Source organism: Lissotriton vulgaris, unplaced genomic scaffold (genome assembly GCF_964263255.1).
Source record: "Lissotriton vulgaris unplaced genomic scaffold, aLisVul1.2 SCAFFOLD_945, whole genome shotgun sequence".
NCBI classification, from domain to species: Eukaryota; Metazoa; Chordata; class Amphibia; order Caudata; family Salamandridae; genus Lissotriton; species Lissotriton vulgaris.
This window is the reverse complement of record NW_028255629.1, coordinates 682,376-826,554: the sequence shown is the minus strand read 5'-3', so window position 1 is coordinate 826,554 and position 144,179 is coordinate 682,376. Positions and strand designations below refer to the sequence as shown.

General features: G+C 43.5%; 1 protein-coding gene across 3 annotated transcripts; it reads right to left on the bottom strand.

Moving 5' to 3' along the window:
• Positions 1-36,331: 36,331 nt before the first annotated feature.
• Positions 36,332-105,671, bottom strand: LOC147659049 (ras and Rab interactor 3-like). 3 transcript variants are annotated; one of them, XM_086952013.1, is made up of 7 exons: positions 105,624-105,671; positions 95,738-96,130; positions 85,641-86,336; positions 44,459-44,773; positions 43,273-43,401; positions 42,921-43,075; positions 36,332-38,130 (listed from the first exon to the last, which is right to left on the bottom strand). In XM_086952013.1, exons 2-7 carry the CDS (start codon positions 96,084-96,086, stop codon positions 37,858-37,860), a joined length of 1,917 nt encoding a protein of 638 aa, XP_086808139.1. In that variant the 5' UTR covers positions 96,087-96,130; positions 105,624-105,671; the 3' UTR covers positions 36,332-37,857. The 3 variants fall into 3 exon arrangements, with proteins under 3 accessions (XP_086808139.1, XP_086808138.1, XP_086808140.1); XM_086952012.1 differs by having other exon boundaries at positions 42,912-43,075; positions 105,624-105,642; XM_086952014.1 differs by lacking the exon at positions 105,624-105,671 and adding an exon at positions 97,715-97,865 and having other exon boundaries at positions 42,912-43,075.
• Between the last annotated feature and the right edge of the window lie 38,508 nt (positions 105,672-144,179).

Sequence of the window (144,179 nt, the reverse complement as noted above, 5' to 3'; positions counted from 1 at the left end):
TGACTGATCGTGGTTTATCCTGTTATGAGCTCCATTGTTGGCTGTTGTTGTGGCTCATTTCCATACTAAAACTTACTTGAATGATTGCACTTTAAACCCCTTATGTGCTGTGTTACTGACCTCAAGTAGTATACACTGAACCAAGTCACACAATCCAATAATGAATATCAGCAAGTCAATGTACTTAAAATAAATGTATTTCATATAGTACAAAAAGAAGATCTATCAATTTCGTTATTTAACATTTCTTAAAAACCATCATGACAATGTCAGGGAACATGGGAACCCCGCACTTCCAGGCAGAAGTGGAACACTGCTCGCGAGAGAACTACAACTCCCAGCAGCCTCGGCCGACATCTGACCGCACCTGACATCCAAGACCGGGGATAAGGCAAAGAATCGACAAAAGATGCTGCTGATTATTCCTGGTATCCCGTTCTTAGAGCTGACCTTTCATAGCTATTTGTGAATTCACTGGTCAGGTAAGGGTGCTGTTTGGCACCGCTTATTTCTTCTGTTATCCTTGGAGTACTAAGAGGACGTTTACTTGTGCACACTTGTAGTTCGGTTCATATTCGTACTCATTACCATATGTTCCCTACATTGGCGAGTCCTGGTTACTTTATTATTGGAAGGTGACTCATGCGAGGAAACAGTTTATTATTTTGAGTACATTAACGATAGCACTTTGTTTCTCATTAGCATTTACCCCATTGCGGGGGTCTTGTTATTTCTTCCCTGTTGGCGAGTCCAGTGCAGTGGTTCACGAAGGGAATAACTTTGTAACCTACATTTTGGATTGGGCTTGACATACTGAGAGAGTGGTTTCGAACTCTCAGCTCTGTTTTTTTGTTTATTTCATTCATGTGAGCGGGATACCATTATTTGGATCATATGCAAATGCAGGTCAAAGTCTTCCAGACATGCTTATGATATTATACTGCTTCTCATGCTCATGACTACTTTTATTTCAAATTGTTCTTCACCTTCTGCTTTCACCTTCACAGGGGTGGTAGGAGACAGGTGATCATTATAGCTTGAGCTTCCGGCCTGTTTACACTCATATTAAAGAGGAGGTGTTGAGATACTAAAAGAAGTTTCAGCATACTAGCAAAGTTGGAGGTTAGACTGGAGTGCTACAGTTACAGTCTCATATGTTTTGTTTCTTGCAGTTTACAGTGTAGGAATCGTGATTACCTGCTCCACACCCCTTTCAGCACAGCAGCATTTTCTTTTTTTACAGGTTGGTGGAAGGTTGGGTCCATCTTGGTATAGTGGGAGTGGTGATAGCTCTTTTAGTTGAAGGGTCCAAACTGATGATCTTTTCTCTTGTGTTTACAGGTCTCCCACCCCGCTGTCCCCATCCTTTCCTTCCCCCGCTTGTCCATCCAAAGTCTGCGTGTAATATAAATATAGCCTTGGGGCTGTCGAGAGGTAGATCCCTAAAAGCATTGGTTCGATCCTGAGGATACGTTTAAGCCTGGGACAGACAATTCATCTAATTATCAACAATGCTTATTAATCAGAAACTTTTCTTAAAAATGTATAGTTGTCTAATTATATCAATTTTATAAACATAGAATTTTTTTATCATAGGACAATGTGTCATATAGAAAAAAATTGTATCAAAGATCAATGTGTCGACACAGCGTTTCGGTGGTTCTTTTTGTTTTATTGCCACCTTCTTCAGGACTCATCACAAATTTCACAACTTTTTCAAGAAATTCATATAAATCAGACAATATATCTAAAAATAAAGAATAAAATGCAATTTTTTTTATAAACATAGACTTTGTTGGTTCAGTGCACACCCTACGTCAGGATATAGTAATTATAACTAATGAATTTGATGTTCATTGAGATCAGGTTGGTAGTCAATTGGAAAACCTTAGTCACAATATTTACTTTTAATTAAAATTAAAATTATTATTATTATTTTTTTATTATTAGAACCAGCATTTAGCAGAGGATAATACACATTCAGTGAAATACAATACATTCACTATTTACATTTAAATTCAGAAAAATTCAGAAAGATTCAGACAAAAGAACCATTAACAGAAAGTACAAATAGGGCTTCCAGTTTAATTTAACCAATTCCACTAGGACAAAAACCTTCTTTCCAGATTGATATAGGGTGCCATAGTTCTTTGCCACGGAGTTTTGTTTTGATTCCCCTAGTCGCAGATATTGCTGATTCAAAATTAAAAACTGCAAGAAAGCGGGCTAGCCACATTTGGAAGCTAGGGGGAAGACTATCCTTCCACCGCGCAGACAAAATTAATCTCAGTACGGCTGTACCAATAAATAATAATCTTTGTTCCGATTTACTTAATTTTAACGAACTGTCAAATCCCAACACATACAAGGTATCGAACTCTGGAAGTTTGTGATGGAAGACTTTCTCCCAAAATGAGGCAATCATATTTTTTAATAGACGTAACTCGGGGCAACTGCTGAACAGGTGGATTAGCGTCGCTTGACCTTGTGAGCAACGTGGGCATTGGTCGTTTTCCCTTTTACCCCATGCAAAAAGTTTGGCAGGGGTAAAATATAGGTCATAAATGGTTTTATACAGTTGTGCCCTTAAATTACTAGCCATAAATAATTTATTGCTCATTTCGAGTGTTTTATCTATGTCAATATCGGGGTTATTTAATTTTATCGTCCATTTAGTTTCTGTTTTCTCGATATCATCATTTACATTTGTTAATAGGATATTGTATAGTGTTATTATCCTGGTTCTTGCGAGGTAGCATGTTTCTATTAGGTCGTTCTTCTGAAGATTAATTAGATCTTTTTTAGCTTTTAGTTTTGCATGCAGTTGAGCAAATTTGAGAAAGTCCCCTTCGGGGAGACCAAATTTTGTTTTAACATCTTAAAATGTAGTCTGTGGACCATTTATCCAAACCTCATTAATTGTTCTTATGCCCAGGCTATACCACTTCTTGGCTGTATGTTCAAAATCAAGATCAGAGGTAATAGCCGAATGAAATAAGGGCGTATATCGGTTGAGTTTGCCAATCTGAATATGTTTAAGTATCTGATTCCAGATCAGCCAGGCACTTTTAATGATCTCACCCTTGATTTGCTTATAATGTGCATTTTCAGTTTTTCTTAATAACATACCATTAGCTTCATGCCCAAGCGTTAGCTCATAAATTAAAAAGTAAACACCTGGAATCTCACCCAAATTCGTATTTACAGGGAAATTCCGTACGTGCAGGCATGTTTAAATCTCGTTGCACCTTTTCAAGGATATGTTTTCTTCAGATATTATCCTTTATGACATCCTAAACATAAGGAACCCATTGTTAATATCATCTTACTAATGGTCCATCCTCATAATTGAATAACCTTTATCGTAACTTACTTGAGAAAATTGGTTTTTTTTTCAAATTAAGTGGAACCCCTTGGGATGCAATCTCGAGCGTGTAAAGGTGTTTTCGCCTATTAAACAATATTTTAATATTTTTATCCAACCAGGTAGAATTAAATGTCAACTTAATTATACACAATTGTAGTTATATACTTCAAACTTACCCTCAGTTTCATCTGTGTACTCTCCTGTTCCAATTTCAGACGTAGTTTAAATATTCTCATCTGATCCTTTCATATTTCGTTTGTATAATTCAGGGCCAATCTTTTTCAATTGATCAGACCCAAAGATACTGTATTGGAAGCGAAATATAATATTCCCTTTTAGGGCTCTAGGGATTATATGCCATCCTTTTTACGATATGTCTACTCTTCCTTTTATCTTTTATGCATCTTTTTTTCGGTTCACTTTATTGAAAGGACCAGTCAATTGCCTCTTAAAAATATTTTCTATCCTACTCTGTGTTGATAAACAAGATCTGTGCACGTGAGTGGCGAAATGTAGCTAAGCTCCTAACCTTCGCTGACTGATGAAGTTAAATAATACAGCATCCTTAAAGAAAGTATAATGCGGTACCTGCTTACTAACCGTAAAGGTCTTTGCTTCTTTTATGCACTTGCCACACCTCGTGTATTCTGCTCAAGAAGACCACTTACTCATAATAATCCCTTTATGGCCGCAACAGAGAACAATCCTCAATATTTCTAATGCATTTATCCCTCCCTTTGCCCAAGCCCAGCAGAATGGGAATTACAAAGAAGATACTCAAACCCAAAAGGAGCCTCCACACGGCCTAGAGTTCTTTGTCTCAGTCAGAAACAGAAAAAAACAAGCATTGGCATAGGGGATTTTTAAAAAAAGGACATAAAGGACAGAGCTGAGTTACTGCATGGTATTTTGTTTCATGGTTCAAATGTATTCAAAGAATGAGTGGTCCTGGCATAGTGAAGGGTGTTTTTTTCTCCAACTAAACGAGGTTCCAAAGCCAGAACCGTCACGAATAAAAAGCAGCCAACACGTGTTTTGCCCCCTCTTGGCGCACAGGCCTGGGGCTTTCTCAAGGCTGACAGTGTAAACAAGGTGTAAGAAAAATAGATAAGAGTATACTGAGGAAACATACGACATTTAACAACCACAAGCATGAAATCATATTACGGACAAACCAAAGCAGGAAGAGAGTGAAGAAAGAGGAGAGAGGAAAGAAAAGTAGGTAGGGAACAACCCAAATTCAAGTATACACACATTTTGTGTTTAGAGGGACCCAACCATAATGGCATAGAAATAGGAGTTACTGAAAAGTAAACAAAAAAGAAAACAGTAGGATTTTATCATGCAAAACATATATTCTGTACGATTGCATCGATATGTAGGAAGGTACCCAGAGTTGGTATAATTGCAAAGACATGAAATTTGGAACAGAGTACAGGCAGTGCAGTAATTTCTTTCCAAGAAAATGTACATATAATCAAATATGGTCATAGAAGGGTATATCGTTGATATTATATCAGTGTTTGTAGTCTGTGTGTGATAAACTAAGTAATACATACAAGTCCCAGAAAGCAGCAGAAATCCATTGTCGAATTCAAATGGCGCTCAGAGCCATTGTCAGGAGGAAATATATGAGAGATCGTCAGGAAGATGGATGAATAAAAGCAAAATAGATGCTCCCTCAGAGAAGTTGCGTAACTACATCCCCCTCAGCCCCTAGGGTGTCGGGGGGCCTCCGAGCTCCAAGGGGCCCCACAGGCACTGTGCAAGGGTGGCAGCTGAGTGCTCCTGACTGGGTCTGGAGCGTGGGGGGGCATCCATGCACTTTGCACGGGAACCCCCTCGAGTTTCATTATGCCGCTGCCTCAGGGGCAAGATAGAAATAACAAATAGCACCCTGGTGAGGTACAGGTACGTGATAGGCAGGTGTGTGTGCACAAGGACAGATTTTCCAAAACGCCAGTAGCAGGTATGGAGCCGGTAATCAATAAAATGCCAAATGTCAGTGCTGCAGGATGGTGAAGATCACAAGGGAAGGAGTAGAGTCCTACGTCCCAGGGTCAGGAGCCGGGGGGGGGATGGGGTTGATGGGGGGATGGCAAGAAGGGCATGTAGCATGCAAATTGAAACTTTTTTTTTTGTTAACTTCCCCTGGCTGCACTCATTTACGATACTTATGCTAAAGCTGTTCACATTGTTAAAGCCACATTCACTGTCTAGATAAGATCTCTTCCCACAGAAAAGGCAGACAGCTTCTAACAGTATGCTGGAATGCTTGCTTGTTATTATTTAATTGTGTAAAGCAGATGCTTTAGCCTTAGAACTTTTTGTGGTATTTCCTATTCATGCCTCAGTTCCTTTCTTTGCACTTTGTAGGCAATGTCATATTGATTTTTTCAACTTAATCTGTTTGGTCATTATGATCAAATTCTAAATGTTGCAATAAACATTGCACTTTAAAAATAAAGTTAATATACAAGAGCTATGCTATATTTTACAACTAGTATTAGAAGACAATGGTCCAAAGACTAATATTTTGCAATGTCGCAATTAGTCAACATTTCATAATTCAAAAAGTGAAGTAGTCTCACAACGCAACAGCCAAAAGACAATGTACAGTGGTGATTTATTCATTTTCTACCACTGTTATGCGATATAAATAACTTTTACAATACATGTAGGTCATATTGGTTGCCCCAAGGGGAGTGTGCAAAATAGGAAGATGTAGTAGTGATTGATGATAAGGAAAAGAAAAGAATTACAAAGATCGTGACATGAAAACACAGTTTTTTGTTTGTACAAAAGGATCAATAATCATCCCTATACTGAGACCTGGCCATAAATCAATTCATCCATAATTTTAAATCATTACGAAACCTATATATCTAATGATTGTGATGCACAAGAGGGTAATATTATATGGGTCCAGGTCGAATATCAAAAGAGCGTTGACGTTTCGACTCGACTTCAGGCATCGGTCTTCACTACATTACCTTGCAAACAGCAGTGACATGATTTGAATGGTGTAGTAGCACCGGGACCCTAAAGTTGTCAGAACTCCTCTGAACACATAATATTGCTTCATTTGACTACTAAAAAGGCAGTATAATTGCACTTACCTGGTAGTCAAAAGGGACTTGATTTGAATGGTTTAGCAGGTGCAGTGGCACCGTGCACAAAAGCTCTAGGAACCTCACTAAACCCAGATCCTTGCTAAAATCTAAAACTAAACAGGCATTCACAAATGCAGTTACCTTGCAGACAACAGGGTCTTGATTTCAATGGTACAGCAGGTGCAGTGACACGGGGACCAAAAGCTCTAGGCACCCTAATAAACACCTGTAAGTGCAATATTATACTACTAACTAGGCAGTCACAAGTGCAGTTACCCTGCAGACAACACTGTTATGATTTGAATGGTGCAGCAGGTGCAGTGGCATCGGGCCCAAAAGTTGTCAGAAATCCTGTAAACACCTAATATTAGAATATTTTACTACTAATACAGTCAGTCACAATTGTGGTTACCTTGCAGTTAAAAGGGGCTCGATTTAAATGGTGCAGCAGGTGCAGTGGTGCTGGGCCCAGAATTTATCAGAACTCATCTGAACACCTAGTCTTGCAACTAAACATGCAGTCACAAGTGCAGTTATCTAGCGAGCTCTACGGTCATGATTTCAATATTGCAGCAGGGCAGTGGCACCGGGCCAAAAGCTCCAAGCACCACACTAAACACTGATTTTACAACTAAACAGGTAGTTACAAGTGCAGCTATCTTGTAGGCACTAGGGTCATGATTTGAATGGTGCAGCAGGTGCAGTGATTCCGGAGCCCAAAGCTCTAGGAACCACTCTTAACACCAAATATTGCAATATTTTACTACTAAACAGGCAGTCTCAAATGCAGTTATCTTGCAGGCCCTAGTGGCATGATTTGAATGGTGCAGCAGGTGCAGTGGCACCGGGCCAAAAAGTTATCAGAACTCCTCTAAACACAAAATATTGCTACTACATCAATTATTTCTATAATTTCCCTCTTTTGTTTCATTTTTCAAAATGTTGCTATTACTTACCCGCACTATACCACTAGTAACAGCACAATATATTGCCTTTTTGTACATAAACAAGTTGTAACACTTTAACAGAGTTTCTGTAACTTATATTGTACAACTATTCAGGAAGCTACAACTTACAACAAAAAACTGCTTATTATTAATCACATAGTCGAAACCTAATGAAATTACCAATGCTTGTTATTCATTGCGGGTCTGGCTTTTGAACCTCATATAGTTGAAATAAAAAACCATTCTGCACTTACCCAGGACCACTGATTCTTTGAATATATTGGAATCCCGAAATAAAGTACCATACAGTAGCTAAGCTCTGTCCTTTATCGCATTATGGACTATGCTTCAATGGGTCAGAGGGTTCCTATTTTTTAGGACATCTGAACATTCTGACTCTACCCATTGTTCAAGGACGGGCATCTTCAGGCACATTTACTCCATTCCTTCCTAAGCATTGGCAAAGCCAGTAGATCTGGCCTTGACAAGTGATGAATACTATTTTACTGAAACCTTATGCCACAAAAATAAAAACAAGACACCACAAAACGTAACTGTCGTCGACTTGAATAAAAAAATATAATGTTAAAAAGCATTCACTGGTGTGAGTGTTTTGCTAGTTATGTCTTTCAACTAAAAGGCCTTTCAGTTATGCTATGCATTTTATTATCATTATTATAAATTTTTGTAAAGGAGACAAGACTAAATCACAACCTATTGTTTTTAATATTTTTGCGAAGGAGACAATATTAAATCATGGCCTAACCAAGCACTCATAATAGTGCCACATACGATATTACAATATAATTATAAGCACTTATAACAGCAACTAAATATCAAAAGATGGAAAATAAATTACCATCTAACTGGGCACTCGCATTGCACACACAATAAGTAAAAATAACAAGCATGCATTATGTATGTAGATATGTATCTCTTATTTTTATAGTGTATACCTAGTCAAAAGGAAGCGGAGTTCAGTAAAAGGTCAGAAACAAGCATAAAGTTAATGAGTTATAGAAGAGGTAGCTAGATAGTTACAGCCACATGCATCAAAAGAAAAACCGGTCGCAAATGGGCAGATTCTCAAAATCTGCCCCTTTGCGACGGTATTTTTGCATTTGGGATGCATCATCCCAAATGCAAAAATCGCAAATTAAGTAATCTCTAAATTGCGATTACTTAAATTGAGATTGCATTTAAGGATTCGCAAATTGAGATTCCTTAAATGCAATGCATTAAAGTAAAAAAAATCAACGATTTTGGTAATAGGTGGCAGCAAATTACCATGAAGTTGAACTTCATGGTAATTTGCAAAAACTTTGAAAAATGCACTTTTGTGCTTTTTTCAAAGTTTCATGTTGCGCACACACATGCCCTTAGGGCATGTGTGTGCGCAACATATGTGCACCGCTCAATTTCAGGGGTGCAACAGGGTGTCCTTTTGACTCCCTGGCATCCTTGAAATTACATTCTCAATTTGCGAGTAATGGGGAGATATTCCTTAATTGAGACTCGCAATTTGTGAGTAGCAATTAAGGAATGTTTAGAAATCGCTATTTTTTTAAACGATTTCTACATGCATAGGCTTTTGTTATTCCTCAAAAATCGCTATTAAGGAATCACAAAAGCCAACATTGATGCATGTGCCTGATAGTGTTTTATTATTATTTAATTTCAATATTTCCAAATACATTTGAAAAAACACACTTCGATCTAGCTTGACACTGAAGAGAAAGGAACTATTTTTAGGCAAATGTGAACAATATGCAGAGGCTTTGTACAGTCACTCAAAGTAAAGGAACCACTGGGTCAAGTTGTCTGGGCCATTTCCCCATGCTGTATGCCAAGGTGGGTGGAAGCAAAAAGTGTATGACAACTGAACAGACCAATGGGTGAAGCCCGCTGACCAAAAGCTTTTCTATGTATGTTTAGGATTTTTGGGGAAAAACAATAAATAATCTGACGAGAAAGCTAAAGCTGCCTCAATGGCCAGACCTAACGAAACAGGAGGATGCAGAGAATGACAAGCCCTACGGCACCCAGAGAGGAATGGGGGGGGACTTGTTTTATAGCATTTTCCAGGTTGTTTTTCGTGATGTAGGTACCTCACAAGTAGTGACCGCGACGAGGAAGTAGGAATAATTCAGAAAAATCCTACACGCAGAAAATGTAGATTGATGCGAAAGAAAATTAATTCAAATATCACCGCCGATAAAGTCGCAGAAGCAAAGAATGCCCTGTTAATAATACCTGTCATGGAGTGTCAGACTAGGAAACTGGTAGTAGACGGTCACTTACGGAGAGGCGCCAATGTTAAACGCACTTTCACAGAAGAATCCCTGGCAGGCGCACAAGCAGTTAGTTACCTTGGAAATCACACTTTCCAAAACTAACTGCACTTCAAGATGTTTTAGAATACTCGTAAAAGAGCCAACCGGGCTTGGCTGGAGGCGCTGTGGCACGAGGGAGGGCAAGCCTGCCAATGAACAGTTTATACATTTAACAGAGGATGGCACCGAATTATTTTTTGAACGTCTCCTTTAGGCTTGGCCGGAAAACTGTGGCACCAAGTACTAATTATTCTCATACCCAAACACATAAATATTGAGACAGGATGGACCCTTGCCTGTCAAAAGCCATGCTCTGTTCGACAGGCCCATGAATATCTTGTCAGTTTGCGATAGTTGCTAAAATTCAGTTGGCTGACGCTGCCCATAATGCCCGCTTCTATTGGTACCAAGCGCCGCAGGTTTCTTAGCACTTCTACTCTACAAACATTGGGAGTTCGTCTTGTGTTATATAATGTGTATGTCGGCACTTACAGCATCAGACGGGCAGATTTTAAAACGGCAAAATACTATCTGACCAATAACGCAGTCGCGTACCACAGCAGCACCCGACAAGATTAGGTAAGAGATAACTTATTTCGTCTATTGTGCAGGTGCGCCCTCTAGGGTAAAGAAATGGTAGCAGAAAATGGTCTAAAATCAAACAGCTTTTTAGGTCCAAGTCTCTTTCCTAAAACATATTTAGGGCAAGCTGAAAGCTTACCTGGGAATTAATTCCGTGCACAATTTGTCATTGGCTTGGTGGTTTGTCACTTACCTTGGCCAGTCTTTAATTGTTTTAGGCTATCCTGCATGGCGGTGGCCCGCCCATTGAGCCTGTTTACCACCTCTCTGACTGGCTCCCTGTATTCTTCCACGAGTGCTCACTCTCCAGGAACTCTTTTTTTCTTTTTAATGAGTATTCCATGAGCGTTTGTCTGCTGTCAGCCAGGGGCGGATTGGCAAGGCGGGCATTCGGGAATGGGCCGAAGGGCTGGTGCCTCAGTGCCCTCTGTGGGCCGTTTTTTTCTCCCCTGTCCCAGTCCACAGAGAGTGGACTAGGAAAGGGGAGAAAAAAAACGGCCCACGGAGGGCACGAGACAGACAGAGAAAATGAAAGCAGCCTCGCTGTGCGGCCCAACAGCGATTGTCAGCTGTGGCCTCTCCTTCACCCCTGCCCTGCCAAGCAATCAAGCTGAGGCTGGGCTGGGGAGGGGTGATTGTTTGCAATAATCGGCCTCCCTGGGGGCCAGGTGTTTCTCAGGCCTTTGAGCCATTTGCACCTCGGCCCCCTGGCGCCCATGCAGCCCAGAAACGGTGTTAGTCTTAACACCTCGCCCACAGCCCTTCACATTCAGGGCATAGTGGGCGAGGAAGAATGGGTCTTGCTTTGGGGGCCAGGTGATGTTTGGAATTTTTTAATTTAATTTATTTATTTATGCAATTTTATATAGCCCGGACTTTACCCGAAGGTGTCAGAGCGCTTCACACAAGGAACAGCAATAATACATGAGGAGAAAATTATAAGTGGACAAATTACAAAAGCAAAAGTTAAGTTACATGAATCAAAAGTGACAATAGTGAGCAACCAAAATACAAGAGGAGCAAACGATACATTACAGGAGGAAAAAGAGATGTGTGTGCAGGTTACAAAAGCGTACAAAATACAAGTAGAGGTATAATACTGCAATTAATGGCAGACACTCCAAACCAGTGGTGTGCCCAATTCCCACACGGCGCTGGAATAAACTGAAGCTGGACGAGTTTTTCCATCTCCTGTCGTCCGACCCACTGGATATAACTGGGTCGGCAGATCAGGGCTACGACGGCTTTTGTAACTGGGTGACCAGGGCATTAGATTCCCTCATCCCTATAGTTTGGTGTAAATCGGGGGCCAGGAATGCCAGCCCATGGTACGATGATTCGCTACGGGCGCTTAAGACCACTTGTAGGCGTGCTGAGCGGGCGTGGCGCAAAACCTATAACAACGAGAAAAAGGTTTTGTATCTGGCCACTGTGAAACTCTATCATCGGGCAGTGTGCAGAACCCGCGCTGCCTTCTATGCCTTACAATTTCGGACTAGCTCTAACCCCTCCAAGGCCATTTTCAAGGTGTTGAAAGATCTTACCGCCAAAAAGGCGACTGCAACCTACCAGAGCTCTGTTGAGCACTGTGAAATATTGGCGGATTTCTTCTTGGAAAAGGTCAATGCGATCTATCGGGCTTTTCCGTCGGCTGTCCCATCTGCAGACGTCCCTATTAAATCTTTGACATCTGAGGAGCTGCACTCATTTCCGAACTTAACATCTGAAAGCCTTGGTAAACTGGCTCACCAAGTGAAGTCGGGGTCCCCAGCGGACCCGCTTTGTCCGGCTGTGTTTAAAGACTTGGCTGTGCATGACATCTCACCGCTATGCTCTTTGATCAATACGTCGCTTACATCCGGCGTAGTTCCACACAAGTGGAAACAGGCCATGGTTCGGCCTATTCTCAAGAAACCTAACTTGGATGGCAGCAAGCCCGAAAGCTATCGGCCAATTTCACTCCTGCCGTGGCCTGCCAAGGTGACTGAGGCGCATGTCAACGCGGTCCTCTCGGAACATCTACACCAAGCTGATATCCTTGATATGACGCAGAATGGGTTTCGGGCCGGTCATAGCACGGAGACGGCTCTACTGTATATGGTGGAGCATTTGCGCTCCGTGCTCGATGCGGGTCAAACGGCGGCGCTGGTGTTATTAGATCTGAGCGCCGCCTTTGACACCGTATCGCACCCCATCCTTCTGCGTCGTTTAGAGGAGGCTGGTGTCACCGGCATCGCTCTCCAATGGTTCCGGTCTTTTTTAGCCAATCGGGCCTTTAGCGTGACCGTCCCCACCGTTTCAGTCCAAATACCATCCGTTGGGTCTGGGGGTCCCCCAAGGCTCCTCGCTGAGTCCTACGTTGTTTAACCTATACGTAAGGCCACTGGCTGAGGTTGTCCGGCAATGGGGTATGACAATGATGTCATACGCCGATGATACCCAGCTAGCGGTCACGATCAGCGGGGATGCCGATGTGGATGCACCCAGATTCCAACAAGGACTGCGGGCGGTCGCCGGCTGGATGACGTCCAACTGTCTCCAGCTGAACGCTAGTAAGACCGAGGTCATGATTTTTGGCAGACAACCGGAACTTTGGGGAGAGAGATGGTGGCCAGGGGATCTGGGTCTTACACCCACCCCAGTCCCTGAGCTTAAAAACCTCGGGGTCTGGTTGGACCCTTCCCTTACGTTTGTATGTCATACCAAACGTACGGCGGCCTGTTGCTTCGGCATCTTGCGGGGGCTCCGTCCCGTGCTTAAGTTTTTTGATGCTGCCACTAGGCAGCTCGTGATCCAAGCCACTGTCACCTCTAGGCTGGATTACGCGAGCTCCCTATTAGCAGGCCTGAACCAGGCAGAAATTGGACGCCTGCAGCGGATCCAGAATGCCGCAGCCAGATCGGTGGTAGGATTACCTAGATCGTGCCCCACTTCCAGTACCCTGCGCTCGTTGCACTGGCTCCCGGTGGCCCAGCGGATTCAGTTTAAGGTCCTTTGTGTTGCCTATAAAATACTCAAGGGGTCTCCAGCCATGATTCTTTCCAAACTCCTGGTGCATTACATCCCAGCGCGAGCTTTAAGATCTGCTGACCTAGAACTGGCTGTTGTTCCCCGTTTTAAGCGGAGCAGAGCTGGCGGACGCTCTTTCCAAGTCCGTGCGGCGGTGCTTTGGAACTCCCTTCCCCCGGCGATTCGCGCCCTTAGGGATCTGCTTTCCTTTCGCCGTGCGGTGAAAACCTTTTTATTCCCTTAGTTTTAAATTTCTCTGTTTGTTGTTTTCGTTGTGTTGTGCTGCTACCTTGTCGGGCGCCAGGACGCTCCTTTGCTGGAGCATCTGTGCGCCTAATAAAATCGCATAACATAACATAACATAACAAGAACAAACGTTACGTAGGCAATGGTGGCACTTGTGCAAGTATCTAAAGCCAACAAAAGTGAGAGGTAGCATGCAGTGTGATACCAGAGAAAAGTGACGTGTGCAAGTTACAAAAGAGTACCATACACAGGTACAAGGGTAATACTACAGTAAATGGTAAACACTCAAACTGCCAGAACACACTGGGAAGGCACTTCCCATGCACCAGCTTCACCTCAGCCTCCCCCTGGCTACCTGGCTACCTAGGATGACCCAGAAAGCTGTGTTTTGTGCTCCCCTGCCAGGACATTTTCCCGAGGCCTGGAGGGCTGATTAATTTACTAATTGCAGGGGCCTTACCTCTGTTCATGTGCTCCTAAGCTGAAGGTCTGGGGAGGGCTAAGTAGGTTAGTAATAGCAGGGGCTTTTGCTGCTTTTCAGGTGCTCCTGTGCTGGAGGGCTGGAATAATTTTGTGACAGAAAGGGGCCTTGCTGTTTTTAGGTCTCGCCTGTCGATGCGCATGCGCATCGAGCAAGCGAGACTATAGGGGCTCATCGACTCTTTATCTAACTTGCAAGGAATCGTGGCGATTCCTTGCAGTGCCCGTGACTTTTAAGGTCAATGCGCATGCGCATTAAGCTTATGCGCATGCGCATTGACCTTAAAAGTCACGGGCGCGTGCACGTCCGCGTTTGTTTACCCGCTCCGCCCCCTCCCGCCGTGTCGCATTTCTCCTCCCCCTCCCCTCCGTCTTGTACTCACCCTCTCTCTCTCCCATCCTGGTATCTCTCTCTCACCCTTTCTCCTCCCACCCTGCCGTCTCCCTCACCCCCTACCATCTTCCCGTCTCTCTCACCCTCTCTCTCATCCTGCCGTCTCTCTCACCCTCTCTCCCGCTAAGCTATTTTAGAGGCGCCAAAGAGGAGTCTAGTTAAGATGTCACAGTTACACCCTGGAACAAGTGCCTGTTCTGGGTCTGGTCAGAGCACGGAAAGTATAATCAGAGTACAGGGCTTCCCATATGTAAGTGTCTATTTATAGTTCTTTATGACGTGCAATGCATTCGGTCTCCGAACATCACAGATCATATGCGAGGGAATAATACACAAATAAGCGCTTCTTTCTAATTCAGGCTTGCGGATCAGGCCCCAGTCAGTGCTTCCAGCCCTCCACCATTTAATAAATATTTAATATCTACAAAACACATGGAGAGCTTGGCCTGAAACGTGACGCGAGGCAGGCAGCTCCGTTTCACAGTCCCCTCGGCTCTGTCCCGGGCTAATGATGCCCGCTGGGAGGGGGCTCATGTGCGCCCCGCATCTCAGCAGGGTCCTGGGGCCTCCCCGGCTGCTGCAGCCTCGGTGGCTAGAGGGGAGGCAGCACACGGGTCCAGCAGCAAAGACATCTGTATCTCCCGGTCGGAGTACGCCTAGGAGCCACCAACCACCCGCGGGTGCCCCCGAGAGCCGCCGCCCAGATGCAACAGGCTCATGTCACTCAAACACCCCACCTCTCACCTTCATTCAAACCCGTTCCGCTTAGTTTCGGTTTCACTTTCACTGCGTGCAGCGCGTGCTGCTTGCAAGGGAGGCACCGATTGGACGGATTAATAGAGTAAGCCATCGCTTTTGGGATGGCGCGTGACCTTCCGGCCACTTGATGAAATGAGGCCGGGCGGCTCTACATTTCATTCTTCACAGGACTATAAAATAAGCGCAACTCAGTTTGAACACAGTAACACCCGTTAATTGCAATTCTACGAAATGTAAATATAGTGTTAATAATCTCTCTGCATAATAACCAGTTTATTCGACTATTTTAAAATGACGTTTTCCCTGTTCAGATTTTACATTTTTAAATGTAACCCATGTCAGCTACTGGCGCTTGTAGGTTCTGTTGTTGCAGCTGAGATTCGCGGTTTAAACCCGCCGTGACCTCCTCCGCCCCGGATTTGCTTATGAAACAATTTATGTTTCACTCTTGCAAATGAGATTCGACCGGAGAGATATTACCTAAAATAAACAGGCTGCGAGAGAGCTGACATCCGCGCGGCACACGGGAGCCGCGGACATTCAAATGTCAGCCCGGGCCCTGTTTGAAGAGGCAAACGATTCGCGGTCTGTTGCTTCAGGTAGCGCCACAACAGGTCGGAGGGCATCAGAGCGCTGCAAACACAACCTCAAAGTTGTAAATTGGGCAATTAAGTGTAACTTGCGGTGCGGCTGTCTGCCAGGGCACAGGTACTAACTAGTGCCACAGAACCGAGGTTGAACCTCATGTTGACAAATTGTACACGTTTTCTGCTGAATTAAGTTTGCTAACTTTCGGGTTTTCGATTAAAAAAAAATACCTCGACTCCTCACCCTCAACACCTCAACCTCACTCACTCTCAACACCTCACCCTCACTCACTCACCCTCAACACCTCACCCTCACTCACACTCAATCACCCTCAACACCTCACCCTCAACACCTCACCCTCAACACCTCACCCTCAACACCTCACCCTCAACACCTCACCCTCACCCTCACCCACCCTCAACCCCTCACCCTAACTCACAATAACCCTCCCTCACCCTCATCCTCACTCACTCACTCACTCTCACTCACCCTCAACACCTCACTCACCCTCAACACCTCACTCACCCTCAACTCCTCACTCACCCTCACTCACCCTCAACACCTCACCCTCACACAGTGCAATAGGTCTCAGAGGATTTTTAGTTAAAGCTTTTACAATTGTTTATTGCTTTTTTTGATTTGTAATTCTTTAGCATTGGCTACAAAAAATAAAAATGCAAAAGATTTACAACAAAAAACCCATAAACAATTCTAAACGCACTAACTCTAATGCTGCGAGACCTATTGCATTTCTAATGCTTGTTTTAGTTGCTCAGCGTGTAGGCCATTGTCACCTTTGCCCTGTGTCCTGGGCAAGAACAGTATCCTCCCACTTTCATTCCTTGTCTGTGCAAATAGTGTTTCATGAAAGGGCACGCCCCTTGAATGTGGGTCACGCCCCTTAAATATCGGCCACGCCTCTTGAATGTGGGCCGCTTTTTTCGTCAGTGCCCGGGCCGAGTTGTGATCCCAATCCGACCCTGCTGTCAGCTGTCTTCCTTGTATGCTTCTTTACTTCACCTGTCCTGTGCACCCCCTCACTCACCATCATGAGTCATGTCAAGTTGCCACTAGCTTGGACCTTAAAGCCAAACTCGCAAACAGGCAAGTGGTGGCAGAAACGCTCAGGATTCTATTTTTTTTTTTTTTTTAAATACACTTCTTTTTCAACCGTTTTAGAAATGAATGTGGATTCAAGCTTTATCTATTCAAATTAGTAAAGAATCAGCGATACGCCGTATAATTGTCGAAACTCTAAAATGCAGCAACCTTTCCTTGCACTTCTAAGCAGGGTCTACAATGAAGCGAAAACAGGCGCCTTCCACCCCAGCAGCTGCATGTCTTAAGACATTGGCTTGCATTACTTTAACATGTCAAGACAGTCGTCTTGCTGCCCAAGAAACCTAAAACTCGGAAAAATTCTGCACTACCTTTTAAAAGCAGCAACCACACTTCAGTTGGAGACACTATTGGCAAAGCATGCTGCAACATATTTGGTTTCCCAGAAAAACGAGTTTATTCCAAACTCATCCACTTTCTCAAATACACTGCAACCGATTGACAATTCCTTCAGGATTTCTTTCAGGTATTTGGAGGGAAAGCATTTAAAAAACACAAGAAGAACCAAAAACAAGCCTTTTTTCGGGAAGTTGGCATCGGGTATTTGAATGTCCATTCAGCACACTGCTGGGCGCGGTTTTCTGTCTTTGTACATATTGTGCATCAAGCTGCTTTCCCCAGACCACATTCAGTTAATCCCTGGAGTGAGATTTTAGGAGCATTGTTTCCTGAGTTTGTTTCCAATTATTACATAGAATTAAGTGTTAAGGTAAGTATCTAAAAGGAACACACACATACTTTAAGTGCATTTCTCCTCATTGCCCTGAAAGCACCGAGGATCACATACCAAGCAGGCAGTCAGGAATCGAAAATTACACTTCCTCAATGTCTGGATAATGGCGCATAACTCCAGTGGCCCTGCTTCTAGTGCAAACCGTGTCAAAGAAGCGACAAAGTGGGGGGTGACTAATAGATTTTGTATAGCACGTACTACTTTAAATGAGCCTTTTACTAAAGTTTACGGATAAGAAAATAAAGGCATAAGGAGATTGTGAGGCAAATGGCTCTATTTCATTCCAGTGCAATACTAAATTTGTTTCCTTTGCACACTTGACTCGCTAAAGGTAGTAAAAGCAAACAGAGAAGGCATACTCCAGTATGTGGTAGAGGGCTAGCGACTCCGATACTGTATAACGCGATCCTGTCACATCTGTGTCTCTTCTAGAGAATAGTGGTATAATTTAGCTGGCATAATGGAATAAAATCGTCAAAATAATTGCACAACTCACAGTCCATACTTGGTACGTATATGCGGCACTTCACCTACACCCATCTTACATCCACCTCTCCCTAACCCCTACCCTTCTGACATCAATGCAGCCCTTGGGCACACCCCAGACCATTCTTTCTGGTCCCTGGTAATTACCTATAGTGTATAGCATCACCAAAAAACATTAGTAAAACAAATAAGTCTAAAAGGCGAGACTATTGGCTTTGCCAATGCTTGTTAGTTCATGTAGGCATCAGTGGAAGCCTGGGCACAAAAACCTGTACTGAATGTGTTCTCAGAAGCCCCAGGATAACCTCAGATACAACACTTTGGGTTCATCACCAGATTTATTTTCATATATTTTATTCTTCCAGTTTTATGTAGCGTGAACACGCCTCAAGGCCATTCGTGGGATTCTCAACAGAGCCCACGTTAATAAAAAATATATATATTAAGCGCCTAAAGGGAGAAGATGTATGAGCACAACAAAATAGACATAGGGGCAGATTTACAAGCCCCTTGCGCTGACTTTACACCGCCATTGTGTTAGTTCTGTGACGCAGCGGCATCGTAAACAATGCACCACGATGCAACATGTTTACAACGTGACGAATCTAGGGAGATGGGTCATGTTGTAAAGCCCAGCGCTACATTATACCTGTGTCAGGTATAATATATGCAGGGTGGGCGTTCCGTCGCAAGGAAGCCTCTTAAAAGATTTCCCCTAGTCACTTTTACGACGCCACTGCGTCAAAACCTTGCGCCTGCTCGAAGCAGGCACAAGGAATGACGCAGCATGTTAGGAATAGGCAATCCTAAACATTACTGGAGTTGCGTCACACTTGCGACACGACTCCAGTAATACGCTGCCCTTACGCCGACACGATGCGTCACACATCCGTCTTATCCTTGCGCCACATTGTAAATGAGGCGCATCCACGGTGGCGCAAGGCTATTTTTCTGTCATGCAAATGGACTGGCGCATCCCAGCTAATATGCAGGGAAGCGCCAGTTCTTGTAAATCTGCCCCATAGAGTCCAAACCAAGGTGTTGAATAAAAACAAAAGGCTAGACCACTCGATGGTGCAAACCAACCTCAATAAATTAACGGAGGCCTGAAAGGTTGGCAAAGAACAGAAATAAAACAAAGCACCTGAAATGTCTAAGTAGCAGTCAAAATATCTATAGGTCAGAAGTGTTTTAAGCTCGGTTTTGAAAGTTGCAAGACAAGGGTTGGTACAGAGATCTAGTAGAAGTGAAGTCCAGATTCTGGTGGAACTGCTAAAGGACTGCTTATTGATTTAATCTTGTTTAAACGTGGGAGACCAGGAGAAGGGATTGCACTTTTCATAACCCCCGCTGGCCACTCGAAAGTTTAATTTTCTCTGTCAAGCAGGGAAAAAAAGTAAGCACTTGATCAGTGGCGTAACAATAGCCACCCCTCAGTGCTTAATTTGTAAAAAAAAAAAAAAAACATAAGTGCCAAGGCCCTCGTCAGGAGGTTACCCAGCTTGCACCACCCATTTCTACTGCTGTCGCTTCCAATGAAGTACTTAAAAAACTACTAGCTGTCACACTGCTACAAGTGTGACAATTCAGAGTGTTTGAGGCTCCACCCCCCACCCCCAAAACAAAAAAAACCTGTAAGAACGGCTTGGGAAGCAGGTATTAGTTCAGCATTAATAAACATCGTTGTTGTGATCCTCTCTATATTACACAAACAGCGCCACCATGTGGTAGCTGTCATAATTCCCGGCGTTGTCAACTAAGTGCTGGTGGTGAGCACCGGAAAACACCGCCTCACATTAAGCATGTGGGGCAGCAGCATATAGCACCACTTTCAAGGGGCTAGATGAATATTTGGTAGGCCACTGAGAAAATAATCGCTGTAAATCTCGGTAGTTCAACCTCTGTAAGAGTGACTGAAATAAAGCCTTTAAATCCTGATGAATATTTCCTTTAAGAAGTACCCGAACTGCCGAATGAACACCCTATTGATACAATTAAACCAGCTGTGGATACATTACATGACCGGTACATCATGAGACAACCTGGGTGTACCCCTCCTCCTGACCACCTTAGTGAATTCGAGGTTTAAAAAGCTGATAAACTGAAGGGAGAGCAGAGGAAGGTGAGCAGGCATGAGAAAATAAGGGACAGGCTAGGGTTAAAGTGCCAGGGTGAGAGGAAAGTGGACTGGCCAAGAGAAAAATGGACCGACCAGGGAAAAGAGGGCACCTAGGATAAGTGGAAACTGGGCAGGCTGGCAGGAGACTGCAGAATGGTCAGACGGGGCTTGAAGCGGGCATCTTGATGGCAAGCTGAGGGTAAAGTGGGCAGACTGGTGAGAGTGGGCAAACGGGGGGAGGGGAACTTGCAGACTGCAGAAAAGCAGGCAGTCTGAAAGGAAAATGGACATATTCTTGGACAACACACAGACTGGGGGAACTGGGCAGGCTGAATTGAAAGTGAGCAGGCTCACGATGCAAAGTGTGAAGACTCGAGGGCAGGCTGAGGGGAAAGAGGACAGACTCTTGGGTGAGGAAAATGGGAGAAAAGTTGGCAGACTAGAGTGAAACCAGACAGGCTAATGGAAAGAGGTCAGAAACGGGTGGAGAATACGCAGAGTGGATGAAAATTGGCAGACTCGAGAGGAGAACGGAAAGACAACTGGCAAGAATGGAGCTAAGCTAAGAACAAACTGGGCAGACTTAAGGGAGGAACAAGAACCACCACAATGAATTAAAGCAGGCATGCTGAGGGTAAAGGAGGCAGGCTGAGAGGAAAGTGGACACACTTTGTAGGGTGTGCAAATGGAAGAAAAAGGGCAAGCTAAGAGGAAACTAGGCATACTCTGGAGAGAAAGGGCAAACTGGGGTACAGGAGCAGGCTGAGAGGAAAGTGGGCAGGGTGGGTGAAAACAGGAGACTCTGGGGAAGCAAAGCAGGCTAAGGGGAAAGTGAGAAGACTGGGTAAAAACAGGAGACTATGGGAAAGCAGGCAGACTCGGGACGCAAGCAGGCTAAGGGGAAAGTGAGAAGACTGTGTGAAAACAGGAGACTGGGGAAATAGGCAGACTCGGAACGCAAGCAAGCTGAGGGGAAAGTGGTCAGACTGGGTGAAAACAGGAGACTCTTGGAAAGCAGCCAGACTCACGGAAAGCAAAGCAGGCTAGGGGGAAAGCAGGCAGACTCAGGGGAAGCAAAGCAGACTAAGGGGGAAAGCAGGCAGACTCGGGAAGCAAGCAGGCTAAGGGCAAAGTGGACAGACTGGTTGAATACAGGAGACTATGGGAAAGCAGGCAGATTCAGGGGAAGCAAAGCAGGCTAAGGGGAAAGCAGGCAGACTCAGGGGAAGCCAGCAGGCTAGGGAGAAAGTGGTCAGACTGTGAAAACAGGAGACTCTGGGAAAGCAAGCAGAGTCAGGGGAAGCAAAGCAGGCTAAGGGGAAAGTGGTTAGACTGGGAAAAAACAGGAGACTCTTGGCTTGGAAAGCAGGCAGACTCATGGGAAGCAAAGCAGGATAAGTGGAAAGTGAGAAGCCTCGGTGAAAACAGGAGACTCTGGGAAAGCAGGCAGACTCAGGGGAAGCAAAGCAGGCTAAGGGGAAAGTGAGAAGACTGGGTAAAAACAGGAGACTATGGGAAAGCAGGCAGACTCGGGACGCAAGCAGGCTAAGGGGAAAGTGAGAAGACTGTGTGAAAACAGGAGACTGGGGAAATAGGCAGACTCGGAACGCAAGCAAGCTGAGGGGAAAGTGGTCAGACTGGGTGAAAACAGGAGACTCGGGGGAAGCAAAGCAGGCTAAGGGGAAAGTGAGAAGACTGGGTGAAAACAGGAGACTCTGGGAAAGCAGGCAGACTCAGGGGAAGCAAAGCAGGCTAAGGGGAAAGTGAAAAAACTGTGTAAAAACAGGAGTGTATGGGAAAGCAGGCAGACTCAGGGGAAGCAAGCAGGCTAAGGGGGAAAGCACGAAATAATCAACTGTGGGAATGGACACTGGTATCTACAATAACCATTGGTTATTTTTGACAACCCTCATAGACGCTTGATGATTCTGATGTTAACTATGCGGTATATCTTTTCGTCCGCCCCTTGTCAAGCGTCAGGGGAGGACGAAAAGATATACCGCATAGCTAACATCAGAATCATCAAGCGTCTATGAGGGTTGTCAAAAATAACCAATGGTTATTGTAGATACCAGTGTCCATTCCCACAGTTGATTATTTCGTGATCTACCCAGGGGAACTGAATGGACCTCAATTCCTCTTCCCTCCCTTTTGATGAAAGCCTAAGGGGGAAAGCAGGCAGACTCGGGAAGCAAGCAGGCTAAGGGGAAAGTGAGAAGACTGGGTGAAAACAGGAGACTCTGGGAAAGCAGGCAGACTCGAGGGAAGAAAAGCAGGCTAAGGGGAAAGCAGGCAGACTCAGGGAAGCAAGCAGGCTAGGGAGAAAGTGGTCAGACTGGGTGAAAACAGGAGGCTCTGGGAAAGCAGGCAGACTCAGGGAAAGCACGCAGGCTAAGGGACAAGCAGGCAGCATGGGTTAAAACAGGAGACTCTAGGAAAGAAGACAGACTCAGGGGAAGCAAAGCAGGCTAAGGGGAAAGCAGGCAGACTCAGGGGAAGCAAACAGGCTAAGGGGAAAGCAGGCACACTCAGGGAAACACGCATGCTATGGGGACAGCAGGCAGACTCAGGGGAAGCATGCAGGCAAAGGGGAAGCAAATCAGAAAAGGGGGTGGTGATGAACAGAGTGTCTGAATTAAGCAGACCACTCTTACCCAGTCCAAAGATCAGGGCTTGATGCATCACCGTTATTTATCTCACTGCACCATCCCAGTTCAGAACCTGGCTATATGCAAATCAGTCTGTCCCTGGCCCAGTGCATCATGGGAACAGGGCAGACTAAACTACCAAGCCAATTCTTCACCAGAAAGGAGACAAGCTACCGGGGACCGGTTTCTGGCATTTCAGCCGTCGTCGGCCCGGCTTGCTTGAATCCTGATGGTGCAGTGAGAAAGGGACTCATGTCTGAGTATACCCTGCCACACCTATAGTGGCCAAAAACGAATCAGAAAAGGGGGTGGTGATGAACAGAGTGTCTGAATTAAGCAGACCACTCTTACCCAGTCCAAAGATCAGGGCTTGATCCATCACCGTTATTTATCTCACTGCAGCATCCCAGTTTAGAACCTGGCTATATGCAAATCAGTCTGTCCCTGGCCCAGTGCATCATGGGAACAGGGCAGACTAAACTACCAAGCCAATTCTTCACCAGAAAGGAGACAAGCTACCGGGGACCGGTTTCTGGCATTTCAGCCATCGTCGGCCCGGCTTGCTTGAATCCTGATGGTGCAGTGAGAAAGGGACTCATGTCTGAGTATACCCTGCCACACCTATAGTGGCCAAAAACGAATCAGAAAAGGGGGTGGTGATGAACAGAGTGTCTGAATTAAGCAGACCACTCTTACCCAGTCCAAAGATCAGGGCTTGATCCATCACCGTTATTTATCTCACTGCACCATCCCAGTTCAGAACCTGGCTATATGCAAATCAGTCTGTCCCTGGCCCAGTGCATCATGGGAACAGGGCAGACTAAACTACCAAGCCAATTCTTCACCAGAAAGGAGACAAGCTACCGGGGACCGGTTTCTAGCATTTCAGCCGTCGTCGGCCCGGCTTGCTTGAATCCTGATGGTGCAGTGAGAAAGGGACTCATGTCTGAGTATACCCTGCCACACCTATAGTGGCCAAAAACGAATCAGAAAAGGGGGTGGTGATGAACAGAGTGTCTGAATTAAGCAGACCACTCTTACCCAGTCCAAAGATCAGGGCTTGATCCATCACTGTTATTTATCTCACTGCACCATCCCAGTTCAGAACCTGGCTATATGCAAATCAGTCTGTCCCTGGCCCAGTGCATCATGGGAACAGGGCAGACTAAACTACCAAGCCAATTCTTCACCAGAAAGGAGACAAGCTACCGGGGACCGGTTTCTGGCATTTCAGCCGTCGTCAGCCCGGCTTGCTTGAATCCTGATGGTGCAGTGAGAAAGGGACTCATGTCTGAGTATACCCTGCCACACCTATAGTGGCCAAAAACGAATCAGAAAAGGGGGTGGTGATGAACAGAGTGTCTGAATTAAGCAGACCACTCTTACCCAGTCCAAAGATCAGGGCTTGATCCATCACCGTTATTTATCTCACTGCACCATCCCAGCTCAGAACCTGGCTATATGCAAATCAGTCTGTCCCTGGCCCAGTGCATCATGGGAACAGGGCAGACTAAACTACCAAGCCAATTCTTCACCAGAAAGGAGACAAGCTACAGGGGAAGCAGGCAGACTCAGGGGAAGCACGCAGGTTAAGGGGAAAGCAGGCACACTCAGAGGAAACACGCATGCTATAGGGAAAGCAGGCAGACTCAGGGGAAGCACGCAGGCTAAGGGAAAAGCAGGTAGACTCAGGGGAAGCACGCAGGCTAAGGGGAAAGCAGGCACACTCAGGTGAAACACGCATGCTATGGGGAAAGCAGGCAGACTCAGGGGAAGCACGCAGGCTAAGGGGGAAGCAGGCAGACTCAGTGGAAGCACGCAGGCTAAGGGGAAAGCAGTCAGACTCAGGGGACGGAAGCAGGCTTAGGGGAAACCAGGCAGACTGGGTGAAAACAGGAGTCTCTGGGAAAGAAGACAGACTCAGGGGAAGCAAGAAGGCTTAGGGGAAAGTGGGAAGATTCGGGGAGAACATGGAGGGCTTGAAAGGAGTCAGCCTGTGAGGAAGTGGGCAGATTTGGGGAGAGCATTAAGACAGAAAGGAAAGTGGAGAATAGACAGACTGGGGGAAGCAGGCACCCCGAGGGGAAAAGGGCACAATCGGGGAGAATGACCAGACTTGAGGTTCTGTAATTCTCAAGTCTGACTCCATTTTGTTCTGTGCCACCATTTTGTGTTGCCCTCACGTAGGCCTGTGAAGGTAGCCTGACGAATAAAGTGGCCTGGTCTTCTTAGTTCATGTATACATTAACTAAGGTTTCTTTTTGACTCTGAAATCAACTGTAAGAAACTGACCTCTTCATCTGAAACTGACCTCGCAAAGCGAATTTCCCTGATCAATCTTTGTCTGAGATTGCCAATCAATGTTCAGGACATCATTAACTTTTAGTTTCCTTGCACATGCCTTATCTTGTTCATCATCTGTTACTGTTTCTTTTTATGTTTCTTCATTACATGGGTTATGCTTTCAATTATAGGTTTGTCCGGCTTTTGGAGGTTGAATTTGAGACATTCTTAATGATTAACTTTTGGGTTGGGATACTGTACATGTAATCATGCCATGCCCTGCAGTGTCATCTAAATCAGATTAGCCTTTGTGAACTATGTAATTATAATGTTTTGCTCATATCCTGCTAAAACCCCAAAGGCTACTCACCTGCTGACCCTCCAGATTGTCCATTTGTTTAGGAATGTAATTGGTAAAACTCCCTTACATGCCTGGGGCAGGATAAAGAGTATATAAGTTGTGAAGTAAGACCATACTAGCAGACTGCCTCATTCAGTTGCTAAGGCTTCTGTGTGACGTAGTCTCACTCATTTGAGTTTAATAAAGATGTTATTTTATATTCCAGCTTCTTTGTCAACTTCTTTGTATTAGTGGAACCCCTGAGAAGTGGATATTTGATTTCTACAGACTGGGGGAAAATGTGCAGACTGCGTTAAAGCAGGCAGTAAAAAAGGCAGACTCAAGAGGAAAACAGCTAAACTGGCAGAAAGTGAGCAGGCTCAACTGAAAGTGGGCAGTGTTCCGGAGCAGAATGGACAGGCTGCTAAAAGTTGGCAGGCTGGGGCCAACAAGTGCATTGAAGGAAAGCAGGAAGCTTTGGAGACGAACAGAGGAGGACAGTGGGTAGACTGGAAGTTAGGCAGCCAAACTCAATTGAAGCTGGTAGACTGGGGGAAAGCAGGCAGGCTCAGGGAAAAGTGGGAAGACTTGGAGGAGTGCTGGTGAACTGGGTGAAAGGGAGGTCACCGTCTTGGGGGACTTGGGTGGTAACGGGCAGAGAAAAAGCCTAAGGGCAAAACAGGACAGAATGTCGACTGGAGTTGAGAATGGAGAGACTTTGGGTAAGTGGGCAGAATCGGGGTAAGGACGGGCTGACTTGGGGAAAGTACGCAAATGGAGATAACTAACAAACTGGACAGAAAGTGGCCAGACTTGGGCTTAGCGGGAGAGCTGGGGAAAATGTCCAGACTCAAGAAGCCAGGAGGCAAAGGGCAAAGATGGGCAGACTACCGGAGTTTAGGGAGACTCCACGGGAGAATGGACAAACTGGGGGGAAGCAGACAGTTTGAGTGGAAATTAGGCAGACAGGAGGGGAAAATGGGTGGAAGCCATCAGGTACAGAGCAAAGCGGGCAGAATTGGTGGGATTGGGCAGACTGGGGGAGGGGGTTGAGTATGCAAACTGAGGGGTAAGCAAGAAGACTGAGGGAAGCATGCAGACCTGGGGACGGAACAGACAGATGGGGAAGTGCTTGCAGGAAGAGGGGAAAGCAGTCATAGCACAAGGAAACCAGACAGATTGCAGGCAGAGCAGGTAGACTCGTGGGATAATGGATGAAGTAGGGGAAGTGGACAAGCAAAGGGGAAAGCAGACAAAATTGGGGAGCAGAGTGTGCAGATAGAGGAAAGCGGGCAGACGCAAGGGGAGAATTAATCGACTACAGAATGTATGTAGGCTGAGGGCTAAGGGGCTTGGGGAGGATGGGCAGATGAGGGAAAGGATGGCAGATTGAAAAGAAAGTGGGCAGATCAAGAGACAGCAACCAGACTGAGGGAAGTGGGCAGTCACAGGGGACATAACTAGCAAACTATGGGGAAATGGGCTACCTAAGGGGCTTTGGGCATTACTAGAGTGGGTACACAGTTGGGTTGCAAATCTCAGACAGCTGGCAGAGAGTCTTTGATGGCAGATGTATTCTCGTTGTTCACAGACCGTCCTCCATGAGTGGCAAAAGTAGAGGAGCCCTTGCCATGCAGCTGTATCTGCTCTGCAGAGTGCAACAGTCCTCAGTTCTTCAGCTCCGAATGAGCAAATGGCGGGGCCAGTTTTAGACAAGAGATACAGTGCAAAGTAGATAAGCGCCTGTCTAAGCAGTGAGTTCGGGCAGGGAGAGGGAGACTGAGGGTACTACAGCAGACCTAGAATCTGAGGGATGTGATGTGTTGCAGGACTTCTAAGGAGTGGCTGGACTCTTGAGGGCCAAGCTTGGGAGAAGTCATATTCAGATAGTCGGTAGATGGCTTGGAGGAGTGCCCTCAGTTAAGGCTTGAAGTCGACTACAGTTGACCCCTTTTTACACTCAAAATGAAAGTGACAGATTCGCACGCAGGGCCGGTTAATAACAATGTAGCAAAGGGTACTTTGTGTCCACCCCTAAGCTGGTTTAGGGACACTCTTGTGCTTTTTCAGGACCTTTTTACTGCAGTTCACGTTTCTTTTTAGCATTTCTAAAAGGGAAAATGTCTCTATATAACAGATGTTAGTGGGACATCTGGGTTGCAGTAACTGCCCCCAAGTCAACTGGTGAACAAACTTAGGTTCCTCCAAAGGCATCTCTGAACAGTTTGGTTCAGTGTACAGGGTTGTGAGAGTGGCATCAAGAAGTCCCTATGTGGTTTGGCTGACTTGAGTTGAAAGGAGGGATAGGTGTGTGACAAAGAGAATGACGTGCTAAAGGGTAGAACCATATGGAGGAGGAAGAAAGGAGAGCAGCAGGTAGACCTATTAAAAAAGAAGACTGGGAGGAGGAGCCTAGCCCGCAACCATGATGGCCGCCTGACTCCTCGGCTCCGCCGACCCGCCCGCTTTCCTTCCGAAACGCCGCTCATCCTGCTTTCAATCCTGAAAAAACGTCGGCGTTTCGGACCCGGGTGGCGATCCTGATTCCGATGGTGTGCTTCCCGCTGAATATCTTGCGGTGGAACTATCGATTCGTCCCTACCCTCGTTCCAGCGCTGCCCGCTGGAGACCGGGTCTTTGTTCCCGGAGACTGCTGTTCTAGAACTCGACGACTGCGGATGCTTGCAGCGGAGGAACGGGCGACTGGCGTGCAACTGTAGCAATTCTTTTCTGGCTACATTGTATCACCCGGCCCTGCGCGCCACTACGCTTGCTACATTGCAATTGTGGCCGAAGCCTTCTTGTACCTCTAAATTGCCCTGTGGCTGACACTGGGAGCCATATTGTCCTTCAGCGCTACGGTGGGTGCCTTCTTCACCGGGCGCCCGATAATTGTAACGGCCGACCCCGGAGGACTGATCGGATACCTCATCGAGGCGCATGCAACATTGTAGCCGGGTCTTGGTGTTCAGAGACAGATTCGCTGTTGTTTGATCTCGTGGCTGCGTTGCTTCGTGGATCTACCTCTGGCGCTTTGTAATGGCGATGGGCACCGGTGGACATTTTCGAAGACGACAATATGGCGGCGCCCTCCGGGTGCATGAAACTGATGTAGGAGACCCGCCTGGGATTGCTGCTGTCCTGGGCGCTCTGAACAACCTGCGATCGTCTATGCGCTTCCAAGCCCAGGACCTAGAGGGCCGACTAGATACAATACTGCTCGGCGGTGCTGCTCATCAAGCTCTGTGCGCCTTGCCCTATCCTGAGCCCGACGGAGGCGGCCAATCTACCCAGATGTATGTCACGACACTGGATGCCCAGGAACTAGTGGCCGCTGCGCTATCCGTTCAAGATGTGGAGAATTTGCGGACTCTCGACCCTATTTATCGGCAGGATGCATCTTTTTGGTCGCCACGTATAGGGTTTACTCTATGGCCCCTCAGTGGATCCCTTTGTCTCATCATGGGGTTGCTGCTATGGCCCTGGTCGGTCAGCTTTGGGATATGGCTGCCGTGTTTCTACCGTTACTGGGTAGCTCTGCTCAGTTTGGCTTCGCGTTGGACAGACCACTGTGGATGGTGTTATGCCCGGTCATGGTTTTTACAGTTGCGACTCTCATCCAAGATGGCTGTTGCTCGACTAGACGTTATTGACTTGCTGGAACGCCAGGGACAAGGCTGAAGCTGTTTTCTCTTTCTCTTCCGGTTCTGCTGTGGACAAGGCTGGTGTTTGCATTGGACAGCTGGGGAGGTGAACGTTGGTGCGGGGTCCTGGTGGGGCCAGGGGAGGGGCGGCCGAGGTGCGAATTCATTGATAACTTATTTGTTTTTCTCTGGCCCTCCTCCGGTCTTCTCTCTTCTCCGGGGGTTGTCTTCCCCCCATCTTTCCCTTATGTGGGTACTCTTGGGGCGACAGGCACGTTAGTAGGGGGGGGTGGGCCATAGCCTCTTCGACGTGCAGGGTGGGGGGGTGGGGCTTTATTCTTTTCTCTTTTCGTTTCTATGGCCTTCTTTTTATCTTTATTCTTATTTCTCTTTTTCTTCCTATGTATCTTGGGTCAGACGGGAGGTTGGGTTTGGTTCTTTAGGAAACGTCTATTCTCTCTGTGTTTTGCGTCCACGTCCTTAACATTTGGTTCATTGATTCTATGATATAGATACTGATTTTCATACATAGTCGTTGAATGATTACAGAACTTGCTCTTCCTTCCCTTTTTTCCACTATCGATTGAGGGCGCATATCCTGTCACGAATCTTGACATGTAATGACTGCCTTTTTTATACGTCATTGGATCCTTTATTTCTGCTATATGATGGTCCCTTTTATATCCTTTCTTACCGTAGGCAAGCTAGATGTAATTCCTGATTTATACATTGAATGGGCGGGCGCTATTTGGGGCGACATCTACCTCTGTGATTGTATATCCTTACTGTGAATGATTTCCGCCAGTATTTTCATAGAGATGAATCACTGTTGAAGATCCTTCATGTGGTTCGCCCACTCAGCTACCCTGTCTGACTTTAGGATGATCCGTCAAAATTATAAAATGAAACCCTCGTTATCCTTTTCCTTGGGCTCCTTGCAAATCCTTCGTTGTGTTCTTGTTTATATCTGCTGCAATGCAAGGTACCTCGGGATGATTGTATATTGTCATAGCGGCCGGCCCGCAGTGGTTGTAGGCTGACGCTGTGTACTATGTTTACGGAAAATAAAGGTTTTCAAAAAAAAAAACAAAAAGAAGACTGAATGAAAACCGGAGAACAGGGAGGCTCAGAATGGATGCAAATACCACGATGAGCAACATGCTGGTCAGGACATGGACATCCATGAGGGTCATCATCACCAAGAACTGTATGTGGACCAGGAAGACCTGAATTAAGACCACAAGGAGGAATAGGAATAAAAGGACCACACAGAAGAACCAGGCAACCGGGTGTAAGAGAATCAGCAAGAATGGGAAGCTATTCACCGTCAGTTAGATATGAATTATCCCTTCTAGATAACTCCTCATCTCCTAACATTTGCCTCCCTGACCAGGCCGACTCACTTTCCCAGCCCCCCTCATTTGAGGAGACTCAACAAATCAGGGCCTGGCTCCTGCTCAACTTGGTTTACTTTCAACTTTTATTGGGAACCATTACGTCTGGCTCCCGACTTGATCATCTCCGTCCATCTAAGCTCAATGTTCTGGATGAGTTGATTCTTAACATGATTCTTAATCTTTTTAACACCTCTTTAAGCTCTGGGCAGGTTCCACACGGCTGGAAGCACGCTTTGGTGCTCCCTCCATTAAAAAAGACTGGGCTTGAACCCCTCTGCTGGCCTAACTATGATCCCATATCCCTTTTCTCTGTCTTCTCAAAAGTCTTGGAAGAGAATATCAACTCCCAACTTTCCTTTCACGTGACTACTCACAATCTACTTCATCCTTCACAATCCAGCTTTCGATCTGGCTACAGCACCGAATCTGCTCTGCTAGGGGCTACTGAAATTCTCAGGCAGCAGCTGGATTGCGGTGGTACGGCAGCCCTTATTTTACTGGACTTGACACGGTCTCACATTCTATCCTGGTTGATCACCTTGAAGCCTCAGCTGTTGCAGGTGTGGCCTTGGAGTGGCTGATCTCTTTTTTAAGGCATCTTTCTTTCCCAATTTTTTTACACACCGTAAAATCTAATCCAGTAGCCTTAACTTCTGAAGTGCCGCAGGGTTAAATTTCGATCCCTTTGCTCTTCCATCTTTAGGTCCGTCCTCTGGCAGATACTGCGGAGAAGTCAGGACTGACTATTTTTTCTTACGCAGATGACACTCAGATCATCTTCTCTCTTTCACCACCACAGCATCAGGACACCTCCCTGCTCCAGCTTGGACTGAGTAAGGTTGCTCTGTGGATGTCCAGCAACACATTGAAGCTGAACGGCTCGAAAACTGAGGTTCTCATTTTGGGAAACAATCAAGAACTCTGGCGAATTACCCATTAGCCTGACTTTCTGGGAGCTCTACCTGTTCCAGTTCCTAAAGTCAAAAATCTGGGTTTTACCATCACTAACAATCTTTCACTTAAAGCACAAGTGTCTGCGGTCACCGCGACCTGTTTTGCTGTCCTTAAGTGGCTTAAAAAATCCTCTGGTAAATTCCTACAGCTGCTCAAAAAACTGAATGCAAGCCCTCGTAATATCCAGACTAAACTATGGCAACGTTTTGTACTTGGGTGCTGATAAATCTGTCGATCGTCTACAGCTTATTAAAAACTCAGTGCCCATCTTCTTTTTCAGCTGCCTCACCAGGCCTCATCCTCACCTTTGCTCCTTCAAGTCCATTGGCTTAGGGTGAACAAAAGATTTGAGTTTAAGGCCTTGTGTTATATGTTTAGGGCCAAAAATGGCTTGTTGCCCCCTTATATACAAAGTCTGGTCAAAACGTATGTACCCACTCGCCAGCTGAGATCAGCAAGCCTCTCTCTGTTCTCGGAGTCCATATTGCCCGTATGAGAGGGCGCTCTTTCGCCTATCTTGGCCCCAGATTGTGGAATTCTCTTCCTCTGGAAATTAGGTTGTGTCACTCGCTCCTAGCCTTCCGCAAACAATTAAAGTCCTTCCTTTGCAATCAAGTTTAACTTCCCTCTGCTCCATCCCCAACTTGTGGCTTATGTCTGGTCCTGCTTATCACTGGGAAACCCTGTTGGGTAGCTGTGCACTTTATAAATCTTTATAAATAAATAAATAAAATAGGAAGACCAGGACACTGATCAGGAAGATCAGAATAAGGAGGACCGGGAAGAACACCAGGACAGGAACCACCATGAGAAACAGGAGGAGGGACACTATATCAAGGAGGTGTAGACTTCCACAAAAATCAGCGCATAAAGGAAGAGTGGAGAATCAGGCCCAGCAAGACCAAGAACAGCTGAACAATTAGTATGAAGAACTAGGAAAAGCAAGAGGGGAACCAGGTGGAAGACACGGTACAGAAAGAGGGGACCAGCAGTAACAACCAGATGATCAGGATTAGGAGGGATGCTAGGTGCAGGGGGAGGGTCAGAAAGACAGTGAGGAGGAGAGGATCCAGGAGTAACACCAAGGCTGGGATTGCCTGGAGGAGGAGGAAAATTAGCACAACCCAGGCCAGGAGGAGCACAACTACCAGCAACTCCAATCTAGACTATAGGAGGATGACAAAAACCAGACCCTGGATGCCCAAGAAGGTCTTGACCACTGGACTAGGAGTAGGAAGGGTAATATCAGAGGGTGGAGGGACAGAAAGAGGTCAGGAACACAAGAAGATAGGAGCAAGGAGGACCGGGGCAGGGAAAAATCTGAAGGAGGAGAGTCATAAGAAGGACCAGGAACAAGGGTGACTAAAAGGATCAAGAGAAGGACTATGAAGTGAGTGATCAGTATGATGAGGAAGACTAGGAGGAGCAGAGGACCAGAAACAAGAGCACAATGACAAGTAGGAACCAGAAGGGGAGGCCAGAAGGAGGAAGCGAAAGATGAGGGCCAATAAAAGGACTACGATGAGGATAACCGAGGTACCTTGAGGAGGAGGCCCACATGGAGGTCATGATATGATATGAACAGGGCACCGTGGGGGACAATCAGGAAGAGCAGGTGCACTAGATAGAGCAGGACGACCAGGACCAAGATAATGAGGGGGTGTCTTGCCAAAGAGGAAAGAGTCCAATAAAGAGGGGGGCATTAGGAGGACCAAGACATGTATTAGGTCATGCCTTTAGTTACAGAGACCAAGCCTCTTGCAAGCAGTTCTTAATTGATGTGCAATTGGCTATTCTTCCTTTAAAAATGCCTTACCATGTTCAGGCCATTAAAGCACTGATATAAGTGAAGACATATAGCATTTGAGGTTCAGTTAAGAAGGTTAAGGGTTTCTTTGTGCTACACGAAAGTCTCAGAGTATCAGCAGTTTCTGACATAGTTGACATGGAGCCACTCAGTAGCAATCCAAAGGGCCAGCAAGGAGGTCCTGAGGGCTAGCATAGATAAGGGCTACTTGCACAGCACAGGAGGTCTGTGGAGCAGCAGTGGTTGTCTGATGTTGGCCAGGTGGTCTAAGTCGAGCCAATGCTTGGAGGGACAATCAAACTTGCCACTGGTGCGCTAGTGGAGTATGGAGCATTGGTAAAAAGGGATGCAGTTGTCTGAAGTATGGCAGAAAGAGCACAGAGTTGCTCTGAGGCCTGACATTGACAAAGATGGTCAAAGTTCATCTAGAGGACTAAAGGAACCAGGTATAAGGGGTCAGAACCAAAAGAGAGGACATGATGTATGAATGGGGAGCTTTGCATCGTACTTATAGGCTTGTTTGCACGAAATGGTTCCCACCAATGGTTTTTCCGGACAGTGTCTTCTCCCAGAAATAGGCCCAAAGTAGAACACCTACCAAATTTCAAGACTTGCTTTGAAATATTGATCATTTTTCATTGTGATCATGCAGCCTTTATTCAGCTCAATTTGTTCAAGTGTTCTTGTGTTTGTATGTGTGACTTGACAGTGATTATGACAATAAAAAGTTAATATTTTGAAAAGAGTTGGTTACTATTGGTCCAGGTCATCAGTTCAAGATCTGGTAATGTTGTTGGATATAAGCATGTCACCTCAGCTATTTTGTGCAAATAAACTTCACTGTTTATTCAGCTGTTTGCAAAATAGCAGCGGCGATGTACTATTTCTCAGCAGTAAGGTCAATGGAAAGCTTCACTTCTGCCTGACAAATAGCATCAATACCCCAGGTTTAACCATCCGCCGCAATACTGACTGCATGTGTATTACATGCCACAAGTTAAATATGGACATTTCTCTGCTATATATTTGGATGTTGACTTATTAGTACTGAAATTCTGTTGTGCACTTGCTGTTGGCTGGGTAGCACAGAATATCTGCTTTATACCCAGCTGTTGGATGAATAGCTCCAAATGCCTGTGGCCTAGCACAGGCCAACATACAAGTCAAGTAAAGAGCAGAGATTCTGTACAGTGATTAGAGGCTCAAGTCCGCCTTGGCAAAATGTTCAAACCAACCCTGCTTGCAGGATATTGAGTGGGGTCAGAGCATCATTGTTGAGCCACTACAGTCCCTTTTGCTCTGAAAGCTTCCTTAACCTGCTGGGTAGAATTGCCTGCTGTGATTCTGTATATTAGGCCTACAGTCGGGCAGTGGCGGCTGCAACTTAACAGTGGTGGTGATGCGCAGATGGGAGGGGTGAAGGTAATGAAAGAAAATGCATTTAAAAAAACATACCTGCAGGACGGGCCGTCTCCCAGTCCTCTTCGGCTTTTCAGTTGACTTCAGGAGCAGAAACAAGGAAGCATACAGGCTCCCAAATTCGGGTAGCCAATCAAAACCCAGCGTTACAGCAGCATTGTGATTGGTCTGAGTGCAGTGGATCAGCGATCAGCTAGGAGGCTGTGCATGTTCCCCACCCAGGATGTGCGATACAGCGGGAGGAGCACATGCAAAGAGCAACTCTTTGTCTGGCGCAAGATGGCCAGCCAAACAGTCATTCGCACTTAAGAGAGTGCTCACCACTCCTACCCCTGTTCCTGTGACAGCCAGCCCCGTCCCACACCAGCTGAGCCACGATGAAAAATCAAATCATAATAACGTTGTGTTATTATCATTTTATTTTTCCTTTTTCAACTGCTCAAAGAGCAGTGGGGCGACGCTCCTCCGCCTTAGCTGAGGATCCGCCCCTGTAGGTACCTAAGAGAGATGCTGCACTATTAGCCGGCTGCCAGGTATAAAGCAGAAATCATGTATTACCCCGTCAATACCTGGGCTCATAGCCGAGAAACATTAATATTTATCTAGCACAAAGTAAATAAGATAGAAACTGTTTTGTTGACCTATTAAGAGATAAAATTGAGAGAGTGTATTTGCCTTTTGCAAGGGCACTGCTAAACTAGTGCATGATCACTGTTATTTCGCTAGTGACTGGGTTAATAGACACATTTATTGCTATCTGCATGACCACCAGCTAAAGTGTACATAATCTCTGATAATTAGCCAGCAGCAACTAAACACTAAAGAGTATTTGCTGTTTGGCCGACCACTGGCCAGAAATTGCCTAATCTCTGCTGTTTTGTCAGCAGTCTGGTCAAATGTGAAGTTCTTTGCTATTTGCACCCCCGCCAGTCAAACTCTGCATTACCTCTGTTACCTAATCAGTGGATGAGTAAACCACAACATTTCTCTGCTATTTGCATGGTCCCCAACAAAATAATGCATAATATCTCCTTTTTAACCAGTGGCCATCTAAAAGTGAAGTTTGTTTTGCTATTTAACCCCTTTGGCGCTGATGACGAGTTCAGCTCGTCATGAGGTTTACCTGTCGTGCGCTCATGACGAGCTGAGCTCGTCATGAACCGCGGGATTTCGCATTTTTCAGCGCACAGCGGGAAAATGCGCCGCAGCGATGCGGTTAATTACAGATAGGCAAATAGTATTTAGCCGGCGGCTAGGTATATAGCAAAGAAAGTTCACTAGTTACCCACTGGTGGGCTAAATAGCAACGACCATTTTTTAATCCCAAAAATACATTTTAGGAAAAATTAAACTACTAGGTACTTACATCTTTGCATACCTTACAATTTTTGGGAAACAATGGATGGTTGCTCTCACATAATTTTATCCCAGGGAAGAACTGCATGAGAGGACTTTCAACGAATAATGAGGTGCAAGGGCGACATTTGAGCACCAAATGAGAAAACTCGTGGCTTTTAAAACAAACAGAATGAGAACCATGAATGGGAAAATAAACATCAGAAACTGCTTTTTAAAAACAGTATTTAATAGACATGAGATTACGAAGACGAGGTGTAGTCAAGAAATAAAAAACACAAAGGAATATTTCACAATATCATTTTTTGCTGCCAAACAGCTGTGAAAATAAAATAGGAGTTATCCACAGAGGGAGGGGGGAACCTTGAAGTTTGGCAGAGTCATCCACCTCCAGGCTTTTAGGCTTAGGTTCTCGTTTCATCAATTTGTATTTCTGGCCTGAAAGCAATCAGGGATGGAGAGACGCGACCAATTCCACATCTACCTTTCCTTATATCCCAACAAGTCTTATGCGCGAATGGTTGGCTAATAAGTTTATAATTTCTTGCCTTCTGGGCTGTTAAACAAAAATGCATAATCATTAAACCAGGAGAAAATATTTCCCCAGTTAGACACTTACAGGGCCTGATGAAAGAGATGGCTGAAGAAGGGTCTGTCTCATTTAGTAGCAAATTGATTGCTCTACTTTGTTGAAATGATCAGGAGAACAAGGTGGCAATCTTGTTCATGTGTACAGCAATGTATTGCAGCATTTATATCGGTTTTCATATCTCTGGTGAGGTCACAAGGCGCTCCTAATAAACTCGGAATTGTGGCAGCCATTCTGAGCACATGGTTGGTAGGGTTTGCCTATATAAAGGTACTGGTTCTTGGTTGCTGCTTGCCCTATATAAAGGTCCTGGCTTTGATGAGTGAGGCTCAAAAATGTGCTTCAAACTAGTAGCTGGACAATGCAAATTATTTTTTAGATGTTTGGTCCTGAGCCACCCACCACCACTCCACTGTCCTCACAGTAGTATATTTTTGTTTACCGCTTTCTTAAATAAGATATTTACAAGAGATAAGAGCTTTTAGTTTTTTTTTCCTAATGCCGAATACCCTTGTGACAGATAAAGCAGTCATGTTCTTATTGTTCGGTTGTGTGCTGGTAGCTTTAATGTCAACCAGCCAATGGCAATCAGCCAACAGCATCGGGCATGCTGGGAGTTTTAGGCACATACTTATAACGCAAACGGTGAAACTACAAGCCTCAGCATGCCTGGTGCGGGTGGTTGAAAGACTCCTCGTGGCATGTGGTCACATAACGTCCAAGTGATATCTGAAAACAACACTACCTGCTGATGGGTAAGGCCAACTGTTAATAATATTCTTGCTGCTTGCCAGTTAAGTTGTTTGCTGATGCTACGGCAGGGGATTGGTTGTACAAGCGTCTGCTGACGGCTCAGCCGCTTACTGACGGTACTGGTGGTTACTCATGTTGCGCCATCTGATGCTGCTTCAGCTTATCAACAGTGGTGAAGTCTTCTTCTGACGGCTGGGCTAACAGTTCATACAACTGTCTGTAAAGCTACAGGTGCCCAGATGTTGATGTTCTGTACTGCTGTGAATACAGATGGGGGAGCTGTGGCTGAGCCCGGTGATTCCTAGTTGGTGGTGCGGTCAATTTCTGATTGCTTCTTTTGGGCACCATGAGGTGGACCTCGTGATCGCTCTTGTTCGGTCTTTCTGAAGGAATCATGGCAATGTTCCAGTCTTCGGTTTAAACACAAACACCACAGAGCTGGCTCCAGCCTTCAGGAGCTCGGCCTTCTCCTGCTGTGGAAAGCTGTCGCTCTCAAGCTGCTGTACCTCGTTGTTCGCTATGAGGAAGAGTCCATAGTCCTCTTTGTCGTGGATTTGGAACTTCTGTCGGCATACTGCGGAAACGGATGCCGTGGTCATATCAGCAGACACCGTCAGGACCTTCTGATTGTTGAAGGGCTCTCGCAAAGAAACGTACAGGTAGTGCTGATAGGGAAAAAAGAGGGGAAATGGGTGCAAAAAAAACCAGAGGAGAAAAGGTGAGATGGAGCGCTGGTAATAAGGAAATTACACATGTAGTAAACTGCAATAACATTATTGTGAATCTAGTAGACACATAACAGTAAATGTCAAGCGGTAGTCAGAGGGAGGACAAAGGTATTTGGAAAGATCTAGTGGGTGATATCAGTGACTACAGGAGCATACCAGGGGCTGGGTGCTATCAGTGACTGTGTGGCTTCACTGAGTACATTGTAGTATTTTTTTTAAAACTCTTGTGAGGGAGTACATAAAGGGGCCGATTCACAGAACTATATTAAGACAAAGTCCTAAATGTAGTACTTTTGGTATTCACAGAAGTTAGGATTTTGTCTTAAATTTGTCTTAAGACAGACTTAAGACAGACTTAAGACGAAATCCTAACTTAAGTCTGTCTTAAGTCTGTCTTAAGTTTGTCTTAAGACAAACTTAAGACAAAATCCTAACTTCTGTGAATACCAAAAGTAGTAAATTTAGGATTTTGTCTTAAGTTAGTTCTGTGAATCGGGCCCAAAATGTTTATCACAAGATACTGCTAGCCTGACGAACACTTTTTTGCAACAGGTTATTTACTATATTTCTTTAAAGAAGAACCAATTATACTAATAAAGAAAGCCTCATTAAAATCCAGGGATGAAAGTGAACTGTAGATTTGATTCCACATTACCTGTTTTATTTGAAAAAAGAAAGTTTTCCCTTTTCCTTGGTTATAGAGGATAGATCAGACTGTGGAAACAATCCTACTATCGTGCAACCTAATTTGAGGCCTGGTTTGATATGAGGCACCCCATATGGTAACAAATTTACAATTTATACTGGAAGATGTCACAATATTTCTATGGATTATCAACAAAATGTTCTAACACACAAGATAAAAAGTAAAGTAGTAAGAGGTCAAAAGATAATGTACTAGAATGATTCTTAGTTAAAAAAAATTACATTTATTATGATTGTATTTAAAACATTTTTTTACATTCATTGACATTACATAAGAATAAATCATTACATTCAATTAATAAAAACATGATAGATTTTTTATAAAAAAGAAAAGCACAATAACTGTCGAAGCGGCGTTTCGGTGAACTGGCTTGAACACCTTCTTCAGGACAATGCTTTTTGTACGGTTAAAAACAATCTATGTGAAAATACGGATAAAAAATATTTTTATTAGTTTAGCATTCTAGTACAAATGACCTCTTAAGCTTTAGTAAACTCTCTTCGCACTATGGTTTGGTTGGTTATGTGACTTATTGTCTTATAACCTCTATCTGCGTACTTCCTTTATCTTAAGGTTCATCGCAAAACCGGCTTTATATACATATATGTGTATGTACTTTGTGGGCTCTGGAGATCAAGCCTAGGACTTGTCTGCTTCAGCTTAGGCATTTTCTTTTCTGTTCAACTGCCTCTATTTAACTGTCTTATTAGAAAATGACCAGCAGAGGTCAGTAAAATACCAGAATTGCTTTCTGCTTAGGGTCTTTATTTTTTTTATTTTTTTCTGGCAACTGCCTCTATTTAACTTTCTTGATAGAAAACGAGCAGCAGAGGTCAGTAAAATACCAGAATCACTTTAGCATTCTCTAGATTCCAGTCCATAGAAATTGTCTTCCATGAGCAGCCATAGACAATAATATCTTTTTCAAATCTTGTCTTTTCAGTGATATGACCACCGAAGGCCCTTATTTTATATTAAAAACAGAGCTTTGGATTATACCATTTCCAGCTGAAAGCAATATTTCTCTCCATGTATTCCCATACCTAGCGAGTCACGCAGTGTGGTGCTTACTTTCCCTCCATGTTAACGAACAGTAGATGTTTCAGCACCCAGGCTAATGTGCTGCATAGCTTAATACATATAAGGTCCCAAAGGCAAGACCGATTGCATTGCAAATGCTTGTTCATTTTGAGGATTGGGACATTTGAACCTGTAACATTTCCTTGTGGCAAGCACGTTATTTAATACGGTTCACATTTTTAACATTTTATTGTTTTTTTTCTTTCGCGAAACCATGGCTTTTCTGCTGGACATATTTTTTTCTTCCTTTTTTCTTGTTAATTTCAATTTGTTACATATTTATTACACACTCTCATTAAAATAGTTTGAAGTACTGTAGCGTAGGTAATTTAGAAGTTTCAAAAAATACGTAAAGAATGCATGGACTATTTTGACATTTTTTGCTTCAGTCTGGTATGTTGGTTTTGATCCACTTAGGAAAGTTTCCAGGCCATCATGTCCACTCTTCCAGGGAGCAAATAGATAACGACCACAGCCGTTAAATGGTCTTTGTTAATGCCATTGAGGATATTTTCATGAATACCCATCAGTACAGATCTTGTTTGTTGCATGGATTGGAAGCCCAAGTGGCCACTGGGCAGAATGTTGTGAAGTTTTAGGTATTTTTGCACTCCCATTCAATGGTCTTGCTGGTGCAGAGCTACTCGAGCATCACAAAGGAACTGTCCAGGCGTTTTCTGTCACAGTAGGGTTTATTAAATGATAGGGTAACATCTATGTTTCAATGTAAATGTAAACGTCAAGGTATTTGTAGAGCGCACTGTCACTAAGCGGTTTCCTGGCGCTATTACTCATACCGCTGTGGAACCCTTCCTGGCTTTCTCTATGAAGTGAATATTTGGAAGAAGGGGACCCCTATATAATATAGTAGCACTTGCTATACATAGGGAAGAAACAGAGTTAGGAAAGGTCTATAGCAAAGTGACAGACATTGATTAGATAATACAATTTACTGTTTTTTGTAAATAAAAACCTAGAATGAAACAGTATATTAAGTCCACTTGTGTACAGAAACCAATGAGCACAATAATTTCTGATAGAGCTTTATTGTTTATTGTTGTTGACTATTTTTCTTTTGTTTTCTACTGTTTTTTGTATATATAGTTTTTATAAGTGATTATGTGTTTAAATTTTATATAGTCTTGAATTAAAAAATACAAAAGAGAAAATACAAAATCAATAGACGTGAAACATATATACAGTGATGAAGGCAAAGCGGTAGACACCACTACGCGCGTTTCGGCTCTTGAGCCTTCTTCAGGTGACCGTCTATTGTTCTATAAGCAATAAAAAGATATATGGATGAAATTTACAAACACAGACATATTATGTACAATATATAAAAGAAGACATATATACAAATTATTTACATTTCTTACAGTTTTATAATGGCGACAACCTTATTGTATACAGTGGACTTAGGACAGGCATACATGTTATTTACAGTTATAGCAAATCATTGAGGGCAGTATAGGTGTGTCATCATAGTGGTAGAGATTCTTTTCATTTACACTTGTATTACTTCAAGGTATAGTGATTTTACAGGGATGTAAACAAGTACACAAGTGGACTTAATATACTGTTTCATTCTAGGTTTTTATTTACAAAAAACCGTAAATTGTATTATCTAATCAATGTCTGTCACTTTGCTATAGACCTTTCCTAACTCTCTTTCTCTATGAAGTGTCCACTCCTGGGCACCCCCAGGGTGAAGCCAGGCTTCCTAGCGCTGTTGGAGCCGGTGTGGAGGTTAAGCAAGCTATTGCCCAGAGTTGCAGCGTGGGGCCCATGATTAGAATAGGCACTGAGGTGAGAATTGTCAGGTCCGAGGAAACTGAGCCCAAGACCCGCCGAGGCGGGAATTGAACCCTGGTCCCGGGCAAGAACTCTGCATCAGGGTCTGCCGCTCTAACCATTGAGCCACACTCCTCCGCCTCCAATGGGTCTGTGACCCTGCCTTGAGAGAAGTAGGTGCTAATCACTGCACAGGAGGTCAAGGGCCATGAATTCCTAAACCCCAATTTTAAGGCCAAGGTGGTAGAATTAAGTATGGTTGGCACCGTCTGGTGGAAAAAAGGGGGTTTGAGGGTAGCAGACCATGTTTTTATCAAACATTTTCAATTTTATTTGTAAAGAATTTCAAGAAAACTTAGCAGTGTGGATCTGATCCAGATGGCTTGCTTTTTAACTTTCATGAATTTTACTGAATTGTTATGTTTTTTTTAACCCACATGACTTTATCAAATTGTAATGAATTTTATCAAATTGTAATCAATTTTTAAATATATGTTGTTTGTTGCTTTTATGATTTTAAATGTAATCGAATAAAGCTTGTTTTGACAAGTAGAAAGTTATGTGCAGGTTGTGGATCTCTCTCCCAAACAGAGGAATGCGCCATAAATGTTACCTGTGCATCAAGTTGTGATCTGACCAGGACCGCGTGTTTTCTAGGTCATGGGCACCGTCTGTCAGTCATTGTAGAAACAGAATGTGGAAACATTGGCTAGGGGCACACACTAGGCAGGGTGGTGCACAGTAGGGATACGCTGGGTGTGATCCCTCAGCAGGCCAATCCATGGGAGGGAAGAATGGTCAATGTTGAAGAAAAGTCTGGACAGGGTGTATCGACTACTGTTTGGCAACACTGTGGGTAGAGGGACATCAACCCTGTGGGTTAAACACCCTGGGACAGGGTTGTACTGTTCACTGACAGGGAGGCAGGCTGGTATGGCTGAGGGCACCCTCTTATTAGGGTGGTTCTGCTTTTTGGGCACACTTTTGTAAATGTCACTGTAGGGCACACCAAGAGCAGGCAAAATGAATAAACTAGCATGGGATCAACAAGGGTCAATGTAGGGAAAAAGCCTTTTCTTCACTTTATGAAAAATTGCAAAGCTTAGGGCAAGGACCTGTCAAGCTATATGTTCCATACCTGGCTTACATGATCGATTGATTTACCATGGTTGGTCGTCCTTCGACGCTGCCATTGGTAAAGGGACCGCTGAGCCTCTAGGCTGATCTGCCTTGTCACTGTAGAGTGTTGAATGTTACCGATGTGGAATAGAGCCCCAAAGACCGTGGTGAGGTAGTACCCACCTGTAAGAGAGAAATGAAATACCCAAGATTACACCTCATTTGCCATCTACAAATGTCCCTAATCCCCCCACAAAATGCATTGAGTGAAACCTACAAGTAGTTCGTTGTAAGCACAATACAAAGCTCCACCCTAGATCACATCATATTCCTGTGCAACATTTCACACCTCAGTGTCCTCTGTGGATTTGCTTTCTTACCTTCTCCCTGCAGCTGGGAAGGATCCAGAAGCTCCATCATGTACTCTACATCCAGCCGCAAGAAATTGATGTCACATCCAAGCAGCACATAGGTCAGCACAGGCAGGAAATCATCAGCACCGTAGACCTCTGTGTGAAAAAGAAGTGCTCTCCAGGTTAGAGAAAAAAGGCTAAGGGCGCCTCATTCTTACAGCAAAGAGAACTGAGGATTAGATAAGAGATGCCAATAGGAACCTCGCTTCCTCCAACCACTGATACCCCTAATGGCGCCAGCCATTACTAGAGAGAGAATCCTGATAGAAGGGTTCCCAGATATGTCTTTGTTTGTGTTGGACTTCAGTACTGCTGACAAAGAGTTGCCTTCTTCAAGCCTATAGAGTATGGAACCAATCCAGGGTGACCTAGATATTTAGAGATTATGAAGAAAGAGCTTAGGCTATCTAATGAACATCTGGTACAACCAATCTTCTAGAAAGAGTGTTGCTGAGGCGCTCAAAACTCCCCAACCAATACAGTTGAAGTAAACAGTCCTACAAAAAGATGCTGAATAAAAACCTTGCATGGCTACATCAGACATATTACACTAAACCAACAAATGAGTGACCTAGGGAAACCCAATTATAGATCCTTCATAGTTATAGTGGAGAGATCAGTTTCTCTGGTGAGGGAACAGGTAAGAAGACCCAATGTTTATATTCTGAGAGTGAAAGGCAGGAATACTCATTCAAGGGTCCTGAACATGTCTTTGGATATCTGTGCACGTTTGTGTTAGGGTGACAGGTGTTGTATCGCTTCTTGTGGAAATGAGGCATATTTTGCTGAGGAAGTGGGCTATTCTGTGTGTGTTTTTGTGTGTGTGAGACTGGGTGCATGAGAGTTCAGGAACTGGAATGGAGTTATCATACCTCTTTTGATAGCTAACTGATCAGTGAATCGAAATGGATTCATTATGTGTCTCTTTCCTATGTCCTATAACAGTGACCAGTGCACTGCGTTCCCCCATGAGACCTGCAACATTGACCACCATTGGATATGCTGCACCGCTTTCCCTTACAGGTGTGATAAGAGATGTTCGTCGTACATTTCAGTCTCTATTATAGCGTTTACAAATGATCAGAGTTGATGGTCATATACGTAGGTCGCCAACGTGTCTCATAAAATGTAACCAGCTTGTAGGGTCTCGTACCTTTTTTCCCCGGCACTCGATTCATGGCCTCATAGATGAGTTTGCAAACTTTGAGCAGCTGGATGACCTTCTCCTTCGGCGAGTAGAGTGAGTGCATCAACTGTAGCATCTGGAGAATTTTTTCCATCACTACCTCGTCGGGCACCCCTGCTGTGACTCCCAGCTGTGGCAGGCTCTGCGCCTTCATCTTCTTCTGGTTCTCCCGAAGCTTCTTCAGGCTTCCATCCTTAGTGTGGAACTCCAGGAGCTGAGAGTAGATAGCACCCTTCAGGGGTTTCAGGAGGCACTTGGCCACAGCTTTCTCAAAGATGCTGTCTGTAGAAGAGAGGTGACGGTTAGTGAGACACAGGTAACACATCAGTACAGGAATCTATTTTTTTATTCTCTCAGTTAAGGCCGGGTAGGGAAGGGCGATAGGAAATTTAGGAAACAGTTCTGAAATATTTGAATAAAAATCAGTACAGCTGTTTTATACATTATATATAGAAGGTGTACATTTTGGCATTTTGGGGTACATTTCATAGCTTAATCATATTTCCTGCAGCTTAATCATACATTTGCAACTAAGTTAGCAAAATGCAAAAGCCATATTGCCAAAATGTCTAATACTCCTTGAGGGCTTATTCAGCAGACCTGGGCTTCTTTGAGACTGTACATTTGCTCCCTAGCAGCCCAGGCTGTTAGGACCAGCGAGTGCTTCGTCATCTCAAAGCAATCAAATAACACTGTGTTCTCCACATCAAAAGACTTTCACATTATTCATCATCTTACAAGGAGTTGGGCTCCAATCACCAGTCTCAGGCATTCTATTGACTGCTTGTTTTCCTGATGTACAGTAGAGTTAAATTCAAATTGCCACAGTGAAAAAACTTACCTGATAATTAACACACTACAGCTGGGTTCTCCTCTTAAGAAGCACTTCTTCAAAATAGCTAAAACTAAAAACAAAATCTAAAAGGGGAGGCCAAAATAATGTAATTCAGGTTTTTGAAAAAAGAGTTCTAGTTTGCTTGTGAGGTTATAGAAAATGCACTGCTAATATAACCACTGGTTATGTAAATAAGAAGCATGTAGGTTAATTGTATGTACATGTGCCATATCTGGATAGGATGAAAGCTGCCTAAGATTTATCTATCCTAGGCCTACACACAAAACCCATTCAGAACTGTCCATTTTTTTAAATATATTCTGAGCTCATGGTTACTCTTGGGAGATCAAAAGCCAACTTTGACCCCCTGCAAGAACCCTTTAACGAGCTCCCCATTCTAAGTTTAAACTCCATCTTTATCTGGCCAGGGCAGACTTCACTCAAATTCTTCTCAGTCAAGAGTATTGTACCCCTTATGAGCTCTCTCCCAGCTGCCCCAGGCACGGGTCTTTTTGACTACTTCATGTAATTGAAATTTGGAACCTTTTGAAAAGCCAACAATAGTGAAATAAGCCGGAAAAGTGCCCCAGACATGAAGGATGAACCTATGCAAGTCCTCCATGACAGTCGTACAACACGCCAATGCACAGCCACAAAATCTGTCTCTGGGGAGAACAAAATGCATGATGATGCTCTCTGGCCCACACTCTCTCCATGTGGAAGCAGAGTTGGGCTTTGTAAACCCAAATGCCCCTTGCTCCTGTTCTGACATGTTAGGTGGCAACCTACACTCACTGTTACATGTGGTGCTTTGGTATTCTCCAATTACTCTCGGCCGCATTGCACTTTATGTTTTTTACTCATTGCGTGACTATAGACAACGGCCAGCAAGGGCTTTCAGTGGCTGGTCTCAGACCCGGTAGTAACTAAAAGCTAACATTGAAACAGATCCTTAGTGGGCCCTATAAACATGTTCCTATCTTTACAATTGAACACACTGCCTCATTTTGGGACAATAAATATAAAACATGCTAAGGCTATCCAAGTTGATGATTTAGTTCCTGTTTATATTTCACACGTTTTACTTCATCTTTTGTGCCCTAAGACTGTTTGGTATTTTGTGGTTGTTATATTTCTGTAGTTTTTTAAAAATATTACTCTAGCATAATGCATACTTTGAACTGGGTCACATCCATGTGTTTATAATGGGCCACAAGTGGGACTTGGAGGCGGAGGCAATGCGAGTCTCACACAGTGGCTGTCACTCAGACTCGCAAGCTCAACTATCATCTGTCTGAGCTTCCAAAAAAAAAAAAATGGGATTGCGATCGCAAAATGGCTTTCAAAATGTACTAAACCCATTTTGCCATTCGGTAAAGTCTTTCAGAATCGCAAAATGTGTTTACCTACTCATTCCAAACTGCAAATAGGATGGCAGGCCTGCCAACTGACATTGTGCCACCGTGTGTAAAACAATTTCGTCTCCCTTCACACGCTCTCTTGGCGAGGAGCTGAAATCACAATGTGGCAGGAAAGGCGAGCTGGAACCCACCACATATATTGGATTTCCAGCTCCTCTTTTGCTGCTGTAAGCAGCCAATGTCGATTAAGAGGTGTGAAAACACCACAGGACATCAGTGACGGCATCAGCAACCCTATGTATTTTTCGGTCGATTCTGGGCAACGCATGAGCTGCTCTGCGAGGCATGCTGTATTTAAGTATGGACTTGAAGTGCTGCCACTCTCCGCCCATATTTTTCATTGGCTTGTATCATTGTCCTTTGTAAACTGTGGCTTTTCATTGGTCAAACTCTTGGTAGTCCTTCCTTAATACCGCCTTGTTTCATCTTGTAACTGGACCTTTTACGTGTATTGTTACTCAGTAGGCTTTAATTACAGCCTCCAAACACTATTTCATTAAATGGTTTTCACCTGCCTGCAGTTGCAGGCAAGACACGTTCTCTCCTAACACAGTTATTTTTAGGACGAGCCTAGTGCAGCGTGCATTCGCTGCTCTATGGGAGGCTTTTTGAGAGCCCTCTAAACGTATTTATGCGGGTCTGACTACTCCCACACACTGGATTGGCCTTTGCGTGTGTCTTTCAATAATGAAAGCACGCAAATGGCCAAAGGCGGGTGCATGTCCCACCTCTTATCCAAAGGTTCACTCCCACAGCATTTTGCTCTCTGGAGCAAGCAGCGGCGCGCAGGGTGGCAGCTGCATTTCTCGTTGTGTTTCAGGTTACTAATTAAACACAGCGCGGTCACTTTCACTTTTGCGGCCGCGCTTGTTGTTTTTTGTGGGCGTGTTAGTAGTGTGAGGTTCGATGTTTGCATACTGATTAGCCTGCTGGAGACATTGTTCTGGTTTTAATTAAGGTGTCTAAAGCAATTGCAGGAAATGATTGAATCATATTTGGTTTTTCTGTTACTTCTAAAAGTATGCGTTTGCTTTTATTTTTGGGCAAAGTCGAAAATAGCTGTTTAAATTGGGCAGCCTGGTTTTTGGCAGTAAGAAGCAGTAAACAATGTGCAATGAAAAACAATCAGCATGTCCAATCAACTACACTCGGCCATGCACAGTGTTATTTCCAACTCAGATTTGTCATTGCATTTCAGTGACTTATGCAGATTCTTTAAAGAGCAAATAACTCACGGTGGCACTCCTGCTAATAATTAGTTTGAATGACCGATTGATCCGTTATTGGTTAAAGTTATATTTTCAATAATATTGCTATGTTGTCAGTTTCACTTCGGAGACTTGAGGGATCTCATTACAGTTTTGGGTCTATGGCTAAAGCAGGCGTCATGGCGACGGTTACAGTATTTCAGTCATTTGCTCTTTTCAAGATGGCGGCTAGACATTTTGTGGGCATGGAAGGTTTGTGTAACATTGATTTCTTCATTGAAGAGGACCCTGGTCTGCAAGAAGAACCGTTGTTGAATTTTTTAACATTTGGAGTTATCCTTTTTAATAAAAAAAATGGTCGAAATGTACCCAGTTTTTGCCCTTTTGCCAGTACAACACAGTGTTACCAGCCTAGATGTAAAGGCCGACGTTCAGAAGCTTGCGAGTGCACTGCCTTCAGCCTGTATTATTACCACGTGGAAGCAAGCAGGCTTTAAATGGAGCATGCTATTGGGGGCAAAGACTCAGTATATTTTTTTCTCTTACTCTCAGCTTAAGTCCCTTTGCCTTTTTCGCCCTTAAAAGAAAACTTAAGTGTTTCTTTTGTTTTTAATGAGTTATTGCTTGCTACCCTGTGACATCTCACTTTGACATCGAATATTTTTACAGCACCATAACGTTGAAAACGCTCTCTAGAAAGGGGTTCGTTCTGGCTGTGCGCTAATCCAGGCTATTTATTATGTGACTGTTTGGTCTCTGATCACAGCAGGATTGTTCGAAAATGTTGAGTGTGTGGGCATGCTAATAGGGGATAATCTGCTGCATGGCTAAACTTATAAGGTCCCAAAGGCGAGACGTATTGGCTATGCCAATGCTTATTTGTATAGCAATGCACGCCACAGTGAAAGCCCCGCCTTTGATTTATTTGGGGCACCGAACACAGACGCATGTTTTTTTTTTATTTGTTGCACTTTGTCGAAAGAAAGGGGCGCGGCCCACATTAACGTGATATCGGGCATGGGATGCTTTTAAAATAAAAGTATTTACAATGCAATAGGTCTCGCATTTGCGAGAATTTGAGCTATTGTCATTTACAATGCCAATAGCTAAAACTCTCGTAAATACGAGACCTATTGCATTGTAAATGCTTGTTGGGGTGTGTGAAGGGGTACTGGGCTTGGCGGGGTGGCAAGGTGCCACTTATCTTATAGCTCTTGGCAAGAAGTTCCACACCCTCTAAGTGAAGTTCCCTCCTCACACTGTGAAATCTATTTACAGGTTGGGAAGTCTAGGAGGGGGCGTGAAAGGGGTGGCCTCTCCTATTTGAGATTTCCAGTTGTATGTATGTATGGTTTGTGAAAGAAACCAGATGGCTTACCTTTGGGAATTGTGTTCTTTGGCCTCGTGAGGAACAAGCAGTGATCTACGGGACCACTGCCTGCTCCTCTTCAATTCCTTACCAAAAGGAACACATATTTTTTAAGCAGCACCAGTGCCTTTAAGGAACACGGGTTTCTTTAAAAACGTAGGGGCATATTAGCAAGAACCTCGTTAAAATTATCACTGTTTTAGCGGCAGGAAACTGCCGCTACAACGGCAATAATGGGCTTGCTAATATGCGTTATAGAATTCCAATAGAAGCTCAGGTTAGATGTCCTGCACATCTAACCTGGGTTTCTATTGGAATTCTATAACGCATATTAGCAAACCTATTATTGCCGTTTTAGCGGCGATAATTTTAACAAGGTTCTTGCTAATATGCCCGGCAGTATCCCTTTCGTAATGCAAATGCAGGAATGTATGTTCCTGCTGTTCCTTGCAAGTCACTGTCTCTGAGTTTGAAGCCAATCACAGAGGGTCACAAAGAGCAACCTGCTTCATTAACATTAACTAGGTGGGTCCTTCGGCGACCCCCTGCAGCTGAAGATGACATCACCCACTAGTACATAAGTCACTTCACAACATCAGAGAAAGGGCACATTTAGTCAGTGCAAAATTTGCAAAGTCTGTTTGTGTCTCTTTATACACTGCAAAAACAACAATTGATGGACAGAATGTAGAACAATGTCATACATTCACCCCAGTACAGAGACCTTTGCCTAAATCCATGGTTTTTTTCATTCCACACCACCCCAGTTCAGACATGGCCATATGCAAATCAACCTTGACCCTGTGCCTCATGGGAACAGTCCAGCCCGAACTACCAAGCCATGTCTTTCCTGGACCGGAATCAAGCATGCTAGGACCGGTTTCTGGCTATCAGCCGTCTTCAGCCAGGATAGCTTTACTCCAGTGGTGTGGAGAGCATGGGACTCACGTCTGAACATACCCATCCCACTCGGGGTGACAAATGCAAAAACAACAATTGATGGACAGAATGCAGAACAATGTCATACAGTCACCCCAGTACGGTTGATAGCCAGAAACCGGTGCTAGGATGTTTGATTCCGGTCCAGGAAAGACATGGATTGGCAGTTCGGGCTGGTCAAGCTATCCTGGCTGAAGACGGCTGATAGCCAGAAACCGGTCCTAGGATGCTTGATTCCGGTCCAGGAAAGACATGGCTTGGCAGTTCGGGCTGCAGTGTTCCCATGAGGCACAGGGTCAAGGCTGATTTGCATATGGCCATGTCTCAACTGGGGTGGTATGGAGTGCAAAAAAACGATGGATTTAGGCCCAGATCTCTGTACTGGGGAACATGTATGACATTGTTCTGCATTCTGTCCATCAACTGCTGTTTTTCCATTATTCATACACTGGGCCACAAATTCGATGTTTTCAAACAATCTGCAAAATGTTAAATGCTGCTAAAAACACACATTTCTCAATTTTTACATACACTGGCATAATATATAATTTAATTAACAACCTAACCATGTCAGTTTTACTTATCTGATGACACGCTTTACTATAACACATTGCAATGAAGAGGGCACAATGGATACAACAAACCAGCTATTTTGTGAGTGCAGTAGCTAATATCACACAGCAGCCACTGTGTAGCTGTGGTTGAGACTCACTCCCTTTCACTTGTAAGGGGATAATTTGATTTGCCTATAACTTGTGACTCGTTGGATAGATTTTTTTGAAACTTGGCAAATCACTTAGACAGTCAGCCAAGGCCCAGTAAGCCAAATTCCCTGCAGATCTGTGCAGGGCATAAAAGTTTAATTTGAAGTGGGGAAAAGTAGAACTTTACTTACAAAGCCCATTTTCATTAGTTTACTGTAAATTGATTCAGTCGTTTTTGAGCTATTGAAGTTTAAAACATTTTAAATTTAAAGAAAATGAGCAATGACTACCATCGGTCACATTTTTATTTTTTTTGTTAAATGTAACTGGTTTGAGACAGGCAAAAAAAAAACGTTTCAGTCATATTGAAACTAGTAACTCATCCCTTTTAGGTCATGAAAAATCACAAGGTTTGTACCAAGTTAAAAAAAAGCGAAATATGGCAGCATTTTTCACCATAAAAAAGACAACATCCTTCGGCCATTTTGTAGTCACATTTGCAGTGTGGTACACTACCAGGGGTACATTTACTGTTACTTTCTACACCCTCCACCTTGCTGTGCACCCCATCAGCTCTCCTATGTAAACCTGCTGGCAGTGCTGGGTTATCCTTTTGATCAAACGGTTAGCCTTTGGCTCTGCGATGTAACCTTTTTGATTCCTTGTCACCCCCATACTAACTAAACAATGGTGTATCAAATGTTACTGTGAAGGCCACGTTTGTGCCCTGGTCTATTTGTGTTCTTATTCAGAGCCCGGAGTTAAAAAGCAAAATGCTGGTAGTAAATTAGTGCGCTAAACAAGCATTGGCACATTCAGTAGTTTTGGCCTATACAAGAACTATTGACTTTGTCAATGTTTTTCAAAGATGTTGCACAGCAGCGCAAGCAAATAAAAACAAAGTGCCATGGCGTGGCCGGTGTTGACCGCATCTTTTTTTTTTGGGGGGGTTTACTTTAAGTAATCGTATACAGCAGCCCGCGCTGGTGTGCTTTCGCTTTGTAAATGTTTTTAAAGGAGATGTGACGTAACAGCCAGAACTGCCACCTGTGGACCTGGGGAACCAGGTTTGAGTCTCCCAGTCGGCACTACATCCTGAGATTGTGAGCAAATCACTTAAACTCCCTGTGTCTAAAAATGAAAGTAAATTGTGCGCATGCAAAGTGCTCAAAAACCTTTGGGTCGAGTTTGCGCTCTATAAACCTTCTAGAAATAACGTGTTTTTTTTTAAGTAACAAGAGGGAGGAGGGGTGGGAACAATGGCGGAGAGGTGAATGAGTTCTAAAGAACGGGGGGGGGACAAAAAGTACATTTAAAAAAGGAGTACCTTAAGTAGCCTGTGGCCAATGGAAAGACACTGGCCACACAAAACAGTACTCTGTCCAAGTTCCACGCAGGGTTGAATACTGAAGCCGGAGGTGAGGTGGAGGCGCCAACCGATACGAAGCAAGGAAACAAAAGTTACGTGGAACCCAATCAGTGGTAAGTAACGGCAAGTAATGAGCGGGCCCTAAGCGCCTTTTAAGCTTTTTTTGTTTTAAGAACAGTGTCTATCGCTGATAGCGCCTGCTCGCTGTAGGCAACGCATAGAAATGAAAACAAATGGGCTTACTACAATCATCACTGCCCAACATTTTCACCTCTCTTGGCAAAAAATGTTTGGACCATGGCGCATTAACCCTGTTCTAACTTTACTGAAAAGGTTTTATAGGCGCTGGCGTATTTCACAAACGTCAATAGTGAAATACTGTTACACCTACGACTGCTTTTGAAATCCCTAAAACATTATGTAAGTCCTATTTTTCTAATAGAAAGTCAAATCAGACTTTTGCCAATCGATTTAGGGAGACCCACCACATTATGGCAATAAATTACTACTTAGAAAAGCATTTGTTAAAATACTAAACAGTCTGTTGATATGCTCCATCGAACATGAACATCATGTTGCCCGTGTCATATACATAGGTTTGCCCATAAGTGCTCAAGAAATCAAAAATAATGCCCCACACAAGTATAATAAAACTGCTGTGTATCACCCTTAAACATCAACAACAATATGTTCTATTTCTTGCACGATTTAATAGTCTCACAAAACGTTAGTGAGAGCTTAAAGTCCCATTATACTCAGAGCCGCCATTTGTTGGACTGGGAATATACAAGGATCATTGCATCAGCAGTGGCGGGTGGTGACCCTCAACACTGGAGTGGTGTTGAGGGACCCGAGAGCCAAACCCAGTGGGGGCTAAAAAGTACTTACCTATGTTTCACTCTACTCTGTAATTTTCTTCTTTATTCTTGGATGCTGACAGTGGGACGGCACCTTTTGGAAACTCAGGCAACCTCCCTCTGCAAATCCCAACGCTGCTCTCATGCTGCAGATAAGCAGCATGAGAAAAGTGACAGTATTGGCTGGAACGGGCTTCCTCGACGCTCCGGTAGGCGCAAGAGGCCTCTGCCTGCTCTCCACCCAGCTGTATGAGGCAGCTAGGTGGAGAGGTGTACACTGCGCAGGCCAGTCTGGCTTTCGCAACACAGTTGGCCAAAGTGACTTGTGCAGTGTGAAGTGGTGGAGTGAGCACCACTCCCCTGCTGCCAGTCAGCAGCAATATCCCGCCCCCAAACCCTGCTCGGGCTGGGAGCAGTGAAAAATACAACGGGAATTAACTTTATTACCTTTTTTTCACATTGCCTGCACTGGCAGCAGGGAGGCGACGCTCCTCTGTTCTAATGGAGGTGTCGCCGCTGTGCATCAGATCAATTGAAGGACACTCTGCTGTGACCTGAGGAGATGCCCAGGGGCTTTCTGGATTGCAAAAGCCTTTTCAATTGGACAGAGTCCTGCATTAGACAGGAGACTTTTCTTCAAAGTATAAGGCTAAAAACGTATATTGTTTTAAACATACAATTAGGTATATGTTATTGACAAATACTCGCTTGTGCAAGTCTTTGTACTGAAAATTTTAACCATACAAATGTATTCCTCAGGAAAAAAACAAGAACTATTTGTGACAAAAACTGCAATCTTCCTTTGTGGCAATCCATGTTTTCTTTCCATCCCTCCTTCCCATGGACATAATATTAATTTTCACTTGCAACTGCAAAGTCACTGTATTTATGATAGGGATTTTAATACTGTATTACACCTGTGGGATATACAGGCTTTTGACAAAAATGGGCTTGTCTTTATAATAATTACCAATTCCATAGATTTAGGCAGCAATAGCAGCAGGTGTCAGGGCAGAGTGTGGGGTTGGCAGATGACAATCAAATACATAAAAACCCCAAACAAACAAAAAATATCTTACCTCCCGCCCGCCGCATCGCTGCTCTTTTGCTCCTCTCTGGCTCCACTGCAGCACAGGCTCGCAGACTCCCTTGTGGCTAATCCAGACGCTCTTCTCCTGATGCTGGAGACATGAGAGCAGCGTCAGGATTGGCCTGAGTGCCCTGGATTTGCACTCCCAGAGAGACTGGGGGTCTGTGCCTGTTGTCTCCAACTGACAAAGCAAATTGGGTTAGAGACATCTCAGTGCGCATGTCAGTTTGGCCGTCCTATGACAGACAGCCCAACCTACATGCACACTGACAGCAGGGCCCACCACTCCCCCTCCGTGACTGACCCCGCCACCAAGACTCGGCCCTTGGAACTTGAACAATAAAGATAATAAACTTTTGTATCATCCTTTGATTTTTCTTGTTTTGAGGCTGCTGGCGGGGGGAGAGGGGGCGACCATCAAAGAGGAGGGGCAGCATTGTAAATGGGCAGGAATCTGCTGCATTCCTGGCAACCCAACAGGTAAAGGGTTGATCTCAGCACCTCCTCCTGTGTTTGGGGAAGTTGAAGATAGAACCTGTTAAAATGTCAAATCCAGTGCCCTGAGCAGGAAGAGAATTGCCAATAACCAACTGACAGTTGAGCAGTGTTATGAAATGTAGTTATTGTTGATACAGGAGTGTCCTCTGTATGGTTTTGCAAGCATGCACACTGGCATGACCAGTTGGTCTGCTAACAGAAATGAATGAATACATTTACGAATGCAATATTTGTTAAGTGCAACAGATGCCCTAAAAATAGGGCATTCTAGGCTAACCCTCACAGAGGATGAGGCATTATACTAGCTATTTGGATGCAAAACCCCAGGTTTTCAGTTGCTTGCAAAAGGAAAGTTCAGTTTATGCACTTCACATGTCAGATGGGAGGGGAGGGGAGAAAATTCCAGAGTTTGGCTTTTAAGAAAGAGAAGAACCTGTTTCCAGTTCGTATTCGATCGATAGGTGAACCTCTCCGCACGAATGCGATTTTGATCTAAGTGTCCTGGTGGAGTGTATTAGTGATCCAGCTTCTGGGGACACATGGGGCCATACTTGGTTAGGGCCCGACAGACGATCAAGAGATATTGATTCTGCTGTAGACAGGGCACCCATGGAGAGATTTAGGATGTGAAAAGAGTGATAGATGTCTAGGAAGTTTAAGGACCGGTCTAGAGGCAACATTTTGAACTATCTGTAGTCGGGCTGCGGTGTATCTGGGACGGTCCAAGTTGAAGGCGTTCCCATAGTCTAATTGAGATGCGATAAGGGAGTGCACACCCGTCTTTCTTACACTATAGAGAAAGAAGTTCAAGACTTAATTCAGATATTTAAGAAGTACCCAGCACCGTGAAAATCTGAGCTTTGAAAGACAGATCCTGGGCGAGTTTTATACAGGAGCAGCTAAGGCGGAGGAGAGTCGCCCAATGATCAGGTTAAAAAGGAATAAATAAAATGATAATAACTCATGGTTATTACCATTTTATTTTTCTATGTTGCTCAGCTGGGTAGGGGTGGGGAGGGGCTGGGCTCTGACAGAGGAACTGGAGGAGGAGTGGTTCGCACTCTCTTAAGTGCACATGATGGTTTGGCCGACCATCTCTGGACAGTCAAACCGTAATGTGCACTTTGCATGTTCACCACACCAAGCTGCATTATAGCCTGGGTGTAGAACATGCCCAGTCTCCCATTGCCTGTCTGAGCACCGAACTATGGCGGTCAGACCAATCACAACGCTGCATTGAAGCGTTGTGATTGGCTTTGGGGAGCCCGGGTGCTTCCTGTTCCTGCACTGGAAAGGAGAAAGGAGGACTGAGAGGCGGCAGCTGCAGCACACAGGTAAGTGTTTCATTTTTTTTCTTTCCATGCGACCCCCACCTCACCTGGCATTAGATGGCAGCCGCCACTGGTTTCATATCTAAGTTCGTGATGCCAGATTCTGTAGTTTGCTAGGATGACTTCGATAGATATAATAGTTCCATTTTATCATATGCAGCTGTCATGCATCCATGAAGCAACTGCCAACAGGCAGGTTTTATGGTTCAGGTATTTTTTCTTAGGTTTTATGTAAAGATAAACCAGTTTATACATAATCTCAAGTGTGCAGTATACAGTACACAGTATATGAACATTAACAACATGAGATATATGCAACTCATCCTTGAAGAACAGTTGTGGAAAACGAAAGCAAAAAAGAGGTGAGAAAAAACTAAACAATACTCCAGATGCAAAGTTTCTTGGATATATTAGGTGTCAGCACACTTGGAATGACAGATGTATACAGAACATATGCGTATAGAATGACCAAACTCAAAGGTGTTCAGGAAGAGTCTTGACTTTGCATGGTACCGTGGATCATCTACCCACCACAATCATTGGCTCGCAGGCCGGCACTCATATAGGAGAGCCATGCTGGCAGTAATTGGTTGACAGAATCACAGGTACATTAATCTGCAATTGAACATGGTTCCCATACTAAATATATTGACAGCTTGTTCAGGGGGGCGACTGTCGTCCTTCGCGACCATCGCCAGGTCAGTTAACACTTGTGCATCTGCACCCGGCCATTTCCATAGGTCTGCCCGCCACCGGGCTAATGCTGGGACTCCCCTTCCTTTCCACTGCATTGCAATCTGTCACTCAGCCAGTATTAAGGGCAGGTCCAAAAACCTGGTTGCATCCCTGGGTTTCATGGATCGTGCCATTATTCCAAGCCGACAAGTTTCTGGAGTGCTTGGTACATGGAACTCCAATATACAACTGATTTGTCGTAACACACAGCATCAATAAGGCGGCAGGGTCAGGCATGTCCAGAACATGTGCAGGAAGTCTATACCGGTGGTGTACGTCTCGGTAGGGAATATTCAATTAAGCATACTCACGGTAAGATAAGACAAATGCAATATGTGGAGCTGAATTATTCTGGAAGAGGGCATTTCTGGATGCCACCTATGGAAAACACACCACCCACTTCCACTCAGTATCAGGAATGTCACAATGCACACCAAGTTAACAGAACACGCTAAGTGCGTGTTAAGGGGCCTTCGTTTGCACTGTTAGCTAAGTAGGCAGGTTTTGAAGTTAAGCTGGGTGGTGGCAAGACTGATTCCCACAATTCTAGGTCCATATCTTAACACCATTCTCTAGATCTGCATACTTTGCCTAAGGCTTGCTTAAATTACTTGGTAAGGATGTGACTCAACACAGTACATACGTTCTTGAACATACCACTACTTCTTTTCCCCCTTAGTGAGAAGCATGTATCACACTGTTGCCTTAATTTATACCAAGAACGTATTTCTTAATACCTCCACTGCTCTCTCGAAGCCCGAGTTGTGCAAGTCTTCCTTATTCTTAAGAACTGCCCTTCAAAAAGAACCTGGCAGAGTTCATCTGAGCTTTTAAAGAGGAATTAGAAGCTTTACCGAGTGTTAGGGTTTAGAATCAATTACATCCAACCCAGAATGGGAAACTCTGGGGCATATTATCAAGGGAGTTTATCTCTGCTTTTTTGGCTTTAAAAGCCAAGAAAGCGGAGATAAAATTATCTCCCTATTACCTAGCTGTCGCTAACACCAGTTAGCGACAGCTAGTAGGAGATAGCAACCATCTTGGGCCCCACTTTGCATGTCAGTGATATTTATCACTAATGACATGCAAAGTGGGCGTGCCAAGATATTAGCGACTGGAAACAGTCGCTAACATCGCTATCTCCTATTACCAACTAATGGAGATATTCGCGCTAAGCGCGAATATCTCCAAAATCTAACACCTGCCCTGAGCAGTTCTTAGCCATGTTATCCAATGGGAGGTGGATAACATGGCTAAGAGCATTAACTCGGTAATGCATGAATATCGCTGACTTTTCAGCGATATTTATGCATTGCGGCCAATTTTTATCGCATTTGCGATAAACCCTGGTAATACCAAGGTTTATCTGCGATAAAAATCGCCGCAGCTCAGCGGTAAATTTTTGTCTGTAACCAAGCAATAGCAATAATTATCGCTATTACTTGGTAATATGCCCCAATATTCGCAAAATGAAGGCTTCACAGACACAGAAGGGCCCTTGCACTAGTTGGGAGGCTAGATACTGGAAAACTGCAACGCCCTGTACGCGAGCAACGTGACAGCTTTGTTAAACATCCTTGTCAAGGAGCTCTATCATGGGGTAGATTCGATCTGTCTTGGAGCAGCTGAATTAATAGTATCAAGATGAATTTCCGCATACCTTAAGTAACAAGCTCTACCCCTTAAATTCCCTAGACAATTACTGAAGGAGATATAGACTTGTTTGCTGCATTTTGTATGACAGGGTAAATATCCTGGGGTCTTGAAAGCAACTCTCTCTAGGAGATAGACAGAAGGGGTCCTTGGCCTTACAGACATTCCACAGTACATAAAAGCAGCCCAGATACTGCAGGCACTCAAACGGATAAGACCGGACAGGATGAAACCCTGGGTAATGGTAGAAGAAGCACTTCTACTACCCCACTACAACATCTTCTATGGCATTCTAGTCATTACAGGCCCAACAAAAATACACTTCTACATACCATAAACACATTATTAGATTACTGGCTGATTCTGATCAGGAGCCAAAAAAGTCACAACTTTCCCATCTCTTCTATCCCCCCCAACATGTAATCCAGAATTTTCACCACAGAAGAATGGCTCACATTTCCTAGAAGTGGGTTGGTTGGTCGGGTCCACAAAGACTTAAAAACAATTTGATAATGAAAACTTAAAAACTAGAGAAGAAATGGAAGGTGTGACTAGAATCTGAGCATGATGGCTGGCTGAGTCACTTGATCCACTCACATCACTAGTCCAACACGGCTTAAATGTGCGAGAATTAGGTTTCTGGGGTCAGAACGACTGGAAAAACTAAAATAGCGCTCCCACTGCCAGTCAGCGCTTCATCAAGTCAGTGAACCTGGTGGATTATTTTCGCTCCACTCTACCGGGCTGAGCCAAGATTACAGCCGCTATCAGAGCTCCTGTGTGGTAGTAACTTACTGGGCAAGGAGAGCCAGCCGGGCGGACCGAGTAACTACCTAAGGAGGTTTGTGGGCCTAATGGGTGATCATCGGCACTACAATGGAGGTACCCACACCGCGCAACCAGTTATCGGAGAGCGGCTGCGGCAGCGTAGATAGCTGATCGAGCTGCTCTCTTTTTGCTGACTCTCAGCATTGCAACCTGGGGAGCAGCACATAAAGGCCTCAGACGAATGACGGACCCACTTTTGAAATCGAGTAGAGCATGGAGGCTGCATGTCTAGAGCGATCCTTTCTATGTTGAACTTTCGATACTCTGTAAGTCGCAACAGCACTAAATTATTAGCCTTATCTGCATCTTTGTAAAGAGCTTATGCAAGCTTGTCACTTTCAAGAGAAACTCCATGGCCTGATATTACCCTAGTACTGCTGGGACCATATCAACAGACCTTGGTTCCTCCCTGCATAGTACACCACAGAGCTGCACAGACTGTGCACCCATTATAGACTTGTGCTACAACTAAAACCTCTTCTCCCTGACAATTACGATGCCCTACAATTGCTGACCACAGAGGCAAAGAGAACAAGGACCACAAGAACACTAAAGATGCCAAATCCAGTTGCTTGAAAGTGCCATGGTAGGGCTGCCATTACCAGACTCCCGGTCAAATCTAAATCAAGGACAATGTTGAATATAGATATCATTATACAGCGGGGCACACTCCACAACCTGGCTCAAGAAACTAAAGCCAATACTGACGCTATACACCATGACTGTCAGGCTCTCCACAATGATTTCAAGGGGCTAGCCATTATAATTACAGAGGCGGAGTCCAGAATTAGTGCTCTGGAGGACTCAACCATGTCAGGGAAAAGACAAACAGACACAACAGTCCATAAGATGAAGGTGCTAGCGAGAGAGCTCTCTGAGCTTCAAGACTGCAACAACAAAGGTAAGCTGCAAATCTTTGGCCTACCTGAGAATGGGCACCGTGATGCACACTCCAGTGCTGACTTTCTAGAATCTTGGATACCATGAGCTCTAGGGCTCAAAAGAGTGAAGGCACACACAATCTCTGTGAGTAATCTCCTGGCTACTTCTAATAACCTCTTGACATGCCCAAGCACAATGATCCTCAGGCCATTGCAGTATAGGCACGCTGAGCTGGTTCGGTCTCACATGAGGAAAATTCAAAACATACATTGGAAATTTGTCTGGACCTTTATTGGTCCAGACAAATTTAGCATTGTCATTAAAGGCAAACCAATGGTTTTCGCGGATCCTGTGGCGCTACAGACTTTCCTTTCTACCACTGTCCATCGGATCTGGGGCATAAGCAGAGGAAAGGTGCACATTGATAAGAACCAGACTGCTCTGGAGAGACCTCTCTGTTTGTTCCCTTCAAGGGCAATATGTAATCTACTCTTTGTATTTTATGTGTTTGTTTCTAGCTTTGGTAAAGTAACCAAAATTTGTTGCTCAGAAACATTATCTTGTGTTAACCAGGCAGTTCAACCGCTGTTCAACTGTTGTTAAGCCCATGTTAGACTTGTTCAAGCTTGGTGATTTTCTAATGAATACTCCAGGTAACTCCTACCCTTATGCCCTGCCTGCTTGAATCCTCTTAAGCCTACATATGTACTGGTACATTCCTTAGACAGGACTCTGCAAAAGAGGCTTCTTAGTGACCTTTCCTTGGGGATAGACTTCATAGGGAAAAAGTTATCTAAACAATTCCTATACCCATTACTGGGCTAAATGTTCTACTAAATTGGAGGATCGTGGTAGGACCTGTGACTGTTGGTTGACCTACTAGTTTCTTACCCAATCCCAATATAATGAAGGGTGGGGAAATGTGGAATTCCAACATTTCGTGGGTGGGTTATACTCTTGGGGTTATTTTCTCCTCATTTATTCTATTTTTATGTTGGTAAGCCTCCATCTATTCGCTCTCCCCATCCTAATCCCCATTATGCCCGTCTCCCAGTATCATGTTCATGGCTGGTCCACCTTACCCCACAGCCTCTATATGCTGTCCTCGACACCTTGAGGTTGCGATTTAGCTCTAATGCGATTACTTAGACACCTTGCTCCACTCCAGTCACCCACTGTACCCATACTGCACATTCATTTACATTCTTACAGGCTCGCACAGGTGTGACTGACGGGTAGAGCAAACACACTCTTTTAATTAAGATTCTCTCAATGAACACCAGGTGCATAAAAGATCCTGTCAAACATAAAATTATTGCAGACCACTGCAAAGATTAAGAGGGGGTGTTATTATACTGTGAGAAACACATCTTAACTCCCTCAAAGGTGCTACATTTACTGCTGATGGATTTTGGAGATCATACCATCTCCAGCAACACACAAAAAAATAGGGTAATTACTAACATATCGAAAAAAATCTGAAATTAATGTGCTATCACGCTACCATGACCATCAAGGTATACAGCTTGTAACTAGGGCTAAGAAAAAGGGCAGGGAATTTTATAATCTTGAATATGCCCTGCCTGACAACTTGGTGGAAGTTAAAAAAAGACCTTGACAAGCCACTGTCTGAATTGCCCAACAACTAAGTGATTGTGGGAGGTGATTTCAATCTCCCGATGGAAGGGGCCTTAGACAGAATATAAAAAAGAATAATTTTGGCGTAGCAGATCATATACCCCCCAAAAAATATGTTGTGCAAATAATAACGTGATTCATGTTTAGAGATTATAAAATCTGTAAGGTAGCGACTATACATTCTACTCCCTTCACATCTCTCGTTCTCTAGAGTCTACCACATTATGGCTAGTAAACAACTACTCTCTATGTCCCTCAGTCCTACAACAGAACCAATAGTAACTTTGGCCCATGCTTGTCTTAGGCAACCCTTCCTCGCCCTCTAGCCTTAGGTTCGGAAAAGCCCCAGGAACTGAGGGTTACTCAAGTAAATTCTACACATCCTTTGCAAATCTAGTAGTAGACCCCCCCTGAAGGCTGTCTTTAATCAATATGCAGACTCCGGGTCTATCTCAGGCTCAGCCTCTGAAGCCACAATGGTTATCATTCCAAAGGAGAGGAAGCACCTCCTAGATGCAAATAACTTTAGACCCATATCACTAATTAACCTTGACTGCAAAATATATGCTAAAATGATCGCGTTCAGACTGGAGACAGTTATACTAAAACATATTCCCCCCTCCCAGGCTGCATTGCTAAAGAGTAGACTGCCCACCAATAACATCAGACTTTTCTGCCATACATTTGACAAGGCTACGCTCATCAGGACCCCAAAAGCTGTATTGGCCCTCAATGCGGAAAAGTTCTTTGGTAACGTGTCCTGAACCTTTCTACAGTCAGGATTGCACAAATACCAATTGGGGGAGGACTTCATATACATGGTTGTGGCGCTCCTCTCGAGTCCGATAGTGATGGTGTTAACGGTCACTTATCGCAATCATTTTCATTATCCTAGGTCACTCGCCAAGGCTACCCTCTCTCCCCACTCCTCTTTTTGCTTGCCATTGAACTGCTGCTGTTGGCTTTAAGATGTAATCAAGACATTAAGGATATCCCTTTCAGCTCTGGTAGACAGCTGGTGGCTACTTATGCTGATGACATACTATTATTAGCAGAAGAAGCTGACCAGGCCATCCCGCATATCATACTTGAGATAGAGAGGTATTCATAGGTCTCAGGTTATTCTCTCAACAGAGGAAAGACTGAGGTTTTTCCACTCAATGTTCATTGCACCTCATCAGTGTTTGGTAATTCAGGCTTGAAATGGCAACCCAATGCCCTCAAATACCTCGGTATCTGGTTTGATAGAGATTTGAAAAGCTCTATTACCATTAATGAAAACAGAATGTTGTAAAAAATAAAAGAATGGCTGACTGCTTGATCGCCTAAACCTATCACCTGGTGGGGATGGACCGAGATTGTCAAAATTATGATAGCTGTGCCTGTTAATTTTCTACTGAGTGTGTTACTAGTCTCACTTTCGCCTGGATTTTTTAAGAAACTGGACAAATATATCTCCATATTCAATGGAAAGATAAAAGAGTCAAGATTGATATGAATACATTAAAATTTAACAATACTAAGGTGAACCTTAACCTAACTGACTTTCCAAGATACAGGCAGGCTTTCCTGGCTTCCCAAGGTAATTGGTGGTGTGTGTCACAGGAGAATAGTGCCCACCATGGCTACAGATTGAGGCTCAATTAATATACCCTTAACCCCTTATCTCTACTCTCTCCATATGTCATGTAGCAAAACAATCATTAGAACATTCGAGGCCCAAACTTTTAGCTATGGTATTTACCTTACTACAAGTAAATAAACTTTTAGTTTAGAGAATGAGTGACTCGGTGCACGCCTCTCTGTAGCATAATAGCGGGATCTAGATGGACGGAAAGACAATATATTGGGAACAATGGGCATATAGTGGCATAAACATTATAGGGGATTTGGGAACACAACATGATCATATCCTTTTCTCTAATCTATGCACGAAATGTACTCTCCCCGATGTAGAATTCTATAACTTTCTGAAATCCAAACATGTAATTAGGAAACTGCCCCCCATTCCTATACTCCTGATCTTCCAGGGCTCCTTGGTAACTAAAGGAAGATTGGCCTTTCGGCGTCACATATTTACAAAATGCTTGAACCCACTAAAAAATATTTCGTGAAAAGTCTGAAAAAGAAATGGTCCATATCCACCAAACCAACCATACTACTTCCTTTAAAGATGCAACACGGGAAAGATATGGCAGTCGATTTATATGACAAAAGTCAATCCAGCTTTAGCACATTGGACACCTGCCAAACGTTACAAATTGGTATTGTCTAAAACAGGCACGTGTGGAAATGCATGGAGGAAGCAGGGTCTTTTGAACACGTGCTCTACAACTCCAAACGGATCCAACCTTTTTGGAGCAAAATATAGTCTTTGATCCAAGATGTTTTTGAAAAACCTTTCAAGACAGACTTTTTGACAATTGCACTGGAAATCTCTGCAAATCCAAGCTCACTGTCCCTATCTACGCAAGACTCACTACTTCTAGAAATACTTCTAAAAGTTGGTGCCAAAGTGTTTTGGATGTATTAGAAATCCACTTTAACAATCTCCTTCTAAAAGTGGTGGAGCATAGTTTGTACCCCTAGAAGTGTGGACAGTATAATGTACACAAAGTTACACACTGCTTCCAGCGTCAGATAGATATGGGACTCATTTGATGTTTATTTACAGGAATTCAAACCACCGTATGTGATGCTTTACTACACATGCTGTAAGTCTATGGTGGCTGTTTTTTGTTCAGAACCACTAAATCGATTTCACTGACTATTGCACGGATATGGGAACGTGTAGGAAATACCCGGCCCTTGGATTATGACGGACTTGTTCATCATCACATAATCGAATCACCTCCCTTTTCCTCACTTCCCTTCCTCTCAGGCTTGTTTTTGTTTGCTCTTCTTGCTTTTTCTTGGTGTTGTGCACTTCTGTTTGAGATAGCAGGTTAGTATATTCTTCGGGGAGGGACACTCTTGCTTTCCTCAGGATATGTAATGCACTGTGCTGCACTTGAATATCTTTAAACTATCTGCATCTCAATACTGTACTATATACTTGTATGGATGAGATATTTTGTACGACAAGACTATAGTTGTTTGGCCAGAACATCATCATCCTCATGGCTTGGTTCCCTTTCAGAGAAGTATTGTATATTTCTTTTTTGATATAAAGTTTGGGTTCCCTCTGCACGGGAGAGTGCCCACCTTTTGGTGCGGAGTGCAGCGTGGCAGGCAAGTCCTTGCTGCCGCATGCATTTTGGCGTGAAGCTGTTTGGTGCATTGCAATGAGCAGTGTGCGGGGGCGGTTTCTGCCCCCACCCCTTCCTGCTGTACGTTCTGTGGGTGTCTCCGGACTGTCCAGAGAAGAAGTGTCAAGTTTCCGCGCTCATAGTCAGGGAGCACAAAAGCCGCCATTGGTGCCCCGCCCCAGCGTAGCGTCTGATGAAGAGACATGCCGCTGCAGTGCTAAGCAGGTGCTGGCCGCATGCACACAGATGTCGTTTTGGAGCAGCGACAAAGCAGCGTGGCCACAGGCGCACCGGTCGAGGTGCTGGGCCCATTCCAGGTGTTGGTGGGGAGAGGGGCGCCAGCAGCATTAGCGGTCCCGGAGGAGGCCCGAATGGGCGTGGCAGTACTCACAGTGAAAGCAGACAGTCGAGCTTCCGCATGCAGTTACCGAAAGGTGTAACGGAGATGAGAAGTTTTCGCTACACCTCTGTTCCAGTGCAAGTGGCGGAAGGTCAGTGCAGAATGCTGGGGAGTATGAGGTGGAGTTGAATGCCTAGCATAGAGGAAGGCACCCCCAGCATAATCAGTGGAAACAGCATTGGACTGCCACATGGATAAGAGAGGGCGCCATGTCTGCATCATCCAATGAGAGTGCTGGATCTTCGAACCAGGTGGATGCCCCGCCCATGCATCCCAAGAGTGTGCTTGCACCAGTGGCAGTGCTACCACCTTTCAGTCAATTAGCAGACCCTGCAATGGCTGCTTCCCATTGGAGACAGTGGTTGGGAAGGCTGGACAAATATTTTCAAGCAACACGAGAGACTGACAATGCCGTTTAGCACTCTATGATGCTTCACATGGGTGGCAATAAACTCTATGATTTATTTGAAAACCTTTCGAAAACTGGGAGTAACACTGACTTTGATGCAGCGATGGCTACGCTCAACAAGTACTTTGACCCATAATTAAACCCTGATTATGAAAGGTTTAAATGAAGGCAGTGACAGCAGCAGGAGGAGGAATCAGTCGATGCTTGCTATGCGTGCCTTGGAAGGCTTGCCAGCAGGTGCACGACTATAGACCGGCTGGATGAAATCAGGGCGCAAATTATACAAGGGTGCAGATCTTTGAATTTGAGAAAGCTGCTAAGACACCAACCTGGAATATCTTTGTATGAAATACTGACCCTAGCAAGTTCACATGAATTAGCGGACAGTAGAGCAGAAGATATGGGAGCGGCTCTGGCAAGAGGAGGTGCAGGAGTGTTGACTCCAAAAATGACAAAAGTCAAGGTAGAGAAGGTTGAGACCATCCAACGCAGACCGGCCAGGCTCAGACAGACAAGTGGTCCAAAGGCAAGCGAGAAGTCCTGTGGGGCCATGCACAAGTTTACAAGTGGTTGTCTGGCGCAAAGAAAATCCTATCTCAAGTGCAAACGGCTAAACTATTTTGCATGAGTATGTCGGAGTGGTAGTCGCGCGTCTAGGTCAGGCCTTCGCGGGCATGGTGAGCCCACTCTCAGACGCCTGGCCGTGGAGGAGAATGATAAGGATGGTGAAACTCAGTTGGAGCACAAGGCCCTCATAGAGGGTTACATAATAAATGAAAAGGACAAACAAATATCCACAATCTCCCTGGTGAGGCGTGAAAAGCAGATGAAAAGACCGCCCCACTGTGTCATATCACAATTGAAGGTGTCAGCATTTCCTCGCTGATGGACACAGGGGTGAAGGCAAATGTGATGGACGACACGCAGTTTCGGAATTTAACACCCCATCCCCAGCTGGTACCGACCAAGGGGAAGATTTAGACGTATGGAGGACAAGATCCCATTCCCCTTAAAGGAGTGATTGAGGTCTTAGTTGAAAGTAAAGGAAAGATAGTACTCACCAAGTTTCATGTGACCAAAGGAGACACTGGGACTCTCATATGGCGCCATACGGCTGAGGATTTGGGGCTAGTTAACTTTGCTCATCAAATTCATCAATCATTATCGAGGCGATTGTGGCAGAATTTTCAGAGTTGTTTAATTGCCTCGGATGTTTGAAAGGAGTAAAAGTTAAGCTGCAGATTGACAAAACCATACATCCACTGACATTATGACATAGAAGAGCCCCCTTTCATTTGCGACAACAAGTCGAGGAGGAACTGGAAAAGCTTGGACAGTTGGGGGTCATTGAAAGAGTATTAGGACCCACCCCGTGGGCAGGGCCGGACTGGGAACCACAACCAGCCCTGGCAAAGTGATCGGCCGTCCCCCCGTCCCCACTAGGGGGGGGGGGGGTTTGGAGGTGCCGCCGAGCTCTTTGCTAGGGAGGGTCGGTTTTCAGCCGATTTTGGTACAGTGCCGATTTTGCAGCTATGCTGCAAAAATGGCCCTGTACCAAAAACGGCCCCTAGGGGACCAAAACCGGCCACCACCCGTGCGGCGCACCGGGGGATTGCCCGGTGCCCGCTAAAGCCAGTCCGGGCCTGCCCGTGGGTGTCCCGGTATGCACCTGTTACAACGCATTCGTTACTCCGCACTACCATTACAACGCGACTTTTAAAACGCATACCATTACAACGCATTGCGCTGGGGGGCACTATAGGATAGGGAATAAGTATAATTTACTATCCAACACCTTCCCTAGGGTCCACGGGGACTGGAGTTAGAATAGTAAATTATACTTACCACTATCCAGCACCCCAAAGCGCTATGCGTTGTAATGGTATGCGTTGTAATGGTCGCATTGTAATGGTAGGTAGTTGTAACGGTATGCGGAGTAACATGGTACATCCGGGTGTCCCTGCTCGTGATTGCCCCAAAGCCAAAACAACCTGGGCTATATGACTATGTGTTGAAATGAAATGACCTAATAATGCAATTCGCTGGGAAAGACATATCACACCCACTTTGGATCAAATAATAGACGATTTTAATGGTAGGTTCAATGGTTCCTAAAGATTGACTTAAATGCCAGATATCATCAACTGCTACTCAACGAGGTGAGTAGATACATCACAACATTTTCTATCCATGTGGGATTGCTACAATATAACAGGCTCAGCTTTAGGATTCCCTCAGCTGTGGAGATGTTCCTAAAAGAGATGGATAACTTTTGCAGACAATTCATTCCGGAGTTGGAGACTTTATCTGAACCGCTATTGGCTCTAGCCAAGTATGACAGACAGTGGGAGTGGACTGGAGATGCTGCAAAAGGCGATCAAAGCTGTGAAGGAGGCACTCGTGCATGACGTTACCATGGAGTATTTCAGTCCTCAAATAAAGGCGTAACTGGTGGTCGGTGTCAGTCCCTTGGGCCGTGCTACTTCAGGAGAGAACCGTAGGCTGATGGGTGCCCATTCCATTCGCCGGCTGGGCACTCACAGAAGTGGAAATGTATTAGGCCCAGATCAAAAGGGAGGCTTTTGCAATATGATGGGCATACCAGAATTTTCATCTCTACTTATGTGGACAGAAATTCAAAGTAATTACTGGCCACAAGCCGTTAGTTCCTCTTTTCACTGGCACTGCTAGTAATGGACCCACGAAGGTTGAGCACTGGGCAGTTCAACTTCAAAAGTATGCATTTGATGTTGTTTACAGGCCAGGCATGAACAATCCTGCTGATTACTTGTCCCATCACCCGCAGGGGTCAAATACCATCCATGATAAAGAAGCAAATGAAGGTAAAGAGACATTTGTAAAGATGATTGTGGAAGTGGCGCAACCAGTAGAGCTATCGATAACCGAGATCCTTGAAGCAATGGCCGAAGATGGATGTATATAGAAAGTAATGGCGACATTCAAGAACCGGTGGTGGAGAAACTTTCTGGACGGCATCAAGGCGCTAACAGTGGAAGATCAATTGTTCATGACCCAGATGTGGAATGTACGTGATGAGCTGAGCATGAGTGCTGAAGGCTTGCTGCTGAGAGGCAGGCAAATTGTAATTCCAAGATGGCTGTGGGCTCTAACAGTGAATTTAGCACACCAGGGCCATCAAGTATTTGGTAAGACCAAGGCTTGGCTACGCCACAAGGTGTGGTTTCCGGAACTGGATATGATGGTCGATGAGAAAGTAAGAGGTTGACACTCTTTTGCCATCACAAGCATTGATCCTCCGGTAACACCAGTGATCACTGAGGAAGGAGTTAAGCAACCTTGGTCATCTGTCAACATGGATTTCCGGGGCTTTATGGATGGAAGGCTAACTGCCTTAATCATTGACAGTCATTCAAAGTACCCTGCAATGGAGTTTTTGAGGTACACGTCACTTACTAATGTCAGGTCTGCTTTAGAGAAGATTTTTGCGACCATAGGACTCCCTGATTAAATAAAAACAGATAACGGACCCACGTTTCATGGTCAGAAATCTAAACATAAATATTTATCGATCTTTGCCAGATTGCCAAGTTTTATCACTAGACACTGGTAGGATATCTGGAAGAGAAGGTAACTACATCAATGGGGCAACATATTGGTCTCTAAAGAAACTTACCCATTCATCAACCAAAACTGTATTTATGGTATTTGAAGTCTTAACAGAATGTGTATCACTAACAATATTGCAAAATCTGCATCTATGCCTTTCTTTTAAGGCTTCTTTCTGTTCGAACCAACATTCAATGCAAAGCTCAACCTTAGTTGCCCAAATTATTTTATTCTATTGTTTCCTCAGTAGTTTAATTCTTACCCAACCATCCGTGTCTTACTTTGTTCCTTATACCTTTTTTAGTACCATTGCTAGTTCATTTTCATAATACTATAAATCTGAATAGGTCCTTAGGGGAACAATTCCAGCTCGAGTTTTGCTGTGTAATCAATGGGTACTTTAATTTGAAGAGCATCCAGCAATCTACTAATCATCTGTGTAGACAAGACCCTGATCCTCCATTCTATAAGATTTTTTATAAGGATCTATTTCATCACCAATAACTTATTTGCTTTACAATTAATTAAATTTGAGATTACTGCAGTTCAACCTTATTCTTTTTACTCCCTCATAGTCCCGAAGACGATTTAATACCCTATGTAATAGGAGGCTATTTAACGTTAATGTAAAAACTGTAACTTGCACCAAATTATTACTTTCTGAACAATTTCTATTGCAAATCATTTTTTAAATGAATATTTACCCATATATAATCATGTGGTGCCTGAATAACAACGACTTCTAGATCTGGTATTCCCCATTTCCTATCTGCAGAAGAGACCTCATTGAAACATGATGACTTGGAACATAAATACTTACTTGAGCTGGTGCTTTTTAAATATAAAAATGTTGACCTAAAACCCACCTAGAACATGTGTGCGTCAAGCATGAAACTTAGTGAGTCAACTTGCCAAATGAGAAAATTAGAGCTGGCTCTCAGTAGTCATCTTTCTGGCGTTAAAGGAAGATATTGTGCCAGTTTTTCAGCTCTGAGTTTGAAATATAACCCTCCGTGCTCAAATTACTTAATTTAACTTCTGTGTAGACGTGTTCAAAGGCTAGGCTTGTAACCACACAATGTTACCTCTTCCTGCCAAGCACTGGCAACATCGTCTCTTCTCAGTCACGGATGAAGCCCTCACAAACTCACGAAAACCAGAGAAGCAGTCAGAGAATTATCAGAGGTGAGCAACATTTTCCGAACCTACTGGGCCATGAAGGGTTAACTCCCTCTAGACATTGTCCCTACTTTGAGTTACATTTAGAATTGACTTCCTTCCCCTCAGCAGACACATCCGCAAGTATTAGAAAGTTCATTAAAATGGCATTTCTTGAAAGCATTAGGCTGCATTGATTTAATTGTTAGTTCCAGTTTAATAATAAGCACTGTTCCTGCTAAAGAGACACAGTCTTCTAAAGTAGGAGTAATGTATTGCCAGAAGATCCACATGCAAGCTGCTTTGTATCACCCACAAAGCGATACATGGAACAGGACAGCTCTTCATGCGGAATAAAATCACTCAATACATTCAACAAAGGATCCTCCACTCTAGAGTGGCAACTTGCCTCAAAATCCCACCATACAAGAAAGAAATATAGGTAACACATCCTTCTCTGTTCAAGCAGCCAAACTATGGAACACATAACCACCATACTCAAACATAAATATACAGCATATCCCTGTGAATTTAAGCATTTATTTGGACTATATATGTGTACCTACATATGTGTATTGCTTTGTATAAATGTGCATAATAATTATGTTTATAAATATATAGATATTTGTTAGTTCTGCTTAACAAATGTACATATTACTTATGGTTATATTCTATGTTTAACATGTATATAGGTCACTTCTAAAAGAAGTAAATAGTTATCATCATCATTTATCTACAATTAATTCACCACTGAATTACATTTTTCTTTTAATAAAAGCAAACACATTAACTTAAAGTACAGAAACACTTGAAAGTCTAAGCTTATTCAATACAACGTATGTATATATATATATATATGTATAAATTGCAAAAGACTTTGTCATTTTCTATCTCGACGTGGATAGCACTGTGCTAATCCTATGCTTAAAAACATTGATAGAAAAACAGACATTTGAGGTGAGCAGATCTAGAGTGTCGCTGGTGTTGAGAGTGCTCTAACAGGGGCTGCTTTCCACCTAAACTTGAGAACTACCCAGAGTTCTCTCCTTCTTTTTTGCATAATTTATGCGTCACTCTATGCCTGAAAGGGTTTTGTTTTGACTTAATACTGGGTGCTCCCTTGTGTATGGACAAAGCTATACCTCTCTGAAGAGCTCTAATTAGAGCGAAACACTGTGTCAGGGGTTGCTTTTACTCATTTCAGGTTGGCTTGAGTTGGTATTTCACTAATTCAAAGCTGTAATATGGTGCCTGGAGTGATAAATGGCTTTTATAATTTTACAGCTCGGCAAGGACAGCACTGTACTAGTCCTATGCTTAAAGACTTTGCTGTATGAATTGCAAAAGACTTTGTCATTTTCTATCTCGACGTGGATAGCACTGTGCTAATCCTATGCTTAAAAACTGTGATAGAAAAACAGACATTTGAGGTGAGCAGATCTAGAGTGTCGCTGGTGTTGAGAGTGCTCTAACAGGGGCTGCTTTCCACCTAAACTTGAGAACTATCCAGAGTTCTCTCCTTCTTTTTTGCATAATTTATGCGTCCCTCTATGCCTGAAAGGGTTTTGTTTTGATATATATATATATATATATATATATATATATATATATATATATATATATATCCAAAAATGAAAATGCCAATAACTTGCGCTCTCAGTAACACAGCACTTTATTGCCATTTTAATTTTTGGATTAATTTACCGGCCCGCTCCGCTGGCATGTGCGCCACCTCACTTGGGTCCCCAGCAGTCAGCATTAGCAACTTCATGTAACACATATATATATATATATATATATATATATATATATATATATATATATATATATATATATATATATATATATATATATATATATATATATATATATATATATATATATATATATATCTCCTTCCTTATACATATATACCTTCCATGTACCTATATATATTTATATGTATTACTTTACTTCTAATACAGCATATCCAATGTACTACCCTAGATCTCACCCTATGCCTCTCTCAATATATCCTCAACCCCCACTCTCTGACTCATTCCAAATGTAATTCTAGTACTCTCTCCAATGCACCATTCTATGTCTCAACCTATACTTCTAAACACTTCCTCTACCGTCTACTCTCTGACTCATCCCAAACCCCATTCTACTACTATGATCCCCCAAATTACCTTTCTAGACTGTTCCATCCTCTAATCCTTTTAGCATCATCTCACACATCTTCTACTATTCAGATCTCTGAAATAAGCCTTTCTAAATCCTTCCCCCTGACTCTTCTCCCTACTACCCCTTTACTCATCCCAAACCTCCTCCTACTGCTATGAGCTCCAGAAAAACACGTTCTAGACCCTTCCCTCTTCTATCCCTCCACTATCCTTCTCAATCCAACTAACAGACCGACCTGTCCACCGCTCAAATGAATTTTATATTTCCTTATACTAAAGCTCCACTAATCCTCTTCGGGTTCCGCAGTAGCGTGCTACCTGCCAAAAAGCACTTCAACACCTCATCAGGGGTAGCAAGTGCTATATAAATACAAACCCTTCCCTCTTTTATCCCTTTTCAATCCAAAGAACAAACTCGCAGGTCCCCCGCTCACATTAATTTCGTATCTCCCTATATTAATTAACCACTAATACTCTTTGGGTTCCGTAGTAGTGTGCTACTCGTCCACAAAAATGTCAGGATTAGTAAGCGCTATATAAATGCAATTACATTTACAATTACTACTAAACTCCAGCGGTTTGCACATGAAAGGTAAGAGAGACTTTCATTTGTATTTTTTTTAAAGCAGAAAACGAAATACGATTTGAAATAGGCACCCTGTCAAACAACCCCGGTCTTCACATGGTCGACCTCTGATCCAACAGCCTTGAGGAGGTACAACAATCAATGCCATTTGTGAATTCAGGGGCATATTACCAACAACTAGCGATAATTATCGCTATGTTGGTTTAGCGGCGATATTTTTATCGCCGAGCTGCAGCGATTTTTATCGCTTAGGAGCCTTGCTATTATCAAGGTTTATCTCCTAAGAGATAAAAATCGGCTGAAATGCATGAATATCGCTGAAAAGTCAGCGATATTCATGCATTACCGAGCTAATGCTCTTAGCCATGTTATCCACCTACCATTGGATAACATTGCTAAGAACTGTTCAGGGGCAGGTGTTAGCTTTTGGAGATATTCGCGCTTAGCGCGAATATCTTCAAAAGTTGGTAATAGGAGATAGCGATGTTAGCGACTGTTTCCAGTCTCTAACATCTTGGCATGCCCACTTTGCATGTCATTAGTGATAAATATTACGGACATGCAAAGCGGGGCCCAAGATGGTTGCTATCTCCTACTAGCTGTCGCTAACTGGTGTTAGCGACAGCTAGGTAAAAGGGATATAATTTTATCCCCGCTTTCTTGGCTTTTAAAGCCAAAAAAGCGGAGATAAACCCCCTTGATAATATGCCCCTCAATCCCCACCCCTGCTAAGTATCGCATCACTCACACACCTCCTTGCGTTCGGCAAATAGTACTTTGAGCCACAAAAGGCAGCTGAAAATTCACCTGATGGTTATTACACTCTGCACAAATAACTAAACTCGTAGCTCTCTGGTTAACATCAGAACCAGTGGGCACTGTTTCCTATTTTGCAAGAATTGTGCTGGTTTGATGTGAAACCAATACTTAGATTAAAAACTTGATTTGAAGGAGCTTTTTCATTAAACAGTGACAAAGCCAGTAGATCAGGCTTTATTACAATAAAAAGCTTCAGTGAGATGCGTGTAAAGATGTGCAGTGAAAGAAGTTTTATACGGCTTAGATCTGAAGAGGGTACTTTAATTTGCTGGTAGTCTTGAAAGAGGCGACAAAAGATAGAGTAACCAGCTGGTTGGAGAATGTACAGTGCACTCTGGTAGGAGTGTGATGAGTTACCTACTCTTCTCAGGAGGCTGCTGAATTTTTACTGCGACACTTACTACAAAGAATACACAAGAATGTCACACTTTTAGCCAGTGGCGTAGCTAGACATTTTTCTACCTGTGGTAGCCTCTGCAGTGGTCACCCCGCAGTGGGCGTATGTAAGAGCGAGGGTGCTGGCGATTCCTGTGGCGGCAGCCTCGCGACAGCCGCTGCTAAGAGCGAGGGGGGGGTTTCCTGTGGCGGCCACCTAGTGACGGGCACAGCTGAGAGAAGGGGTGCTGGCCTTTCCTGTGGGGGCCGTGCCGCGACGCCTGCAGCTAAGGGGGGTGGAGGCCCCCACCTTGCTAAGCCATTGCTTTTAGCAGGACAGAACCAACACTTGTATGTATGCATGAATTGGTATTTATATAGACTCAACCTAGCTAAATGTTACATAGGGTGTTGGGAGGCTATCTATAATATTATATAGATCAAGTGGGAAGTACACAAATGTATTTCACATTCTATGTCATTATTTAATCAATTCATTGCAACATTAACTATTAAGCTATGACCTCTCAATACTAGTGACAAAAATGCGAGTGAGGAAAAAACTCCACTGCATGAGTTTTTTGCACTCCGCGAGCTCCGCAAATGGAGCGGAGTTCACCACCCAGGCCTACTCAATACGCCTGACCTTTCACCAGCCAACCAGAAATCGCCTCTCCGCACACCACGCACTTGCACAGACACCACATATCCGCCTCTGCCGAAGGATGCTCTTTCTCCCACCTCGCCGACAAAGCCTGGAACACCATCCCTCTCCACCTCTGCACTGCACCCTCACTGACCCACTTCAGGAAGGGACTCAAGACCTGGCTCTTCGACTGATCCCAACAGCACAGTGAATGATGTCCCCCGGGGTGCTTAGCTGTGCTCTACAAGTACGAAATGATTGCTTGATTGAATACTAATATTCAATACAAGGCTAACAGTCACAACCCTAGTGGCCATAATCAAGTCTTGTTTCTACCTTTGAAAGTCAATGTCAACCTAATACGATCACTGTCATAGTATAATTCCAAATCCAGATTAAAAAACAACCTGCATGCTTATTGTCAACTTGTAACTTGATTTGGCGTTGGAAATATATTGACATTTTCTAAATCTCAATGCCTACATTTTGCTCTCCCCCACTTCGACCTGTGACATTACATTATGGTTTCTGTCAACTGGACCCCCAATACTCACTGCTCGGCAATGCTTCTATACTTTGAATCAGAATTCAGCACCCCATCTTCACAGGCTTTCTTTGCTGCCACGGAACAGTATGGATAATTCACAGCAGAGAAGAGATAGTCTTTATGAGGAGGGATACTGTGGGTCTAATGGGATACAAGCTGCACTTTTTTAGGTCGAGCCTAGAGCCAGCCCGCATGCGCTGCTCTGCGAGACCTGTGCTTGTGGAGTTGCAAATTAAAGCCCCGCCCACATTTTCCATTTGCTTGTGTCATTGTCAGTCCTAAATGCTGGCTTCTGATTCGAAAATAGGCTTGTTAGTCCTTCCTTAGTACCACCTTGTCTTCTTTTGTAACCTCCCATGGCGAATGGCCCCTTCACTTTGGTTGTTACATGGTACCTGTTATTTTGTCTTTAAGCACTATTTTCTCTGTTGAGTTTCTCTTACTGCAGGCAAGACGTGCCAACCGCGCCATCCCTCCAGTTGTTCGTGCCTTCTTTACCCCCTCCTCCCGTTGTCCGTGCCTTCCGTGGCCGGGTCTTGCAGTATGGAGTTACTATCTGGTGCCCAGTCAGATGACACTTCCCTAAATTACACGATGACACAAACACCCTGCGTAAAACCAGCAGTGTAATATCACAATGCTTACATTCTTATAAATGAAGATCTGCTTTTTGTGGCAATGCCTTTGCCTTACTATTGTTTGTCACAGATGAAGGGTGTATATGCGTTTTATTTTGGGGTGGTATAATGTGGATGACTGTTGGGTGACTCTGCCCATAGTTTCGTGATCAGTACACGTGATTAGTGTCATCATGATTCTGTGGACTTTTTGTTTCTGCCTTTGCTGTAATGCCGTCTGAAGGGCGGGTTTGGAGTTTGCCATGTCCAGGATCAAGTGGGGCATCTGCATAAGGCTGTGACTATATGAGGTGCAATCATTTCGCCATATTTTGTACAGTGTTCTTTTATGTTTTTCCCCCCTTTTTAGCAGCTCTACTTTCTCCCTCTACTGTCCCTTTCTGGCCTCAACGAGTCCACTATGTATTTTATCCTTTGGTAAAAAAATAATTGAATCCAAATGTCTCTATGTAGTCTCTATGGGAGGATGTGAATCTGAATCTTTATAGTAACTCTTTTGCACTAGCTGTTCTAGTGACGGTTTGCTTCAGTTCCACTTGCCCAATTGGAGCATTAATTTACATGTTTGTGTGATGTAGAAAATATGCATGGAACGGTAACTCATCTGATGCTGTGGATGATTTGTGGCATGGAACAGACTTTGCTGTAATGGACAATATGTCTCTCTCAGGCAGACTTCAAACTTCAGATCATACGGTCTGGCCGTGGCACTCGTGTGAATGATGAAAGGGAGCATTGCACCGTATTGCTCCATTAGCGTGAGTCACCAGACAGCACTCAAGAGTTTCAGGAAAAGTGAAGAGCTGCGTTGGAAGTCTTTTAAGTGCTCAGCATTCTTTATGTGGAAAGCGGGGGGCAGCTCAAATTCAAGGCATCATGAAATAGGATAGGGGTTCTCCTTTGGGATGTTAATAGAAGTGCCAATAGGCGCAGTGAGACAACCCCAAAGGGTCTGAGAGAACTACGTAAATAACCATCTATCGCCTGAAGCTGATAATTGGAGGACGATAATGTGGTTTTCGGTTGTCTTGGTGTTTCTCCAGTTCTTCTCCAGGCATCTGCAGGTGCGTTTGGCTTCCCTGGAAAGCGATGGTGAACCCGGTGACTTTCCTGGGGCATTGTCTGTCGGGTTGCGCAGCGGGAGAGCTCGTCTGTGCAGTCGGGGTGTGGAGTTCTCTGGCTGGGTCATTTGCGTCGGGTGCCCAGGTGTGGTTGACTCAGGTGAGGGTGGAGTTAAGTTGCTCGTCGCTAACCTTGCTCCAGTTCCTTCGTGGGGGGCTTGGGGCTGGTTTAGGTGCCTTGGGTTTGTTGATGGTGAAGTGTACGCAGTGGTGGTCGGTCCATGGCGGCTTTGTGTGTGGCTGAATTGGACGCTGTTTCCTGCTTCAAAGATGGGGTTGAGGGTGTGTCCTGCTCTGTGGGTTGGTGTGTTGACGAGTTGTTTAAGTTTGATGCAGTCGAGGTTGTCATGTAGGATAGTGGAGTTGGGGTCGCTGGGGTTGTCAAGGTGGAAGTTCAGGTCTCCAATGAGTATGTAGTTTGTTGAGGCGTTGGCGTGGGGTGCGATGAAGTCAAAATTGGTGGTGGCGAAGGGTGTTCTGGGGCCGGGGGGTCTGTAGGCGTGGGTTACTCGGAGTGTGGCTTTGCGGGTGGTCTGGATTTGGAAGTGCAGGTGTTCGGCAGAGGGGAAGGTTTCGCTGGAGGTGGTGAAGCAGAGGGTGCTCTTGTGGGCGATGGCAAGGCTCCCTCCTGGGTGGTTGGGGCAGTCTTTCCTCTGGATCTTGTATCCGTCTTGGATGGCGGTGCTGATGTCAGGGCGAAAGATGCGTTGGTCCAGGTCTTTGTGAAGAAGGCGATGTTGGGTGAGAGAGAGTCGAATAGGTTCCAGATTACCATGGTGTGTCGGTGTACGGAGCATACGTTGAGAAGGATGCATTTTAGTGTGTTGCTGGTGTTAGCGTCAGCGGTGTTGGAGGCCGAGGTGGTGGTGAGTGTCTGTTGGCAGTGGAGGCAGGAGAATGGCCATGGGTCGTGTTTGGTGAGGCCTTTTGGCATTCTCTAAGTCTTCCAGGGCTGAGTGTGAGAAGGATGGTGGTGTCATAGCGATGGGTAGTGGGAGGTCCAGGGTTCTTGGCGCTGGCCACAGTCGTGTCGCGGACGGGCTTGCCTTTGGCATGCCCGATGTGTGTGTCCACTGCGCGACCGCGCAGCGGCTGCCATTAAGTAGAGGAGGTGGGAGAGAGGAGAGACTTGGAGGCGGGAGTGGGGGAATTCCCTGGGAAAATTCCGGGGGAGGGGGGGGCCGTAAGGGCAGCAACGGCAAAAGGCAAACTGAACAGGCAGGCATGAGAAAATAAAAACAGTGGTGGAATTAGAGCAAGACACAGATGGGCACAATAACAGTGGCACAACAGGGAAAATCTAAGAAAAAAATGGCTGAGAAAGGTTACGGTGGTTGCAGGCAGTGTTGTCCCAGTTGGCGCAGGAGCGGGCAGCATCCTTAAACCTCCCAAGGAGGAGGTCGGGGTCTGGAGGCAAGGGACAGCACAGCAGAGCTGCGGGGAGAGAGTGGACCTAGACCGAGGGTTGGAGATCTTAACCATACCCATTTCCCCAATACCTCAATACCAAAGCCTGATTGCATGCTAAAAGTTAGGAATAAATATGGGTGAAGAAGGATGCATGGACATCTACATTTTGAATATATTTCCACACATACCTCTGAAGGATTTTGCCACTCTCTTAAAAGTCAGAAATCTGTTTTAAGTCATAGGATGAAACTTAGTATGTCTAGATTTTTCTTTGTCAAGTGGCCCTATATTTTAAGGCGGAGGCATGGACGTCATTAGGGGTTGCCAGGTGTCACAGCTCTGACCCATTGCTTGCTCACTGCAACCCCTGCCACTGCCTTTGCTATCTCTCGCCTCAAAGGTGGCAAAATCAGTGTCAAGAAGGCAGGGGAGGCGTTGTCCTCCTCGTTTATAGCTCATTAGGTCACGCCCGGGCAGCGCATGCGCTATTCTGCGAGGCATGCTGTATTGTGTCATTGCCCTTCGTAAATGCTGGCTTCTGATTCGTTAATGGGCTTGTTAGTCCCTCCTTTGTGCCCCCTTGTCTTAATTTGAAACCTCCCATGAGGACTAACCCCTAAACTTCAGTTGTTAAATCGTACGTCATTTTTAGTCTGTGAGAACTATTTTCTTTAAGGAGTTTCTCCTACTACAGACACAACATGCTTTCCTGCAACATTCAGCATGCCATGCGTACTTTAACTTCCCTTAGCAGCTCGTGACAATGGCAGCCTTTTTTTTGAATAGGACTTGCATTTATAAGAGTTTGAGATATTAGCATTGTCAATGACAATGCCTTTTATTTATGTGTTGATTAGCAAAACATATAAAAAAAAAGCCTTGTCAATTACAATGCCAAAAGCTTAAACTCACGCAAATGCGAGACCTATTGCATTGCAAATGCTTGTTTCAAGGATTGTTACATTTTAACTGGGACTGTATGAGGCTACTCAGCAAGACTGCTATGGGTTATAAGGCAGTACCTGCAGTTCACAACAAGGCTACTATGTCTTTAATACAGCAATTATGGCTTTTCACAACAGGAATGCTATGTTTAATGGGACTGTTATAACATATCACAGGACAACAGCTTTTATTTAGAGGAGGTTTACCAACATCCTTGTAGATCAGCTATAACTTGAAAGAGCAATATTGGCATGTTTCTAACGGGATGCTATACCTGTAAAAGTACAGCAGAAACACTTATCTGTATGGATCCTATGCTTTTAGAGTGACAGACAGTGCAAGAAAATGTTATCCGATGATGTATTCTTTATTTTAGGAACAGCAACAGTACTTCACAGGAAGACTGCAAATAATACTTTTAAAGAGAAAGCACCCTCCACTGCCCACAACTAGCTGTACTCCATGATGTATCCGATACACAAGGCGTGACTATTTACTCTCACTGCTGGCTGGCAACTTCACTTGCGGTGGCCAAAATGTGTATTCTTCGAGACTGGCGACAGCCCTTCAACGCTCCGTAGATTATCTGGCATCTAGAGCTACTCGGCTCCATTGGGCCTTAGTGTCTAGCCTGGTGGCCTATCCATGCTCTGGTCTATACCTGGCCTGGTCTCTTAGGATTAGCCTAAAGCACTCTCCTTTCTCCCCTTTCTCCCCTTTTGCAGTAATTAAAACAATGTTTGAACACGTTTAAGCTCTCCAACAGATATGCTGTAAAATGGCATGGTGTGCAATGTAAGTTTTTCTCACACGTAGGAGAGATACCATACAGATAGAAGCAGTGCAAGCTTCACTCAGAAAAACACATCATATACACTACAGGTCTGTGGGGAGTCATTCCAGAGGGAGGTGTGTCTGCCAAAGATCAACATTTCAGTTTTGTCCGTGTTGAGCTCCAGGCAGTTGTTCTTCATCCAGGTCATCGTACAATTGTGGAAAGAGTTTTTTGTCTTGGTGGGGTCTGCTGAGACCGAGAGGACAAGTTGGGTGCCATCAGTGTAGGAGATGATGTTGTGGATTCTGAGGATGTCTGCGAGTGGAGTCAAGTAGATGTTGAACAGGGTTGGACTGAGGGATGAGCCTTGAGGGATTCCGCAGGGGGTGTGCTTGTGTTGTTAGGTGAAGGGTGGGAGACAGATTGTCTGGGTACGCCCTTTGAGAAAAGATGCCCTCTATCTCAGCTCGTCCTCTCTGATTCCGATCTGGCACAGTCGACCAATGAATGTATGGTGGGAGATGGTGTTGAAAGCTACAGAGAGGTTGAGTAGGATCAGGGCGGTTGACTATCCTCTATCAAATAGAGTGCAAATGTCATCTGTTGCAGTGATAAGGGCAGTCTCTGTGCTTTGCTTGGTTCTGAATCCTGATCGGGAGGCATTCAGCAGGTTGTTTCTCTCCAGGTGTTTGGTGAGTTGGAGGTAGACGGCCTTTGGCATGAAACAGGAACAGCGAGATGGGGTGATAGTTCTGGAGCTTGCTAGGGTCTGCAGAGGGTTTCTTGAGGAGAGGTCTAACCTCTGCATCATTTCCAGGCAACGGGAAAGGTGGCTGTGGTGATTGAGGCATTGAGGATGGTGGGGAGCTCAGAGTTGATCTTGTCTTTTACAAGGTTGAAAAGACAGTGGGGGCATGGGTTGGTGGTTACTCCTGAGTGGATGGAGTTCATTACAGTAGTTGTGTTCGGTGTACTAAGTTATTCCCATGCGGTGAGCTGTTGGTTGACGGAGACGGTGATCAAGGGAGATAGGATGCTGAGGAGGCCAATGCATTGGGGATCAAAGTTGCTGTATATGGTGGCTATCTTTTTGGCACTGGACTTGATGCAGTGTGTCAGGGCTTCATTTTTGCAGCCTTGAGCTGGCAATGGTAGTTGTTAAGGGTTGACTTTATGATAGCTCGGTGTTTGCATCTAGGTTTAGACATGTTCAGTTCAGGGGTGTGCCAACTGTCTCATCTTGTGAATCTCTACATTTTGGCTGGCTTGGTGGGAGCAACTTTATCTGCGGCGCTCGTGTTCCAGGCATTGTAGCTCTCTACTGCCTGGTTCAGGCTGGTGGTGGTGTTGGGCTGGGTGATGTTGAGGGCATCGTTCCATTGATGCTGGGTGATCTTGGTCCAGCTGCGGAAGGGGACGCTGTGGCGGTTGAGGATGGTGCGGTGAGCTCAGGGGATAGTGAAGTGTACGATGGAGTGATGTGACCAAGTGAGCTCTGAGTTGTGGCCATATCTAGTTATGTTGCTAGACGTGAAGATAGGGACCAGCATGAGTCCTGCTCTGTGTGTGAAGTCAGTGACCAGTTGCTTGAGACCGATGTTGTCCATTCATTCCAGGAGGTCGGTGGAGTTGATGTTGGTGGGGTCATCCATGAAGACATAGTGTTGGGTATCTATCACGAGCGGGGTGATGAATTCAGTGATGGCGTCACTGTGACAGGTTCGTGGTCCTGGGGGTCTGTAGGGGAGGATGCCTTTGATGGTGGTTTTGTTGTTGGTGCAGAGTTGGAAGTTCATGTGTTCCATGATCAGCTTAGTTACGTCCATGGTCGTGGTGCAGATGATGGATTCCTTGTGTACGTTGGCAATGCCACCTCTGTGCCTGTTGTTGCAGTCACAGTGCTTCATCTTTTACCCGATAGGTGTTGCATTGGCTATGTCCGGGGCCAATGTGGGGGTGAGCCAGGTGCCTGTGATGAAGGTTACATTGGGGGCGAGGGTGGAAATGGTGTCCCAAATGTCAATGGTGTGTTTGCATAGTGATCTGGCGTTGATCAGGTGGCCGCTGAGTTGTTCCAGGGAGGTGTTGGCTGCCCGGGATGGTGAGGCCCTGGCAGTTGTGAAAGCGGTCGGTTTTCGGGTGGAGATGAATCAGCAGCAGCTGGAGGTGAATTGTCACGCTGTGGAGCGGGGCAATGCGAGGCAGCAGTAGTTGTTGCGTCCTGGGTTCAGGGCCCGGAGGTCTGAGGTGGAGTATCTGTGGGAGTGGAAGCGCAAGAGTTCAGAGGTCAGAGGCTGCAGTAGTATTCAAGCTCTGTTGAAAACTTAAGAGCAAAAGATTTAGATCCAAGTGGGTGTTACGAAGCAGCGTGTTGCAATCTTTGTAGGGGTTTTAGGGAAGTACGTTTATTTGTTGGAAGTTTGCAGCTGCAAGATCCAATCTCTGTTGTTGTTATGGGAAAGATGGATTCCATGTTATTTTGGAGATTTAGAGCAGGAGGTTCCAATCTCTGTTGGAGGCTTGGGCCACCAGTAGGATTCAGCAAGTTCCAAATTTTGTTGGCGATTTGGAGCAGATATGTATATTCAATGTTCTAGTTTCGGAGCAGTAGGATTGAGTGAGTATGTTGAGGGTTCATTCTCTAACAGGGCTCGGGGAAGTGGAAATCAAATCTCTGACGGTTTTACACACTTCCTGTGGCAGCAATTACAACAACTTTGGAGTCAATGAATGAATGGGGCAGAGGACCAAAGACACAGTTGGGATCCTTGAGCATGAGAGTCAGTGCATTGACTATGTTGTTATGGTACCATCTTGCAACATAGTTTGCCAACAGGCTAGCTCTACTTTTCCTATGTTGACGGGGAGAGATCGACTGGAGCCTTGGTATCCAAATGCTTTTGTCCATGACTGTGAACAAATTATTATAACCAAAAAAATCTGACTTAAGGTAATGATATTCCATTGCAAATTAATGTGCTCAATGAAAATATGCCACGCAGCCAAGCGGGCAAAATGAAAATAGTGCTGTGGTGAATGTTAGATCAGGATTACTGGCAGAGCTGATTGTGGTTTCCTGCACTGGTATAGCAGGGTGTGTTGATGTTCAGTGGCAAAAGATTGCATGTTATACCGTACATGACTTGGATGGATTTTTCAAAGCAGTAAGTAGATGCATTAGTAAGGAAACAACCATTACAACACAGTCATTACAACGCACTACCATTACAACGCAGTTGTTACAACGCAACTGCCTTTACATCGCATGCCATTACAACGCATGCCATTACAACGCATGCCATTACAACGCATTCCATTACAACGCATGTCACTACAATGCATGCCATTACAACGCATACCATTACAGCGCATGCCATTGCAACCCATTATAAGGTAAGTAATGGGTATTTTATTTGTTTTAGAGTGGGTATGGGTTTTGGGGTACATGAGGATAGTAATTTTACCCCTACACTATCCATCACTTACCCTACTGTTGCACTCACTGGAGTCGGAATAGTAAGTTTTACCCCTACATTATCCAACTCTTACCCCACTGTTACCCCAAAAGTATTATGCGGTGTAATGGTATGCGTTGTAATGGTATAGGTTGTAATGGTAGTTTCTAAAAGTGCGCTGTAATGGCATGTGTTGTAAAATAATGCGTTGAAATGGTAGTTGCCATGTAAAAACCACTTTGTAAAGTCATGCGTTGTAATTGTTTGAGTTGTAACGTCATATATTCATTGGTAAAGTGATGTGTTGGTCCTAATACTTAATTAACCCCTTCGACGCTGATGACGAGCTGGGCTCGTCATGCACTGCCCATTGACTTCAATGAAAATCTCATTATAATGGCACTAAGGTCCTTAGCATCCAAGTGGTTAACACAGAATACTGCAAGTAAGCACAAAAATAGAGTAAGATATAAGTGTGTGGTCCCAATCCTATCAAGCATTGGCAAAGCCAGTAGGTCTCGCCTTTCGGACCTATTGGCTTTACCAGTGGGTTTTAGCCATGCTGCACAGGGATGCCGTACAGTATTGCTAAATAATTTCTTTTTAAAACCAAAACTTTTTTGACACAGGAGGTTTAGTTATTTAGCAGGTAAGCGCACAGCACATTTTTACGTTTACAAGAGTACACAGGCACTTTTTTAATGATTATTCTTAGTTGCTGATCCGAGTTGATTTGATAGCTAGGACTCATAAAAAATGGGGGATGCGGGCAGGTGGGAAGAAAAATGGGGGATCAAAAGAATTTCAGAGGGGCAAAGAAGCACACGGCGAGACAGAGCAACACAGAGACGGTGGTGGAGGTACAGAAGTACATGGTGAGACAGAGCAACATAGAGACAGGGGGGCACAAAAGCACATGCCATTATAGATGAACATGGGGGGTTGGGAGAAACTCACGGCAAGACAGAGCAACAGATGGTGAAGGAGAAGCTGACAAGGATACAATGATAAAAGCAGCAACAAAAAATTGAGAAGTGCAATAAATAGTAATGCGCTGTCTTAGGCGAGCGGTGAGCCCTAAAAAGGTAAGAACACTGATCTTTCCAGCACTTAGTTAAATCAGTCTAAATGCCAAGCCAGTTCCAATTGCAAGGAGCTGGAAGCTATGGTCGAGAAAAATTGGCAGAGTTCTGTGTGATTCCAAGCACTGTGATCTAGGTAGGTGCTACAAGCCTCACTAGGGGGGCAGTGACATAGCCTGATGTGGGTTCCATTACAGGAGTTGTGGGAGAAGGAAAGTGAGACAGATCAGGAATGCCATATACCAGAAGAAATATTTTTATGTTTCAGGAGGTGTTCTAGGATTGAGGTGCATGTCTATAACAGTGTTATGTTGTTGGTGCAGAGAAAGAATTCATACAAAATCCATATATAATTGTGAGGATAGATGCTTACAGTAGGTATTTAACTTGGTACAAACTTTAGGTTTTAAAGGAGTTGGACATACCTAGATCGAAGTCTGATTGGCCTCCGTTTTCCAGAGCTGAATGTAACTCCGAGCTCTCCCATAGATAGGTTTTGAGGTTGGTCATTGTTTGTCGAATTTCCTGTAGCATGTCAGTGCTGTTGAGATGCTGGCTGGGTCCCTTCAACATGTGGGAGAGGAAGCTCTGCAACATTCTCCCAAAGGGTGACGATGGGTCATTGGACAAATCCATAACCCTGTAGGTGACCCTCTTTTGCAGGGGGAGTAGGTTCCAAAAGGCACTGCTCACAACCATTAAACTGTGACGCACTTTGTCAGTGATGGTGGCAGAATGGCGCTTCTTGCGGGGTGATGGTAGTGCATTTTGGCTGTCCAATTCATCCTCGGCACTGCTGAAAGATAGGGAGTCCTGCTCAGGTATTGGTGGGAGGAGGAAGCTATCACCAGAAATAAGAGATGATTCAGACCGAGATTTCATCAGTTTCCAGGTGACAAGGTGACCCTCTTCAATCCACGTGGCCCTATGACGGGACAGGAAGGAGCCTTTCTCCGGCTCGCCATCTTCAGAGTCTTGTTTTGGGAACCAAGGCACCCTGGCCAGTTCTCCTTGTGCTGTGACCTCAGAATCCATCTCCCCAGACTCACACTGAGCATGGTGGCGCTGAAGCGTCTTCCTCCTGAGATTGACTGGAAGTGGACTCTGTCTGTCTTCTGCTCCTGTTTGGGGTGAAGTACGTGATATGAAAAAGAAGAATTTTGTCAAAAAGAGACACTCACTATGCAGTAAGCAGTTACACCTTCTCAAACTCTTGAATGAAGAAGATCCCCTACTATCCTTACCCGACCTGACCTTGACAACTGATGTCGCCCTGTTAATCTGCCCTTGCTACTCAACTTTACTGATGCCTGTCACCAAGCCAAACCTCAAACTTAAATACCAACTCATGTCTTCATGCAAATGTTATCCTAATCACCTTTCTAAACTAAGGTAGGATCCCTCACCTGACAATCACCTGATAGACCTCACCTTCCAAAGTGATGCCCTTCTTTAAAATGTACTTTATCTAACTGTCTTAACTAATACTCCCAGTGAAGATTGAAGATCATTTTTATAAATTGCATGTTTTCTGCCAATCTGACTTTACCCTGATTGCCAGCCTCAGAAATTTCCCAAACATATCCCTTAACTCTTTTATAAAGTGAGCATCAGTGGCAACCAAAACTCTTCTTCCTAGTATTGGACCCCACCATAACTTTCACCCTCAATTTATGTTTAGCTTCACCTCTAAATTGACTCCTCAACTTAGAATGAGTTCTAGCCTTAACTCTTATTTTCAACAAATCCTCAACTCTAGTGTTAACTTATCTTATCAACCTCACACCATCTCCCATCTTACTTTTCATCTTTGCTGAGCACAGGCTTCATTCCAAACTCTTCTTCTCAATTTGGAACCAAGTCAAGGTCCTACTCAGTTCTTGACTTAGGGCAAATCCCATTTATACATTACCACATCTTGGGAGTAATGCCCATCCAACCTCTTCTCAACTATTCATTTAAATGGATACTCAGACTAGCTCACCTCCTGGATTTAAGACCAACTCTAATTCTAGCTCACACTCTCAATGTACAGTCAGCCAACTCCAACTTAAATTCATATCCTCGTGTTACAATAATACCCCATCCAGTTCAACTCATCAAATGTGGTCCAGCCCCAGTTCTAACTCATCTCTGTGACTTAGGTCCAAGGCACTTACATAGTGACAGCTTCGGCAATATAGGACAACTTCCCATTCTAAGCCAGCTTCCTTACCATTGCACTTGCTAAGTCTTTGCATGGCTGTGAAGGCTAAGTCACACTCCACCAGCTTAACATTGTCTGGGGTTTTCCTGTGTTTTCGACCAATGGGCAATACCTGAATAAACTAGTTATGCTTCATGATTTCTGCTGATTTTCAAATGCAGTGTCCAGGCTGTGATTGATAGTGGGTGTGCATAAATTGTCCTTTTCTTACCTTTACCCAGAAAAGGGTAGTCAACTGACCCATCCCCGTAACGTCTGTGCAATTCACCCATGACTGGTGTCTGTACTTTCCCCTGGTACTTTATTTGTAAACTGCTCACTGACAGGGCCCTCCTCATAAGGCCACTGCTGCTTGCACCAGTAATTGCCCCTACCACCACTGCCAAAAATTACAGTACCAACACAACCACTAATCATCACACTCCTACAAGTGTGGCAACTCAGACTATTCCAGGCCACTCAATACAACAAGAATGGTATATGCAACATTTTAATGTATATTGAATTATTAAATACTATGTTTGTGCTCATCCCAAAATAAGACAAACAGATCCACCATGCTGTGTCGACTGTTGTTAAGTGTTGGTGTTGAGAATTAAGTACTGGTGCCAAGCATCGGAAACCACTGGCTCAAATTAAGATCTGCTTTCCCTTTAATGTGGTTACCATGCATGCATGAGAACTATGTAATTGAGAAATGGTGTGGAGGGTGAATGATGTCCTAAACAGGGCATGGTGAAAACCTGCCCATAATGTTTGTCTTTCGCCCTTCCAGGTGGAGGGAAGTGACAATTGACATGCCTCGATCCTTCAGTCTTTGTCCTAGAACCCTATAGCTGCCTGGTGGGCTGACAGACTGTACACCTGCATCTTTACCAGTCAGCGTCTTCCTGTCAGCACCCCTGACCTTCCCTTCATCCCTATGATTGTACTCGGTGTCATCTAAGAATGGGGAAACCTGGGGAGCAAGTCTGACCAGTTGCTATCAAGCATCTTCTAAGTTCTAGAGAGCCTGGAAAGAAGGTAAAAGCCCCAAAAGATACCCTGGGGAGTAAGTTATGGAAATGTGAACAAAGTTTAGTTGGCTTTGACATCTTACGAAGGCTTTGGTATGCACCTGCCCAGATAAGCTTTTGCAAGGTAAAGGGCTGTGTTTCCCTCACATAGCCAGTAATATGAATAGGAACTTGAGAAGCCCTTCTACCATGATATTCCCTGGAAGGTCTCTTGGTGTGAGGAAGGAATCAGGCACCTGACCAGGATGACAAAGAGCTGGACACAGCTGACAAAAGCCTACACTGAGGTGGACCTAAAGAAGTGAGCCACCAAGGAGCCATGACACCCTGTTCTTCCATCATAGTCAAAGTAGAAGGGACGCCCTCCCCCTGGTCCATCAACTCCACTAGAGATTGGAAGGATTGAATTACATAGGAAGATTTTGCAGCAGCTCTGAGCACAAAATTGGAAGCTGAATAAATGGGTTTAACATCAAAGTCAACGCTCTTATCTACCGAGTCTGATGGAGAGACATCTTCAGATATGATTGTACCCTGGGAGGCCAACCCTGCCATCACGGAATTCACCTTAGCAGATGTCGGGAATATGTCTGCAAAGTTCTGCAACAGATATCGTTTGGCCAAAAAACGTGGAAAACCATGTTTGTCCACATTCTCCCATTCATTATCTAACACCTTTTGCACAGAAGAAGGACCTGTAAGGATTCAAGTTCCTTACGTTGATACTAGGAGAAAAAAATCACCATTTTCCTAAGAAATCACAGCATCTGGAAATACCAAATTCTGGCAAATATGCAGAAGAAACTCCTTCAACTTGATCATGCCATAAGTGATGTAATATGTGGGGTAATTAGCAGAGCATGGCAAGGGAGCACGTTATAGTTACCTTAAAACACAAGTTATAGCTACTTGACATAGCTATAACTGGTAAATTTATATGGTTTTGTTTGCTCAAAATGGCATGTTTTAACTGACATTTTCAACTAACTATAATGTCCTTTTAACCTTTTCTTCAGTGAATTCCGAGTTTTTTATTTAGGTAACCTTCCATCCCCAAGCATTAAAAGGACCCAGGGACCCCATCCCTTGGAGCCAAATATAATGAAAAGGCGGGTCCGCGTGGCCCATGCCTTATTAGACCTCGGGAACCCATCCCTGGGGCTGTTCCTTTTTTTTAAAAGAGGAATGGCGCCACACAACCCCCTTCCCAGAGCCTTCTCAGGCCCCAGTGACTCCATCCACAGGGACTTTTTAAATTTTTTATTGGGAAGGAGACTGTATGCCCCCTTCCCCGAGCCTCATTAGGCCCTGGGTACTACATTCCCAGGGCCATATATATTTTAAAGGGAAAGGGGGCTACATGGCCCCCCCTTCCTGAGCCTGTTATGGCCCAGGGGACCCCATCACCTGGGTCTCACTTTAATATAGGTTGGTCCAACATGTTGGGAGCCGCGGGAGAGCCCCAGAGCCACTGAGGCCCAGCCAGCTCTCTGCATGCTGCGGGAGCCAGCATTGCTCCCATCCATACAAAAAGCCAACCTCTGATATGGCCAGTAGCCTGTGGCCATCCCCTACAGCCATACACAAGCTGGCAGCCAACCCCATGCCACACACGGCCAAAGGATAGGCCTTTGGGCTCAGGAGACCCCATATCCCGGGCCTTTTTTTATATAGGTGATGGGGGCATGATCCCTTTCCCCTAGCCACTTCGGGCTCCAGGGACTCCATCTCCAGATCCAAGCAATATTTGTAAAGTGGAGAGGGTCATGTGGCCATACCTGCTGAGCCAGAAGGGTGCACAGCCCCCCATCCCAAGCAAAAAGTTGCCCGGGGACCACAGCAAAAACATTATTATCGAGGAGAAGGTGGGGGGGACACGCAGCCCTCTTCCTGTGCCTTGATAGGCCCCAGGGACCGTATCCCCCATCGAAATTTTAATAATAAGGGGAGGGAGCAAAAAGGCCCCCCTCCCTGAGCCTTCATAGTCCCCGAAGACCGTATCCTGAGCCTTAATAGGTCCCAGTGACCCCATTCCCCTGAGGCCGAGTGTCATTCTTTTTTTGTTTACATCTTTTTTTATTGATTAACATTTTTGCACATTTTAAGCATACAGTCAGTGCAGTGCTTATGCATCGAGAGAGAAAGAAAAGAAAAGTGATTGCCAGCAGCATACTGTGCAGTACCCAACAGCAAAGGGAGAGACAACTGAGTAGCTCACCATGATCACAAGAAATCATGGGGTAGCATCAATGGGCAAGGCGGACCAATACTGATGAGTCACACTACTGTGTGGCATGCAAATGTTGGGCCGATTGTCATTATAAGGGAGAGGGGGCCACGCAGACCCCTCCCTGAGCTATTGTGGTCCTTGGGACCCCATCCCAGCCAATAGGAGCAGTTGGGCAAGCGGCAGTGTGCCTTTTTCATAATCTCCCATGAGCTCCATACAGTACATAGGTAGGTGGGCACTCTAGAGAACAGAGTGGCGCTGCAGGACATAAAAGGCAGAAAGACACTCAAAAAACAGAAGGGTAAGGGTGGCATTTGCCTGTTAGTGCAGGGACACTCCTTGGAGTAGCTGTGCACTTTACAAGTCCCTTTCATTCATTCATTCATTCATTCATTCATTCATTCATTCATTCAGTGAGAGCAGACATGCCATTCCTGTTCGCGCTCCTGCAGGCGGGGAAAGCATGTTTGCTACCAACCTGCGGGATATTTAAAAATGCTCCCACATGTGTCCTGGAGGTGAGCTCCCTGGGACGCAGTCTGTGAACTGACCCAGGGGGGTGGGGTCCCTGGGCCTTATTAGGGTTAGGGAGGGTCCTGCGCCCCTCCCTTTAAAGTTGTGTTTAGCCTTGAGGAATGAAGTCCCCGAGGCCTTTTAAAGTTCAGGGAGGGGGCAATGAACGGCCTCCTCCCTTTTTATATGACACACAGCCCATGGGGATGGGGTCTCTGGGGCCTATTAAATGTCGGGGAGAGGGGCATGCGGTCTTCCTCCCCTTTAAATGATACAAGGCTGCAGGGGATGGGGTTCTTGGGGCCTTAAAACAAGGGCCGGACTGGGAACCAGAACCGGCCCTGGCAAAGTGCTCGGCCAGCCCCCCTCTCCCCCTCCGGGAGGAGAGGGGAGGGGGGAGGGGGGAGAGGTGCGACCGCGCTCTGTGACAGGGCCGGTTTTCGGCCGTTTTTGTTACAGGGCCGTTTTTGCAGCATAACGGCCCTGTAACAAAAACGGCCCCAGGGGCCCAAAACCGGCCCCCAACCAACGGCCAGTCCGGGCCTGCTTAAAACGATCAGGGAGGGTTATTACACAAAGAACCAAGGCAGAGATGCCAAATTGTGAATGCACATCCACACACTTCGTCCGTCGGAAAGTAGCTTTCAATTTATGGTACACCATGGTGCGCTCCAAGCATTGAGTCTCCCTCCACCTCCAAGAGACCAAACAAACTCTCTGGAAGATGAATCCCCAGTCGTGTTTCACAAACACCTTGCACAAATGCTGAGGAACACCAAAAACAGTCAAACTCTGTACGGTAGGGTGTAACCATTATGGTAAACAGAGGAAGTCGATATGTCGATATTTTTTCTCGTGTATATCCTTTATTTCATTTCAGAATCCCATTACACGTTGTTTTTGTGTAATGGGATTATTAAATGAAATAAAGGATATACAGGAGAAAAAAGATCGACTTATGGACTTCCTCTGTCTAACATAATGGTTACTGCCTACCGTATAGATTTGGACTGATATTTGGTGTGCCTCGGCATTTGTGCAAGATGTCCAGAGAGGGGGTCACATGGCCCCACTCCCCTTTTTAATGACACACAGCCCCGGGGGATGGGGAGCAAGGGGGCCTAATAAGGCAGCAGTGTTGATGGGGTGGCAGCCAATCAGATCTCATCATGAGTTCTGTCAGATTCAAAGAGCCCTGCAACATTGAATCTACAAAAAAACCTTACATTAATTGCTCAAACCCTACTGAACGGATTTACACCAAACCACAAAAGGCACTCTGCCTGCACCAAGTTCTAGCTTTCTGCCAAATTTGGTGAAAATCCGTTCAGCGGTTTGGGCTGTAGTTGTGTCTAAATTTCCTAAGGCAAAATGCATTTTAGAACCCCCGTTTTTCTCTGCCCCCGCTTGACAAATCACCCCCTAAACTTTCCAGGAAGGAGCTGAGGTGACTTTTCTTTTTTTTAATTTTGTAAAGATTTGTCAAACGGCGCCAAAGATATAAGCAAACCAAAAAAATGCATTTCGTATGATAGACCCCTTAAATGTCAGATTCTGTGTAACACAAGTAATCGTAGTCAATAAACTATCTATCTACCCAGTCATGGCTATGAGTTTGAAAATTAATGGATACTCTATTTACCCATAGAAAATGAAGGCATTTAAACCGTAGATCAATTTAAAAAGGCAAGCCTTGGCAATGTATTGATCCTAAAACTGAAGACAGTCACAAGTTTAGTTCTTATTCAGTAACACCCACAAATCAAATAAGATGGTGCCTGTGTCTAATGCTACTCTATAGATTTGGGTGTTCTTGTTAGTCTTCACAAACACTCAGATTACGGTGGTTATTTTTTCCTTCAGCATAGGTGGCAGGTACAATACTGCAATACATGCAATTGGCAGTAATAACCCAGCTTTTGTCCTTCTTACTCAGTAGCTCTGGGTTCAAGGCTAAATAACTCTGTAAGCTTGAGCCCATGTGGCTGAGTATGTAATAAAATAGTCAAAAAATGCGGAATCACCCAAACCCCCAACGCCAAATTTAACAAGGGAGATTGCATTTTGAAATAACGAGTACACAAACATCGTGTTAACAAAATATCAGGGCCAAAACATTGAGGACCAAAATACCAAGAAGGTACGTGCATAAAAGTAAGTATAGATTTACTATTCATGTTTCTATATCTACATACTTTGATCGCTGTCTTTTTGCTTAGGTTCACATATATATATAAATTGTGCATATGTTACCCACTGGTCGTTCCTACCGGGTAATTATACTTAGTATTGTGTTACCATAGGAAATGCATTTTTTTGGTTTGCTTATATATTTGGCGCCGTTTGACGAATCTTCACAAAACTTTAAAAAAAGAAAAGTCACCTCAGCTCCTTCCTGGAAAGTTTAGGGGGTGATTCGTCAAGCGGGGGCAGAGAAAAATGGGGGTTCTAAAATGCATTTTGCCTTAAAAAATTTAGACACAGCTACAGCCCAAACCGCTGGACGGATTTTCACCAAATTTGGCAGAAAGCTAGAACTTGGTGCAGGCAGAATGCCTTTTGTGGTTTGGTGTAAATCCATTCAGTAGGTTTTGAGCAATTAATGCAATGTGTTTTGTAGATTTCAGGTTGCAGGGCTCTTTGGATCTGACAGAACTGATAATGAGATCTGATTGGCTGCCACCCCATCAACACTGTTGCCTTATTAGGCTCCGTGCACCCCATCCCCCGGGGCTGCGTGTCAATAAAAAGGTAAGTGGGGCCATGTGACCCCCTCTCTGCACATCTTGCACAAATGCAGAGGCACACCAAATATCTGTCCAAATCTGTACGGTAGGCAGTAACCATTATGGTAGACAGAGGAAGTCCATAAGTCGATCTTTTTTCCCCTGTATATCCTTTATTTCATTTCAGAATCCCATTACATGTTTGTATGATGGGATTCTGAAATGAAATAAAGAATATTCAGGGAAAAAAGATGGACTTATGGACTTCCTCTGTCTACCATAATGGTTACTGCCTACAGTACAGATTTGCCCCCGCTTGACGAATCACCCCCTAAACTTTCCAAGAAGAAACTGAGGTGACTTTTCTTTTTTTAAAGTTTTGTGAAGATTCGTCAAACGGCAACAAAGATATAAGCAAACCAAAAAAATGCGTTTCCTATGGTGACACAATACTAAGAATAATTACCCGGTAGTAACGACCAGTGGGTAACATATGCACAATTTATATATATATATATGTGTATATATATATGTTCTTCTGCAATTTATATATATATATATAATTTCTACGTTGTGAACCTAACCAAAAAGGCAGCGATCAAAGTACGTAGATATAGAAACATGAATAGTAAATCTATACTTACTTTTATGCACATACCTTCTTGGTATTTTGGTCCTGAATGTTTTGGCCCTGATATTTTGTTAACACGATGTTTGTGTACTCGGTATTTCAAAATGCAATCTCCCTTGTTAAATTTGGGGTTGGGAGTTCGGGTGATTCCGCATTTTTTTTACTATTTTATTACATACTCAGCCCCATGGGCTCAAGCTTACAGAGTTATTTAGCCTTGAACCCAGAGCTACTGAGTAAGACGGACAAAAGCTGGGTTATTACTGCCAATTGCATGTATTGCAGTATTGTACCTGCCACCTATGCTGAAGGAAAAAAACACTGTAATCTGAGTGTTTGTGAAGACTAACAAGAACACCCAAATCTATAAAGTAGCATTAGACACAGGCACCATCTTATTTGATTTATGGGTGTTACTGAATAAGAACTAAACTTGTGACTGTCTTCAGTTTTAGGATCAATACATTGCCAAGGCTTGCCTTTTTAAATTGATCTACGGTTTAAATGCCTTCATTTTCTATGGGTAAATAGAGTATCCATTATTTTTCAAACTCATAGCCATGACTGGGTAGATAGATAGTTTATTGACTGCGATTACTTGTGTTACACAAAATCTGACATTTAAGGGGTCTACCACTTTCTGGAGAAAGCAATTTCCCATTACTGCTCACACTTTTAGTCCTTGGAAAACCAAGTGCAAAAAGGGAGTAACTCAGTTATGCTAGTGGAGTGTAAAAGCACCAGAGGGCCAGAACCAACAGTGGTAAAAGATAATTTCCACGGACTGCCCAGAGCCCTGAGAAAGGGTCTCACACCTCCTTGACTAACTCCCTTCATTGCACTAGTTAGTTCTGGATCACCTCATCTACTTAGGACCAGCATCAGTTCTAACTTATTTTTTTTTTACTTTTATAAACCCTAATTCCTAAGTAATCTGTTCGATGAAGGGCATCTCGTGTTCTAACCCTTCTTCTAGATATAGGACCAAATCCAGAACTAACTTACATCAATTGAAAACAAATGCAACTCGTAACTCACTTATTGAAACTATGAGATTCTGCTACCATGATTCTGACTACTCTTGTTAACTACCTGCCGGCACACCTCAACACAGTACACATGTCATGAGATTACCTATCATCCTTGCATTTTATCAGATACACCTTCTTCAAAAAGACTATTGTCACAGGAAGACCTTACCTGGGAATGGTCCTTTCATCTCATTTTCCTCTGGTCGAGCTGCCTCAGGAGCGTTCTCCTCCCCCTGACTTGACGGCACAGAAGCAATGGAAATCTTCTTCGCTTTTACCTTGGCACTGACCCGGTTCCTCTGGTTGTTCAGCCTGATGGTGGCCCTAGTCCGGCTCCCTCTGGGCCCTAGCTGGTCCCGGGAAAGCCAGCCATCGCCGTGCTCATCCAAAAAGAGTGGGTTGATGATGCAGAGAGCTCCCTTCTCCGAGGTGATCTGGATTCTGCACAGCGGCTGCTTCTGAGTGTCCTCGGCTGGTCCAGGGTTCAACATCACCTCCCCTTCTGTTGAACCCGTCATGCTTAAGAACTCTTTGCTGGGAGCAGGAGATGATGTCCAAAACTCTGATAGAAAATCAAGACAACAAGACACATTAACATTAGGATAACCTAAAAAACAGACAAATGAATGACATAAAAACACAAGGCACACAGTGTTACAGTTACAGTCAAAATGACCAGGAGGGACTGTGGAACTGGGCAGCACATGGCTGTCAAAGAAAACGTGTGTAACCAGTGAACAGAGTGAAAAGGACTACAAATGAAATGCCTATAAAACAGAGAAGATCACGGTTGTCACGCCACCTGTACTGGGGTGGGGGGGGTATGGATAGAGCTGTGTAGAGGCAAGGAATAATCCTCACCGTTAGGTCAGCAGGTTGAGGGAGAGTGGGTGGAGGGGAACTCCCTCGAGAGTAACAACAATCTGAGGAACAAACTCACAGGAGGTGCCACCTGCAGACCACCCATAGGACAAGGTTGAGCCTCGTATTCAGAGAATCCCGTTCGACAAGCAGTGGTGAAACAATAAGAACAGCAGTGCAGAGGCACAGAGTGATCGCTTGAAAAAGAGCAACAAAGGAGTCAGGAAATGACCCCCACAATCTATGCACCCTTGGGGCAAGTCAAGGATTGATCTCTTCAGCAAGAAGACTCAATGGGAGAGGTAAGGACCTTGTGATCTGAGCACCCTTTGGATCAACCTACCGATCCATTCGAGGCGCTATACGAGTGCCAGTTGCCCATGCGCTGTGGGTCGGTGGACAGAGGAGTAACAAGCCCAGCCTCCTTCACAAAACTCACAGGGATCCCTGAACAAGCGGCGCAGCCCATGGAACTACCGGCGCCAAGGATGGCGGGGTTGGTGCGAAGGATTTTGTTGCCTAAAGTAAAGTGTCATGTTGATGCCACGGTTGCATTTCAGAATATGGAGGCAACAATCAATCAATCAAACATTTGCAAAGCGCGCTACACACCCGTGAGGGTCTCAAGGCGCTAGGGGGAGCAGTTATTGGTCAAACATGTCCCCACAAACATCTCAACTACCACTCGTCCAAATAATGAGTAGCTAAGAACAGATACCATCATGTACTTTCCTTGAACATATATAATGGTATACAGTATTCTGCAGGCCATATTTTTGTAGATCGAGTGAAAAACTATATATTCTGGAAGAACGTCACGCTGGGTGACTGCATAGCCTCTCCTATACCTGCCCTGGGCATTCACAATGATTCGTGCAGCAGGTGCATTGGCAGCAGGGCCCAGGGATGGGACTTGTCTGGTGTTAGGGCCCGAGGCACCCTTGCTCCGCCACAGATGGTCAGGAGACGCAACACAATAAGAACAGGGGCAGAGTTTGTCAACATGTCCAAAGCAATGACCACGGCCGGGTTATCGAAGGACGCGCCGCCGCCGCCACGTTTCCCAGTCCATGCATGACTTGTTCATTCCATTATTACACATCCCAGAATTCAAAGGGAAAAACGGAATGGGCCAACTCTGTCCTCGAGAATGGACCTGGACAATTTGGCAGCATCACGGTCCATGGTCGCCAGCCCTCCCCGTGCAACAACGCTGTAGAACGAAAGAGCAAATAAAAGTGATAAAACCCCTCTCTCCGCCACCCTGTCTGTGCGTGACACTCACTCAGTCCGCGCACGGCCACGGCCTGCAGGTGGGCTCTGCTCCCGGCGCGGAGGACCGAAGGCGGCGGGCGCAGGACGCCGGGCAGGACATCTCTGAAAAGCAGAAGCGTCGGGCGTGTGTCGCCGTTAGTGCTGTGTCTCAATCAGTTCCTGCGTTTCTGTCACAGAAGAGACTGCCCCCCCCCCCCCTAGCACTGACCCCTCCCCCCACCACCACCACTCCACTTCCCCCCTCGTTACGTTACTTCTCACTTCACTCTGTGTTCTCGCCTCCTCCACTTTCAGCTCGCGCCACTCACTGGCTTTTTATTCATTTAATGTGTTTTTATATAGCGCGGACTTTACCCGAAGGTGTCAGAGCGCTTGACAATAGGAACAGTACTGATACACGAGGAGAAGATTACAAGTGAACAAATTACAAAAGCAAACGTTACGTGACATGAGGCAAAAGTGACAATTGTGAGCAAACAAAATACAAAAGGTAGCAAGAGGTACATTACAGGAGGAAAAAGTGACGTGTGTGCAGGTTACAAATGCGTACAAAGTACAAGTAGAGGTAAAATACTGCAATACATGGCAGACACTCAAACACAAGAACAAACGTTATGTTGGCAATGGCGGCACTTGTGCAAGCAGCTAAAGCAAACAAAATGTAAGAGGTCCATTCACAGACACCCCCAGCCCCCCCACTGTAAAGCCCCCAGACTGCATCGTGCCCCCCACCCAAAGCCCTCAAACTGCACTGTGCCACCCCCCCCCCCCCCCCCCCCCCCCCAACAACGCCCATTTCTTACAAAACAGCCATACCGGCACACGCATCCTGGATTGCACACTACCAGCAGCGTAGCTGCCTATGTCCTGGACATACTCTGCTAATAATGGCAGCAAAGCTCTGACATCACCGCTGCGCTGCCGTCGAAGTTATGACGTCAGAGCATTACTGTTAATGACATGATTTTTTCCGCAGGCACCTTCCTCCCTCACCCCCTGTATTTTTTGGCACCTGGCAGTATTAACATGTATTGCAGGTGGTATTCATATTTGAAAATGAGAGGGCCGGCCCAGTGCCCCCATACATGTATACGCACCAGATTACCTCACACAAAGTAATGTCTTTAGTGGGCCATGAACCACCTATGGTCAGCTGGAACTCACTAATGGCAATTCGTAGGACAACTCAATTCATATTTAAGATGGATTTCACTGTTCTCTCTGGGTGGGTCACACAGCAGCTCCATTATAACCACCTAAACAGTATTTGGCACCACAGACAGACTGTATGACCCAGCCCAAGTATGGTGACAGTGGACCACAAACACTAAAGCATTTTCCCATAGACACTGAATGAGAAAAGCACTTTGATACACCAAGGCCAGTGTAAGGAAATTGCCCTGGAGTCAAAAAAACTATTAAAGACTATTATCTCAATCTGGCTAATGCTGGATGGGCCAGGTGACATTATGTACTTTTGGGATGCTCCTTTGATGGCAATTAAAGGCTTTCGACTAAGATGTTCGGCAACCATATCGGGAAGCCTGGGGTTCCTAGTCTACCGACCCAACTGTATCTCTATCTAACACCTTCTGCCAACGCTAGAATCCAATAGAGGCTGGTCCAGTAGGGCACATGAGGTTGAGCTCCACCTTTTGCACAAGACTCACTTATCCTAAATAAACTGATGGCCACACCATCATTTAGTCCCGCCTTTTGCTTACAAGAACTTACAAGCCCAGTGCACATGTACTGACCCGGGACCGTTCAAGATCTGACCACCTGGGGGTTTTATGTCACGATATGGAGGTCAATAAAATCAGGCTGATTTTTAAAGTTCAATATTGTGGTACAGCGCCCCAAATAAAAAGAGCTTCTGTCTCAAGCCAGAGAAATACACATCTATGTAACTTCCATTTCACAGCCTCCTCCCTCTGCTGTTTTCCCATCTTGCCCCTGCCAAGTAGACAGTAGAGTGAAATGATGCCCCCCCTGCAGAATGGTTTGATGGCCTGAGCCTTCCATTCTACACAGATAATCATTGACTTTGACTGAATGGGGCCCATTAAAGGGTAGAGCACCATTGAAGGGTTGGGGGTCCCGCTCCACATTCCAGCAAGTAGATTTGCATCCTATAATATGACTCAGAAGATGCTGAGGCTGGAGATGATAAGGAAACCAAAGGAAGTGAGGTAAAACTGAAGGTGTTTGCACAGTTTCTACTCAAAGCAATATGTCTAGGGAACATGAAGTAGGTGCAGGTGGTTCAATGACGTAAGAGTGGGAGGGTCAGGAGGTACCTGCAAACGGAGCAAAACACAATCAGCTGGCTGACACCAAATAACCCCAGACGGGACCCATCCAGAGAAACAACTGCAAAAGACAAACATAACGTTTTTTTTCCAAGGTTGAGTGGGGGACATCGGAGCTGCTTCAATTGTTCTGGTAGTTGCAGGTGCTGGGCACAGATTCTCATTTTTCTTTATCAGATTTTGATCCAAAGCAAAAGAGATAAAGGCAGAAAAGGAAGAACGTAGGAGGGCGAGAAAGACAGGAAAGCAATGACAAAGGGAGGCAGCAGGTCTGAGAGAAGACCTCCAACATGAGTGGGATCAAGAGACAGGAAGTGTGGGATGGTGGAAGAATCAGGCCTATGGTGGAATCATGACTAGTCAGTGTTTAGAATTCAGCAAGACGAGCATTCGGCTGAGCCCAGTGCCAAGCCCATGCCAGCGAAAGAAGGCACAGGTGGGGGAGGCAAACAGCTGAAAGAGGCAGCACTGCTGTGTTAAGAGAAGGGGAGCAGCCGAGAGGTACCACTTTTATTTCTTTATTTACAGTTGATTAATAAATCACATACTTAACCCATGTGGGTTTCAGATTCGGTGGAACAGCGGACTGGGTGGAATAGATAGGAAAAAGGTAGATCGTGGGATGCCAGCACAGGTGCTACAGGCTGAAAAGGTAAAACACACAAGATTATGGACGGATTGTTGCACAATGGCAAAACATTCACCCCCAGTCACATATCTGGGTTTAATCCATCGTTATTTTGCTCACCAAGCCACCCCAGTTCAGACATGGCCATATGCAAATCAGTGTTGACCCTGTGCCTCATGGGAACCGTCCAGCCTGAACTGCAAAGCCATGTCTTTCCTGGACCGGAATCAAGCATCCTAGGACCGGTTTCTGGCTATCAGCTGTCTTCAGCCAGGATAGCTTGACTCCAGTGGCCTAGTGAGCACGGGACCCACGTCTGGGCATACCCTTCCCACATAGGGTGAACAGCAAAACACACAAGATGATGGATGGAATGTTGCACAATGGCAAAACATTCACCCCCAGTCACAGATCTGGGTTTAATCCATCATTATTTTGCTCACCAAGCCACCCCAGTTCAGACATGGCCATATGCAAATCAGTCTTGACCCTGTGCCTCAAGGGAACAGTCCAGCCTGACTGGGGTGAATGTTTTGCCATTGTGCAACATTCCGTCCATCATCTTGTGTGTTTTGCTGTTCACCCTATATGGGAAGGGTATGCCCAGACGTGGGTCCCTTGCTCACTATGCCACTGGAGTCAAGCTATCCTGGCTGAAGACGGCTGTAATGCCAGAAACCGGTCCTAGGATGCTTGATTCCGGTCCAGGGAAGACATGACTTGGCAGTTCGGGCTGGACTGTTCCCATGAGGCACAGGGTCAAGACTGATATGCATATGGCCATGTCTGAACTGTTGTGGCTTGGTGAGCAAAATAATGATGGATTAAACCCAGATCTGTGAATGGGGGTGAATGTTTTGCCATTGTGCAACATTCAGTCCATCATCTTGTGTGACAGGCTGAAAAGGTGGCACATCTGGTAGAGGTTGCACAAGTCTGAAAACCAACATAACTGAAAACACTGCACTGGAGGGAATAATAACAGAAGCGGAAGATACACCACAGATGGCAGAGCAAGGACTGCTGGAAGAGAACCAGAGCATGGAGAGATGGCACAGGTGGGAGAGCACAATGGAGAAAACAACCTAGGCGGAAGTCTTACATTGCCTACACAATGGTGACAGGACAAAAACTCGAAAAGGACAGTTTACAATAAAAATTATACTCTTTTTATATACTAAACAAATTTAGTATTGGGCAAGACGATATAAAAATACATGTATATCAAAACAAGATAAAATTACATTTCAGGAGTACAAATCACAATAAAAAACACATATTAATTCTTTCCCAAACTACAAAAAGATGGTGTATCAAGTTGTGTGTCAACGCGTTTCGGTGGCCAGCGCCTTTCTCAAGACAGAAGACAACTTTCTACAGCTGGAAACAGCCTGTAGAACCGATATGTTTTTGTTCTATTCAGATCTTTAAGTGATAAAAGGAATCACACAGCAATTGGCAACGGAATTCTAATTTAAACAGTATTTTAATTCTTATATGTTGCAGGTGTTGATATATATTCCATTCTTTAAATCAGTGCTTGGTAATTGGATAAACCTGATATTTAAAACAATGTTGCGTCGCCTCCACGGGATATGACGAGTTATGACGGATTAGAGAAGGGCCTTTAGATAGTATCTAATTATTAGAATCCTAGTCTCTGAACAGCGACTGCTGAAAACTTTTCGTGTTGATTAGATTGTTTTGATTATCGGATTGTTCGGCTCACAGTCTGGCGAAAGGGTCAACACTAGACTTGTGAACAAGGTTGTTCTCGGCTTGCTTCTAGGGCGTTGCCTCGATATTGACGAACGCTGAGTAAGCCTCTGGACTGTACCGGTCGTTTCTCTAGTCGTGACGTGTGGAGGCGGTCATCTATTCCAAACGGGTTTCATCCTAATCGACTCGAAAAGTTTTCAGCAGTCGCTGTTCAGAGACTAGGATTCTAATAATTAGGTACTATCTAAAGGCCCTTCTCTAATCCGTCATAACTCGTCATATCCTGTGGAGGCGACGCAACATTGTTTTAAATATCAGGTTTATCCAATTACCAAGCACTGATTTAAAGAATGGAATATATATCAACACCTGCAACATATAAGAATTAAAATACTGTTTAAATTAGAATTCCGTTGCCAACTGCTGTGTGATTCCTTTTATCACTTAAAGATCTGAATAGAACAAAAACATATCGGTTCTACAGGCTGTTTCCAGCTGTAGAAAGTTGTCTTCTGTCTTGAGAAAGGCGCTGGCCGCCGAAACGCTTTGACACACAACTTGATACACCATCTTTTTGTAGTTTGTGAAAGAATTAATATGTGTTTTCTATTGTGATTTGTACTCCTGAAATGTAATTTTATCTTGTTTTGATATACATGTATTTTTATATTGTCTTGCCCAATAATAAATTTGTTTAGTATATAAAAAGAGTATAATTTTTATTGTAAACTGTCCGTTTCGAGTTTTTGTCCTGTCACCATTGTGTAGGCAATGTAAGACTTCCGCCTAGGTTGTTTTCTCCATTGTGTAATTTCCCTGACCTAGGGGTGCATGTTTCATTTGTGTATGCAGGGAGCCCTTGTTTGATACAGGTGGGAGAGCAGCCACTGATAGAAGAGGGTCAGAGATGGGAGAGATGGCACAGATGAGAGAACTGCTATTGCTGGAAGGGGACCAGAGCTAGGAGAGGTGGCACAGGTAGGAGAGCAGCCAGTTCTAGATGTGCACTGGATATGGTAGAGACGGCACAGGTGGGATGCTGCTACTAATAGAGGTAGGCCAGCGATAGGAAGGGTGGGACAGATGGGAGTGGCTACTGCTGGAAGAGGACCAGAGATGGGAGGGATAGCACAGATGACAGAGTGGCTACTGCTCGAAGAGGACCAGGGATGGGGGAGATGGCACAGATGAGAGAGTTGCTGCTGCTGGAAGAGGGTAGGAGATGGGAGGGATAGCACAGAGAGCTGCTACTGCTGGAGGAGAACCAGAGAGGAGAGGGATAGCACAGATGAGAGAGATGCGACTGGTGGAAGAGGATCAGAGATGGGAGGGATAGCACAGGTAAGAGAGAGGCTACTGTTGGAAGAGGCCCAGAGATGGAGTAGATGGCACAAACGAGAGAACAGCTACTTCTAGAAGATGACCAGAGATGGGAGGGATAGCACAGATGAGAGAGCGGCTAATGCTAGAAGAGGACCAGGGATGGGAGGGATAGCACAGATGAGAGAGCGGCTACTGCTGGAAGAGGACCAGGGATGGGAGGGATAGCACAGACGAGAGAGCGGCTACTGCTGGAAGAGGACCAGGGATGGGAGGAATAGCACAGGTAAGAGAGAGGCTACTGCTGGAAGAGGCCCAGAGATGGAGTAGATGGCACAAACACAGAGAGAGCCACTACTTCTAGAAGAGGACCAGAGATGGGAGGGATAGCACAGATGAGAGAGCGGCTAATGCTGGAAGAGGACCAGAGACGGGAGGGATAGCACAGATGAGAGAGTAGATAATGCTGGAAGAGGACCAGAGATGGGAGGGATAGCACAGAGGAGAGAGTGGATAATGCTGGAAGAGGGCCAGAGATGGGAGGGATAGCACAGATGAGAGAGCGGCTAATGCTGGAAGAGGACCAGAGATGGGAGGGATAGCACAGATGAGAGAGCGGCTAATGCTGGAAGAGGACCAGAGACGGGAGGGATAGCACAGATGAGAGAGTAGATAATGCTGGAAGAGGACCAGAGATGGGAGGGATAGCACAGAGGAGAGAGTGGATAATGCTGGAAGAGGGCCAGAGATGGGAGGGATAGCACAGATGAGAGAGCGGCTAATGCTGGAAGAGGACCAGGGATGGGGGAGATGGCACGTATGAGGGAGTGGCTAATTCTGGAAGAGGACCAGAGATGGGAGAGATAGCACAGATGAGAGAGCGGCTAATGCTGGAAGAGGACCAGAGATGGGAGGGATAGCACAGATGAGAGAGCGGCTAATGCTGGAAGAGGACCAGAGATGGGAGGGAAAGCACATATGAGAGACGGGCTAATGCTGTAAGAGGACCAGAGATGGGAGGGATAGCACAGATGAGAGAGCGGCTAATGCTGGAAGAGGACCAGAGATGGGAGGGATAGCACAGATAAGAGAGCGGCTAATGCTGGAAGAGGACCAGAGATGGGGGGGATAGCACAGATGAGAGAGTGGCTAATGCTGGAAGAGGACCAGAGATGGGAGGGATAGCACAGATGAGAGAGCGGCTAATGCTGGAAGAGGACCAGAGATGGGAGGGATAGCACAGATGAGAGAGTGCCTAATGCTGGAAGAGGACCAGAGATGGAGGAGATGGCGCAAACGAGAGAGCTGCTAATGCTGGAAGAGGACCAGAGATGGGAGGGATAGCACAGATGAGAGAGTGGCTACTGCTGGAAGAGGACCAGAGATGGGAGGGATAGCACAGATGAGAGAGCGGCTAATGCTGGAAGAGGACCAGTGATGGGAGGGATAGCACAGATGAGAGAGTGCCGAATGCTGGAAGAGGACCAGAGATGGAGGAGATTGCGCAAACGAGAGAGCGGCTAATGCTGGAAGAGGACCAGAGATGGGAGGGATGGCACATATGAGAGAGCTGCAACTAGTGGAAGAGGACCAGAGATGGAGCCGATGGAACAGATGGAGGTGCTGCTACAGCTGGAAGAAGACTAGAGATAGGAGAGCTGGCATAGATGGGGATGCGGCTACTGCTGGAAGACGAACTGAGATAGGAGAGATGGCACAGATGGTTCTGTGGCCAGGCATTTAGAAGAGCAAGGCCAAGTTTTTTTAAAAGGGATAGATCATGAATTTAGAGAACTGAATCTTCACATTTAGAGGTGTAAGGTCAAACATTTAAAAAAGGGATGCTCTACATTTACAGAAGCGCGTCCTTGTGTTTAGTCAATGTACAAAGGCAATTCATTTATTAATTACAGTTCTTTGGTGAATGGGTGCATTTATACCAGATTTCTGTTTGATGAGAAACTCTTTGATTTTGCCACTTTTGCCTGTGCGACGGGTGCACACCTTCATCACCAGTATCATCTCTGATTCTGCTCCATTCACCAGAAAGCTCTGTAATCAAACACAAGAAAGCTTTTAGAATCTGTTCATTGGTGCTTTTCACCAGAATTGTAGTTCACGTTGTTGCCAACTAGATATAAGATACAGATTATTTTCTAAGTACATTGTATCAGTTCTTTTGAGGAGAATCTATCCAGCAGCAGTCCACAGATAAAGTCCTACATATGAAAACATCTACCATAGGAGAGGTATTTAAACATTTGACACCCCAATAATGACTATACCAATCCGGAAAGGGTTCAGGTTTTTACTACTGATACTTAACAGTACTCAATGACAAACAAGACACAAATATAAAGCTGGTAGAAGAGAAAATATTAAAGGGGGACCCTGGGAATGCAAAACTTCTAGAAGAGAAGGTTAAGCATAAATCACACAAATGATCACACATATTATCATATCACTGTCCTCTGTAACTTCTGTTAACTATTGCATTTTCCTATGTGGAAAACATTAAAATGGATTCTGTCCAATCTCCAACCAGTGGGGTTATTCTCAACTTCCAGAGCTGAAGTATTCATTTCTTCACAAATATAAAACCTCTGAGTTGCCACTGTATGGCCAACAGCCCCAACAAAGGAGGAATAAAATGAAATACAATCAAAAGTGAAGACCATGGAATTGACATGCCAGCAATTAAATGAATTATTTCCATAACCTCAATCCAAACTGTAAGATGTTATCACTTTATGTGTCTTCGACTCCAAAACCCGCCAGCTCATCATACAATCTATGATCCTTGCCCGGCTGGACTATGCCAATGTCTTACTCTTGGGGGCTAACAAAGCTGAACTGGCAAGGCTGCAACGTATCCAGAACTCAGCCGCCAGAGCAGTAGTTGGTCTCCCACGTAGGTGCTCTGCCAGAGCCACCATCCGCAACCTGCACTGGTTGCCAATTGAATCTCGTATTCACTTCAAGGCCCTGACCATGGCATTTAAAATTCTCAACTCTGATTGTCCTGAACTCCTTCGCCCGCTTCTGGTACCCTACACTCCCCAGCGCACCCTGCGCTCACTGGGACAGCACCTCGTGATGGTCCCCCGAACTAAGCTCTGTAGAACGGGTGGACGTTCCTTCAAAGTCTTAGGGGCCAAACTATGGAACTCCCTACCTCCACACATCCGTACCCAAACCAATCTGATCGCTTTCCGAAAGGAACTCAAAACCCATCTCTTCTCTGTCATCTAATTCCTCTGTTGGTTCCCCCCTCCCCTCTGGTACTGGTTAGGTTAGCGCCGGGACGCTCCGTTGCTGGGGCAGCTGTTGCGCTTTAACAAATAAATAACATAACATAACATAGCCCGGCCCACTGGCATTATGCTATTCTGTAACTTTTGTCTTTTCCGAATAATTATGGATTTGCCACGCCATCCATCATCTGTTGCTTAATTTGCAGTTTCAACATAAAGATAGTTTTTACCTTAAACTGATAAAATGTGCCACGTGTAGTGTTGCACAGTGCAATGGTTAACAGTCACCTTTCAGTTACATTGAGAGGGCTAGTACCACAGGGGAGTAAAGGGGAGGTGGAGCTTGTGTTTGCTGTGGGACTATACAGCGAGGGCAGAGCTTTAGGTGGGGTGGGTCCTACCGGTCTTCGGCACTTGGATGTGTTCCTATTTTTTTGCCCTGAGAAGTGCCCTCAGGGGATAACTTTCTGCAATTCAAAATGACTACTTTTTAACCCTTCCTAAAAATACTTTGGGAATTAATATTTCCCCAAAATATTTCAGGATTTGAGTTAGAATAGTAAATACGCCTCCTGGAACATTTGGGGGGAAGTTGCCTTTCCCCAAATATTGTAGGACTGGAGTTAGATTAGGAAATTTGACCTCCCAGTGTCTGCCACACCCACTGCCTGCCACATCCACTGCTGCCCTGAGTTCACAGTTAATTGAAAAGGGCCTCTGCTGGCCTTATGTTCATGCCCTAAACATTAAATGCAAGAATTGATGCAAGCAAAGATCAATATGAGGGTGGTGGTGAGGAAGCAACATGGAGGGCGTGCAAGGTAGTAACATACAGCAGGCAGGGGAAGCACACAGGCAAGAAGGCAATAGGGGAGGGAGCTAGGGTGAGCAAAATATGGAGGAGTTGGGGTGAGGCACACGGCCGACAGTGAGCAAAACAGGATGCAGGTGAAGTGTAGTACACAAGGGAGACAGCTGGAAAACACATGTACTCTTGTGGACTGCTTAACCAAAAATAATCAAAAAGAAAAAAAGCAGTGCTTGAAAGCAATCAGTGGAAGTTTAGAAGCCAGTCAATCAAAAGAAATGATAAAGAGTCATGGGAGGGAGATACACAAGATTGAAAAGCTGACACACAAATAAGCAGCAGTCACATGAGAGTGACAGCAAATCCAACCAATGGTAAAGAAATGGGAGGGATCCAACCCGTGTATGTTTTTGGTAAGCCCACATATGTCTTTTAAAACCAGACAGCGCTGCAGTCTGGCAGGCTCTACCTGAGAAGGACAGCCCTTCTTTCACTGAGAGGCCTGCTCCTGTACCTCAGCAGGACCCTGAAAGAGGAGCACTTATGGTTACCAGGTACTCTTCCCTTGTATGGTGCTAAACTTTCCCTCTGGCTCCTCTCCGCTGTATCACCTTGCACCAATGTGTTTTTTAAATGTATAGTATGTGTTACGAAAGTCTCTCTTTTGGTGCCAAGCATGACATGCATGTTCCCACAGTGACCTTGGGGCTATGAGAAAGAAAGCTACACATAAAGCTTACAGGGAATAAAGGTAAAGATACTATACAGACTGACACATTAATTCTGTGAATTCCAGGTAAATTCGCTCTTCGGTATAACCAAGTATATATATATATATATATAAAATCTTTATTCGGCTTATTCACAATGGAAAAACCATAAAAGAACACAAAATCTCATACACTGTAAAAATACACATGTTGTATAACCAAGTATGACCCACTGCTATATAGTCCATTATTCAGCTCCAGCTTTGCGTGCTCACTCTGAAGCCATTCTTGCAGTGGGGTAGCAAGGGGGGGGTACGAGTTTTGTGAGCGGGGCCCCCCTACTCTTACCTGGAGAGCCACCGCAGGAAACTGCAGCATCCCCCCTCCTGCACGCTTACATGCAGCCGCAAACGCAGGGACCACCACAAGGGGCACAAGGTCTACTATGCCACTGCTTTCTAGATCGGTTTTATCTCCTGTCATCTCCTGACTGGCCTCAACGTTTGACCACTCACAGTCTTGAATGACAATGTCCACATTAATTTTAAGAATGAAGAGTGGCGTATGGCACACTATGTTTTATAGAAGAATGAACAATGTAGACTTTGGACTGATTTCTCTTGTTTGGTTGGGTGCTGGTGGGTGTCTCCCTCTGACCCTGGGGAGTTGAACTAAACAAATGGTGATAGTGCTGTTAAATAATAACAGCATCCCCAACCGGCACTCCTTTGGGACAGCGACCCCAAGTTTTTTTCTCCTTTCTTTTCTTTGATAATTTCAATAAACTTTTCAATTGGAAAGTTTATACAGTTTATTGAATGTATCAAAGAAAAGAAAGGAGAAAAACACTTAGGGACGCTGTCCCAAAGGAGTGCCGGTTGGGGAAACTGTTATACAGCGCTATCGCCCCATTAATTTTAACCCTCAAATACAAGGAGGCATCAGTAGATTTGCAGACCTTGCACTGGTGCTGGCCAACAGGAGGGTGACCATTGGCTGCCGAAAATCCCAACATACACAACTAATAGAAATCTGAACTAATCGAATGGGCATCCACAGAAACAACATTCCTACACAGAGTACATTGAAAAGCAAGAAAGGTCTTTGGAAGTGAGATAGATTGCCATGGATAAATCCACCCACAAACCAGACGCCACACCCACTTTACATGTTGTGGGCTGAACAATGTCAAATAGAGTACTTAAATCCACAGGAGGGAACAAGATTAAACAATAGCTAAGCACCACCCATGAGATGCTTGTTATTAACTATAATACTACGTTAACTAATTCATACGTTCTATTGCCGCATTCAATAGATCTGATAATGTAGTACTATAAAGTGTTATACTGAATGCCTTTATCCTTTTCTACTGTTAGTCACACTGCTCAAAAAACCTTTAACCTACAAAATGTAATTATGAAGCTGACGTGATACAAAATATAATTATTACGTTTTATGTGATGTGATGTTGTTATGTGATAAGGGATAACTTTAAATAAAATATGTCAAAATAATTTAACACTCAAAAGATAGAACTTTTACTTAATGAGCCCCAGCCTTCCTCTGCACTAGTACAAGAATGACTAGACTCCACAAACATATTAGACAAATTAACATTATTCTGAACAAAAGACCTAATCGGCACTAATATATCAATACCCTGGCAAGAAATGTGAACCTCCATTGTAAACTAATCGGGGATCAAACCTTTCTTACCCAAACACGACCTAAAGGAAGTTGTGCAAGCTTATGTTTGCTCGAGATTAGGTTATGGGAAAACTATTCTGTGAGTAAATATTTGTTAAGCATGACAGCTGCCCACGGGTGTCCCTGCGCTAAGGATCGCACTATAAAGTTAGTGGAAAATACACATTTTTAACCCTTTTCAAAACATAAGGTCATTGTTTTCCATGTGGTATTCCTAAATTTCATCCTCCATTCCTAAAATTCAGTAGGCCTCTTTTACAGCCTCTTTGCATACAGCCGTCTGCCTGATTTCAGGGGCTAACCGCTTCACTTATACCACCCCCATTCTGCAATCCTTGAACTGGCTTTACATCAATGTTAGATCCACTTTGTAACCTGCTTGCCTAGTTTGTAAACTCATCCACTCTTACCACTCACATACCTGCAAAGAAACTCAAGATCCCTGTGGGTTCCCAGTAACTATTCATCACTACTCATAACTAGAAATCCCCACTTTTAATAGAAAACGCATTCTAAACAATCCGTCTCTGGGTGCGCAATCCCAAACTCTGGAATCCCAGCCCCGCCATTCCAATAGTCCATCCTATAACCTCATTACCAGCTTTGTCTTATTTCTTAAGAAGAAAAAGTCGCAATTAAGTAAACAACCAAGAGCTCATTATTAAATGAACACAAAATTGTGACAATCAGACAACTCCTAGGACAATTGCCACATTCTACTTTTCCCACATGCATAGATGAAACAGTAACCTAAAAGATGATTACTAAAGTTGAAAGCATTTATTAAAGATGGGTATTCCAATAATGCAACAAAGCTGAGAAACCAAATTGTGGTAGCTATTAGATTCAGATTAATTTGCTGACGTGTTTACTTTTCCAAATAGCATTCGTGTTGGCATCGTGGTGGAGAAGTGTGGCTCACTGGTTAGAGGAGGCAGACCTGGAAGCAGAGGTCAGCCCGGGACCAGGGTTCAATTCCTGGCTCGGCAGGGTCTTGAGTCCTAAATGTCCATGGACTCGACAATTCTCGCTCCAGTGCCTACTCGATTCACGGGTTCACACTCTGCGACTCTGGGCAATAGCTTGCTTAATCTCCACAACAGCCCCTCGCGACAGGATGCCTGGCTTTCACCTTGCGGATACCCTGCCGGGGTTATCTCACAGGGGAATACCAGGACGGGTTCCCTAAGCAAGCGCTTAGAAACCGCTCGGTGATTTGCGCTATATAAATTCCTGTACATCACACAGGCACTTGTTTGGACATTGTGGGCCACATTTGAATGAAGGGTAGTGTTTGCTTCCTTGTAATGAAAGCATTTACATGCATTTTACTTGTCATCTACTGAGCTATTTCTGACATTGCACCTTGAGTTGCAACTGGATATAAACCATCAATGTCAATGTTTAGGGATTGGGCAATCATGAATGAATGAATTAATATAATTTAATTGCATAATTACTTAAAATCATTGCAAATCGCACAGCAATAACATAAAATAACAGTTAAAAACCGGCCTCACACCTTTTGTAAACAATGAATTTGTTCAAAAATAAAATGTGACTTAAATTTACAGTTAAAAACTGCCCTCGCATCTTTTATAAATAATGACTCTGAGCAAAAATACAAGGTGCTACATGCCCTTATTAAGGCCTTCATTGCAAATTGCAAAATACTTTAATAATTTTTTTTTTTTTTTTAAAAAGCAAATTGCGAATCAGTGACGTAAAATAACAGTTAAAAATGGACCTCGCGTCTTTTGTAAACAATGACTTTGTGCAAAAATGAAACGCGCTACATGCCCCTATTCCAACCTTCAAATGTGTCTTTGCCCCCCCCCCCCATACCCCAGCTCTTGCGTGAAGTGTCTACTGTTGAAACCCCACTTATACCAGGGACGTACCTGACTTGGGGGAAACCTGTCAAAATCAATGGTATTTAAAATGTGACATATTGTTGAAAACGAAAGCCCTTAAAAAGCTTTGCATTGTGTGCACCCAGAGTCCGTTTGTCCTGAAGCTGATGTTTTGCGGGACATAAAGCGGGTTCAGAGTACCTCAACGCTAATTTAGACTGTAAAATTCGTCTTTTCGTGGTTGTAATATTAAAAAAAGGTAAAAATCCGGAAGAACCAGGTTCGTATAGGCCTATAACTCTACTTAATGCAGACGTAAAAGTCTTTTCTAAAGCATTGGCATCAAGGCTGGCAAAAGTTATAGATAAAATTGTCAGTAGTTGCCAACACGGTTTTATACCAGGGAGAGGAACCACACACCACATACGGAAAGCAATAACGCTATTTGATGTTTCGTCAGTCACCGGAGACCCGATTGCAGTGATGTTACTTGATGCAGAAAAAGCATTCGATCGGGTCTCCTGGGGCTACCTTTGGTATGCTTTAGCTAGAACAGGAATTAAACAAGGCTTTATCAAAGCTTTACAAACTCTCTACTTAGAACCAGTAGCGACTCTACGAGTGAATGGCGGAAACACAGGTCAATTCCATATAAAAAGAGGGACTAGACAGGGGTGCCCTTGCTCACCTTTATTGTTCGCTATATATTTGGACCCACTCATACGCAGAATAGAGGCATCTGAGATGATAACTCCGGTAACAACAGTCATCGGGCAGTGTAAAATCTTAGCCTATGCAGATGACATTGCTGTTATCTCTCCAAACCCATCTGAAACCATAGAACATCTTGAACTTGAGGCATTGAAATTTGGAAAGATATCGGGATATAAACTAAATACATCAAAAACACAGATAATAAAAAATTCATATACCCCATGTTTAGACAACCGAGTGGTACAAGAAGGCATGTATCTAGGGGTTATCATAATGTCAGATCTGGAAATCTTAGTGGAAAGGAATATTACCCCTTTAATCAAGAAAGTGGAGAAAGACTTGGATAGATGGGATAATTTGCATCTGTCAATAGTGGGAAGGTCTAACATAGTAAAAATGATTATTCTCCCGAAATTTTTGTATCTATTTAGGGCAATACCGCTATTTTTTTTATAGCAAAATATTTAAAAAACTTGAGAGTATACTAAATAGATTCATTTGGGCAAAAGGGAAAATGAGAAGGGCCCTTAGAAATATGACATTGCCGAGAGAAAGGGGAGGCTGGGGAGTCCCAGATTTAAAATCGTATTATTTGGCGGCGGCTTTACAGAACATGACTGGTTTAATGGGAGGTGAACAGTACCGTGGAGCAGAGGAGTGGAGTAAATTTGGATCATTAGCAATCTATGGATTAACTTTGGGAATGGAAGCGAAGGATGTTCTCCTGAAATTTACAGAGGCAAGTTATTATAAGAAGACAAAGTTTAAGACAATAATAGCAGCATTTGAAATTTGGAAAAGTTTTGCTAAAAAAATTGGTCTAGGAAAATATAATTCATATACAAGATTGTTACACAATCAAACCCTCCCACAAGATATCTTTTCGGGACCTATAATTGCAGAGTGGGAAAACAGGGGAATCAGAACTATTGGAGATATAAAGGGGGATCAGGGTGTTCTTCAATTTAAAGATCTACAAGACAGATTCAACCTAGAAACTAGACAATTTTTCAAATATCTTCAAGTTAGGAGTTTTCTCCTGAAAAAAAAAGGTGGCGCTCTGGGATTTAGGCGTAACGCTATTATGGAAATTATTCAAAGGGGGCAGGATTGCACAATCAAAAGATTATATGCTGAACTGATTAAAGTAAAACAAGATGATCACCAAAAATGGAGCGAAAAATGGAAGGATTATCTCAAAATCAGCTCTGAAAGTTTTGGTATCTCCCTAGAAAAGGGGAATTCATTACTGTGTTCAGCACCATTACAAGCTCAACACTACAAAACACTCTATCATTTGTATTATACACCGGCTAAAATAGCACAATGGGGAGGTTTGGCGGGCATCACGTGCTATAGGTGTGGAAGCTCGGATGCTGATTTGCAACATGTATTTGCTCTATGCCCCCGTTTAGATTTATTGAAAAAAGAAATCGAATGTTTTATAAACAAAATCCTAGAAAGCGAAATTGTATTAACCCCTGGAACTATCTTACTAGGAGTTAATGTTGAAGATGTACGGCCTTTTCGTGGGAGGGAATTCTTGTTTGTCTCTATGTCTATCATGAGATTATGTATAGCCTCTGCATGGATAGATCCTGTACCACCTACTTTTCACAAATGGTTGGCTAAGTTACTAATAATATATAAAATGGAGAAAGAGATATATGCAAGGAAGGGAAAAAGAGGAAGGAAGTTAGGTAATATAATATGGGATCCCATAACACGATGGAAGGAGGAATAACTGTGTGAAATGTAGGCTTGCCTAAAGATAAGGAATAATGACTCGGTGCAATTATAATATTCATAGCACACAACATGAAAGTACACTATGCCCCAATTTATATATTATTTCTGTGTTATAATTTGTTTGCTGTAATATTTACCTCGCCTGTTGATGATTTATTGATTGGTTTTCACTTTGGTCTATGAATGTTTTGTATATACTTTTTCCATCGCTCTTTCTGTATTAATGATGCCGTGCCTTGTATATAACTGGGAAATATATTAATACATTTTTTTTTTTAAAAAAAAAGCAAATTGCGAATCAGTGACGTAAAATAACAGTTAAAAATGGACCTCGCGTCTTTTGTAAACAATGACTTTGTGCAAAAATGAAACGCGCTACATGCCCCTATTCCAGCCTTCAAATGTGTCTTTGCCCCCCCCCCCATACCCCAGCTCTTGCGTGAAGTGTCTACTGTTGAAACCCCACTTATACCAGGGACGTACCTGACTTGGGGGAAACCTGTCAAAATCAATGGTATTTAAAATGTGACATATTGTTGAAAACGAAAGCCCTTAAAAAGCTTTGCATTGTGTGCACCCAGAGTCCGTTTGTCCTGAAGCTGATGTTTTGCGGGACATAAAGCGGGTTCAGAGTACCTCAACGCTAATTTAGACTGTAAAATTCGTCTATTTCATTATCGAGCACCTTGGAGTTGCTTTCCAGTGCGCTGTTGTCAAATGTGATTGGGGAACCAAACACATCCAGTTGTCAACTGGCAAATTAAACATTTAATGCAACTGTTAATGCAGCCATCTTCAAATACAGATTAATTCTGCCTACGAAAATATCACAAAGAACATCGGGTTGGCCAAAATAGGTTGTTCATTGCCTATCCATTTACCAGCTGTGGGACACGTATCTTTTTAATCTTGAGTGAAGGGATACACAGTACTTTTAAAATCTGAATGATGAACTCGTCAGATTGACACGAGTCACCAAATTGTTTTGTAACAAGTGGCGTGGTAATGTCTCCAGTGATTACTTATGCCCAGTTTGCAAAATCTGTTCAGAATCCATTGTGCACCTGTTATTTTTTTGTCCCCACTACAAATCTTTGAGGGGAAAGTGGATTATCCCATTGTGTAGAGTGGTTGGCCCTGGACACTACCTTGAGGCGATGAGAACTTTGTTTACTGATACACGCGGGGTAAAAGTTTTCAGCTTGGGCAAATATTGGGATGCACTATGGATCCAGTGATTTAAATGCATTGTATGAATTGTCTATCTCTGTTTTTAATTATTATATTGTATTTTACGGCAGCCGTGTGCTCTTTTCGAATGTTTTTTAAAACTTTCATTCTTATATTGTCCTAATTTAGTTTTGTGTTGTGTACTTTTTAAGATCCTTGTGATCGAAATAAAGCTATACATGATGATGATGATTGGGAAACCTGACGTTTGCACTTTTGAAAAAGCAGCAAAGCATAGGTGTGAACTAAACACATCCAGTTGTCAACTGACAATTGAAACAGTTATTGCAACTTTTAATGCAACCATCTTCAAATACAGATTAATTCAGCCAACTAAAATATCACAAAGAACCTCGAGTCAGCCAAAATAAGTTGTATATTGCCTATCCATTTACCAGCTGTGGGACACCTATCTTTTTAATCTTGAGTCAAGGAATATGCAGTACTTTTAAAATCTGAATGATGAACTCGTCAGATAGACACGAGTTATGAACATCACTTTGTAACTATGCATCTGCTTGACTACTGACTTTAAAAAACAAAAAACTAAAAACCATTTCTACTCAACCAATAAGTTGTTTTCCTCTCCCTTGTTGACTTCTGATGAGCATCTGTTAAGTGTTCTTTCTTTATTTAAACTTCCTGCTCGAACTCTTATTCTGACCCAATGCTGTTGAAATCAATACACAGACGAATATAATAAAGTTGTACTATTTCAAGGTTGATGTCTACCTGCTGGGTGTTCTTTGTCCTATACGTTCATCACGCTCTCCCATTATTAGCATTCATATTATTGAGTACTATAAACACTTGTATTATTTTAAACAGAGATACAAGGAGGTAGCAGAGGTCTGAATCAAACGCACATCTCTGATGCACAAATCAGGGTTAGAATATCGACACACCAATCATAAATACGTTGAGTGCTACTGACAGTGTCCTTCGTCCACACCTTGCAACCCAAATGGGTGTCACATATGTCTCGACCTAACAAAGGTTACAAGCAAATTCAGAACTGTAACATGGCAACGGAGCACTATGATACAGTAGTTGCAAAACGTAGCAATTCCTTGTACTTAACAATGAGTCCAAAAGTGCATTTGTCTTCTTCCAAGATGTATTCTCAATGTTTCCAGTTTTGAAGCAAGTGCATACACCTAACAGTTAGGGTAGATTTTTATACCATTAACTGTGTGTTATTTTATATTGTTACGCTGTTATTTTAATAGTGTGCTATATTTTTTTATATTATACTGATTACGAAATATCTCTGTTTACCTGTATGGCAAAATACATAAAGTGCTCTGAGGCTTTAGAGCCTCTTACGCGCTATATTAAAAACTTCAAATAAGTAAGCAAATCAGTCTTTTCAGTGAGTAATTTGTAGGTGAAGACGTCAGCTCTGTTTCGGGAAATAAATAGTTTTCTTTACTGTCTTCAGCTCTGCCTACACGTATGACAGCGTTAGTTTAAGAGTGAAGCAAAAAATGTGTAATTTATACAAATTATCTGTTGTCACCTGTTGCTGTTTGTGGAAATGTGTCTCCTAGCACAGTTAGTAAACCCAATTCTCTCTAGTTTACTATACGTTGTGCTGTTAGTGCACTTGAAACTAGCAACATAATAATAACCATTTGATTCAAGAGAAATTAAGAATGGGCGTGTTTTATTACTGTACATTTGACATGGCATGCACGCATTTTAACAATGGTTAGTTCTGAAGCAACTCCTCAAAAGTAAGGAGAACGTTTTCTTCACTTTTTGTTTAGCATTGTTTCTTAGTAACAAGTATTACAGGCGCCTGGGCAGCTTCTGATCTTAGCTTGGCCAGTAGTGCTAGCCATGAAAATAGAATAGTTTCTGGCTGAAAGGCCTTGCAGCTTCAGTAGTGTTTGTAAATTTATTAGGGTAATCTCCGTCTTTTGATTATGAGACGAGCCCTGGCAGTCCCAGATCGCAATACGGCGGTCAGCTCCCTACATCTTGGGGTGCATGTCTCCCGGGAGCCCGACCTCGCGTGTGGCTTAAACCTCAGTCCCGTCACATGCCGGGTATGGTAGGATCTGACATCCTGGAATAATCTTGGTCTTAACATCATGGACGACATGGCACTGTTTAAAATGATGATCCTCCCCAGACTGCTTTATGGACTTAAAAGTGTGCAAAGTTGGACAACTTCACTTTCATCAACATTGTGAACTTTGGTGAATTCTAGCAAAAAAAGTTTTTAAAGGAACCTGCACGGAGCCCTTCCAACTGGAAAGAGGGGCTAGGCAAGGGTGAACATTGCATTCAATAATCTTTGCTCTGGAAATAGAACCTTTGGCTTATTGGATATGTACTGATGCCTTAGCATGGGGGCATTTCACTGTACGCAGGTGACATAATGCTCTACTTGGTGGAACAGGATATGAACGTTGACCTCCTGTCACAGGTATGTGAACAGTTGGGCAGTTTCTCTGGTTTTGGTATAAATTGAAAAAATAAGTATTTTAGCCACTGTTGGCGAAGTCACCAATAAGGAAATTACGATGGTCTATTTCCATTGATACGGTTGTCTTTACATATCCTGGTATTTATATTACACAGAATTAGGAAGAGTTCCTGCAAAGAAATCTGTACACAGTCCTTAGCAAATTGCTGAGAGGATGTCAGGTATGGCGGAGTTTGCTGCAGTCTCCTCTCTGCAGGACAGCAGTGTTTAAAATGATTGTACTGCCTAAATTCAGATATGGCCGCCAAATCACACCATATTGGGTTCTGACAGAATTTGTTTAAAAAGTAGAGCCTGAAATAAGGATGCTGCTGTGGAACAGGAAGTCGTCCAGAACAGCAGTCATAAAAAGGAGAAAGGGGGGGGAGTAGTGCGGGGATGGGGGCAATTTATTGCCTTCACGGTTATACAAGTATATTACCGGGCTACTCAGTTCATCACAGTTAATGAATGGGCCTTCGCCCACTTAGATGCACCCTCCATTTGGATTGACATGCACACAGAGCCACATGGCTACCCGGCTGCTCTATAGATATTCAGAAGTAGAAAACTAATTTATTAGTAATCAACAGGCGTGATAGTGATGCAGCACAGTTCCAAAAATTCTTTATAAACCATCACCTTAATCCACAGAGTTATTCATTATCTTCTCACAACTGAGCCCATAACTCTTATTCTCCATTCACTCACACATTTATTCTACTCCGACGATTCAGTGAAGACCTAAAATGAGAGCCGCTGTATTATAGCGGAGTGCCTAAACTCAAATTTTATACATTATTTACAACTAGAGTTTTATTTTAATACCATGGTTTTCTAAAGGAAAGATTTAAAACACTCCACTATTCATTTCTTAGATGGATCAGCTAGTAAAAGTTAACTAAAGGACAACAAGACCTGCTTAATTCTCCATTTATTTAATCTTTATTTAGAGATTAAATCTCCTAGCATGATCTCTACGTTTTTCTTAAAGGAAACAATTCAGTTATGCATTAATGATCCTAAAAAGAAAGGTTAAGTTCAAAATATTTAATTTAAGCATGGCAGTCCAGGAAAATAAGAAAACAGATATTACCCAAATGTAAAGACGCAGACTTCAGCATAAAAACAAGATAGTTCCCAAAGAAACACCTCTCTATCTCTCTCGATGTTCCCTTCTCATACGACTTCGCACCCATTCAAAAGTTAAAGTTCAAAAAAATGTCAAAGTCCCTGCGCCATTAGAAAAATAGCGCAGACCGACAGCATCTCGGGGTGCAAAGATCAGGTCAAAAAGCAAGTTCTCTTCAAAGTCCCAAATGTCCTCTTTTATACCCTGTTTCACTAACCTATCTGTCTAAATTCGTAACTCTTATGTCCTAAAATGTCCGTAATTGGTCAATTTAGAGTTGGATGAGCATCACCTCATCGCTTTACTGTTCAATTTATGCGGTGTCATCCTTATGACACAAAAAAATAGTGGTGCTATTGTTCGAACTTGACTTCCTTCGAAATGCCCTTTAAATTGTTTTTCGGTGTTCCATTCCCACAAGTTAACTTGCTGACTTCAACAAATTAGGCATGTGCCCCATGAAGCAGACCACGCCGTCCTTGACCCATACTGCACAGGCAGCTCGCATCTCCGATTTGGCGCATGCGTACTTCGGCCGCCACCTCGGAGTTTCAGTCAGCAGCCATTTTTATTTGCTCACACAGGCCTCAATTTAGGAACTATTACAGAAACAAACAGAAATAAAACGTAAATTTACGAAATAAAGCCTTTCTGTTTACCTCCCCCTTCTAATAATATCCCAGTTAGTATTTACCTAGCTTTAAGCAACACATATGCATGTTTTAACTTAAAAATCTTCATGATTTATGCCACAAATAAACAGACAAAAAGCACATTCATGCAATTTTCAATTAGATTACGATAAATGCGTACCTTTTATGACACAATATATGACAAATTAGTAAATTATGCTTGGCAATTTCATGCAAATTAGTATCCCACGTGTATTTGTGTGTGTGCATTCTATTCTATGTTGGTTAATTTCAAAACCACATATTTAGTACATATTATTGTTATGGATAGCTAATTTCACAAGGGGTATACAACATTTTTTTGTCTTCACCTTGCTCCATCAACTTCCCCCTTTGGTGATTTTATCACCAAATATCTCCCAAAATTTAGAAATGTTTTACCTCAACATGTTTCAAAATATTTCAATTAGTACGTGTTATATTTCTGTTTCTTCTAATTTCTTGCTATCCTGATAAAACTTCTCTTTAAATTGTTCCATCTCTATATCATCTTTTTCTCTTTCTCTATCTTGTTTTTCTTCAATCTTTTTCTTAAAAGACCTTTTGACATTTTTTCGCTGCCTACATTGGCAACTTAATCTCAGAACTAAGATTACTATTATTATTATAGTTACTGGTATTAGTATTTTCCCTACAATAGATCTATTTATTTCATAAAACCAATTTTTAACTGCTGACAAACTTCGACCAAGTTTTTCAAGAACACCTTCAACTTCCAGTGGTTCTATTTCTTTATGCCATTGTGTAATATTTGTAATATATTTCTCAATGTTCTGACTTTTATCAGGAATGTAGGTACAACTTTGTTGCACCTTTAAAATTCCACAAACTCCTCCTTCTTTTGCCAAAATTATATCTAAAGCAAGTCGATTTTGCATTACCATACTTCTCATAGCAAACATTTCAGTGTTAACCATTAAAAATCCTCCAGCTGTGTCCGTTGACAATCTGACTATTTGTTCTGTCTACTATTGTTGACAATTTTCTAATTCGGTTTGCATTAAATGATATGCCTAATGCTGGTATTAATGCTCCAAAAACATCACCTATTATTTCAATTACACTTTCTCTTCTTCTACGGCTTCGTGGTTCACCTATTTCATGAATCCCATTTGTATCTCTATCATCACGGAAAATCTTTGGAAAGTCCAAGCCAAGATCGCAGGAGCCATACCAGTGGTCGGGTAACCTATAATAAGCTTTGTTCCCACAGAGAAAATAAATTCCAGGAAAAACTGGGTAATTTACACCTCAACCATATTCAGGAAAACTTTCTCTTAATTTCTCATTTTACAAGTCAAATTATGTTTAAAGGCATATTCATGTGTCAATTCTTGTGTTTCTAAGAAATATTCTCCAAAAACTTTAGCAGGTTTAATTTGATTTAGTTCTGCAACAATCTTCAATTTTGCAAATACATCATCTGAGTCAGAACAATAATATTCTAATTTTCCAGATCTATAATAAAATTGATATTACACTACAGGTCACTCCATATGTTAATAGCAAATGGTGGTAGGTTACCCCCTCGGACACAGATGCTGGCAGTTTTACACAGACATAACAATCGCTGGCATCCATTGTCCTCACACATTCAGACAATAGTCTTGAAAATGTATTTCTAAAAAAATCACTGAGTGACTTATCTTGATGAATTTCAGGTCTACATACATGTAACTTTTAATTTTTCAAATCATCATTTTTATCTTTCAAACTCCCATTTGTTTACAGTCTTTCAATATCAGGAGGTAAAGGAATGATAATCGCAAGAATTAACCACATTAACATTAATATTCCAGTACAAATTAACCACATTCTACACCATTTTCTAAAAATAGAACATTTAGATTTAATCACTTGATTAGTAGCCATTTTTTTACATTTTTTTTACACAGCAATTTTCACCATCTGTTTACCTTCTATTGTCTCTTTTTAACCTTGGTTTCACTTACAATGTTCCCCTCAAGTTCTATTACAGCGTCTGTTTGGATATATATATATATATCCCTTTTGTTGCACTGTTACACTTGAAAATTCTTCTTTTCTTTGTGTTACAGTTCACTCACTTTCTTTTTCAACAACTTGACAATGCAAGTTCCCCATGTAGGTCCACTCAGGTGATTTATACTTTTGATTTGGTGTCCTCACTCTTATTGGCCTTTGCACAATTTCTATTCTCTTTCCCAACAACTCTTTTTGACTGGTTATTTCATTTACTTGCTCCTCTTGTACTTTTGCTTTGTTAACCAGTTTAATTTTCAGTCCATCAATTTCTTTAGGCCAATTATCTCCTTTTCTTACTCTTTTTATTTCAGTTTCTGTTGTGTTTCGCTCCACTCTCCAAGTTTGTTTTCTTGAACTTCTCCTCAATTGAGTTTCGTCATCACTGTCATCGGTTTCTGTTTCAGATCTTTCTATAGTTTCATTTATAATGAATTTTACGGGATCTGATTCTTTTTCGGAATTTAAATTCTCTCTGGTCAGTTCTTTCACTCTGTTAGGAACTTCTCCATAGCTGGTACCTGGAAGCTCATCCTCATCGTGAGTTATTTCCTTTCTCCAGTTTCGAGATTTGTGTTCCTGCTTTCAGAGCTTTCAGACTGTCCTTCAGTATTTTCCAAATTACCAGTTTTACTTTCACTCAAATTTAGAGTGTAAACTGGTACTGGAAAAACCATATATATATATCGTTTTTCTTCATATTCCAAAGATGTGTAGTCTAGCGTGGTTGGATCAATAAAGTTTTCAAACACAATGGCGTCGAGTCTGGGTTTCCTACATGTGATCCCAGTACGTTAACTTTCGCAAGCGTATTCAATCGTAAATAGACATCCTCAAAACAGTAGACATGTGTCACACAAAAACGCCAAATCTCCAAAGACCCCGTTATGGTCAATAAGTGTCAAAGCTCGAAAGCCATTAATCCCCAGTCGACACCTTCGGTAAAAATATGGATAATGTCTCCCGCGCTATTTTTTCATTGAAGTTTTAAAGCCGCAACCTCCCGGCGTTGTGTTTATATATGGTTTTTCCAGTACCAGTCTACCCTTGAAGGAATATTCTATTGATCTGGACAAACACCATCCAGACCTCGTATGAGTTGATCAGCTTGGACAAATGCAATTTTCGAGCTTTGATCATACTTACCATTGGAGCCTTGAAAAAGTCACGAATGGCGACAAAACACATATCGGCTGTAGTGTACCAATGTTGTAACAACTGAACGATTGTGATGAAGAACGCTTGTTGAACTAATCACCTACACAATTTTTTAACATTAAATATCTTTGCTGATTGTGGGAAGTCAGCCGTCTACTTATTTGTGGTGTGCTCTGTCTATGTTCTAAATTTCACTTATATATACAGAGAATTCTGCATATATTGTTTGATACTGTGGGTGGCACGGTATAAAGACATAGAGCACGCTTTGAAAGAGAGCGGTATTACCTAATCCACATGCAAACATAACGGAGGTGCTGGCTGTTTAAGTTATCCACTGCCACCATCTATTTATTTACTTTCACTCAACTCAGTGTCCTTACTGGTATTAGCTTCTACCAAATCTCGACTTGCAGGTCGATCTTCAATATTTGGTACTTCAACAATTTCATTTTCTCCTTCTGATGCAGAGCTAGTATCTGATATCTCCAGATGTCGACAAACAGGTTGAGCTTCAGTATCTGGATCTCTTTCTGGTTCACCTCAGTGTCTGAATCAGTGGTGCTTTCACTCTCCTCTAAGTGTGGGCCGAAAATTTGTTCCGCTCGCGGAATTTGCAGATTTTCGGCAATTTCGCGAACCGCGAATCTCGCGAAATTGCAGAAAAATCTGCTAATCCGCGAGTGGGACGAATTTTCCATGAAGCACTTACAGGGTTACAGCTGGTGCCCAAGTTGAAGCTAATTTCTTTGTAACCATTTACAAAATGGTTACAAAGAAATGAACTTCAACTTGGGCACCTGCTGTAACCCTGTAAGTGCTTCCTGAGCGTCGCCTCCAGAGTTCGTTGCCTACTTGCAACTATTCTCTGACCCTGCTCTGACCCTCGAAGCAGTGTCAGAGAATAGTTACAAGTATGGCACGAGGCTCCTGTCACAAAATTTAAACCTCAACAGCAAGCACTAACAGATAAATAAAGCAGGTGCCCGAGTTAAAGCTCAAATTCAGTAACGTTTTAATCAGCCCAAAACATTAGTGAGCACGGTCAAGGCTGGGCAAGTGTGCTTTAACCTGGTCTCTGCCGTCGAAAATTAGCTGTAATACTCGAGGGAGGTCTTTGCATCCATGAGTTTGGCCTCCCCTATACTGCAGCGAACTACAAGCGCTAAGAATGGCAACAGACAACGGGAATGCTGCCTGCGAGACAGAGAGGCACGTCCTGTTTCACTGGTGCCAAGCAACAATAACAAAAAAAGAACAACTCAACGACGCCTTCAAAACAGAGCCTAACAGAACTTTAAGATGCCACTATTTAGAAAAGGGAACTGTGGCAGTTCATTTTCTACACAGCAGCACTTTTTATGATATTAACTTTACACAGGGTGGTTCTGCTGCGGACTTACCTGCAGTCGGTGCCGTCGGCGCTGGTGTGTAGAGGTTTGTGTGCGACGCTGCGTCTGCCTGCTGGGTGTTGTCTCCCTATTGTCTTCCCCCAGCCCCCTGCGAAGGCTGCACAACACTGCAACGAAACTGAAAGTGTCTGCAAACTCCTGGAAATCAGCTGGTCCAAGCATTTATTAGTAATGAAAAAGCAGCCCTACTCCTGTGAACCCCCTCGGGAAACGTCATCCTCGCTTCCTGTGCTTAATTTTATCATTTTTATTTTGATTAACGCTAGCATTTGCTTATTTCTTTTGTTCTGAAGATTACAAAGTTAGGGAAGGCACAAAATAAAGAGACACCCTCATTGCTACAAACCGCATAGTACGATATTCTCGAGCGCGATCCCCTTGTAGTTCCTGTGGCCAGGAGGCTGCTTTCTCCTCACCTACTGCCCTGCTCGCTCTCTGACCCTTTACACAAGAGGCATGTGCACACGCATAGAAGCCCCGCACCACACACTAGCAGTATCAAATGTTTTTCCCGCCCTTTCCCAACTATGATGGACAGCTCACTTAAGGGACCTCTGCGCCTTTTGGCGCGGTGGCAAAGTTACAGGCACACATGGTCACTGGAGACAAATCTTCTGGCCCTTTACGCAGCTGCAGTATAGGAAAAGCACTATACATTTACACAACGAGGTAGCACTTACTGATTAGCCAGAAGAAATTACTCCAGTTGAGTATAGTGCAAATCGCAAAAAAATCAGTGATTTCGTGGGAAAATCCACAAATTCGCAGATTTTTTTGCGATTTCGCGTGAATTTGCGGACCGCAGATCCGCAAAATTTGACATACTTACTCTCCTCCTACAGATTTTCAGGCTCTGCACACGAATAGTGTGACTGGCGTGCATCCACCTTTTGATTCCAGCACACTTAACTGCAGTGGTACTAACCAGAATAACTTGTTGAGGTTTTTGCCAGCGAGGCACTAGACAATTTCTGCTCCTGTGTACTTTTATCCGAACCCAATCTCCAGGGACTAGATCATGAGCTGGATGTTTCTCTTTCGTTTGTTACTCAGTTCCCACCTGATGGAACACAGAAGTTACTACGTCAGACAGATTCTTGCAGTAATCCAGTATGATATCATCATTTATGCTCAACAGTTCATCAACTGGTACAAATGCTTGTCTTATTACTCTTCCCATTAAAATCTCATGGGGACTTAATCCTGTTCTTTTGTCAGGAGCACTCCTCAGGGTCATTAGAACAAGTGGCAGTGCATCGGGCCATTTCAGTCCTGTGGCCAAACAAATTTTTACAATTCTGTTTTTTATTGTTCCATTTACTTGTTCAACCACCACTGAAGCTTCTGGTCTGTAAGCACAGTGCAACTTTTAACGAATGTCCAGTGCTTCACAAATCATTTGCATTAACTCATTGTGAAAATGTGATCCATGATCTGTTTCAATAGTTACTGGGAAACCATAGCGTGATATTATCTCACGTAACAGGAGTTTGGCAACAGTCACTCCATCATTCCTCCTAGTGGGGAATGCTTCAACCCATCGTGAGAATAAACAAATAATCACAAGTACATACCTAAGTCTGTTACATGAAGGAAGCTCAATAAAATCTAACTGCATTCTTGTAAATGGACCTCCCTCCCATCCTATGGTTCCCAAACTCACAACAGTTTTTCTTTTTGGGTTCAGTTGTTGACGCACGAGGCATCTCTGACAAAGGGTCTCAGAAATCATCCTAAACTTAGGATTGTACCATGTCTGTCTAAACATTCGTATCATGGCCTCTCTTTCAATACGTGCTTGACCATGATCCATTCGGACCATATTTGAGATCATGCTATTAGGCATTACTGGTCTTTCATCTTTGCAAATCCAGATTTCATCCTCCTCCCTTTGTCTACATCCTGCCTTCAACCAGTTATCTTTTTCTTCTTCACTAGCTTCTTCCTGCCTTTGTTTTACTTCCTGCCATGTCTCCACTTACGTGCTTAGCATCAAAGGACTTGAAACATGTTCAGTTTGCCTATCCCGATTAATAGAGGCAAGATTTTTAACACAGTATTTTGCAATTGAATCCACATATTTATTACCATGAGTTATATAGTCATTTCCTTTTTTATGAGCTGCACACTTAACTACAGCTATCTTTTCTGTCAATTGTATGGCATCAATTAACATTTTCACAAATTCAGCATTTCTAACGGGGGATCCTGCCGAAGTCATATAACCTCTTTGGGACCACAGTTGACCATAATCATTGACAACCCTAAATCCATACTGACTGTTATTCACTATGGTGATCCTTATTTTTTTTCCCAACTCACATGCTCGAATCAAAGCAATCAATTCTGCAATTTGAGCTGAAAGGATTCCTTTGAGACAAGATGCTTTCAAGACATCTGCTACTGTACAAACAGCATACGCAGCGCTCAGTACACCCTCATCTGTCCTCAGACATGATCCATCCACAAACATTACATATTCAGACACAGGTAAAAGTACATCTTCGATATCAGGCCTTTTGTTTTGTGCAATATTCTAGGACATCTAGACATGTGTGATCCACTTCATCTCTTACTTCCACATTCATAACACTAGGTAATAATGTAGATGGATTCATGTTTACACACCTTGATATTGTAGCATTGTCTGCACCTAGAATGGTCTTCTCATATTTTGTCATTCTGTTATTGGTAAGGTACTGTCTTGGTTCTAGTGAGGAGAATCTCTATCGAATGAGGTATGTATACGCTCAAAGGAAATCCCATCACTATACCCTCATTTTGTTCAATACTCATGCTTGTAGCAGCTACTGCTTTTAAGCATCCTGGAAACGCTTTTGCAACAGGATCTAAAACAGCTGAAAAGTATGCAAATGGCTTTCTAAGTTTTCCATGTCTCTGTATTAAAACTGACAATGCACATCGTTCCCTCTCACTGCAGTATAATTCAAACTCTTTTTCATAAGCTGGCATTCCCAATGCTGGTGCTTCACATACACTTGTTTTTAGTTGCTCAAAAGCTTCCAGTTCTGCCTTATTCAGTGTTATTGGGTCTTTTACATCTGCTTTTGTCAATCTCTGTAAGGGTTTAGCTATCAGTGAAAGTCCACTAATCCATTGTCGACAGTATCCAACCATTCCAAGAAACATCCTTACCTGTCTCTGTGTTTTTGGAGGTTTCATTCCTTGTATCATTTTGATTCTTTATAAGGTGACATGTCTGATTCCCTTAGCAATCTTGTGGCCTACATATTGTACTTCTTTCTGACAAAATTGTAACTTTGATGGTGACACTTTGTGTCCTTCATCTGCCAAATGATTTAACAATGTAATAATGTTTGAAACACATGCATCTTTTGTTTTTGACGCCAATAGCAAGTCATCGATGTACTGCACCAGTACTGATTCTCCAGGTAAACTTATATTTTCTAATGATTTCTTTAACAATTGATTAAAGATTGAGGGATTTTCAGTATACCCCTGAGGAATTCGGCACCATGCCAAAATACGGTCTCTGAATTGGAATGCAAATATTGGTTGGCTTTCAGGGTGTAATGGAACCGTGAAGAACGCATTACATAGATCAATGACTGTATACCATTCTGCATCATGTGGAATCTGATATAGAATTACTGCTGGGTTTAGCACAATTGGACAACATGGAACAACTATCCTGTTTACGTTTCTCAGGTCCTGTACTATTCTGAACGTTCCGTTAAGCTTTTTCAATCCCATCACTGGTGAATTACAAGGATTGCTTTCTATTTCTCTCAAAATCCTTTGCTAAATCATTTTATCTATTACTGGTGTGATTCCTTCAATTGTTTCAGCTGTCATTTTGTACTGAGGAATATTTGGCTAACTTATTCCTTCTTTCACAGGATCTACATTTCATCAAACCAATATCTTCTCCTGTAAAATTCCACACCTGTTCCTTGACTACCTCTTTCAGTTCTTTGGGTATTTTCTCTCGATCAAACACAGGAAACATACTGTTCTTTTCTGCTTCAATTAGTGTCATTGTCATTTTAAAAAAACTATCCTCATCTGGAGTTTGGAGCTGAATGCCATCTGGTGAGCAATTTATGGCACAGTTCATTTAAACAGTATGTCCCTTCCAAGGAGATTTACAGGGCTACTGTCGCATACTACAAATCGATGCATATCTTTGAAATTTCCAATCTCTATTTCAATTGGTTTTGTTAAGGAGATTTTAATCTGCTGATTAGCTTCGCCTACAACTTGAATGTATTCACCGGAGACAGGAAGATTTTGAATTTCCACTGATCTGACAGTAGAATGGGTAGCAACTGTGTCCACTAGGAAAGTCACAACTACATCATTCACCTTCCCATTCACATATGGACCAGACTAATCTACCTCTAGAGTAGCGCCAAGCACGCACTCTTCTCCCTCTCTCAGGCACTGTCAGAAACTATCATCCGACTCGCTTCCGTCCTCTTTCAGCCAATATTGCGGACTCACATGTACTCTGTTATTTCTTGTTGCCTGGTCTCCTGCTCATAATCCTGTCTCTGTACTCTATCTCTGTAGGTTTACATTGTGAGGAAGTGAAGGTTGTGGCACCTGACACTGTGGATTAACTACCTGTTGCTGTGGCGATGGTTGAGGAAATATCTCATTCTGCACCTGTAGATTCAATGATGTATTTTCCAGATTAACTTTCGGTGGATACTCACACTCTTTCCTTCAATGTCCCATCTTACCGCAATTATGACATGGATATTTCTTCTTTAATTCTTCTATATTTCCAGTTAATTTTGGCTTACTAGAATTTCCTTTTACCCTATTTTGGTTCCCTTCTGCTATTTTATTTTCTAATTGAGCTACTTGATGCTCTGCAACCTTTACTTGTGCCCACATTGCTTTCTCCTTGAATTTCCTTTGTTTTACTTCAATTTCATCCCTACAGTATTGTGCATGTCTCGGGACTTCGTCCAACGGAACATGACTGCCATCCCATCAAATTATGCTTAATCATATCTCCTATTTCTGGTCTCAATCTAAACACAAAGCGATATACAAAGTGACTCATATCCTTTTCATTCAATTCCTCATATCCACTATACTGTTTAAACACTAATAACAGTCTTTCATAAAATGCATGAACTGACTCTTTGGCTTCTTGTATTGTCCTGTCTATTTTCACCCAATCTGTTTCTTTTGTTGGGATTTTATTTTTCAGAAACACTATCACTTGCTCATATTTTCGCATTACTTCAGGTCCAGGAGCACCTGTCACTTTATCTCGTGGATATTCTTCTTTTGGCCAGTTCACCGTAATCTTACACTCTGACCATAGTTCGGCTGGTACTACTATGTCAAATAACCCATCTAAGTCTTCCCATAATACTTTTGAAACTTTCACAAATCGATCTACTTGCCTATACCACTCTACTGGGTTCTCTCTCAGTCTGGGAAAATCATTTGTAAATTATAGATTATCTTGTCTACTCCAAGGTACATGCACATATCCTCCTTCAGGTATTTCTCTCATAGGAAATTATGTTACCACTTCTTCCTTTTCTCTTACTGGAAACGCTAATGTGGATTTGTCACTGCTTTCTTCTCTTTTCTTTGTCCAAATCATTTCCCACTTATCAATATCTCCCATTTTCTCAATAACACAATTAATTCTTTTATTTGAGTTGTTCTCCCTGCTGTATTCATGTTTTCTATATCCTTGTCAGTAAAATCCACTCTATAAGGTTTCTGCAATATTTTGTATTTTGTAAAATCCACATCCATTTCACTTGCTAAACTTTCAATCCGATCATGAATGCTTTTGGTTTTCCACGTAATACTCTTACGCATGAATGTGATCTCATCATCCTGATAATTTTTCAAGCTATCAGTCCCAATTGTTCCAATTATTAGTTCCTCCATATCAACTTTTAGCCTTGCTACATCTAACACTTTTTGTTCCGTTTCTTTCAGTTTTAAGGTTTTGATCCAATCACTTAATTCTTGTTCTGTTGGCCCTATTGGAGTTTGTGTTAAATCGATTTTCTCTACACTTTTCTCAGGAGTTATAGAACCAGACTCCGCTCCTGTTGGAAATGTATCTAGAAGACTCTGATTAAAAGTTAAATCTGGCGGTGTCATTTGGTTGGTACGTTTAATTTCTGACAAATTTGTTTAAAACTTTTCTTTTACTTTTTGTAAACTCTGATTTAAAGGAATAGTTAAAGATGGCTCTTTTATCTTCTGGTTTTCAAACACTGGAATTACAGGACCTATAGTTACTGGAACAGTTACTGCTTCTATATTTTTAGTAAGTTCCTGTATCTTTTCAGTTTATTCATTCGTTGAACGTATATATTCAGAAGTACTCTGTTGTGTTTCAGCTTGTGGTTCTACTCTATTTCCAATACTCTCCATTCCATTCCATTGTTTAGGTGTCCCAGTATATCTAGTTCTGATTAATGGAACATCCGAATCATAACTCATTTCTACTCTCTCTGGGAGATCTCTGAAGTTTGAGAATCGTTTTGGAGTTTCTGCTAGTCTATCCTCTAACTGTGGAGCACTTGGACTTATACTCATAGAATTTGCTTGGTATGGCGTTGGTCTACTATTTAGGATCTCTTCCAACACTGCATCCTTGGACCCACAATCCTCATAACTCGTCTTTCCTGTTTCTATATTATTCCTCTTTTCTGTACATTTTTGCCCCTTTTCCTCATCTACCAATCTAACCGGATACATTCCATCACACATGTTAGCATCTCTCAACCTTCGCATTCTAGTCTCATGCGTTTCTCTCCAAAATCTACTACCTCTATTTCTTGGTCCTAGGTAGTCTCCAAACCTTTCTTGCTCTAAATCATGCATTTCATCTTCCCACTCAGCTAAGGCTTCAAATTGATTTGGTCTAGGTCTTGGTTCAAGCTTCATCATTTTGTCTCTCAAGTTTCTTAATCTCGCAAGACTGAAAGATCTTTCTTCTGGGAAAGCTAATGCACCATCATTTTTGGTATACCTTGCCCAATTTTCTAATTATATACATGTATGGTAGCCATACTTTGTCATCATGTATGATGCAGGCGTTTTCGGCGGAGGAATTATTTTTCCCTCTCTCGTTTCAATTGCTTTGTCCTTTTTGAATACATTTTTCAATTTTTTGAAACCATGAAGATTTCTCTTTCTCCATTCCGTAATAAAATGCCATTCTGTTATTAATCTCCTGTCTTCTCAAAAGATTGCTCTCCCTTCCGTAAACTGCTTCGTAACACCAGCCTATCGCAGCGCGGGTCGCACTATCGCACCAATTAGAACAAGATAAGTTTCATTAGTGCTCAACCAATTATTTGGCTGCTTTCGCTGATGCACCAATCAACCTTTACTCTGTCTTGGTCACACGGACCAATGCCAGCGCAATACTTTCAACGTCAGCCCTGCTCCGACTTCTGCAGCTTCGACTGACCCCTCCTTTACAAAATTTATCGGTACATTGTATTTACACTTTTATACAGCAAAATCAGTTAGTAACTACATAAAACAACTCCATTGGTCTGTTTCGCTAAAACCAAAAGGATAGTTCTTCAGTCACACAAGAATTCTGTATTTCCAGTAGACAGCGCTTACCTCTTCTCTACCACATAATTTTACTTTTGCCGATAAAGTAGCACTTCCCTCTACCTTACCCTTCTCTCAAGCTTAGGTTAAACTTTATTACTCTCCTCGGGTAGAGTTTTAAGACAGAATACGCAATGATACCTGTGCTCAGACCCAAGATTTCACAGGTTGCACTCGCTATATATTCACCACTTTTACACATAAAGGTCCCTAAACTTGTAACATACGACGATGTCACCACTTTGAAACAGACTATGTGATGTGCGACTTCACTTGCCACACTTCCTCTGCCTGCAGATAGAGTGAACAGCTTCCCACACTTTCCGGAAGCCTTTTCCAGACTACATATAACGTAATACGAACTCAACAGATGTTAGTCCAAAAATTCTGTGTATCAAAATTCTATATATTCTATTCTACACATTATATATCCTAGTCAACCTATAGCAACCTATGGTCTGCTACCAAGAATTACTGATGCAGGCAGCTCCAAAAATTCTTTATAAACAATCACCTTAACCCACGGAGTTGTTCATTATCTTCTCATACCTGGGCCCATAACTTTTATTCTTCATTCACTCACACTTTTATTCTACTCCGAGGATTCAGTGAAGACCTAAAATGAGAGCCGCGGTGCTATAGCGGAGTGCCTAAACTAAAATGTTATACATTATTTACAACTGCAGTTTTATTTTAATTCCATGGTTTTCTAAAGGAAATATTTAAAACACCCCACTATTCATTTCTTGGATAGATCAGCTAGTAAAAGTTAACTAAAGGACAACAAGACCTGCTTAATTCTCCATTAATTTAATATTTACTTAGAGATTAAATCACCTAGTATGATCTCTTAGTTTTTTCTTAAAGGAAACAATTCAGGTATGCATTAATAATCCTAAAAAGAAAGGTTAAGTTCAAAACATTTATTTTAAGCATGACAGTTCTGGAAAATAAGAAAACAGATATTACCCAAATGTAGAGACGCAGACATCCGCATAAAAACAAGATAGTTCCCAAAGAAACACCTCTCTATCTCTCTTGATGTTCTCTTCTAATAGGACTTTGCACCCATTCAAAAGTTACGTTCAGAAAAATTTCAAAGTCCCTGCGCCATTAGAAAAATTGCACAGACCGACAGCATCTCGGGGAGCAAAGATCAGGTCAAAAAGCAAGCTCCCTTCAAAGTCCCAAATGTCCTCTTTAATACCCTTTTTCACTAACTTATCTGTCTAAATTCGTAATTATATGTCCTAAAATGTCCGTGTTTGGTCAATTTAGAGTTGGATGAGCATCACCTCATCGCTTTACTGTTCAATTTATTCGGTGTCATCCTTATGACACAAAAAAAATAGTGGTGCTATTGTTCGAACTTGACTTCCTTTGAAGTGTCCTTTAACCCCTTGCATGCTGGTGACGGCCGGGAGCCGTCACGGCACACAGTGCTCGTGTGCTGATGACGGCTCCCGGCCTTCACAACCACACCGCGATCGGAATGTGCCGCACAGGCGCAGAATCGCGGCAGCATGCAAGGGGTTAAATTGTTATTCGGTGTTCCATTCCCACGAGTTACTTTGCTGACTTCAAAAAATTTGGCATGTGCCCCATGAAGCAGGCCACGCCATCCTTGACCCGTACTGCTCAGGCACAGGCAGCTCGCATCTCCGATTTGGCGCATGCGTACTTCGGCCGCCACCTCGGAATTTCAGTCAGCAGGCATTTTTATTTGCTCACACAGGCCTCAATTTAGGAACTATTACAGAAACAAACACAAATAAAATGTAAATTTACGAAATAAAGCCTTTCTGTTTACCTCCCCTTCTAATAATATCCCAGTTAGTATTTACCAAGCTTTAAGCAACACATATGCGTGTTTTAACTTACCAATCTTCATGATTTATGCCACAAATAAACAGACAAAAATGCACATTCATGCAATTTTCAATTAGATTATGATAAATGCGTACCTTTTATGACACAATATATGACAAATTAGTAAATTATGCTTGGCAATTTCATGCAAATTAGTATCCCATGTGTATTTGTGTGTGTGCATTCTATTCTATGTTGGTTAATTTCAAAACCACATGTTTAGTACATATTATTGTATGGATAGCTAATTTCATAAGGGGTATACAAAACATTTTTGTTTTCACCTTGCTCCATCAATAGTGCCACACAACACTTGATATTGAGGCTGACCAGGGAAACACCACTGTGGGTAAGCAACCTGTTTCGGGACATGTTCTCCCTACAGGGCTTCCAAAATGGGGAATAATAGGTATTAACAAACTAGTGGATCTGTAGGGGAGAGATGGCTAAAGCCACTTGAGGTTCTCAAAGATGAATATAAATTGGTAGATTCAAAAACATTCAAATATGTGAAATTGTGACATGCTCTTGTGGTGCATGTACCGTGGGTAACAATCACAGAGGAAGGCCTTTTCCAAGAAGGGAAATGGGAAGAGGTGCTTGATGTTTCTACAGAGGTTTCTATAAGGACTGGTTTTCGATTGGGACAGCTAAAAGTGCTACTTAGAGCATACCTCACAAAAATACTCCTTGCTAGAGCGTGGCCAACTGCAGACGGGAATGGACGCACGGTAGCAGAGCTCCGCTGCGCCACTCCCGAAATATCCATTTAAACTCATCCGCTCCGGCCAAATCTCCTTCCGGAGGGGTTTAATGAAGACTGTTGCTGCTGCTGCCCAGGGAGCATACAAAATGTGTTTTCTTTTTAGTTTTTTTTTTAAACCTCATATTGCGAAAAGAAAGTGGATAATAAGGTGTTCGGGGGAAATTGACGGTCTGTTCATATTGTATACCTTCACTGCCCCGGATTTCTGTTGAAAATCCCAGGGGGAGTTTCCCAGCCGTTTCTTGGGACCTGTCAATATTCTCCTCTTTACCTTTATCCAACACAATAATTCCAACGTTCGGTGATGAGCTAGCCCTAGAGCTACTCGGCAGAGATCCAGACCTGCCAGGAAATTATTGTCTCCGCTTTAATCATTGGTAAACAAAAAAAAAGAAAAAAAAACGGAAAAAAAAGAAAAAAAAGAAAAAAACGGCCAAAAACACAAGAAAAAGAGGAAAAGAAGGTCAAAATTAAAACTAAATTGTCACTCAGGAGTAAAAAAGTTTATCCATATCTCCCAGTACTGCATTCTTTTTGTACTATTCCCTTTTCTATCCAACCTACATACCCTAATAACAGAATTTAACCAGTCCTCATATGACGGAGATACCGGTTTTATCCAGTTTATACAGATCTCTCTACGTGCTAATAATATCAGCACAAACATTACATTTTCCTGAGGTTTACTTAGTCTAATGGTATTTGAAGCAATCCCAAAAATAATTAAAGAGGTACTTACAGTTATAGGGGTTCTCATTAGAGCTGAGAGTGTCTTACCAATCTCTTGCCAAAAATGCGCAAGTGCCGGGCAGTGATGGAACATATGGGTATCATCTACCTTTTCTTCGCCACATTTACTGCAAGATTTTATCGATGCGCCTTTGAAGCTTGATAACCTCTTTGGAGTCCAGTACGCTCTATGTATTGAGAACAGGTGATTTCTTTTTAGGGCAGCGGGTTTTACACACGCCCAGCATGATTCCGATGATTTTTTCCAGATCATGTTTAGATCAATGTCTTCGTTGGTAAACTCTCTTCTCCATATTTTTTCAGGTATTGATTGATCTTCTTCTCCAGCTTCAATTAACGCCCAATACCATTTTGATATTTCTTTTGTTATTGTGGATTCCTTTGTCATTTCCTTTTCAAAGTTTCCTGTGTCTGTTGATCCTTTTGGAATGGTATTAGCCCAGCTCTTCAATTGATAATATTTGAACTTCGACACTTTCCCTTCCGTTATTGTGTGTAGGTGTTCCCATGATATTAATTCATTTTCACATAGAAGTTGTCCCCATTTTTCGAAACCCAGTTGTCTAAGTACACTGGATAATGCATATTTGAGGCATTCTGGTGTTCCAGGTGAATCCCAAATTGGGGCCATATTACTATAGTATGGGATCCTCAAGATGCTTCTAAACTCGGTCCATAGTTTGACCGCATTAGTTAGCAGCTTCAATTTTACTTTCTTAAAGAATTTGGGATGGCCAAATTTGAAAAGGAAATAGTCTTCTCCATTTGTAATATGTTGCAGGAAATTTGGGAACTTACCGTGCTTCATTAGTAACGTTCTAAAGTTTTTAAACTGAAAAGCCCTGCAGTATTCAATAATATCAGGACTTGCAATGCCCCCTTGATTCTTCCTTTTCCTGAGTTTGTTCCACGCAATTCTTGTGCTTTTCTCCGACCAAATAAAGCTGGACAATTCTCCTTGTATTTTCTTTAGGGCAGCTTTATTAAACTCCAACGGAATCGTGTTAAAAAGATACGTGAATTTGGGGATAATGGTCATTTTGACTGCGTTTGATTTGCCCAAAAAGTTTAGTGGTAGACCAGACCATGTTTTAAGAAGTCTTCTCATTTCTTTTACTACTACATTTAAATTTAATTGGGGAATTTTATTCAGATCTTCAGTTAGGGTGATCCCTAAGTATCTTATTTTTTCCTTTGAGAAAGCTGGTTTTGTCGTACAATTCCAACTCATTGCCTCTGTCTTACTGATATTTATCAAATAGCCTGAAACCCTGCCAAAGTCATTCATTATTTCTTTAATTGCTGGTTCTGAGTTATTGTAGTTGTCCGTGAACACCATAAGGTCATCTGCATATAATGCCACTTTCTTTTCCCAATTTTTATATTTAAAAGGTGCTATTTGGATAGGATTTCTGATTGAGCAAGCTAAAGGTTCAATATATAAATTAAAAAGTAATGGAGACAAGGGGCAGCCTTGCCTCGTGCCCCTCTGGATAGTGATATTGCTTGTCAAACTCCCGTTCACTATTATTTTTGCTCTAGGGTTTGTGTAAATTTCCTTCACCATATGACCAAAATTACTTCCCAGGTTATTTTTCTCTATGATATTATTTAAGAATAGCCAATTTACGCGATCGAAGGCTTTTGCCGCGTCATAGGTGATGATCGTGAGGGGTAGCTGTTCTGATATGGCTACATCGATTGTCGCTAATAATTCATGCGTTATTTCTTGAATTTGTCTGCCCTTTATGAAACCCTTCTGATCCTGATCAATCAGATTCGGCATTAGCTTTGATAATCTTTTCGCTATTATGTTCATAAACAATTTGTAGTCGTAATTAAGTAAAGATATTGGTCTGTAGGACTCACAAGATTTTGGATTTTTCCCCGGTTTTAATATAAGACTTATTGTGGCGTCGTTCCATGAATCAGGGATCTTTTCATGCTCCACATAAATCTTGTTCATGACCTTTGTCAAGTGACCAATTAAAGGCTCTTTTAAGGCTATATAGAATTCATTAGGTAGGGCGTCAGGTCCTGCCGCTTTACCCTTCTTTAAACTACCTATGGCAGATCTAACTTCCTCAGATGTTATATCACTATTTAAGAAAACAACTTCCTCTTCCGTTAATTTTGGCATTATTATTCTTTCTAGATATTCCTCAATGTTCTCAGTCGTTGGATTTGTGTCCTCTTTGTATATTGTTGAAAAAAAATCTGCAAATTCTTGTCTTATTGAGGAGTCGTCTTCACATAAGGTTGATTGATCTTTGGTATATACGGATAATATAGTATTCCTTGTCTGGTCTGTTTTCAACTTCCAGGCTAACATTTTCCCGCAGCCTTCCCCATATTCATGTTTAGCCAATTTACTATTCTCCCATTTCTCTTGTACTATATTCTCCAAGTAATCTGTTAAAGCCTCTTTTGACTTACATACCCTCTCAGTTAGTTTTTCTTTAGAAATCGGTGATGGGCTGGCTCCCAGTTGTGTTTCTGTTTCCTTAATTTCTGCCTCCAAGTTTTTATGTCAGTTTTCCTTCGCTTATTTTTATGTGCACCCAAACTAAGTAAATGTCCTCTTATTACTGCTTTATATGTGTCCCATATAATTCTTTCGGAGGATTCTTCACCATTGTCTGCAAAATAATTAGTTGTGAATTTTAACAGTTGATCCACACTTTCTTCCGTTGTTAGGATTGATCGATCCAGAGTCCATCTAGTCGGATTTAAGCTTTGTGTTAGTGGGAGTTTTAATTGGACTGCCGAATGATCCGATAAGTGAGCTGGTTGATGTTCAATACTTTTAACCTTATCTCGAAGTGAGTTGCTTATTAAAAATAAATCTATCCTAGATTTATGTCCTAGTTTTTTATTATGGAAAGTAAAGGGGTATGTTTTTTCACCTTTTTGTATCCACAAATCAACTACATTTAGATCTCTTTTATATATCCCCAGCCATTCCCTCATCTTTGGTGAATTCCTTTGTTTAGAGGGAGGTTGCCTGTCTACGGTCGGGTCTAATATTATATTATAGTCTCCTCCTACGATTACTGGGACTGTGGATGTTATTAATTCTGAATATAATTTCTTAAGTGCCGCCGGGTCATCAGTGTTTGGGCCATAATATCCTGCTATCATAAGTGAGGAGCCTTCTATCCTAATTTTGGCCATTGCCCATCTTCCCTTTCTATCAACCTCTTCTGATTCCAGTTTAGCATTCAGAGATTTTTTATGATAATTGCCACTCCTTTTATATTACAATCTTGTGATGTATGAGTGCTTGAGCCAATCCAATGTAAGTTTTTCACAATTTGAGACCACTCTGATTTTATTAAATGAGTTTCTTGAAGGATAATTATCTCGCTTTCTACCTCTTTCAGATACTCCAAGATTCTTCTTCTTCTCTTGGGAGTTCTAAGGCCGTTGACATTCCATCAGAGTATTTTTATCATCTTTTCTTTCGCCATTCCGTTTTAAAAAGAAAATTTGAAAAAAGAAAAAGAAAAAAGGACCATCTTGTCCCCATTGAAAACCTTTGTTTACCAAAATTTGAGGTTATTTTTTTGTTTTTTTCCCTATTTTGCTCCCCACCCACTTGTAATTATATCTTACATGATTACTGTACAGTGCAGGCGAAACGTCCCACCCTGAGGAAGCCTCCCTTCTTCTTTTTTCAGGTGGTATTTTCCACCCTTTTCGTGCTCCGCAACACCAGCCATTTTATTACATATTAAATGATTATTATGCCTTCACTTTCCCCTTTCATTTAAATTTTTTGGCTTTTTAGTTTATTTTCATGTTTGCTGCCAAAGAGATTGTTTAAGTTACCTATTCTAATTTCTCCTACTATTTCATTAGACTTTATTCATCTTGTCAATTTCAATTTGGTCTTTTATCAGCTGGATGAGGTTTTCTACTTCTTTCGGCTCTCTTAGATTGTGCATTTTGTTTCTCCACATTATTCTTAAGGCAGCGGGAAATTTCAGCTGGACATTTGCTCCCAGACTTTTTCATTCTTGCATGTATTGCCCCAGCTCCCACTGTCTATCTTGCGTAGCCTTGCATATATCCGACCTGACGCGAAATGACCAATTGTCTTTGTTAAAAGATCCGCTTTTTAGTCCCTCATTGAGTAATCTTTCCTTCAGAGAATAGGTCCTGAAATTTATTAATATCTTCCTCGGGGCTTTTCGGTCTTTACTTTTTCTGAAGGGATCCCTGTGTACTCGCTGAATGTCTGTTGATAACTCACAGTCCTTTGACCAGGGAAAGAACTCCTCTAGCAAGGATATAACATATGATTTTAAATCTGACCCTTCCATATTTTCAGGAATATTCAATAATCTGAGGTTATTGCGTCTTCCCTGATTCTCCAGGGATTCAAGTTTTTCTTTGATAGCCCTCTCACTGTCTTTTATCTGTCGTATCTCTCTTTGGTTTGCATCTACTTTTTTGATTAAAGAGCCAAGCTCATTTTCCACAGCCGTTACTCGTACTCCTAAATCATTCAGTTTCTGGTCAAGGTTTTCAACTACTTCTTGGATTTTAGATTGGTTCCCTTCCGATATTGAGAATTTCTCTCTCATTTCTCCCAAGATTTTGCCCATCATTTTGTCTAAGCATGCCCCCATTATTTCTTCCATCTTGCTTACACCCGTCTGATCTGTATCCTGCTCCGTGTCTTGCTCCCCTGGCCGCAATTCATGCCGGTCTACATCTTTTTCCTTTTCAACTTGTTGCCCCGCTGCTCCCCCTTGTTGCTCTTGTTGCTCTTGTGGGGTTATATCTGCTTCAGGTTCAGCTTCAGTCTTTTTGCCTGTGAGTTGTGTCATCGAATTACTCATTATTGTTTTTAGTATTGGTTGGTGTAATGTCAATAGTGATTCGACTGAGGTTGGGGAGACTCTTTGTTGTATACCTTCTTCTTCTTCTTCTTCTTCTGTGCTTACCTCCAAATACTCTAGAGCAGGTATCTCTTCTTCGTTCTCGCCAGTAAGTTCTTTACCCTCGCCTCCACCTTCACCTGGGGTTAGCGTAGATGTAGATGTTGAAGTATTCTCAGCTATAGTCCCCGCCGCGGACTGTCCACCTCGTATCTGCAGTACTTGTTGCACTTTAAAATATGATGTTAGGGATGGAGTAATTTTAAGTTTTTGCCCCCTGGTTTTTGTTTTTGAAACTCTACCCTTAATACTCTCTGATAGTACGTCCAGTCGCAGTAGATTTCTTTTCTTTGTACTTCTTGGGGTCACACTCTTTTTCTTCTGGACTGACAGTGTATTTTGTTTAGGTAGATTCCGGCTTCTTAGGGAGTAGACTGATCTTCCAGTTTCCTCTTCTTTTTACAAAATTTGGGAGAAATCAGGGAGGCCCTTCTGTGGCTGCTGCGGTCACCCGCGCTGTCCAACGTGACTGTGCCGGAGGAGAGTGTCGCTCCTCAGTGGACGAGATTTACGCAACGCCACAGCTGAGGCCTGGGGCGCGACTGGACTCGAAAGTGGCGGACGAGCAGTGCTCTCATCCCTGGTGACATCGAACACACAGGGGACATCCAGTGGTGCCTCCCAGCAGGTTGGTGGATGCCGGGGAGGGGTAAAAATCTGGCGCCGGCTGAGGCCGATTCCCCGCGGCCCCAGAACCCAACGTGGTCCTTATCCTGCCTACCCCTCCACTTCCATATGCAGTCCTGAGGGCTGTTGATACCACACACAAAAAAGAAACGCTCACACGTAGAACCCCCAGAGTGACAGAGAGTGCGCAACGGCCTTCACGAAGTGCTGGGCTTCCAGCGGGGCCACAACATCCTGTCTGCTGCCCGTTGTGATCAACTGCCACTGGGTGAGTACTCAGTGGGGTCCTACGGAATTGGCGGCCTTTTCAGTGGGCTGAGAGGGGTTAAGAAAGCGGCCATTTAGACCTCCGAGGGGAGGAGACGGATTGGTACCCCAATTGGTGATCAGTCCTGGGGCTCGACCTAAAGGGGATTCATCTGGATTATTCAAAGGGGGGCTATCAGAACTGTGGCTTACTCATCGCAAAGGAGCCCGGCCGCCACCTACCAAATCACGCTGGGCGGCCAGAGCCCTCTGTGCTTCTGAGGAGTGCTAAACAGTGATTCATCGACTCGGACTGGGGTGCCATTTGCCAAAACCAACAGGCCGAGTGGGGGGTCCCACTGCAGGTGGTGGTGAGTAGCTGTTGCATTCCGTCCCTCCATCACACCCCCTTCGGTGGAGCAAACATGGCAACGGGCTGCAGCGGGTGAACTGCCATGCAGGCCAAATTGGACAAATATGCGTGGCAGAAGACTCAAGATGAAGGCCAGGGCACTGCCGCAACCCAGAGTGAGAGTTCAGAGCCTACGAACAAAGATATTTTAGCAGCTATAACCACTGTACAGACCTCTCTCGAAACCCGGATCGACACAGTCCCTTAATTAGGGAAGACATGAGGAAAATGGTGGATCGCATGAGTACGGTTGAGAACACCACTAAAGATTTGGTGAATGATGCAGCCCTTCTAAAAAAACAGTGACCGAACTGCGAACTTCCCACGAGGGAATGACCATACAACTGGACGAATATGAAGGCAGAATGAGGCGCAACAACGTTTGGATTCTTGGAATTCCGGAATGAGCGGAGGGGTAGGCAGCCGACCTGTTCGTTGAGAAGCTAATCCTACAACAACTTCAGCCACGAGGACTGTCCAAGTGTTTCTCCATTGAACGAGCTCACTTTGTACCTGGGGGTAGGCCGAAGCCAGGTGGCCTGACCGCTTCTTGCCAGAGTATTTAAATTTCAAGACCGCAATGTGATCCTCCAGACTGCGCGGGCGGCCCCCCCGCTGACATTCAAAAACAGTCAGATGTTCTTCTTCCCGGATTTCAACTTGAGGGTCCAAAAACAACGTTGTAGCTTCCTGGAAATGAAGCGGGCTCTCCGAGTCCAAGAGATCAAGCATGCCATATTGTTCCCAGCAAAACACAGAGTGGAATCAGATGGCAAGCTGTGGTTCTTCAGGAAATCTGAGGACGCCTGGGACTGGCTTGATGGCTGGCGTACAGTTGGTAAGAGATCACACAAATCATACCTGCGGTCGATGGAGCCAGCGACCAGCATCAACAGCGACGGTCCCCTCCTCATTCTGACTCAGTTTCTCCAAGCCCCACAGGGTGACTACGAACACTGGACAAGTTAGAGGGACTGTCTGTTAAATCTTTGCCTTTCACATTCAGCTGGAAATAGGTGTTGTACTCCAGCTTTAGTTTCTTAAAGCTTTGACTGATGGCATTGATTTTTTTCTATACGATACTTAGTTGTCCGGATATGACTGACACATATGCTCTGTCTTTGCACTGTGTAACCCGACATTCATTTAGGTATATTCCGCCCTCTGGGCTTCTTGGCCGGGGCTAGCTATTAGGATTGGGGATTGTTATCTTAGGGAGTGGGGTTGTTCACGTACCCGAAGTTGATAAGGGTGGGCGACAGGCACTCTGCAAGTTGGGGGTGGCGGGTGGTTCCAGACCCGTTGTGCAGGGAGGCTGGGTGAGGGTTCCACACCGAGGGGGGGCGGGGTTTGTTGTGTATGTTTCTTTTATTTTCTGTATCAGCACATTCTATGCTTGGTTCTCCGGTGAAACACCTGGTCCCACTGTCCCTTATGAATACGTAACCCACTTAAGCTGTTTCTGTCCACCAACTAGATTTTATCATGCGATGGAGGGGGGCTCTGGGGGCCCCTTAGCAGACGGGTCCCTCTAGATGTTCACTTTTCCCAACAAAATGATTAGATGGCACCTGGCGTAGCTCTTAACCTATTGGCTTGAAATGTTAATGGCCTGGGGGACAAGATTAAGAGGGGTAATGTACTGCAATATATCAAAAGGCAGGCGCTTGACATTGTGATGCTCAAAGGAGACGCACTTGGTAGGAAACTCATATGGGGCCCTGAACAGAAAGGAGTATCGAATGATAGTTCACTCTGGATTCACCTCGAGCTCAAGGGGGGTGGGGATCCTTCTCCGAAAAGGCTGCCTTTATATAATACCCAACATCTGGACAGACACACTCAGGATAGGTACTCAGCTGTCACAGGCACCTGGGAGGGACGTGTCCTTAATGCAGTCTCCGTATATGGCCCCCCTGGGTTACAACAACTGACACTTTGTGATGTAGGGACTTCACTACTGGAATTACCCTTGGGAGTGTTGATAATGGGGGACCTGTGTCTCGTTTGGTCAGCAGTGGGAGCTTCGGACTGCGAGCACGCTGGAGCTGCTCTTCCCGTAATCTCCCGTAGTTGACAATCTCCTTTGTCAACTACTCGCGGTACCCGCTCCGCGGGTCCCGCTTCGCCTTTGGTGCTTTGCCAGCGCTGCTGGAAGTGCGCTGTGACTGTGAGGACTTCTTACAACTGAGCCTCTGTGGTGTGGTGTGTGCAGGGCTGCGAGCGTGGTCAGGCGTGGACTTCAAGTCCCAGGAGCGCCTGACACTCGGCATCACCAGCAGCTGACCCGCTCTCCCTGCTGGCTCCTCCCCCGCCTCAGCGCGGCTAAATCCAGCCCGTCAGTTTCTCTGGCTGTTTCCTCTCCTGTGTCTCGTTTGGTCAGCA

What these genes read in the sequence shown, in the direction of transcription:
- LOC147659049 (XM_086952012.1), bottom strand. Translation starts at nt 96,086, where the DNA reads ATGACGGGTTCAACAGAAGGGGAGGTGATGTTGAACCCTGGACCAGCC. An exon ending in CCAATCAGACTTCGATCTAG is followed by an intron (nt 44,774 to 85,640) that starts GTATGTCCAACT and finishes TCTCTTCTACAG; the next exon opens with ACAGCATCTTTGAGAAAGCT. An exon ending in TCGAGTGCCGGGGAAAAAAG is followed by an intron (nt 43,402 to 44,458) that starts GTACGAGACCCT and finishes TTTTTCACACAG; the next exon opens with AGGTCTACGGTGCTGATGAT.